Here is a 118,333-nt window from a genome sequence, read left to right as displayed (position 1 = left end):
TGCGGCGCAACCAACGTCCGACGCGCATCGCATCCGGTGGAGCCTTCCGAACCTCGCCTCGCATTCGAATCCAAGACTCCCTCCAGCTGTCGCGTGTACCGAGCCTCATAGCCTTGCGCCACCTGCCCTCTTTCCTTCTTGCTTCGGATCCGAGGCTCGCACCTATATAAAGGGTGCGAGACCTCCAGCGTAAGTTTGGATTTTTGCTAGTTTTTCACCCCCTATTCCATATTTTGGCTATTTCCACTTCCCCCGAAACCCCGGTATTATTTTTAACACCCGAAACACACCCCGAAGTGCCCGGAGACCCTGAGAAATTTATCTTTTCAGTTTGAAGGTCTACCTTCGCAAAGCCCGGTTTTCAAGAAAGCTCCCGGTTTTTATAGAAGAAAGTTATTTATAGGAACGAAGTGCTGCACAAATTACTATTTTAACCCCCAGGTATTTCAAAGTGAGTTTCAATATATAGGAACAAATGTGTGTTATGTGCTATATGTGCTATGTGCTTTTCAGTTGTTATTATTTCCGCAATTTATGATAGCAAAGTTATATCTTTGACCATGTGATCAGTGAAAGGACTTAGATTCACGATGGTACTGATTTGTAGCCTCTGACCATGTAGAGCATGTCTCCGTAAGAGAATGACTTTTATTCTATGGTATTGACAAATGGTTAAACAGAGTTATAAGCCTGAAATCTACCAAAATGTTAATTAGAAATTATATGTCTTCTGTGCCATTTGGGCCGAAGCTTTATTGATGTATATCAAGTTTAGAAATTGTTAAGTGTCACACCCTAAAACTAAGAACGGTGGAAACGTTCTGGGGTGGAGGACGTCATGTAAAGTATCACAACAATGCAAAGTAGTAAACAAGCAACAACATCATCCATCGCATTAATAGTATAATTTTAAATACAAGTGTGTTCTTTCATAAAATAACAATATAATGAATATTCTAAATAAAAGACGAGTCTTGACTGCTCCGTCTTCACAAAAACCTGGTCATCGTACCTGTCTATTGGTGACCTGAGAATACAAGTTATTTTGAAAGCAAGTATCAGCATAAAGCTGGTGAATTCATAAGTATTTAATGCCATTATTTGTAAATAAAACTTGTAATACAAGACTTGTAATTGTTTTGAGGAAAAGTGTGTATAAGTATGAAAACCCTAGAAAATCCCATATTTCCTACTAGTATAAAAAGTAGTCTTCTACCAAGACCCAAATGAAAGTAAGTAAGTAAGTAAGTAAGTAGTCTTCTCACGAGACCCGCTGTAACTAAGTAGTCTTCTCACGAGACCCGCTGTAACTAAGTAAGTAGTCTTCTCACGAGACCCGCTGAAAGTAAGTAATTATGTGATTGATAGTCCCCATACTAAAAGTTATCCTTAGAAGAGATTCTGGGGACTAAAGTTGACTTCCGCAATGAATCGCTAGGTCGAAATCCACATTTATGTTACTTAATCATATATATATATATATATATATACATATATATATATATATATATATATATATATATATATATATACCCAAAACTATACCTATAATAGTTTACTAGAAATATATGAACGTATACCTTTGCTACCCAAAGGTACTAAACTGAGTGATTAGAACCTTTATATCTTTACATGTATACATAATATATAACTAATATTTAGACGACATTCAGACAACTAACCGATACCCTAAGGCCACATCCCAACGAGGAAAAAGAAACAAGGCGAGTTAACAGTTCTAAGTCCTTCAAACATTATTTATATAACTATACATATATAGGCATGCTTTTAACAATTGTACTAGGAATAGTAAATAGTATCTCCTAAATATACCTATTATAGTTACTAGTAATGTAAGTGAATAACCGCAAGGATGCCTTTGCTACCCAAAGGTACTGAATTGACTAATAGAACTTATATGTCTATATATGTATATATGATATATATCTAATATTTAGACAACATTCGGACGAATAGTCGATGCCCTAAGGCCACATCTCAATGAGGAAAAGGAAATAAAGCGAGCTAGCCGTCCTAAGTCCTTTAAACATTACTTATATAACTATACATGTATGGGCATGCCTTTAACAATATAAAAGTATAAAATAAGTTTTGGTAAAACCTTTGAAAAGTTTAATAAATAAGAGTTCATGACTTGATGTCAGTTTATAAAACGATTTGAAAGTAGATGGTTTGATAAGACAATTTTAAGTATAAGAAAACCTTTGTTTGAAACACAATTGTAACAAAGTTTGAAAGGAAACATACAGTATGTAAGACAGTTTGATAAAGAGTTTTAACATGTAAAAACGTTTGAGAAAGTCATTTGAAGTAACATGTTTGGTAAAACAGCTGAAAGTGTAGTAATTCCATTTGTATGCTAGTTATTAATCACATGTGATTGATATGATAACTAACATGATTCAACTTGTATTCCCCCCATAAAGCATTTATAAAGATTTAAAAACATTTAAAATGTTAATTAAGGGGTATGAGCTCACCTATAGTGAGTGGTTTGTTCGGAAGTGTCGGAAGTGTTGGACAAGGTGCTAGGTGACAAGTGAAGACTTGTACACACGTAATGATCCTAGTTAACATATAATAAACATATATGTATCTAATTAGTCATTTAACAACTAATTAATGAATTTAAGACACCCTAGGACATGGAAACATTTTGATTCAAGTGTTATAGGTACCAACGGGTTGCATCTAAGGGTTGTATGGCATGGCATTGGAGTTTATGGCCCAAGGACCATTCCTTATGGAGTTTACGGCCCACGACCATTTCCCCATGAGTTTATGGCCGTAAAGTCATGGTACTAAGTACCATTTTATGTTTTGAGGTCTTGTAAGTCATAATTGAGCATCCGATGATCAAGTCCAAGCCTTAGGAAAGCATTAAGGGCACATTAAGGCTACTTTGTAGAGTTTATGGCTTAAAGACCACTTCCTTAGGTGTTTACGGCTGTAAACTCTTATGGTGACTTGTTTTGATTGTTGTTCAAGGTATTAAACACTTCTAGGAAGGATCAAGGTTAGTACTCAAGGCTTAGGAAGGGACTAGGGTCGATTTGACCCCACTTAGAAGGGTTTACGGCCCAAGAACATCCTTGTTTGTAAACTCCTATGTTCTTATGATTCTTGATGATTTTCAAGTGTTATCAAGTCCATATTAAGCACACAATAAGCTAGGGTAAGTGTACTTACAAGATAGAAGCTTGATTTGGTGTTTAAGGTCCAAGAACACTAGTGTGTGTTCTTGGTGTTCTTGGTGTTTTGAAGAACACTTGAAGATCTAGTTAAAAACAATAATGAATGGATGAAATGATGTATAACAACTAGATATTAGGTTATAACAACAATTCAATTCGAGAAACACTTACGTTTTTGGAAGATCGGGTAAAGAACGGTATGCTAGTTGAGAGAGAATGGGGAGTAAACTTGAGGGTGGAAGTGAGAAATGAGGGTTTTGGGGAGTAAACTCATGCCCAAGGCATGAGTTCACGACTACATGGGAGTTTACGGCCCAAACCATAAAAGTTTGGCCATGAACTCCTTATTAGGGTGTAAATGGTGGGTTTGCTACTCTCATGCCCGAGATTGTACTTCCTTTCATTCATTTGTTTGAAGAATAAATGCTAAAAACACTCAAATGGACTTTAAACGGGCTAACGATTATCAGAAATGTAATTGACTTTTAATTGAAGTGTTTGACTTTAGGGTTTGGACGTATGGAAATTCCGGGTTGTCACATTATGTCTCATTGATTGTATATTTTTGAATCAAGTCATTGATTAATATGGAAAGTTTGTCACATTATTCACATATGCCTTTATTGTTCCTTGTTCTTCTTTGCTTCTACCATATTGAAGTATATATATATATATATATATATATATATATATATATATATATATATATATGGCATAACGTTATATTGTATCTATTATTGAACTCACTAAGCGTCACCGCTTACCCTCTCAATGTTATAATATACTGTAGGCAATAAGCATCCAGTAAAGCTTTATACTACTGGAAGAATTAAAATAGTCTATATTATTACTTTTGTATTTAAGTTTTAGTATGTATAAAATATACAATATCATAGCTAGTCAATTTAGAGACAATAAGTGTTGAAAATAACTTTTCTAAAAAAGATAATTTAGAATAAATAATCTTAACCAAGTTGTAGTATATGTTACAAGGTTTTCGTGCATATAAAGAACGTTGAAATTCGAGTTATAACGAAGAAGTTATGACCCGTCAAAGTTTCGCGACGAAACTAGCACAATACCGGGAAGTATAAATAATGACCTTATGATAGAGCGAGTTTTAGCCTTAGTGACCTAAACGAAAGTCGTAGAATACGTTAAACTGAGAGCGTCCAAAAAAAGAACGCCCAAATCTGAGTTCGTATGAGAAAGTTATATTTTTTTGAAATTTCGTCTTAGTGGTGTACAACCCGAAATTTGAATAGTAGATCGAGCAGTTTTTAGCCGACACAACCTAAACGAGAATCAAAGATCTCATTAATATTAGCGTAACGAGAAAAGATGTATGAAACGAACGTCGGATGAAGAAGTTATTAATTTTTAACGGACCAATCATGTCCCGGCCTGTTAATAATATAACTTTTAAAATAAGGTCAAAATTAGTCGATGGAGTCTAAATGAAAATTGTAGAGTATGTTCCCGCCTACACGTAGATATAAAGAACATCGAAAATGGAGCTCGTATGCAAAAGTTATAATTTTTCGAAGTCGGGGTGTGAAATTGCGAAGCTGGTGCAAAGATGATGATGTGGCAGCATCAGGGCCGTCCATCGCTGATCGGAGGGTCGCATCGGAGAAGGACATGTCGCCCCTTGCTACGCCCCGCGTCCGAGGCCAAGTACGCGCAACGTACTTCGGTTCTTACCCCTTCCAAGTGCGATCCAGCTGGAACACGCCTAACATCCTTATCCGAGCACTACGCCCAACGTAGCCAAGGATTACACCCAGCGTAATCCGAGGCCTCATGGCTATAAAAGGGGTCGAGGCAGCCTTCATTTTCCATACCATTATCCTTCTCTATCTAAAATACTTTCTCTCTCTAAGGGTTTTAACCCTCCCTAAAGTCTAGGTGAACCCCTAGCACCCAAAGGAAGCCCGAGGCTCCCGGAGTCCCAAGAAAAAGGGTCTTTCGGTTTCGATACGTTGCTCCAAGCAAAACCCGGTTTTCTTTAATTCCCGCTGTAAGTAAGCTACGCCTACACAACTTTTAATATAGCTTTTAAATAACTATAGTAACGCTATTAGGAACTTATAAGGAGTACTTAGGACATTATTATGGGTTATATAAGTGTTTTTTAACGCTTATATAATAGTAATAATAGTTAGAGTATTAATTAGTCTCGGTGAATGATAGACTAAACCCTAGTGGTAATTATACTAGGTTTTGACGAAGGAAATTGTTTCAAGAGTAACGATGTAATATCTAAGTTCGGAATCACAACCTTAACAGGTGAGTGCATGGTCTCTTTCATCTTACACATACATATGAAGTAATTATTATAAATTATGTGTTATGTGTGCATATTGTCTGTATTCTTGCCATCTATGTTGAGTGAAAGATTTTTATACATGCTTTAAATGATTTAAACTGTATGTATATCTTACATCTACAAAATATGTTGGGTAAAACATGGGTAGATGAAATATGAGTTGGATGATGAGATGAGGGATGATTTAGACCATGAGGTGAGGGTTAGAGGTGGACGATGTGAGAAGCCTTTTTCCCAAATGATGTCCCCGTCATTCAGCAGCGTATGGATGACAACCACAGACTATTCTAGATAGTCCAGTGGAACACTAGCAGACTCGCAACCTGTAGGTGTTGTGAACAATGTGTTCACCCGGTATACTCTAAACCTTGGCGACCATGCAGACTTGGTGCCTAAACCTTGGTGATCAAGCACACTTGATGCCTAAACCCTGGAGACTATGTAGACTTAGTGCCTATTGTGTAAACCTTGGCGATCATGCAGACTTGATGCCTAAACCCTGGCGACTATGTAGACTTAGTGCCCGTTGTGTAAACCGTGGCAACGATGGACTTCGTGTCGACTCCTTAGGATGATCCTTAGGAATGCATGAACAAGGAATAGCTGATTCTTAGGGTAGATCCTTAAGAGTAAAGAAGATAATGGGGATGGGTAATTGGGTTTATTGTTTGATCGTTTAAACATAATAATTATATTAGTGTGGGTCGAAAACCCTACGTACTCACCAGGTTTCCCAACCTGACCCACTCAGTTTATTTATATCACAGGTGACGATGTGAAGTTACCTTATACTGAGAGATTAAGAAGATATAGATCACTAGTGTAAATGAATGTAAGTTTTGTTTATGATTATGTTTTTGTATTGACGATGACATCCCAAATGTTTTAAAATGAATAAAATACGTTTCTTTGGAAATATTTTGATAACGTATTTATCGTGTTTTTCTGTGAACAAATTCCGCAACATTTTTATTAAAATAGATACTCTGATTTTTATAAAGCATAAACAAAATCGGTCTTTTATGGCCGTGAAAATGGGGATGTCACAAAAAGGGGAGGTGAAGCGTCCCTCATTCAAAAATTTACAGAGTAATGGTGCTACAGAGTTTTCTGGTGTCTTAATCCCATTGTTGTTCTTACCTGGATCCAGAACACAGAGAAAGTGTTTCGTATTTCTCATGTGAGTAATGAAGACAAGGCTAATTATGCATCTACAATGCTCATCGGAGAAGCCTTAGTTTGGTGGGAAGCAACATATGAAGCTCTTGACGGGTATGACCAAGAGAATTCATCATGAGAAATGTTCAAAAATCGTTTGCTAGAGAAGTATTGTCCTCTAGGCATGAAGAGGAGATTGGAAAAGGAATTCCTCGAGCTCAAACAAGGAGGAATGACTGTGAATGAGTATGAAACTCATTTTAATAAAAGAGCAAGGTTTGCTACAAAGTATATTCCAACTGAAGACAAGAAAATTCAATTATTCATGGAGGGACTACGGCATGAAATCCACGATTTTGTTGGCAATCGGGATGTTCTGTCATTCAATAAAGTTGTTGAGTATGCTCGAAGACGCTAGCATGACTTAGAAATACGTGGTTCCACTTTTACTGTTCCAAAGCATCCACGTACTGAAAGAATTGTTCCTATCCCTCTATTCCACTAGCTCAATCTGTTCGATCTGATCCTAACAAAAAAGTGCAATCTCAAAGTAATTTTCGTGGTCGCGGTCGATCACAATCTTTTTCCATGCAATAACTTTCATGTCGTGTTTGTGGAAAGAATCATTCGGGCCAATGCAAAATAGACAGGGAATCCGTTGTCTGTTATGGATGTGGAGAAACGGGTCATATAAATCCAGCTTGCCCAAGAAAGTGGTACTTGCTATGCATGTGGTATTACTGGCCACAAGAAGCGTTTTTTCCTTACTCTTACTAGTCAGATGACGGGAAGTCAAGCTACTATTCAACAACCGGCGAGAAGTCAAGCTTCAATTCAACAATCAACTAGCACTCCAACTAAAAAGGAGGAGGTGCCAAAAGCTAAGGGTCGTGCATTCCAGATTACCATAGAGGAAGAATGCGAGCACCCGAATGTTGTGACGGGTATATTTCTTGACAACTCTAGACCTGATCACATCTTATTTGATTCTGGTGCCTCAGATTCTTTTGTGTCTTATGAATTTTCGCATTCTTTTCAAACTGCTTGCTATGCACTCGTACAACCATTTCACATAGATACTGCGGGAAGTATATCATTACTTAATGATAAAGTTTATAGGGATTGTGTTATAGAAATTGAAGGCTATAATTTTCTTGCTAATCTGATCCTTATCTCCTTGCCCAACTTTTATATTATTCTCGGCATGGATTGGTTGCCAAAGAACCATGCAGAACTTTTGTGCTATGAAAAGATAGTACGTATTCCTATTAAAGAAGATAATCCTATCTCTGTCTACGGTGAACAAAGAATCTTAAAAATAATCACTTTCCTTAAAGCTCGTAAATTCATATCGAAGGGATGTTCTATCTATCTGGTCTACACAATTGATATCTCAAAAGAGGAGAAGAACGTTGTAAATGACGTTCCTATTGTTAAAGAATATCCTGATGTTTTTCCTGAAGAATTTCCTGGACTTCCTCCGGATAGGCAAGTAGAATTCCGAATTGACCTTATGCATGGTGCTGCTCCGATTGCAAAGACTCCTTATCGACTTGCGCCGACTGAAATGAAAGAAATGATGATCCAACTGCAAGAACTACTTTAAAAAGGCTTTATTTGACCAAGTACCTCTCCTTGGGCTGCTCTAGTATTGTTTGTCAAGAAGAAGGATGGTTCGATGCGAATGTGTATTGATTACCGTGATCTAAATAAGGTGACTATCTAGAACAAGTACCCACTACCTCGCATTGATGATTTATTCGATAAACTACAGGGTGTTAGCTATGTCTCAAAGATTGATTTGAGATCTGGCTATCATCAGTTGAAAGTGCATGAGCAAGATATACCGAAGGCTGCTTTCCGTACTCGTTATGGACATTATGAATTCCTTACCATGTTGTTCGGTCTGACAAATGCTCCTGCTGTATTCATGGATATGATGAATCGGGTATGTCGCCCAATGCTCAATAAATCTATCATCGTATTCATTGACGATATTCTAATCTATTTAAAGTCTGAAGTTGATCATACCATTCATATTCGTGTGGTATTAGAACTTCTTCGAAATGAGAAACTATATGCTAAATTCTCGAAATGTGAATTTTGGGTTCACCAAGTTCAATTTCATGGCCATGTTATTTCTGGTGACGGTGTATCCATAGATCCTACTAAAATCGAAGCCATTCAAAATTGGGAAGTGCCCCATAATGATTCCGAAATTCGCAGTTCCATGGGTCTCGCGGGATATTACTGGAGATTCATTAAAGACTTTTCCCGTATAGTCGTACCTCTCACGAGTCTTACACAGAAGGAAGTAAAGTTCGAATGGGGTGAAACCCAAGAAAAAGCTTTCTCAACCAGAAAATGTGAAGAAAGAAGGGATGGTACATTATACCGATGTTTTACTTGATGATCCACGAGGATTGAAGGTATTTAAGAATCGGCTAATGGATTCCAAAGATTGGTGGATTAAGACAGAAGATTTTAGATGAAGCCCATAAATCTAAACTGTCAATACATCCTGATACAAGCAAAATGTACTATGATGTATGGGATGACTATTGGTGGCCAGGATTAAAAAGAGACATTAGAAGATATGTACAAGAATGCTTGATATGCTTACAAGTCAAAACATAGCACCAAAATCCTTACGGGACTCCAGAAAGTCTTAGTGTTCCTGTATGGAAACGGGAAGAGCTTTCCATGGATTTTATTACCAAATTGCCAAAGACTGCTAGACAACATGATAGCATTTGGGTAATCATTGACTTCCTGACTAAGAGTGCACATTTTCTCGCCATGCATGAAACAGCTCCAATGGAGAAATACGCACAAGTATACCTAGATAAAATTGTTACAAGACATGGTGTGCCACTAAAGATAATTTCCGATCATGATACTCGTTTCACTTCTCATTTTTGGGAGAGTATGCAACGTGAATTGGGATCATCTTATCATCCTGGGACAGACGGTCAGACGGAGAGAACAATCCAACCAGTAGAATATATGCTTTGTTCATGTGTTTTGAAGTTCGGTGGTAACTGGGATAAGTATTTACCACTTGTTAAATTTTCATATAATAACAGTTACTATGCATCAATCAAAATGCCATTGTATGATGCATTATATGGTCATAAATGTCGTACTCCATTATGTTAGCGTGAAGTAGGACAGAAAATCCTTGGATGTCCTGAAATGATTCAAAATACCACTGCCAAGATTCAAATCGTACGTGAAAGAATGAAAGCGGCCTATGATCGACAAAAGTCTTATACAGAAAAGAGAAGACAACCCATAGAATTCCAGGTGGGTGATTTCATAATGCTAAAGGTATCCCCCATGGAAAGGTCTTATGCGATTTGGAAAGAAAGGAAAACTAAGTCCCATATTTGTTGGTCCTTTCAAAATCATCCAGAGGATTGGTAAACACGCATACCGCTTGGAATTGCCTGAAGATTTGGCAAGTATTCATGATGTCTTTCATGTGAGTTATTTGCGCAAATGCTTGAGCATCTATGATGAGACAGTTCCATTATCCGATGTGAAATTGGATAACTTAAAGGTTTTCATAAAGGTTTTCATAACTTAAAAATTGATGCAACTACAATGCTTTTCTATCAAACGTTAAGATACAATTATCCCTTTTCTATTATGCGGGGCATAAGGGATGTTTTCAATTCATAATTGCATAGTTTTCAAAACCATACACGAACGTAACAACCATTCAAACTATAATAGGTATAGTTTGGGATTTCATTACAAGTCTTACAGGTTCAAACTTCATGCAAATTCAAACATATAAACTATGTCAGATTTAGTTTATCCATTACTACAAATACAAAACTAGAGTATCATGCTAAATAATTATTTTATGTATAATTATTTATACTCTACATCGATACAAACGATTTCGAACTCAAGAACAACCGAACAAACATGTAAACTAGTTAATACAGGATTGTGAGATTATCTTCATTTTGCCCCTCGGGGTACCAATAAATCCTCACCGGTAGTATAACCAGAGTCTCCTGGAGGGAGAGTGTGAAGTTTGTGAATAGATCTATTCGGGACCGACAATCCCACACCTGAACTGTTAGCTACAGTTAGGCGGGCACGCCTGGAGTGACAAATTTTGAAATCGTGCGACACCTGAAGAACGTCAAGGAGGTCATCAGTCATATTAGTATGGTTATACGACTCACAATAAGTATAAACTAATCATTGTTTACGGGATTCCTTCCTCTATAGTTTTATTTTAAGTAATAAAACTACTTATCTATTTACTGGAGGGTATTCCAGGGACAAAATCTATAGTTTTATCTTAAGTAATAAAACAACTATACATACTGGTGGTAACCAGGGTTTTCCGAACGATCATACATTGCATAGTGGTGGTAGCCAGGGTTTTCAGACAGAACGTACCTTTCATACAGAAACCAACAAACATGTTAGAAAATATGGGATTTTCTTGGTAAGCATGCATACATATCTCAGAACTCAGTAACAACGGTTTTCGATAAAAACGATATTTAATTATAATGGAAAGAAACTATTTATACAAACTCAATGACTAGTTTTCAATACAAAAACATGCTTATGAACTCACCAGCTTTATGCTGATACGTTTTTAAAACCGCTTTTATTCTCAGGGCAACAATAGACAGGTACCTAGCCAGCTTTTGGAGAAGACAGAGCATTTTTTTTGGAGTCTCATCTTTATCTTTTGCTATATAATTTTAGTACAAACTACGTTTTTAAACACATGTATATATTCATATTGTAATGTAATGGTTGTGTTTACTTTGATTGCTATTATACGACTGTGGTGATACTACATATGATGTCACCGCCCCTGGACGTTTTCGTCGTTGCTTTTCTGAAGGTTCGAGGGTGTGACACCTTCGTTCACCTTGAGTCCCCACTTGACTCACTTGGTGACTGTAGTTCCCTTCCTTCGATTGCTCGAGAATCAGCTCGGGTTACTCAGAGGCCATAGTAGGTTCATCCCTATTCGATATCCACCTCATTTCTTCCCTTTGTTCAACTAACAGAGTCTGAATCATGGCTTGTACTCCAGTCATGGTGATTGGCTCGGGTACATCTTCTACTACGACAGGTATTTGCTGAATCACCGGGGGTTGATTCCTATTCTCATTTGCATTCACGTTTCCGCTACGGGTCCTTGCCATCTTGATCTATACACCGAATAAGGTGAATCTAGATCTTTATTTAGGATTGACGTTTAAATCATCCTTATCACATGGACCATTCTTGCAATTTTGTCTTTACTTATTAATTATCATTTTGACACATTTGACTTCGAACTTTGTAAAATATCACTTTCACCCCTTCATTCTATAAACTTTCATATTTTTCCTCGTAGTATACATAATCTGATTTTTCTTAATAACTTTCATTCATTAACTTAAAAAACTTGTTTTTACGTGTTTTTTTTTTATGTATGACTCGATATAAATTCGAGTTGATCAACATTTCGATATAAATTTAAAACTTCTGTTTGTTACTTATTTTTATGTACGTACCAACATAAATTTCAATTTCTTTATTTTTCCATGCTTATTTTTATGTACGTTTCCTACGTATGACTTTGCTCACATATAATATATTATCATACGACACTATATGAAGTTAGTCAGTAATATCGACCTTGTATATTTATTTATTAACAAATTCAATACTATCTAACTTTTATCTATATAATTGTTAAAATTCAACTTTCAAAAATATATTGGCATCCCCGTAACACATGATGGGACAAAATTCTAATTAACAAAAAAAAAAAAAAAAAAAAAAAAAAAAAAACGCTTTTCTAAAAATGTATACAGTAACACATTCATTTAATATTCCTTTCGTTCCAAATTAATTGTTCACTTTTTATTTTTTTTCTCAATTTTAACCTTAAATATTTTTAATTGTGTTATATATTAGTTAATGAAACTTATAACAAATGAAATGATATTAAAAATATAATCCATTCATATATTTTGAATCGGGTATTATCTATCAAAAATAAAAATATTTAAGATAAAAATTGAAGAATAAATACTTCAAAAATCAAATATAAATAATTAATTTGAGAAGGAGATAGTAGTAAACTTTAAAACAAATTATCATCAAGTATGTCTCTACCATATTGTGTAAAATAATTTGAAATGATCTTAATTGATTTTATTAATGTATATCTATAAAATAATAAATGTATGCGTCAAGCCATGACGTCACAACCCTATTGGTCCGTACATTCACCACGTGATTTATATTTATCTTTTCTTTGTGTTTGTTTTTTGTCGTCTCAACTTGCCCACTTGCCCACCAACTCACCAAGCCCCATCCGAACTTTCACTGAATCCACCCTCCACCCTATCCGAATTTACACAATTACCCCTCCACCAGTCGACACATTCATCGCTATATAAGTCCACCATCATTCTCTTTGTTTCCAGAAATTGTTCTTTCAATCCTTCTTCCCACTTCAATATCATCAAAAACACAACATACAAAATGATGCATATTCCGACATACGGCGTCGAAGCTTTTCCGACGCCCAATTCCGGCGAACTTCCGGTGTTTTGCAGGAGCACAAGCTTCAGCAGCCTTATTCCATGTTTGACGGAGAATTGGGGTGACTTGCCGTTAAAGGTTGATGATTCGGAGGATATGGTGATTTACGGCATTTTGCGTGACGCAGTTAGTGTTGGATGGACTCCATTTAATTTCTCCGGTAAAGAAATTAAAGCCGAGACAACTCCGTTTAATTTCTCCACTAAAGAAGTTATACCCGAGCTGACACCGTTTAATTTATCCAGAAAAGAAATTAAAGCGGAGTCTACTGAATTAGAGACGTCGACGCCAGCTACCTACACACCTCCGTCACAGGCGTCGCCGGTGAAGATAGAAGAAGCGGTTTCAACATCTGCCGCGGCGGCGTCGCCGAAGGGAAAACACTACCGGGGTGTGAGACAAAGACCGTGGGGAAAGTTTGCGGCGGAGATAAGAGACCCGGCTAAAAGTGGCGCGAGGGTGTGGCTTGGGACGTACGAAACGGCTGAAGAAGCCGCGACGGCGTACGACATAGCGGCATACAGGATGCGTGGCTCGAAGGCTTTGTTGAACTTCCCACACAGAATCGGCTTGAATGAGCCTGAGCCAGTGAGGGTTACATCAAAAAGAAGATCTCCTGAACCGTCAACATCGGCTTCATCGGCTTCTGTAAGTGGCTCGCCTAAGAGGAGAAATACAAAAGTGACGACGGCTGAGCAAGTGGAGCCGGAAGTGCAGAGCCGATCGTCAAATGTTGTTGACGCCGTTAATGGTTAAGTAGATATAAAAGCGAAGTCGTTTGTAAAACAAAATGTAGTTGCCAAATTGCAATTCATGGGGTCCATCACGATGATTGATGGCCATGGGTAACATAGAATATACACGGCGGGCCGCCCGACCCGAATGTATTCGGACTTGAGTTGAATTGAAAATGTGCCCGGTTATACCTTTATGTAAAATCGATAGAGCAACTTGTAAAAAAAACAGTTTTAAATTTTTTTAATATATATTGCTAATATATAAATAAAAATTAATTAATTAATTAATGTTTTATCGAGATCTACATAAACCCGACCTTGATATGGGACAAATCAGATTCTAGGCCTCTTGTGTTTTCCATATCTTATCTTCCTGTGAAAATATAATACTAGCCTGTAAATAAACAATAAAAAGAAAAAGTAGAGTTCAAGGCTGTTTAAAAAGTGATTTAATGTGTAATTAAGATCATTGGTGCAAATAATTAAATAATTTCGAATTAAATATCTTTTATTTTTTTTATAATTATTTTAAATTGGCCACTACATAAATAAAATTTCAAGATAATATTTAGTATTTGTCTACTCAAAAGACAAGAAAAATAATATTAAAAAAAATCATGAGACAAGGCAACCCTCCTTTATGGACACATATGTTTCTCCAACCTTTTTTGTTTATCTTCTTATCGCTTAAAAGATCATACAAAAGGTTATCATCAAAAGTTCAAAACAGAGTCATCTCGTTAAGTCGTTATTATTCTTTGAAAGCATTGACAAGATATTTCAAAGCCAGTTTCATTTTTCGGCGATGATTGTTGAAACCATGCAATAAGAGATCTTTGAGTAAATTACATGATTCGTCCCTCGTTTGGGTACTAAAATACGCATTTAGTCTTTATTTTGAAAAATTAACTTGGATTGTTATTTATACGTTTAAAACTTACACATATCGTCCCTACTTGACCTGAAATGACTATACTATCCTTCTTCATTTTTTTATTTCTTTTTAATTTGTTTATTATTTTTAATTTAATATAAAAAAGTATATATATATATATATATATATATATATATATATATATATATATATATATATATATATATATATATATATATATATATATATATATATATATATATATATATATATATATATATATATATATATATACCCACACACTATCACTCCACCTTCAACTCATGTAGGCTGTAGCAGTGTATCTCATCTACAGTTTCATTGGAAAACAAATTTGGTATGGTAAAGGGCAATGGGTTTTATTGGAAAAAAAATTGCTTTGGTGTGTGTTGACGTGTTTAGAAAGGGGGTGGAATTGTTTTTAATTGCTGGGATTTAACCCGCTAGATGTGAGAGTGGTGTAAGAAAGGTGGTTGGTGGTGGTGTCGAAAGGCATCCGGTGAAGAAGGGAGTTGAAGGGAAGGATAAGAGGTGTGAGAGGTGGTGGGTCCACTAAACTATAAATGAAATATATATATATATATATATATATATATATATATATATATATTAAAAAACGGAAAAACAAATAGAAAATGGTAGTATAATAATTTTATATCGGTCGGGGACAAAACATGCAACTTTTAATCATGTGAAGGATGATCCAAGTTAATTTTTGAAAATAAAAACTAAACGTACAATTTAACACTTAGATCAGGGACAAATCGCGTAATTTACTCAAAGATCTTTAATTTCTTGTCTTATAAAAAAAGCAATCCTAAGTTATACAATTGTTATTTGTCAATCATTATACTTTAATTTTAATAATTTAATTATACGATTTCCACTTTATAAAAGGCATTTTGAATATTTTAAATTTAAACCACATTTAAACCAACAGCCCCATGTTACCGAAAAAAAAAAAGGATCATTAACTTTTTTTTGGAGAGATTGAGAGTTATATATGTCATTATCGGCATGCAGCGTTTAAGAGTTTTTGGTTTCTAGCTTTTAAGAAAACGCTGGTAAAAAAGAAAAAAACATCGTTCGGTGATAGGAGCGTTTAGCTTTTAACTTAAACAAACCGTTCCAAAATCAAAAGCTACATGTAGTAGGTTTCAACAAACCGCTCCAAAATCAAAGCTAGACAAGATGCTCCAAAATCAAAAGTTACATGGAGTAGCTTTCAACAAAACGCTCCAAAATCAAATGTTATGCGCTACTCGCTTCCAGCTAGTTTTTCCAAACACGCCCATAGTACATTGGTTTTCTACAATTTACAAATTAGAATTATATTTAGGGGGTTTTTTAATAATTAAGCTATGTTATGACTTAAAACAACTTTTAACATGTTTATCTATTCATTAAACGGATTTTAGTTCAATGGTATCAAGTGTTTTATTCCTTTTAGAGATCGATGGTTCAAGTATATGGAATTAGTAGTAGTTTAGGAATACATTTTTAACCTCTAGTTAAATAACATCATCAACAATTAACATATTCCAAACACTTTTTTTTAATTAACTAATTCATCTTCATGTGTTTAAAATGTTATATAAAACATCTTTATTCATTAGTTATTTTTAAACGTACATGAAATCTAAAATGTCAAATCCTGGAACTAATTAGTCTATATGGTTGTGGAGGTTCTTTTGTAGTAACTCCAGGACATCAGGCATAGCCTCATATTTGCAGCGGAAGATTAGTCAATGCATGAAAAATTACCAAAAAACCCTAAGTTCAGGAAAATTCCCTTTCGTGCGTGTGTGTGTGTGTGTGTATATATATATAATTAAGGAAAGAAAAACCCTAAGTCAAAAGGTCTACTCGTCGAGTCCAAGAGGGTAACTCGACGAGTAGAAGCAAGATCAGTACGCTGATGGATTAACCTACTCGATGAGTCGGGCTGACCAACTCGGGTTGGGGAAACCCAAAATTCGGGCCTTGTACCCAATTTAAAGAACACTAGACCTCTCTCTCCACCCCTCACTACCCTATCAAGTCCAAAAGCAAAACCCTAGCTACCTAACTCCATTTCTTGAGCATTGTGAAGCTATAGGTTGATTGTGGTGCACATCTTGGAGGATTGGAAGCAAGGAACAAGGAGGGAAGTGTAAATCTAGAACCTACTTCAGTTTGGCAGCATTTAGAAGGTAACAAGTCGTTACCTTGAGCATTCTATGGATTGATCTCTCCATCTTAAGCTTTAAGCTATTTCTAGAACTTACAATGGACGAGTTCTTGTGTGGAGCATGATTCGAAGTTTGCAACTTTAAATCTAGACTCTCAAAAGCCTCTAATTTCATAAAGTCTCAAGCTTTTGAAGCTTGAAGCCCCTCTCCATAGCATAAACCTTCTTTTAGCTTAGTTTTTGGCATTGGAACTTGCATGCATGTAAATTTTGCAACTTTACATGGAAATCATGCTCTATGAGGTTAGATCTACCTTTGGGAACATTAATTTGGCTTAGAATCAACTGAATGAAAAGTGGTCTGAAAGAACTCGGCAAGTTGGACAGCTGACTCAACGAGTTGAAAAGGGTTTTCTTGTTTCTGGGTTCCGCATGAACTCGGTAAGTTGATATGGTAATTCGATGAGTGGACAGGGTTTCTCCCAATCATGGATTTTGCATGTACTCGACGAGTTGCTTGGCAACTCAGTGAGCTGACCAGGGTTTTTGCATAGTTCTGAGTTCTAAGGAACGCGACGAGTCGATAGAGGGACCCAACGAGTCGAAGTGAGTTGTCCCAAATCTGTTTATGGTGGAACTCGACGAGTTTGAGGAGTGACTCGATGAGTTAACTCATTCTACCACGTCTATGAGTAGCGAAGGAACTCGACGAATCAGGACGATGACTCGACGAGTTGATTCAGCTCGGGGTGTTGACTTTGACCTTGACCAGGCGTTGACTTTGACTTTGACCAAGGGTAAAATGGTCATTTTACCCTTAGACGGATTATTAGTTCTTGACTAAGTATTATGTTGATAATGATAGCTCGGGGAGTCGAGTGATCAGCAGTTTGGGGATCTGCCAGCTAGCAGCGAGAGGTTTATTCATAGGATTCTGCAGTCAGCATGTGAGGTGAGTTTTCTCTAGTAGGAACGGTTCGAAGGCACCAATATCGGCCCGCTTATGTATGTTAGTGTATATCGGATTTTTATCCATATCGGGTGGTAGCAAAGGAAGGAATACATGATTAGTTATACTTGTTGTCTAAGTGATACTTGTATATGTTTAGTATGGAGATGAATGTAGGCGGGGGCCCATATCTCATCACTACCTAAATGTGGACGGGGTTCCATATCTTATTAGTAGCAGAATTTGGAGCGGGGCCCAAGATGGGTAGGGCCTTGAGTCTAGCAGTTATAGTGATGTGTTTGCTTGTTATGTACTAGCTTGATTATGATTATATGTTTGCATGTGTATAGCGGGCGGGTACCAGAGACAAGTGGGGCCTAGTAGAAACATATTTGTGTACCAACCGGGGCTCGATGCCAGGTGGGGCCTGATGTCGGACGGGGCCCGATGTAGCGGGCTAGGCCCAATGTTTGCAGTATGTGATTATGTGTATGGTATGTGGTAGTTTGGTGAGACTCACTAAATTTCGTGCTTACAGTTTTCAGTTTTGGTTTCAGGTACTTCCAGTTGCAAAAAGAAGAGCTCGGAATGATTGCATTGCACACACCAAGATGTCTTAGCATAGGATGACCACTCTGATGTTTTAAAACTCTTATAACAATGTTTGAGATATTATGACTTATATTTTGATGGAATGGTTTGATAATTGTGGTTTTATTAATAATTAAAATGAAAATTTTGGACCTTGAAAATTGGGATGTTTCATATATATATATATATATATATATATATATATATATATATATATATATATATATATATATATATATATATATATATATATATATATATATATATATAAGATTGTTTATTATATATACATTAAATACAAAAAAAAATATTAAGTTATAGTTATATGAAATAATTATTGAATATGTTATATAAGCAATATAAAATTTATATTTCATAACTTAATTGACATTAAATATTTAATAGAAATAGATAATTTATAGGGAAATAACAAATATTTAAAACTAAAATATTATCAAACGCGTAAAAGAAAATATGGTTAATGAATGAGAGTTATATGTATTAAACATAAACACATAATACATATTTCGTGGTCAATAAAAAACAAATAGGTTTATGTGTTTCAATGAGTTTAAGTAGTCAATAAAAAAAACAAGATATATAAAAAAAAACATTTAGAGATTTTCTTATTTATATCTATATATCTATCTATACAAATATTATAAGAGGTGTCAAAATATTTTAATCTCATGCATTTCAAACTTCAATAATTTTTCAATTTCCTTTTAATAATGATTGTAATAAGCATTCCCCTCTTGCTTATTGTTTATTGTTTATTCCCATCACAAATACTTTTACAAAAATTATTTATTCTAATCGCAATAAGCTAATAAACAATAAGTTAATAAGGTATAAGCTAATTTATCCAAACACTCTGTTAGTGATCCTATTTTACCTTGCACTATTTAAAAAATATATTTGAAACCATTGTATGATGGTACTAGGTAAATATGTGCAAGACTAAGGGCGTGTTTGTCACGTAGTATTTGGGAGCTTCTGGATTCTAGCTTTTAAAAAAACGCTAGTAAAAAATAAAAAGTCACATTCGATGACAAGAACGTTTAGCTTTTAACGTAAACAAAACACTCTAAAATCAAAAGCTACTTGGAGTAGCTTTCAATAAACGTTCCAAAATCAAACTCTACCCACTACCAACTAATTTTGTCGAACACGTTCTAAAAAAGTTGCATAAATTCTTATAGTACTTCGAAAATTTCTGATGTTGCTATGAATCTCTGTAAATATGTTTAATTTTTTTAAGAAAATATATTTAATTATTTAAGTAGATAGACCACCAGTTCATTTGGCATTATGTCATCCACATTAATGCAATACAACTAGTCTTTCAAATGCGTCACATAAGATTTTATAATTATCTCTACATAAGTGCAATAACAACCTTTTTTCAAATGTGATCCCCACTGTCACATCAATAATTACTTTATTTTTTATAAGTTATTTACTTTAATATTAATTCAATAACAATACAGTATAAATAATAACCATGTGTAATCTAAATAAAAACAATTATTAAAATAAGTACTCATCAAATAATAACGAACTTGACCATTAGTCTATAAAAAAAATAATGTTGAAAACAAAATTTAATGATAGGACCTATCGTCTTAAAATAATGTAAAGGAAATTGATTAATTAGAATCTTAATATAAATAAGGATATAATGTATAAATAGTATTATATAAATGGGTCCCATTTATGCTTTGCAAGCCTTTCATTTACTAAAGACATATGTTTAGTTGGCTTGCAAATGAAATCCACATTTACAAGAGGCGATGTGGATGCTCTTACTTTCGACCTATTTCTTAGCCTTTTAGCCCATTTTTTTGTAGGAAGGACGGTGAAATTTATGGTTATAGGGGATTTGGGGTATTTGATTGATCTTTGTTTAATTTTTTTGTCACAAACTTATGAGAAGCACACTATTTTTCTCTTTTTTCTGTATCTTTTTTATATACACAACAAACAAATTCCAAGTGTTTTGCAAAGTAGATATAACCTTTTAAAAGTTAATCACTTTATTAGATGTATGCATAAAATTTTAAAAACCGACGTATTAAATTTTAATTCATAAATCAATATTGGCTTATTACTTATTAGTCAACAACTTTATTTCCGTTTTACAGTGAAAAGGTGATTTTTTTTTTTTTCTTTTCAAATCAATATTATAAATTATCGATCTTGTCTTTTCAAATTTTCTTATGTTAACGTTGGTGGACTTTTCAACCTCTGAAATAGATTTTCTTTTAAATCATGATTCTGCTTGAATTAGTGTCTTTCCCAGGACTGATTTTCAACCATCATGAATAACATTCCAAATCCAATGTTTATCACAATATCATTCACTTTGCGGGTGTGTGGTGGTGGAGAGTGGGGGATTTTAAAGCAAACAACTAACTTCAAATTTTGTTATCACCAATATGTATCATTCAAGTTAAACATCTGAGATTTTTAACGCACAAACATAGTTTTTAGAAATTTGACAAACTAAAGATGGAACCATAAACACACAATATCGATTTAAGATTATTTTTTTTTCAGAACCATATATGCAGAATTGTTCAACACCCACACATCGATCAAAAAAATTTTGAAACCGTATACCAAAAATTAAACTTAATCGATGAAACAAGCAAGGATTAACACTCAAATACCCTTTCAATCGATAATGAAAACCCTAGAATAACATAATTTACTAATACGGCTTAGTTATGTTCATATATTGCATTTGCTTCTATGATATACTATATTATTGATTATTGATATCATTTGCTTCCAACCGTATAATGTGTATTGTATTGTATTCACAAAATGATTTGCAAATGAATTATGAGACATAGACAAGTTAACTAATTTTTCAATCAGGTTTAAATCATGATCATCACTCATCGGGTAGTAACCTCAATGAGGAAACAATGTTGTGAACAGAATTCTAGATTGTGTTCACATGTGACACGCTTTGCAAACCCCTCACATGGTACATGTGTTTTGGTTCACATGTAACCTTGTTTGATGATGTAATGATGTGTGAAGTCGATGCCACCAGGTATGTAATATGCTTTGTGATAGCTACATTGATGATGTGAGCCTAGATGACATTGGGGTTTTGGGATTTTTTCCACATCACACATTGCACTTCATTACAATGTTATTCCCTTATGATGTTTTATGAGTTTTATAATGTTTATTGCAATGTTTTTTTTTTTCAGTAGTGAAACTTTCTTTAATTACAAAGAGTTTTGATGTTTTTATTAGGTTTTTACACTGTTTATAGATTTCATTAGCATCTAAATGCTTTTATAAATGTCCAACCTTAGTAATCCTCAGTACACTCCCCAAAATTATCTATTATTTTGATATGTGTTCATATTGAAGTTGTATTTACACTTTATCTTTGTTCTTGTAGTGATTATGACGGTATCGTGTACTTTGTCATAAATGATTTATTATTAAATGATTTGATACTTTGAGAGGTTTTCTGCACAAATTTATCCTAAATGATTTTTAAAAGATTATCTCAAACTAAACATATGTAATAGATGTCTCGCAACAAATACACAAGAAAGAAATAACTATAAGAATGTTGGCTACACTTACCACGGAAGATCTCTATTTTGAAGAACAAAACAACACGGAAGACTAAACTTCAAACGAACAAAACAATGAACAGATACTAAAAAGACAAACAACTAGTTAAAGAAGTCTTGCAATTTTTGGTCTTTTTATTTTTAAAAATTATAAAAGTACATACGAAATTTCGTTTTCTGAACTGGTTTTTTCCAATCCGGTTTGAATCCCATATGTAACAGTTTCATAGGTTGGGAACTTAATAACCCGATTGAAATCAAACTTATGTATGTAGTTCAAAGCCCAACCAACCCAAAGTTATTGATTTTTTTATTTAACAAGGCTTATATAAGCTGTTAATCATTTAGTAAGGCCATGGCCCAAAATTACATTTACTTTGTAAACCGAGGCCCAAATACGAAGAACCGATAAGCGAAATCATAATCGTGAAAAAAAACACGTGTCTCCATTTAAAGCATGCAACCACAACATGACAATCAGTTCTCGCATACGTGACACCATGCATCCAACACGTGCCACACCACCGCCACCTCCTCCTCTGTTTATAAGTTATAACTCTCCACTTCCTCCTACTCATCTCAAAAAGACAATCGCGATCGACTACTAGTTCCCTCTTATTCATATAATATCATTTAGTTTATCTCCACCACCGCAAAATGGCAGATACTTATCACCGTGAAGGCCGTGGGAGTGGGATGATGCAGCATTACCGGCAGCAGCAGTACTCCGATTCCCCGTGGGCGAACCAGGCGGTGAAAGCGGTCACTGCAGCAACCGCCGGTGGCTCACTCCTCGTTCTCGCAGGTCTGACGCTTGCCGCGACGGTAATTGCACTTACAGTGGCTACTCCACTACTGGTAATATTTAGTCCGGTGCTGGTGCCGGCGATGATTACAGTGTTTCTGTTGGCGACCGGGTTTTTGACGTCCGGAGGATTTGGTATTGCGGCTGCGACTGTGTTGTCGTGGATGTACAAGTACGTGACCGGTGAACATCCGACGGGGGCGGACTCATTGGATCAGGCCGCGCACAAGTTGGGTTCTAAGGGTCGAGAGATCAGAGACAGGGTGGAGCATGCCGCCGGAGGTGGTGGTCATGCCACTGGAGGAGGTCATTACACGAGTTAATTGATGATGGGTGAGGTTGAGATCCTGAAGTGAAGTCTGAAAGTAGCTGGTTTTTGGTTTTAATTATAAAAATAAGGAGTGTTTTATATAATACATATGTTATGTAATGTGTTGATGTAATAATCAATGGGAATAAAACTCCCTTGGAATAATTTTCATGTTAAAAACAGAAATCGAATATCTTGTTTTCTACGAGTGTGTTTAGTTTACATGGTGAGGACAATTTGCAAACATGGGCTACTTTCGGTTCTTCCCCAAAAAATGGGGTTATGCCCCACCAAAGTCTCCCAGTTTTCTATGATACATTTTACTCGCTTTCTATGATAAATTTTAGGGAAAATGACTTAAAAGCACAACGAAGTTTCTAAACCATTCAAAAAACCCCAATCATGTTTTGTCTGTTCAAAAAAATCCAACGAACTTAACCTTTTATCTAAAAAGTCCAATAAAGTTTCAAACCGTTCAGAAAATTTCAATTTTGTTTTGTTTAAGTTCGTTGGATTTTTTTTGAACAGTCAAAACATGATTGGAGTTTTTTAAACGTTTTGGAAACTTTGTTGGTCTAACAAGTCATTTTTCTGATACGGTAATAAGTCATGTCATCTGTTTCTCTTCTTTGACTTTCGAGAAAGTGTAACTTAGTTGGACTTTTTAGATAAAATGTTAAGTTTGTTAGGTTTTTTTGAACAGACAAAACATGATTGGGGTTTTTTAAACGGTTTGGAAACTTCGTTGGGTTTTTAAGTCATTTTCCCTACATTTTACTCGCGTATATCAGTTTTTAAGGGAAAATGACTTAAAAAGCCCAACGAAATTTTCAAACCATTCAAAAAATCCCAATAATGTTTTATCTGTTCAAAAAAACCAACGAACTTAACATTTTTTCTAAAAAGTCCAACAAAGTTCTAAACCGTTAAGATAATTCCAATTTTGTTTTGTTTAAGTTCGTTGGGTTTTTTCTTAAACAGTCAAAACATGATTGAAGTTTTTTAAACGTTTTTGCCAAAACTTCGTTGGTCTAACAAGTCATTTTATCGATACGGTAATAAGCCATATCATTTGTTTCTCTTATTTGACTTTAAGGAAAGTGTAACTTAATTGGGCTTTTTAGACAAAATGTTAAATTTGTTGGGTTTTCTTGAACAGACAAAACATGATTGGGGTTTTTTGAACGGTTTGGAAACTCCATTGGACTTTTAAGTCATTTTCCCCCGTTTTTAATTTTTGTTTTATATATTAATCAGATTTACTATAGCGGGAAGACTAAATGACAAAAGGCTGTGGCAAATTACTTAAGGGAATTTTCATCAAAAAGTTCTTATTGTATTTTGTTCTGATCAACCTTTTGGGAACCTTTTGGGCGAGACTAAATTTTGTATTTGTTGCTTAATTCGTTATCACATCTTGTTCATATTCTAGTCACTCCTTTACTTCTTTCCTTTTTTTTCTTTTAAATGAATATATAAAATATAAATTTATAAATTATAAATTTAATAAAGAACATATAGCAAAATATTAAGGGTTACACACATGATTTACATTATATGTTCTTTATAATTTTAATAAAGAACATATAGCAAAATATTTACATTCTTAAAATTTGAGGGGTTGCACCGGCTGCTACGAGAACCCCTAAATCCGCTTTTGTTAACTAAAAATACATAAATTAAAAGAAAAAAGAAAAAAAAAACAATAATCGATTAACAAAAATACATAAATTTAAAAGAAAAAACAAATAAATAAATAATCGAAAAAATACATCCAACAAACTAGTGGATGGCTTGTAGCTGATAGCGTTTTGTTAAACGCTACATGAAATAGCATTTGGATTTAGAGCATTTTGTTTAAACTAAACGCTTCTAATGTTAGACGAGACTTTCTGTTTAAAACGGAGTGTTTTGTCAAACGTTAGAAACTAGAAGCTCTTAAATACTCTCAAACGCTCTGTACCGAACACGCTCGTAGTCAGAAATAGAGATAAAAATTCAAATGAAAATAAAAATAAAAATAATACATCACACCTCATCGTCGTTTATGTCATTGTCTAAATCCTCTCCCAAAACAAAACATGTCTGATTACCAAATGTTGTAACAATTATCGTAGTTGTGATTTAGATGAGCATTAAAAATATATTCAACAAAATTAGCATGAATAGATGTCCAGCACACAATGACATGTTTCCCTTATGTTCATCATGTATTCTTATGTACCAATACATACTCCTTTGAGTATTGGTGAATTTTTATTTTCATTAAAATGACAAATCAATGTTTATTTTGGTTTTAGGATGGATAGGAGGGAAGCACGCTTGTGTGGATCTTATTGGGGTCTCTCCTCTCGTCGGTTTGAGGAGTGGGGGTTTTTACAGTAGGGCATGCTATTTTGAAAGTCGTTGTGTGCAAAGTGGCAAAGCACGATAATACATGTATAGAAAATCAACATGTGTTTGTACCCTTTTGAATTTTATAAATTTGGTTTTCTCATACTAGAGGCGGTAGAGCTCCTCAATAGAGTTCAACGAGTCATGCATTCTAATGTTATATCTTCTAGATCCGTAGATGTTGTTTTCAAAAGAATTGATTTTGTCATCCAAAAGGGTTAGCGGCGCAGCTTGTTGCCTGCTTATGTCGATATATATTGACCTCTATAATTATAATCCTTTTATCACAAAAAAAAGAGTTCATTCATCTTCTATGATCATATTATGTAGTATGATGAATATATATACATCAGGCTATGTAATCTTGTTAGCTGAATGATCGTGTTTGGACTTTGAGTATATGTCAACGTCTCGTTAAAACACCAAGAGGTTCGTTCAACATCCCTTTTAGTCGATTCTTGGGTAGTCTTAATTTTGTATCGTTTTTTGTCTTTTGGACATAAGAACAAATGTAGCTAACTGGGATATATCTGATCACTATGATAGTACCCACGTTTGTATGATGTTTAATTCACTTTTAACAGCACATCATACACTTTTCCAAGGAATATGTCGTTGACATCCAATGGTTTGGAATATTGATGTTGTTGGCACCTGATTCACCAAAAAAAGCATGTCATATCCAAAAATCATATGACACCACTTCCTCTAAAGTTCACCAGTATGAATTGATTGTGCCATGAATTAGACACATTAAGCACATGATATGCATACAATCAGCACTATCAAGCATTACGTGGAACTCATGCTAGCATTACATGGATCTTATGTTTGTTTTCATGGGTTGTATAGAATTGATGGACATCATTAAATAGTAGGTTTGCACAAATATTGGTCGAGAATAATTACAGCTTTAGCAAACTTGTAAATGCATTCATGTGTCATTCAATCTAAAATCCTCAAATACTCATCCCATGAGTATGTTTCCATGCTGAATGCTAGTTGATGCATTGACATTCCACATTTTTGAATTTGAGAGAAACCTTGTTTGCTTATCACTTCCCATTTCAGTTGAAAATATGAAAATAGATTCCTCACATCATCAACAATACATAGGAATAATTTTTTCCATATCTGGAATCCACGTCTAAAATTTTAAACGTAGACAGCATCATAAGTAAAATAGTCTTTTACAAGATGGTTGTGTTCAGCTACACGATTTCTCTATAAAGGACATTTTTTGGTTTTTGAACAGGATCGTTCGACTTCATTTTCTTATAGATAAGCAAGTGTTGTTTGCATAACATTCCTTATAAATTTTGATTCTTGCAAAGCCAACATATCTAACAAAGTGGAAGATGATGAATATATTTTGAATTTGTTACATAGAGAAACAGAGAATATAGAGGTTTTGGGCGTTTGTATCGTGGTATAAGATGGAATCAATGTTGTTTATTTATTGCGGAAAAAAAGAAAAAAAAATTAATTACACTTCATCAGTAGGTGTGGTGTTCATTGCACACCATAGTGTCCACCTAAGGCCATAGTAGTATGCGATAGTAGTACGCTATTGAGCCTAATAGTTGATAACTTAATTTCTTAGTTACATGAAAATTTTCAATTCATCATTTGGAAAATAGGTGATCATTTTATTAAGAAAAATCAATTGTTTTGTTAAAAAGAATATCTGATTTTAAATCATTTTAGCGATTATAAATAAAAGATTTGTTAAATAGAATATTTGATTTTAGTTTATTTAAATAAAAAAAAGATAAGCAAGATAAGGTAATGTAGAAGTGGAATTTGGAGTTTGTTTATTTGAATAAATTAAAAAATCAGTTGCAAAATAATCTTTTTATATAAGACATGAACCAAACACGCAACAAAAACAAACAATAAAAACCTTCCGAATTACAAATAATAATAATAAATTAAAGACCAAACGTACAAATTACCCGAGACCATAGGACCATTTGTGTAATTTACTCGAACACAAAATGATATTGCCGGCAGCTCAGTCAATGTGTAATAGCAGCCATCATCATAAAAAGATGCAACATTGAAGTAGTTGCAAATTTCTACAGCAATTTTAGATTATAAATTCAAACATTTTTGTATAAATTTTGTCCTGACAGATTTGATAAATGTAAAATTTCATTTGGCCCATTGAAATATAACTTTAACATGATTTAATCGGTTACATGAAAATGGTACTCTAAATTACAACATATTGGCTCTACTTTTTGTAAGAATCATTTTTTGGTTTTAGTTGTAATAGTAGTAGTAGTAGGATCAATCTGTTGGTTTTGGTTTTGGTGTTGGTGTTGATCTAGTACGAGGTTACAAAGGTTGATGGTCTTGGGATCCACAAGTCCATGATTCCATAGCTTTATCATGAATAATCTCCAACACCTGTCATGTCATTTCAAAATTTTAACAAATATTTATTTATTATTATATAATATAATATCATTTGAATGGAATACGTATATACCAGCACAATTGTGGGGTCTCGAGAAGGTCTTTTATATGCAAATTTGTAAATGCCTCACAGGCCCATGGAATATGTGCATCTGCCAATACCCTGCCATATAAATAAACAAATTTTAATCACAAGTGAATAATATTATTACTGTAAATGATAATACTCATGAATTATGATTGATTGAAGTACCTTTGCTTTCTGACAAATGAGTTCCATAGATGCATCATTCGCTTCTCATCTTGGGCAACATCCACAAAGTCATCAAGCATCTGAACAAGAAAAAGAAATAGCAACATACTTTCAGACATTTTCACTTCTTCCTATTACAGGATTCTGCTTTGAAAAAACTAGCCAACAAAAATGAGAAATAAAAGGCAGAGCAATGTACCCTTCGGTCTTCAAGATCAGCAACATCATCGTCCACTTCATCTTCACTGTCTTGCTCTGCAAACACTTGCTCCAAAGCCATTGGCTAAAACAAAAAATTCAGATATCGGATAGTTGTTTTTTGTTTGTATAAAAAAAATAAAAATAAAAAATGCTGTATGGGTAAACCTGGGCTCTATGAGAGTGAAAGAATTTCCGTTTCTGCAACAGAGCTTGGCTGAAAAAAGGAAAACAATGGTTAAAATTTAAATAAAAGAGTAGATAAATATTTAAAAGAAAAAAAAAATAATAATAGTACTTTCTAGGATTGGATCGTTCAACGGATAACTTTCTTGTTTTTGCAAATTGTAGCAATGCAGGAGGTGCAATATTGGTTCCAGGCACTGCTGCTGTTTGGGTTTGGGTTTGGGTTTGGGAAGATTCTGTTGGTCCAGTCAAATCAGTTGTTGGATTATTAGGACTATTATAAATATCAACTTCCATGGCCTCAGAATCACCTGAACCTGAAATTAACATCAATTATCAAATAGAGAAATAACACTTGTGATAAAAAATAAAAAAAGATTTGATATTCATATCTTGCCTTTGAGGTGGTTACTAAGAGTTGGAGGCATAACTTGAGATTGATGCACATGCACGTCATTTGCTTTTTCAGTTGCCTTCTCTCTTTTCTTGCGTCCCGTTGCCTTATGGCTGTCCATGCCCACAATCAAATCAGTTAAATCAATAAATCTCAAAAAAAAACAAAATATATATTGAACTTACCAAAAGTAAACTGACTGTTGTCTAGGATCAGCAATGTTGCCAAAAATCTGAAAATTATGTATTCCAGGAGAAAAAGAGTGTTTGTTATAAAAAAAAAAAAAAAAATCCATAACTCCTAGATAAGGCATGAGCTACTAACTACAAACAGTATTCTTTCTAACCTCAGAACTGCATGTTTCCGACTTCACAGATACAATCACTACCTGATAATCTTCATTTACCTGTGCAACAAACAATAATATAACAAAATTTTGTAAGACTAAATATACTAAACCTCAAAAATAAACAAACGGTGCAAGATTGATGAAATTTACCAACCCAGAACTCAAAGCGAAACAGATCATGTGATGCCACCAAGTGAAGTCTCAGACCCTGATAAAACAAACATCAACATCATCATCATATCCTACACCACAAATTAAACTATAAAAACATATGTATCTACCTTATAACTTGCACATTTCACCAAGCAGAATGGACATGCATAATCTTCTGTAACTGCACACATGTTAATATTCCAACAGTGAGTCAAGTCAAGGTTAAAGACCAAGAGATTGGCATCATTTGAAAATATATATATATATATATATATATATATATATATATATAATAATAATTAACCAGTGGAGTCCATTTAAACACAAAAATATAATATTATGCATTACCTTCACTCCTCTGCAGCAAATTGTTGTAGTATTTGTAGTTAAAAATCACATTTCCAGTTCTCAGCCTAACAACAAAAGCATGCCAAATTGTCATTTCAAGGAACATGAAAAATATATATGAGGAAGATAAGAAAGGAGAAAAGAAAATGCAATTGGCTACCTTATAACATGAGGCATTGAATTGGTAGGAATATTGTTGTATGAATATAAGTCATAAGGTGATATGTCTTTTGCTCCAAGCTCTTCTGCAGAAATCATCACTGGTACTTGCTGCAATATACTCTTTGGTAACCATAAAATGACATCATATCCAATAGGAACTCAATTCATTAAATAAGATAAAACTGAAAAAGAGTAAATTCAGGAAGCAAAGCATATAGTTAAGATGATACATACCACAGCTTCAGCATTATATGGAAACTGAAAAGATAAACATTTCTCCTCATCTGAAGAACTCAACTGCAAATCCAACCAACCCATAACATATCAAATTCAATAAAAGCATGCCTACTGGTATTTCATTTTCATTTTTCAATGTAACTACTCTTTTTCTATCAAAAAATACTCAAAAAGGTTACCTTCATAAAACAGGACTGCATGCTAACAGTTTTAACCAACTCAACTCTCTCTCCTAGACTTAAGTTTGGAGATTTCTCCCATGACAAATGAAGAAAATTAAGTGGAATCTTCCCCATTAAGCAGTAACCCCCAATATTACATGAAGGAGAAAAAATATGATCCTTTGTTAGATCAATCTCTTTAGGATTTGTGATATCAGCTGCAAAAGGTTTATACATGTTAACAACTGAAATAAACAGACCCCAAATAATAATATCAAGTATAATCAAAGTAGCAAACATGGCATACCACAGCTCACCAACAACATTGCAAGAGAGCCAGATTTGACCTCTGTTGATAATTTATTGATCTCAGGAAGAATAAATTTAGCTTGGGATTTACTCTTTGTTTGGGCTTCATGAAATGCAGCTAACTTGAAGGCCCTTTTAAAGTGATAAACACTAGAACGCTGTGTCTGAAATTCATACATCAGAAAAAGAAGTAAAAGAACATTAACATTTTTATATATAAAAAGAAAAAGAAAAAAAAAAAAAAAAGGAAAAAAGAAGATTTATAGAACTTACTACCTCCCCATTTGGAGCAGAAAAGGGTCTAGCCAATAATATGTACAAAGGGAAAAGGTTTTGAGTTTGCAGTCCATCACCAAGAGCTCCACTAATGGATATTGATACTTGTACCCTGAAATCAAAATAATAGTCATGATAGATTCACAAACAAGAACAGATAAACAAAGTTTCACTGAATTGATTGATGATATGAAGATACTAAATGAACACAAGAAAACCCTAATGATTTTGCTATAGATTCGAGAGCCTAGCCTCTCCCAAGGTACATAAACAAATATAGTGGAATGCCAAAAACTTTATGGAAAGAAGCAAGATAATGTACATACATAACGAAAGTAAAAGTCAGTTTTATGAGTACAAAAATCCATGAGCTTATGATGTAGTATCTCTTACCTTCTTTTGTGCTTTTCTTGTACTTTGTAGTGCAAACATCTTTGAAGAAATGATGGCTGCATGCAAAACACAGCATCACTTAGGAAGCGAGTAAACAGATACCATCACATAATTTAGGCTCTTAAATGTGAGAACCAGCAATAATGTACATCATTTAAATGTACCCTAAAAGCTCAAAAAAACAACAAAAACAGAGAAATTTAGAAAAACGGGTTACATTTTTTATAGCACGGCGTTGAAGAATGTTGTATAGTTCTACAGGCTTGCAGTAAACTGAAAGGCTTTCTTCAGCTGCAGTTTGCTCTTCTTGAGACAAAAGAACACGAGGTTCTTGGCGACACATCTGATCTGAGTCTCTGGAGTAACTGAAAATGCAAGCAGAATTTTTGTTTTATGAGTCCATCAATGACCCATTCAATAGTTTAGAGAAGAAAATAATGAAGAACATAAAACAATAATGCCAAGAACACAAGCTAGCAATGATATTCATGCATTGGAGGCCATAAACTGTTTAAAGAATGCTTAATTGTCCAGATAGAATGATAGATAGCTTGAAATGAAAGAATACATACTTGACTTCACGAGAAACTAAAGGTATGCCAGGCATCCTTGTTAGAAAATGCCAAATCGCAAACTCATAGCTATCTGCTCCTCTTCAGGGTCACCTTTTCGCCCCTGCAGCCTGCATTAAGTCAACCTGAACTGATCCGTTTAAATGATGTGGTAAAATGGTAAAGTTAGCATTGAACATCATTCAAAACAACTACCTATATATATAATGATAGACATGATCTACAACCTCCTATGGTTAGCAACATAATCTTACAAATGGGGACCTTAATTTTTTCCATTACTAAAACTCAAGAGTAATCCACAAAGTGTGCCCCCTCAAAGTTTATGGTAAAAACTTTTAATGAAAGCATGAATAGTGATTGTGTATTTGTATGAGCAGCATTATCTCTAAGCACCCAGCCTTTCTTATAATACCAGCGGTGAAGCAGATGATGATGTGTAACAGATTCAACAGAAATTTTTACAGAAATACATGGTCGATATCTAATTGAACTTAAGTGTTTGGCTGGAAGCCTAGAACCAACCAGTATCCGGCCCACCAAATACATTGGAGGTTTGAATACTTCCCCGTCGCAAAGTCAAAGAATACTAAACAGAACAATCATGAACACATTCTCAGAGATCTAAACGTAAAATTAAGAGAGGAAAATGGTTGATTAAGATGATAAGAACGTCGACAAATGATTTAAGCTTTCTACAGATGGAGTTAATCTATAAAACCAAAATCAAAATAAATATAGATAATCAAACTATAAACCCTAGTTTACGATTGAGAGCAAGAAAAATTACTACCTGATATGTTAAAAGCCCCGATACTGCTGTAGAGAGAGAAACGTAGAGAATGTGTCTTCCCCGCAGAGTTTGATGATCAGCTGATAAGTATTGAGACGGTGATTATGTCACCAACTCCGCATTTAGCATTCAACGTTGCAGCTCTACACAGAACGGAGCTGTTGAATGTTGATGTCATATAATTATCCGATATTCTGAAACTAGTTCGGGCTTATCTATTGGGCCTTTATTCAACCCAAACTCAATATAAGTTTGAATCTAAAAAACAAAACTGGAAGCTACATAAAAAAAAAAAATGAAAGGATTGGTTTCTAACTTTTGTATAAATATTTTCTAAGCTTTTTTAAAAGTATAAGATTGAATAAAATAAAAGTTCAAAGATTTCAAAAGATTAAAGATTTTAATGTGTTTATATATATATATATATATATATATATATATATATATATATATATATATATATATATATATATATATATATATATATATATATATATATATATATATATATATATCTTCATGCTTAATAAAAACCTCTTCTAAATGCCACATGTCCTTTTAGCCTATCTTCTGCCACGTGGCGTTTTCTACGACACTTCTATCTATTTTCTCCCGCCTAATTTATATCAAATCTGTAATCAATTCTCAATCTCTGAACTTCAGCCTCCGGATTTGGTGCAATCAGAATCAGCTATCAAAATATCTTCAACCGATTATTCAAGGTAATCACAATAAATCAGGGAGTCTTCGTCAAATTAGAATCCGATATGCAATTCCTTTTTTCGACTTCATATATACATTGAATCGGACAAACGGCACCACCACCAATATCAGTCGCCATTGCTTGAACATCATCAAACACCCGCACCACCATCTCACGATGCCCTCTGGAAACCCTAGGTTTCACCACAACGACCATCGCACAACACCACTCACCGCCACCCTCGCTTCTTTCCAGGTAAAAACGGTACATCTTTTCTTTATTTTTTTGAATGTTTCTATACGATTTAGGGTTTCAATCAGTTTACTCGAAGAAGTAGAACAATTAAAACTTGAAGAACTTAAAAGACCGACACCGACTCCATTCGATGCTTCTGGGTTCTTTAGATAAGCATTACACCTCCAATTTCCTTCTCACAAGTCTTTGCTTTTGTCACCGGCAATTTCCTTCACCCCATATACCCAAATTTGCCACCGTTTTCCCCAACTCACCTCTCCTGCTACGCACCCTAATTTCTTTGCATGTTTTATCTCCTCCTCCCATCGCTTCCAGTTGCATCCACCACCGTTGATTGTTCATGTTCAACTGAATTTCTGTCTTTCTCTCCTATGTGTATGAAGGAGAGCATATTGCCTTATGTTTTAGCTTGTACACTTAGCGTACATATGGCTACACCCAACATACTTATTAGATATGGGCTTTGAGTGTTTTGGGCCTCGATTTGGGCCAAGCAGTGGACTTTGACCTTTGGGCCTTAGTGGCCCGTCAGAAGTCATATGTTTTGGGCTAGGAATATGTTTGGGCTTAAAGTAAGGCCCATTAAAGGGGGTGGGCCTAATTTGGCAAATTAGGCCATTTGTTGGCCACTAGTGGGCTTGGAAAGCCTATATAGTGTTGGGCTTTTGTTTTGGGTTTGGGTCTAAGTTCGGATCATACCGGGTCAGGGGTAAATGGTCATTTTATCCCCATTCATGGATTAATGATTATGGTATGGGACCCAGTTGCTATTTAGGTATATTGATTGGTGTTGATGGTTCAGGAAGTGGACGAGGCAGCAATTAAGGACTTATTCAAGAAGCTTCTGAATTCGAGGTGAGTTTTCTCACCATAACAATGGGTCTAAGGCACCAAGGTCGGCCCATTTTATGATAGTTAGTGTACTTGTTGTGTAGAGGTGTGTGGCATTGTTATACGTTGATATGTGGTAGAGATAGATTTTACAGCTAGTGGTAGAGATATCCTCCAGAGTTAATAATAGAGATAACATGTATGGCTAAGGGTAGAGATAACCTTTGTGGCTAACGGTAGAGATAACTTTATTGCTAATTGATGTGTGTTATGTGATAGAGGTAGCTTTATGGCTAATTGATATGCATTATGTGGTAGATGTAGCTTTATAGCTAGTTGGTATGTGTTATGTGGTAGAGGTAGCTTTTATAGCTAACATGATATGTGGATTGCGTGTGGGGTATGCTTTGTGGAAACTCACTAAGCTTCGTGCTTACAAGTTTGTTTATTGGTTTCAGGTACTTCAGATCCCAGGGGCAAGGGCAAGGCGTGATGGCACGAAGACTCTAATATTAAATAATGTTTTGAAACAATGGTTTTGTAACACTTCTATTAGACGAAATGGTTGTTTTGAAAAGTTTTAAATTTATTGAATTTTTGGGATGTTACACCTTCGCCAGTAAGTTTTCTGCATTTTTTCTTTTTGGTCAATTTTCTCAGCCTAATCTTTTTGGTAGATTTTTCCAGACCATAAAAACCTTTATGCTCGGTTTGTATATGGAATGAGTATTTGGTCTGTGCTCTTGTTGTGTTTTTTTGGCTTTGTATGAAATCGATATTTCTTCTATGTTCTTACTGCTCTATTTGAGTTTGTATGATATCGATTTTCTATTGTTTTTGATGCTCTGTCTATGAAAAAGTTGAAAATAACAATGTGTTTTTGTTTTCTTGAAAATCTGAAAACATGTGTTTGTGTTTTCTTGAAAACCTGAAAGTGTTCTTTGATATTCTTGATGTTCTGTGTGGTAATTTTGTTGATGATTCTTAAAGTTTCATAGAGTTAAAATTTTCATTTTCATCATTAGGAGGAAGGAATTCAAATGTCTAACCAAACATCAATTTATCATTTAGATATAGATTCATATAGAGGGCGTGTTCGGCAAAACTAGCTGTTAGTAGGTAGCGGTTAGCGGGTAGCTGGTTGTAACGCCCGTAGATCAGGGATAGTCAATTTAGAGACGATAGGCGTCAAAAATGAATTTTTGATGAAAGATTATTTAGAATGAATAATCTTAACTAAGTTGTAGTATATGTTACAAGGATTCCGTACATATAAAGAACGCCGAAATCCGAGTTATAACGAAGAAGTTATGACTTGTTGAAGTTTCGCGACAGAACCGGCACGACACAACGTGACGTAAAAAGTGAATTTACGTTAGAGCAATATTTTGCCTTAGAAATCTAAATGAAAGTCGTAGAATACGTTAAACCATGAGCGTGCATAAAAAAGAACGCCCAAATCTGACTTCGTATGAGGAAGTTATGATTTTTCGAAGTTTCGACTTAGCGGTATGCAGCCCGGATACTCGATTTGAGACCGAGCGGTTTTTAGTCGAAACAATCTAAATGAGAATTGAAGATCTCATTAATTGTAGTAAAACGATAAAAAGATAGGTGAAAACGGACGCCGGATGAAGAAGTTATGATTTTATAACGGAATTTTCTTGTCCCGCCCTACTAAAAATAAATAATAAAAATAAACTCAAAATTAGCCTACGGAGTCTAAACAAAAGTTGTAGAGAATAGTCTCGCCTACGCGGGGATATAAAGAACGTTGAAAACGGACTTCGTATGAGGAAGATATGAATTTTTGAAGTTTATTAAATATTTTCGATATTTAATTTAAATATAAATTTTCGATATTATCCAAGGGGGGAGTCAGCGAGCTGATCCACATTACGCCCAGCGTAATGTGGAATTGCGCCCATCGTAAATCGCAAATCCAGACCCTATAAAAGGGAGTCGAGTGCAGCCGATTCATTTGCTCATTTCTCTTCTTTCTCTCGCGTTTTTGCATCGTTTTTCGTGCAAGAAATATCCCCAAGCTCCGGTATCATTCCCGAGCCCCGAAGCAAGTCCCGAGGCCTCGAAGATCCCGAGAAGTGCAATTCCCGAGCCGAAGCTCTGTCTGCGAGAAGTCTGGTTTTTGTGAAGATCTTCCAGATCTATAGAAGAATACTACTTCTACAAGCCGTAGTGTTGTCCGATCATCTTCTGATCAAGTGAGTGTGTAGTTACTTTCTTCTAACGCATAATTATGAAGTATTTTATACGAAATACGTGTTATGTGTATAATATAAAGTTGTTTATATGTGTGAGTGTATAGTCACTTTCATCTTACACATAGATATGAAGTATTTGTTATGAAATACATGCTATGTGTTTATACATTGTTTGTTTACTTGAGATGGATGCTGAATGAATGTTTTATATGAGTTTTTAAATAATTTGTATATGTAATTTATATCTATAAATATGTTGGGTAGAACATGGGTAGATGAAATAGTTGATGTGTGTTGAAAGAATGTGATAAGAGAAAGGTGAGGATATAATGGTGATGATAATTAGGTGATGATAGATAGGTGATGAATTACGAGTCCAAGCGATGTTGTGGCTACGTATTCATGCGATGATAGTCTATCCCTTATTATGAATTACGAGTCCAGGTGATGTTGTGGCTGTGTATTCATGCGATGATAGTCTAACCCTTATTATGATTTACGAGTCTAGATGATGTTGTGGTTGTGTAATCATGCGATGATACCCTAACCCTTACTAGACATATATTGAGGGAGTGATCCCCAAATTAGCATTGTATATATGATACATGCGATGATCCTTAGGAAAAGTTCTTAGGAACAAGCATATAAGGATATAAGATGTAAGGAGATGAGCGGTAAATATGATATAGGAGATGACCCTTAGGATAATATCTTTAGGGAAGATTAAAAGAAGATAATGGGGATTGGTAATTGGGTTGATTGTTTGATGATTGAATATAATAAGTATATTATTGTGGGTTGAAAACCCTATATGCTCACCAGGCTCCCAAACCTGACCCACTCAGTTTAATTGTATCACAGGTATCGATACGAAGCTGCTTTGCACTGAGAGATTAAAGGAGATGTAAATCTTTAGTGTAATTGAATGTAAGTTATGTTTATGTTTATATGTTTGTATCGGAACATGACATCCTGAGATTTTATTATTAAATGAAAATACATTCTCTTTGAGAAATGTTTTGATAAGTTATTATCATATCTTGTTTTTGGAACAAATTCCGCAACCGTTTTCTTTAAAAGATTACTATGATTTTATAAAACAAAGCATAAACAAATCGGTCTTTTCTGGCAGTGAAAATTGGGAATGTCACACTGGTAGCGGGTTGCGAGTAGCTTTTGATTTTGGAGCGTTTTATTGAAAGTTATTCAATGTAGCTTTTAATTTTGGAGCGTTTTCTTAAAAGCTAGAGGCCAGAAACTCTCAAAAGCTGCGTGTCGAACACCCAAAGAGCCTCTACAACATTCATGTATTTGCATCATTCAGACAAGAATCATCTAGATGCTACCAGACAACCTCTGACTATTAGTTTTTTAAAGTGTAAAATTAGATAAAAACCAAAATCTAAAAACTTAGAAAACTAACATTTTTCAAAAACCATTTGAAGTAGCTTTTGGATAGAGTATTTTGTTTAAAATAAAAAGATTAACGCTCTTATTGTTGAACAACGCTTTTTTTTCAATTTCTTTCGTAAAAACTAAAAGCTAAAAAATTCCAAAATATTTATTATGACCATTAAATACACCCTATTATTGTGAAAAACATAAAAGACCTTGGCATTTTTACTCGGTGTCAAATTGATTGACAATCTTTTCTCACTCCATCCGATTGTGATGATACTCACACCTAGGGATGAGCGTTTTGACCAAAAATCCGAACCGAACCAAACTGAATTAGGTCTGAATAAGCAATTCCGTTCGGGTTTCGGATATCTATATTAGGCTTATTTGGTTCTTGAGTTTTTCGGTCAGGGTTACCTAAATAAAAGCTTATCCGATTCTAAATACACAATCTGAAATTTCAACATCTTTACACTCTTATATTTTAAGAATAGTTAAATCGTGTTTATGATAATTTCAAAGAAAAAGTGACATCATTTTTAGTGTATATCAAATATTTGGTCAGTTAATTTGGGAACAAAAACATACCAAATATATCATTTGTGTTTACATGTAGGCCTAAAATTATATGTTTGTCTTTACCGTCCATGCTTATTACATAAATTCTAACATTTTTTTTTTGCACCTTTGAAACAATTATCCATAATTTCATTATTTTTAATTAACAAATTTGTTTCTTTAAAAATTTTGTTATGGAATCTTAAGCTACAAAAGTAATAAACAATATAGTGTTTATAATCATTTTGTAAATGTTATTCAAGTTATGGAATTATAATGCAGATTATTTGGTTCTTTTCAGTTATATTAGACTGTTGAATGTTATTCGGGTATTAACCGACTCGAACGAATTAATACCCAAGCCGAACCAAACTCATATTTGGTTAATTGGTCTAGGTTTCAGTTCCTCAAATTAGCCTTATTCGGTTTTCGGTTAATTCCGACCCGAATAACATTTTACTCACACCCTCTGATTGTGATGATATAGTTTTTAAAGTAATGTACACAATATCTATACATATAATGGATTAGGATGGTAATAAATATGGAGGTTGCAACAACTTTTATGTGACGCGATAATACATTTCTTAAATCTGAACAGAAAGCAGATATATTTTATTAAAAAAATAATTAAAACCTTGTATGTAATAATAGTTGTACTTTATGAACCGCATTCACTGGATTTCTGTTAAAATCGTTGCATTTGGTTTGACCTAAGAGCTTTGAAGTATTTGGAGGGGTTTAAAAGGGTTAATGACTTAGGAGGGTAATAAGGTTTTCAGTTTGTCCGTATTAGGTCACTAAGGTTTTTTTGTGCGTATTAGACCAATATGGTTGTTATTAGCGTTTAGAAATAGTCCTTTTACCGTTTTTAACCGGTAAAATGACTATTTCTAAACGGTAATAACAACCATATTGGTCTAATACGTACAAAAAAAAAAAAAAAACCCTTAGTGATCTAATACGGACAAACTGAAAACCTTATTACCCTTCTAAGTCATTAACCCTAATTATTTAGAAAACATGTTTACTAATCAATGTGACTGATTTGTTTGACTAAAAATAGTTACTTCCATTTAAATTTCTCTCATAACCCTTCCAGAACTTCTAAGTCCAAAAACTCATATGATTGACGATCTTCATTAGATAAATATGCAACATTTTATCAATAACTTCTTTTTTGTCATTTAAATGTTTATATGAACACATCCATATGTACAAAAACAATCTCACTTTGATACCTCTCATCAATGTCTACATTTGATAACGAATGGAAATGTAAAACCAACAGAGACTTGTAGAGGATGTCTATTATCAATTATTTTATAAAAAGCAAAACCACAACATGAACTAAGAAACTAAAGTTGCAAAATGAATAAAAAAATTAGCACGTAAACAAACACATACAGACTATATACAACACATAAACGGAAGTTTATAAAGCCTGAAACTTAATGACAATGACAGGAAAAGTAAAAAACTAAAATGAGACTTTATAGAAAGAAAGATCACCCTTACTTGCCCAAATGGTTGAAGACATCAACAAGAAGATCAATCTGACCATAGAATCCACATGTTGTCTGATCATGACTTCAGTAGATGAACTATTGAAACGTAAGAATTGCAATTGAACTCTATTAGCATTTGAAAAAGGAATTAGGGTTCCAGAGAAGACGACGAAGGGTTAAAAAATTTTTTGGACAATTTCTCGATTTGTGTGTGTCATCCTTGCGCAGGGGCCGTGCTAATCTTCTCTGCATCGTTCCAGTTTTATCGGATGTCCCCAAAGGGACGACTATAGTTGAAGAGCTTCGCCATATAGAGGAGTAGCAGGTTATATGGGACGACGCGAGTTCTAAACGAAGTAGTTTACTGTTGATGGTCATATATTTTCAATGTCTTTAAAATCAGGGTTAATGACAACCGGTAAAAATGATTATTTCTAAACGGTAATAACAACCATATTGATCTAATACGTAAAAAAAAAAACCTTAGTGCCCTAATACAGAAAAACTAGAAACTTTATTACCCTCCTAAGTCATTATCCCGGTTTAAAAATGAAACCCTATCACATTTCTTATTTGCTAAAAACGACTGATTTTACAAATATTCATATTTTCTTTTGTCTGTTGGATTTTATTTTAGTGGTTGATTAAGCTCGATGTCTTTTAATCTTTTAACGTGAAGATTGAAGTGTTTGATAATTACGGTCAAACTACAATTACATCGTGATAATTTATAATTAGAATCTTTTACGTTTACTTCATATATTCATTTTGTTTTCAAAAATTCATGACAAACCTACATAAATGGTCCTAAAACCAACCAATTATGATCCTTATGACGAATTCTTTATACAGATGATTCCTGTGGTTTCTAAATCTTACAAATACGATCCTTTGGGCTAACGGCATTAACTTTTTCAGTTAAGTTCCATGTGAAATGATATATTTGTCCTTCCATCATAGGGACCATTTTTGTAATTTGTTCCTACCATAAGGATCATTTATGTAATTTTCTCTATTATTTATTATTGTTTTTACTTAAATTATTTATATATTTTAGGATTTGGATATTTTTAAGGTTTTGTTTGAATATATTGTTTAATGTTTTTCTTTTATACTTTTTTTTGCTAATATTTTTAACGTTTTTGTTCAAATATTTTTTTTCTTATTTTTTTTACGTCTTTTCGAATATATTTATTGATGTTTTATGATGTTCTATTTGAATCATTTTTTTCTAATTCTTTTACGTTTTGTTCTAATATATTTTTTAATGTTTTTATTAGGTTTTGTTTTTTTTTACTATTTTTTTGAAGAATTTATAGTCACCATAATCATAATTCGTAACTTACTTCAATTACAATCATGTTTTTTTTTTCTTTTTATTTTAATATAGATAAGGTTATATACTTATTATTTTTAATTCATATATTTAACTATATAATACATATAATGTTTTATGAGTATTATTTTGGTAAAATTTTTTATAAATGTTTTTTGAAAAAAAAAAATGTTAAAATGTGTAACATCGCAAATTTTCAAGACCAAAGATTTCGTTTTTGACATAACAATTTAGAAAATCGCTTATGAGAAAATATCATCAAGTCAAGTTATTTCATCAAAACCATAGTCACATGTCTCAAAGTCATATCATGAAAATAATAATAATATCATAATACAATCCCAAGAATGTCATGGTGCGAAAATCTTGTGTTCGCCTCATATCAAAGAACTCCCTGGCCAGGTGTTGGAGCTCCACGACCGGTGTGAACTCTGCCCTAAACCGGGCCACAAAGTCTGACCATGTCATACCCTCAATAACTGAGGTACCTAAAGAGTCACCAATCTCTGGCTCTATCTCTCAAACATCCTGCAGCATACCGGACCTTCGACCTCTCAGGGCAGAAGCATACCGTGGAAGTCTGGCATGTTATATTCGGAATTCGAAATGGATGTTAGGTTATACATAGACTAATCAAAATCTGTATAACTTAAAAATGCACAAAATGACTAAAAACAAAAATAATAATAACTCGAAAACATTACTTTTAAATCCAATCTGTATAACTTAAAAATGCACAAAAGCCTAAAAATAGAAAAAAAAAAAATTGAAAACATTACATTTAAATTCAATGTGAAATGACATGGTGGTTCTTGGTAAGGTTGTGAGGCGGTTTTAGTTTCGCCTATGTCTACATAATCTATATTAATCATATTCACGTTTAACAAACATTTTACATTTTTTTATAAAAAATATTTATAAAAAAGTTTACAAAAGTAATAATTATACAACCTTATATAGTTAAATATTTGAATTAAAAAATAATAATTATATAACCTGATAAAATAAAAAAGAAAAATGAAAACATGATTGAAAGTGAATTAAGTTACAAATTATATTATAATAGTCATGCAATCCTTTAACAAATATAAACATACTAAATGTTGAAAAATGTAGTCGAACACGTCAAAAAAAATTATTCAAATAAAACATCAAAATAAAAAACATTAATAAATGTACTTGAAGAAAACATTAAAAAGATTAGAAAAAATAATTTGAGCAAAACGTTAAAAAAATGTTGGCACACACACACACACACATATATATATATATATATATATATATATATATATATATATATATATATATATATATATATATATATATATATATATATATATATATATAACATTAAACAATATATTTAAATAAATCTTTAAAAAATCTAAATCCTTAAATATATAATTAAAATAAATAAAACAATAATAAATACTAGAGAAAATTACATAAATGATTCATGTGGTAGGAACAAATTACATCAAACGTTCTTATGCAGGAAGGGCAAATATGTCATTTTATATAAGACTTAACTGAAAATGTTAACACCGTTAGTCAAAATGACCGTCTGTGCAAGATTTTGAAACCACAGAAACCATCTGTGTAAAGAATTCGTCATAAAAATCATAATTGATTGATTTTGTCAACCACAAGGACCATTTACGTAATTTTGTCAAAATTCATTATTACAGAATTCACCATCACAAGTCCTAATCATCAACTTTGCAACACATTTGTATGCAAAGCAATTTTTCTGTCTACACGAATTGAAGAGGGTTCAAAATAACTCGTAAATATTGCCGAAGGCTTCTCATATATTATATATTTAGTGTAAGCTATTAAAAAAGAAAAACACGTCTTTCAATCAAACTAATATAAACGAGACATAAACAATGAATAATTAAATGAAATTAAATGAAAAAGAAAATGTAAAATTTGTTACAACTAAAGCCTTCCTAAAGTTGTGGTTAGTTTATGAGCTTCTGTGTACTTGCGTTGGAGTGAATTTTCCAATCGAGTTGTAGCAACTTCTTGTCCAACAGTTTTTCCTTTAATTTTCGTATCAATCAATTCCTTATTTATCGGCATATGAATGTCTGCACATTCAGTTAATCACGATCAACCATCATTAATTCAAACACATGCACACATTGATATGACGAAAAACCAAATATGAAGATCGAAAGTTGACTATATAATCAAACAATTTAGTTTTATTTTTATCTGATGACTTTGATCCTAAGATTTTGAATGAATGAAGTATGGCAAGAAAAAATCACAATGTTCAATCGCCCTAGCGTAAATTGGAATTAATAACTATTCGTAAAGTTTTAATTTGGAAGTGATTTCTGAGAAATTGATTGGGATGCATGAATAAAGGTAAGATGATTGGACCTGGATTTGAAAAAAACCAGAGAACGAGAGCGCATAAGAGGAGGACGAGAGGGATAAGATGAACGGCTTTCTCCGAGAATCGAAGACGGCCTAATTTATCTTTCTTAGAGGGTGTGGAGAATGGCGAACAGGATTCGTACTGCGGCAATTCGTTGGCTTCCAAAGCCAATGCTCTGAGCGCCGGTGACACCGCCTTTGACGTCGGCGAATGACTGTAGATGCTATGGTAGGTATCATCGGAGACTCTGCTGCTGCTCACCGATCTGAACATTTTTTACTTTGAATTTGGTGCATGTTGAGTTGTTGCTTGATTTATCGAAATCGGAAATGGAAAACAACCGGAATTATGGAAAATGGTGGAACGCGGAGAATTCAATGATCAAGAAGTTCGGCTTGATTGAGGGGAATCTGTTATGTTACAAATGTTTGAGGTTTGACTTTCGTATATAGTGTTGGGAGACGATATTTTCGTATTTTGTCTTGTAAACTTATTTTTATTTGATAAAGTTTGTCTATTTGTTTTTTATTTTTCCTTTTCCCTTGTATTTTTCTAATTAGTTTCATGCAACCGAATTAACTTATAATTATATTTTTCGATGAACTGTAATTCTGTAAATGATTAATTTTATAGTTTTACAATGGGAATTGATATTTCCACGGAATATATTTATCTATCCAAAAACCCACAAACCTATGTAAATCTTTCTTATAAAAATTAAAAATTCAAATATATATATGTTTAATAATATAGTAAATATATATATATATATATATATATATATATATATATATATATATATATATATATATATATATATATATATATATATATATATATTGATACTGAAGAAGAGTGAAAGTTCTAGATTCACTTCAAACGACATATAGGCTCTTCTTCCTCCTTCCTGCTTCTTCCCTCCGACAACACGCACTCTTCTTCTTCTTCCTATATCCGTCTGTTGATGCTTCCCTCCATTCGCAATGCTTTATCAGACAGATAGATTTTTACATATTCTCTTTCAATCTTTATTCCAAGAACCCACAAACCTATGTTTCCTTTCAACGATTTTTCTGATAATTCATACACGTGACGGAGCAATATGTTATTATATATATATATATATATATATATATATATATATATATATATATATATATATATATATATATATATATATATATATATATATATATATATATATATATATTATAATTCATAGGTCGCTTGAAGTTAAAGGGGGACTTGGTAAACTTGCTAAACCAGAAATCAAGAAACTTTGTGTTGTTTCTGGAGAGATTTTCTTGTCAACTAGATTTTGTTGGAGCTCGAAGCACCCATCAATATTTGTGGTGTCATTTATGTTTTTAGTTAGGACCGTAAATGAACTGAACGTTCGGCGAACCGTTCGTGAACTGTTCGGTGGGAAGTTCGTTTATGTTCGTTTATTTAATAAATGAACGAACATGAACAAAAATTATCGTTCGTTTAGTTAAATGAACGAACATGAACAATGGTCTCGTTCGTTCATTTATGTTCGTGAACGTTCGTTTATGATGTTCATTTACGTTCGTTTATGTTCGTTCGTTTAACTTTATTTATATTCATCTATATTCAATTATTTTTTATTACATTGCTATATTATATGTTCGTTTATGTTCATATATGTTCAATTGTGTTTTTTTTTTATCTTTGTTCGTTTATGTTCGTTTAGCATGTTCACGAACATAAATGAACGAACATGAACAAAGTAATTTGTTAAACGAACGAACATGAACAAGAAAATCTCGTTCGTTTATCCATTCGTGTTCGTTTATTGTTCGGCTAACTTAAACGAACGAACATGAACAAGACCTTGTTCGCGTTCGTTTGGTTCGTTTACAGGCCTATTTTTAGTTATTTGTTTGAATTTCGATTTTACATGATTAAAATAACAATGTGGAAAAATCAGCTTCCTTTTACAATGAGTGAATCGAGATAATGGATCCAATTCCCAACAATGTAGAAAAATCAGCTCCCTTTTACAATGAGTTAATTTGGTTAGGGGTTGTTCATTGGGTCGGCATCATCCAACATAAAATATGAGTAACCCCTAACCAAATTAAATTCATTTTTATTAGCACAATAATCACAATTAGATTTTGATTTTTAACAAACAATAACTTTAGTTACTGATAAGTAGCAAGCAACAAAAAAAAAAAAAAGTTCCAACAATCTCTAACTTAAATGTTATTAACTAATAACAAATAACAACTTACAATAAACAATTTGATTTTAAATAAATGCTCACTTAAATTAGCATTTCTTATAATTAACAAAAGATATGTAATTAGGTAAATTTCGTTTGGGATCCTCCAATTCTCAATACCAAAATTAACCAGGTACATGAAATATTCAGTTTAATTCTTTCACAATTCTTTTATTGCTATCATCACAATAGTTATATATTATTGACAATCAACACTAATTAATATACTATATATCAATCAAAATATGTTTGTTAGATGCATGATTAGTATAGTAAGGAAAGAAAAAAAAAAACGGTGGAGTCAGCAAATTTTGATTCCATTGAGCTCAAAATACGTGTATTAATCGATTTTCCTGCAGTATAACACTTTTCTATACACTGCTCTCTCATGGTGCAAAACAAGGGTTTTAAGTCAGTAATGTATACTGGTTGAGAAATATTAATACCGGAAATTAAATAACCATATCATAATTATTTGTATGTACATAAAATATAATTACCAAAAAAAAATTTAATGGTTGACCAGCATTGCAGCCAGTTTCGTATTTCTTGCAGCATGTTTTAATTTCTCCAATGCAACTAGGCCAACCTGCCTCACTCTTTCCCTCGACAATCCCTTCCTACAACGGTATCAGTATCAGTATCAGCATCAATATCAGTAACAGTTGAAATGAATATCGATGTCTGTTTCTTTTATAGACTGAAGCTGAATGAGATTGAGATACCTTCGACTGATATCCTCCCAAGTAAGATATTCGTTGTCCAAACCATAGTAAAGATGGATAATCTCTCTTTCCCTTTCCCCTAGTGTCATTTTAATTAGATTTCTTACTTCATCCTGTAAAATAACAAACAAATCAAATCTCTTGGATTGGAAAAGACGTGAATGCCCTTTAGCCCTAAAAAGTAAAAAGTTTATCTGATTTTAAGTACCTTGAGAGCGCCTTCATCTACTCCATGCCACGGGTCGTTTTCAGGGCAATCGTCTGCTATGTACTGCAGGTAGTTAAAGGAAAGAGGTCAAAAAAATAAAATGAAGAAATAAAAAGTGATTTTTGTTAATTTGGTTAAATAAATAAAACTTACACTGTGAAGGGTTTCTCCAGGAAGACCGTTTAAAGAAGGGAAAGCTTCTTTATCGAGTGAGAACACTTTACAAACTGCCTGCATTGACAAGTATTTAAAGATTAATAAACAGGATATGATAAATTGAAAAAATACAGGTTTCTCAAATACTTTTTAGTACCTCAGTGGCGTTTGTAACTTTTTTTCTAGACATATTCAGTGTCTCCGCAATTTTCTACATGGACATAAGAGAATAAGGATATAAAACGAAACGATGAACACAAATTCCAAGTGTTTAATTAACTCACATCAATTGATGGGGTGATTCCCTTTCGCTCTAATTTGGCTTTGGCATTTCGGATTGCACTAAGTCTTTCATGCAAGTGAGTAGGCAATCTTAGGGTTCTTGAATTCTCAAAGAATGTTCTCGTCACACCCTGTCATCATAAAAAACATGTTACATGAACTAAACAAATACACATAAACTGTCTCTTTCCTTTTCATGTAATCCTCACCTGGCGAATCCACCAATAGACATATGTAGAAATCTTGTGACCTCGTGATGAATCATACTTCTCTATCCCTCTCAGTAGTCCAATTAGACCTCCCTACATCATCAAATAAGAGAATTCCAGAGTTATAGAATGTTTATCTACAAATTAAGACTTAATAATATTGTATTCTTAAGTTCAGAGACCTGAATTAGGTCAGACATATCGGCTCCCATGTGTTTATATTTTAATGCAACAGACATCACCAGACCAACATTGCTCAATGCCAGCTTCTCTCTTGCTAAACTGCACTCAATCTGTTTGGCTTGCAACTCAACTCGGGATATCTTTAGGGAAGCTGCTAGTTGCTTCTCTGAAGGTTCAGATCCTAATCGTTCTTTCAGTCTGAAAAAACATTCATTTACAGTTGAATAAACATTCATTTATGATCCCAGAGAAACTGCATTCATTACCTTGACTTCTCTTCCTCTAAGTGTAGACCGATTTTGATCTTCTCTGATAGAGCAACCACCTCGGAGTGAGTGAGCAAGGTTTCATTCTTCATACCTTTAAGATACCCTTTCTGACAGTTTTGAACAAGTTCTGGACTGATTATGGATCTCAACTGTTTGTTTCCAATTCTTCCACCACCTTGATTTACAGTTGGTGTTTTGTTTTGAGCATTTATTCTACGCCTTCGAGCAGATACCCCTGAACCAGTCACATGTACCTTTCTGCTGCTTTTATCTTTTGTTGGAGCATCAGTTGAAAGGGTCCACTGTTTTTCCAGCAAAGATTTGTGTAATAAGAGTAGGGCATCAACTGGGAGATCATGCTCAGAGACTTCCTCATCCAGATGATCAAATTCAAACCCCTGAACCCATTTGTCTGTAATTGGAGGAGCTACAGTAGTATCTACATGTTCCTTCAAAGCTCTCACAGGAGATGTATCTCGACTGCGTGTAATACTATGGGTATAGTTGGGGGACTTCTTTGAAGAGATTAAATTTGTAGTGGGGACATATGTGAACCCCAGATTGCTACTGCAGGATAGCTTTTCATTCACATCAGAGTAGTAAGATGATGAACACAGGATTCTTTTTCCTGCTGTTAGTCCGATAACTGCAGTTGTAGCCATCATATATATGGCGTTAGTCTTGAAAGAATTAGAATCACATGCTTTGGTAAAGTCTTTTAGCAGCAACCATAATCAGAATTGCTGAACAGGTCTTCAGGTTTCTTGTAGATCACTTCAATTTTCTGCCAATTAGAAAAAAAAAAATAAGAATGTTATCCCAAAAAGAAAGCTCCAAATTATGAGCTCTACCAGAGCTCCAATTCATTGCTCTGAAACAATATCTCACATTACTCTCATCTCAGCCATAAATCACCCTAGATATTCTATCATCACTCTCGTTTCATGCCTGAGATGCTAATAATATACAGAAAGCAATCAGACCTCATCAAAAGCGAACCAATATTACAGATTAAGACCGCATTATAATTAAACATAACTGCATTAATAATCAATCAGCATATTCGTGTCCATTGCCTTTTCCCCAATATCACTACCAATTGAACTACTTAGTACTTTGACATCAATTTTGAAGAATCTAACCATACTGCATAGAAAATATGCAATCACACCAAGTTTCCGAACATTTTAACAGTTCCGACGAGTAGACACTTCTAATATCATATTATTATCATTCACCACCACAAATATTCGCAAAATAAACAAAATCGGATGCTTTTTTTTCCGTAAGTAGACGAATTCATCTTAAAAAACGGTGTCGAAATACTTGTAATGGTGCCTACAACACAAATTATTACATGAGGTCAAAGGAAGTTCTCCGGCATTACCTAAAGTGACGAAGCGTGGCTGCTGTAATTTGAAAGAGATCGAGGAGAGAGATGAAGACCGAGGTTGATATGTGGTGTTGGTGAACTGATCAAAGAGATGCACTAGTATGACTGTATGCATCAGCTTCTGTTTAAAGACTTTCAGTTTTTAAAACATTTTTTCACCTTATTAATGGTAAAATAAATATACAGAAACAATAGAAATAATTAAAAAAAAAATATTGGTATTTTTTTCCTCTTCAAATTCATCTATTCTTACAAGACGTAACATATTTATTATCTTAGTTTTATTATTTTTTAGTTTTTTAACTAATAAATTTATTAAATTTATGTATTGGGGTTGGGGGATTGCATCTGGCCCACATAGTATACGGATAACGGGATAGAGTATCGTGGATTGGTGGATGAAATATCCAATCTGTTAGTGTATACGTGGACTTATCGACAAGTGACACGTCACATACTTTTGTTATGTGTTTCATTTCTCGCTTCTCAGCCACATACTATGTGATCTCGCAGTTGGAAGGACGTGTGTTGGCCATGTTATGCTTCTGGCTACATGTTTATTTGGTTAAAAAAATGTATTTCTTTGGATGGCAACATGGATGTTTTTTAGGAGTTAGTCTTAAAAAAATAAAAGTTTAATAAACGACCATACAATATTTAACTTGCTTTTAGTAACATATTAGGTGTGTGAGATTTATTATTATATTGGTTTATTTTAAAGAAAAACTAAATATAAAATCCTAAACCTTTGAAAACTATGAATTTAGAAAAGTGAAAAAAATATTGAATTATAAAAATTAAAATATATTTTTTTAAATTTAAATAAATAATTTAAATACTATCTAAAATTTAATAAAATGAAAAAACCATAAAATGACATGTAGAATAAACATTAATTTAAAATAATCACAAAATTACATGTAACAAAATAAATGAGAATGTGACATGTATCAAAAATATCTTTATTTATTAGAGTATATATATATATATATATATATATATATATATATATTATATATATATATATATATATATATATATATATAGCTTATTTTTTTGGAACCAACAAAATTTCATAAAAATCATAACTTATAAAGTAACAAGACAAAAAAACAAAAAAACCAAAGCATATTACATAATGTTAAAGGGAAAACAAACTCAATCTACCCCGTACCCATTTACATTCCCGATGATTCTCTCTATGTTTAAACCAACTAAACACGATCATGAGAATATTATCCACCAATTTAATAAAAGATATACGAGTCCTATAAAAGTAAATCATTTTTAGCCCTCCAAACGTACCCAAGTAGCCATACAAGATAGCGAGTTGAAGTTTGCATTTTTTTTGTAAGACACAAATTTAATGTACTTGTTGACCTTATCAAATCTCTAATAATGAATGTTACACCAATTGAAAAGCCATCTTAAAGTATTAGACGCAAAGGAACACCCAACAAGTATATGACATGTCTCGTAAATCTTCGAGCCACAAAAAAATAGGAAATGGACGGAAGAGATATACCCTTCGAGATAATGCAACTACAGAAGGAATATGATCCATGCAAGCACGTTAAACAAAAATATGAGCTTGATAGGAACAACGTTAACCCAAATAGTTGGGTTACACGCCAAAATGGTTAATTTTAAGTCGATTAAAGCTCTAAAATCATGTACGTAAAAGTTGCCATCAGGAGAAAGTTAGACTGCCATGAGTCATCCTCATTAGAAAGATTGGTGGCTCCGACATTTCTATTCAAAGTAGAAAGCTCTGCTACCTCCAAAAAAACTCTAAAATCATGTACATATGTTCTTTATTTTCTCTTTGTTTATTTAAAGTTCCTATTTTATTTTCTCTTTGTTTATTTAAAGTTCCTATTTTCTACTCTTACTTACTTTTCCAGAATTCGTAGACCACCTCCGGAATGAACTAAAACGTTTTGGGGTATAAATTAAAGATGTGATTGTTGTAGTACCAACTTAAAATCACTTTAGATGTTACGTCGAAATGTCTTGTTCTGGATCTTTAAATTTCATCCCGGAAGCCTCCGGAAACTGTTTCGGAACACGATGGACTCTTCTGGAATATGAAGAACAGGTAAGGAACTGGTCCAAAATATTTGTCATTTCCATTTTATAATGAAGTGATAACACCTTTTTTATTTGTGCGACACGACATGATTTTTGATGCATCAATTACACTCTCGTGTAAAACCAAAATCGACGGGAAAATTATTGCAACATTCAGAAACAGACCCGAATGCGAGGCTATGTTCAATAATACATGTTTTGGGAGGTGGTTAGACATTTCTAATGTAGATGGGGATAATTTGCTTCTACATTACGTCTTTTGTCACGAAGTTGTCACCGACCCTCAAAGCCAAGTAGAGGAAATGGTTTTGAGATTGGGGGTTACGAGCTGTCTTTTGTAAAGAAAGAATTTTGACACATCAACGACTTCCAGTTTGGTGACTGCTTTCCTGTTTCTGCATCTGGCGCTACCTTCTATGCCTTTCTATGGCCCCGAAGAATGTATCGGTCAAATTAGACCACGTTACGAAGGTGTTTAAAAATTCATTTAATGAGTTATCGGACGAGGATGCAATTCGTTTATGTCTTTGATACCTATTAGAAAATGGTTTTAATTGGTGGTTGGCTAAACGTCTGTTACAGAAAAGTACTTCGCTTTGCTATCCAACCTTGATGAATTCAGTAGGTATAATATCGACTATTTTATAATTATTGATTTTAATTACTTATCGTTACAAATATTTTTAAAAATTTATTTGTTAACTAATTTTTTATGTAGTAGATATCTATGGGGAATGATAATTTGGGATCAATTGTACAAACAATTTTTTACTGTATTCAATAAGGTCGACAATCTTATACATCTAGAAGAAACCGAAAGAGAATAAACATGTAACATCCCAAATTTTAGAGCCAAAATTTTCATTTTTAAATATGTAATTATAAAAACCAGTAGTATGAAACATCAATACTGTCAACCAATTTCATAATAAAAAACCAGTATTTCAAATAACCCAAAATATGTTAGAGAAAAGTAATATCAGAGTATAGCTCTCAAAGATCTCATAATGCGGAAATCATGGTGTGATGCGTTGCGATCATGTCAGCTTCTTTCCTTTTGAAGAATAAGTACCTGAAACCGAAATTGAAAACTGTAAACACGAAGCTTAGCGAGTTCCCTCATCATACCACATACCATATAATAATCATACTGTCAGGCATATCTGGTGTCCGACCTACTCTACTGAGCATACATGGGTGCTCAACCTACCCATGTCAGGTATATCAGGGTGCCTGACCTACCCCTGTCATGCATACCTGGGTGCTCGACCTACCCATGTCAGACATATCTGGGTGCCCGACCTACCCTCCGGTTTATTTCAACCGGTTACGGGGTCTATTTCTGTAACAAACCAAATTTTTAAAAGGAAATTTTCATGTTTAATCAATCAAACACATTACCAATCATTCAGAACAATTGTTTTCAAATTCACATCCATTACAAATGTATTTAAAATTATCAGAGTGTCCCGTAAAACATCAGTGAGAGAGTGCACGCCGCATCATCACGCCTTGCCCTTGCCCTTGGGCTCAAATGTACCTGAAACAAATCCAGAAACTATAAGCTAGTGCTTAGTGAGTTCCTTAGAGCATACCACACATACACAAGCCACATAGCACATGTTATACAAGCTAAAAAGCTATCTCTACCACATAACATATCAAATTAGCCATAAGCCATCTCTACCACATATCCCTGCATAAGGATGCCATGGGCTCCCCAACATGGTCTTACACTTATATGTCATGGGCTCCCCCATGGTCTTTCCCTTCCGGACAGCCATGGGCTCCCCCACATGGTCTTACATCCAAGTGTCATGGGCTCGCCCCATGATCTTTCATGCAATTATCACAAAACAAATAGCATAGCATATCATAAAGCATATACTCGACTTTCATACCACACATCACTACATCAACTAGTGTGTCACATAACTCTACATAATAAGTATACCACACATCTCTACATAATGGGTCGACCTTGGTGCCTTAGACCCATTGGTATGGTGAGGAGACTCACCTCTTGAATGCTGGAAAGGTAAACTGATGTCAAATATGTCCCATGTTGCTTCTCTTCAATCACCTTTAATCATCAAATGATTAACATACGCAATCCCATAAATACCCCTAAAGTCTACCCTTGTCAAGGTCAAGATCCTCAGTCAAGGTCAACAGTCCATATTGACCTCAACTCGCCGAGTATAACCAACAACTCGTCGAGTTCCTCGCATAACTCTTCGAGTCCCCTAAGGTTTGAGGCCGCAAACTCTCAACTGCAAACTCCTAGCCGCAAACCCCTTTGGACGTGAACCTATTGGCCGTAAACCCATTTGGCTGACTTATCAAGTCGATAGGGGAACTTGCCGAGTCTCCCTTCCTGTTTGTTTGTCGATATCATACATGGATTCCAAGGCTTAGATCTAAAGCCCTAAGGCACCTAGAAGGATAAAGTTTCCAAATTTACCTTCTAGAACTGTTCCAAACGCTCTAAGGTCCTTAATAAAGGTTGGAAAGCTCCAAAACTTTGCCATTTGGTCCAGAACTCTAGGGATTCGAAATCCCTCCTTTCCAGAAAGGTTCCTAGTCCTCAAAACGTCCCAAATATGGAAGATTTATGGACATGCATGTCCAATGCACATCCCTACGTCAAAATGGCTAAAAAGAGGGAAATATGCCTTAAACCATTACATGGCGTCCTTACTCGACCAAAAGCCATATCTAGCCCACCTTGTGACCATTTTGCTCTAGAGATTCATAAAGTTACAAACTTTATGAATCCCATGCATGCATTCAATAAGAAGGATAGGAAATGAAGAGTAAACTCAAGATCTAGCATTATACTTTAATAAAAATCGAGGCTTGAAGACTTACAACAGTGCACAAGATGATTAAGCTCAAGGATGGGTGCTTGGTTTGATGGATCTCCTCATTATCTCCTTCTTCTTAAGCTTCAAATCTTACTCTAGCTCACAAAATGGAAGAGGATAGGGATTAGGGTTAGCATCGACGTTCTTAGTGTTTGGAGGCTGATGGGAGGTCAGCCTCAAGGCTCATAAGAAGATTATATAGGGTGCAAACCCTAAAATTATGGTTTTGTCTTAACAGCGCCTACTCACCGAGTCAGACTTACAACTCTTCGAGTAGGGTGTAGATCCCACGCCGCTGAGATGACTTCTACTCGACGAGTTGGACTCCCAACTCGCCGAGTCCACCACCAAAACCCTAGATCTTACATAAATTAAGTAATAACTGGAACAAGTGTTACAAATTCACCCCTACCACTACCACATAATATCATATCATAAACATACTATCAGGCATATCTGGGTGCCCGACCTACCCTTTGGTTTATTTTAATTGGTTACGAGGCCTACTTCACCCCTCCTACCACTACCACATAATATCATAACATACAAGCACATAAGTCGCTACAGATAGTAGCATACCAGACAATTATCACAAAGACAATCATCTCTGCTATAAAAAACTACTTGTGGGCCAACATTGGTGCCTTCGATCGACTCATACAGGGAAGGCAACTCACCTCGCACTACTGAAGTCCCGTAGATAAAACTCTAGCTGTTGGATGACAGATTCCCAAACTGTCAGCATAAAAGCCTCACCCAATTAACAATAGGGTTCCAATACATAACCATAAGTCCATGCTTAGGGTAAAAGACTACTTTACCCCAACCTAGCTTGATCCTCGCCCAAGGCCCAAGCACACACTCTGAAGGCCTAAATGCCAAATAATGAACCTAGGCCCAACATATGGCACGATTTTCCAAATTGGGCCCAAACCCCTCATATAGGCCTTACCCTAAAGCCCATCCAAATTTCCTAGTCAATATACTTGTTATTAGGTGGCCCATCAAGAATCCCAAAACATTTAAGCCCAATAGAAAAGCCCAACACAATTAGGGTTTTCACATAAAATGACGATTAGGATTAATTAAAAACAATTAATCCGTTAAGGACTTAATCAATTAAGTCCATCATTCTACTAGGTTAATCATACGGTGTCGTCGGGCGTAATTCATAATTCAATTCCAATGGTCCAAAATACGGGCCCGAACACTCCAAAGTTAACATATCAAAAATTAGGGTTTTCTAAACCCTAATTACGGTTTCCAACCCAATCGCATTCCAATTATACAAATGGCTAAGTTTTTAGGTTAATTAATGTTAATTAAGTCCGACACTACCCACTACCACCTCGGGTAGTGGTGGTCAATAGTGGCAGCCACCACCTCGCACTGGTGGTGGTTATGATTCTAGACCAAAATACATCAAAATCATTTCAAATAATAGTCGAACCACATGTAAGATCACACATCCAACCAAAGTGGCGGTTGGTGGCAGCAAAATAGCGGCGTGAGGTGGCAGCCACCACCTCATAGTGGTGGTGATGGGTTTCCTTGATTACTTCGGCAAAAAACTCCCCTACCCATGAGCCTTGTACTGAAGTTAGAGCCTACAAAAGATGAGATGTGTGTTGAATGGTGGATTGTTAGCTCGACGTGGATTGATTGCCCTGATTTTCCTGACAATGAAGTTCATAGGGCACCTTCCATAACACCATCACCCAAAAACTCCCCTACCCATGAGCCTCGAGAAAATAAGGCACAAATAGATGATCTATCTCTCCGCCACCACCACCACCTTCGGCCACTAACCCATCAATTGATAAGGATGGATTATTAGTGACTTGAAGAACGAGTTCGGTCAATTGAAAAATGAGGTCCATGAATGTCGCGAGCATTTGCAGTCTCAGGGGGAGCGTTTAGCAGAGCATGAGGCTGCTTTACCCATGGTTCTAAAACTTATCGATAAGACTCCCGGAGACGATGTTCGTACCTCGAAGGGGATGAGGGTAATATTTTAATTATTTCAATGTTTATGGTCGTTATGTTTTTTGCATCGTTTACAAGTATATATTATTGAACCATACAAGGATACTACAATGACAATGAGTTATGGGAGCATGACTATGTCTTCTGCACCCCCGAACAACCGCTGAATGACGACCCTGAACATCCGCTGAATGACGGCCATGAGAAGCCGTCTCCGGTTATTCACTCGTCAGATGTAAAAGAGATTCCACGGGATGAATACAAACGTCAACACCTCTTAGACGTTCTAAGCGCCAAAATGTTATGCGTATATGACATAAGTCTCCACAGATACAAATGAAGAGGAAATGTGTTACATGGCAACAACCGGCATCGTTGAACAATCTTTTAGATCCTAACATACACACTGCTTATAAAGAACGAGATGGCTCACTGTTGTTTGGTCACAATTATTCGAGCGGTTTTGCTACGCTTGAGTTTTGGACACAGTTATATGCGGATAGTCATGGAGGATGGTTGTCATGTGATGTAAGTAATATAATTATTTGCTTATTACATAATACGCTTCTAATAACAATACTTACTTTAATGCAAAAAATATTAATTAGCAACACATCATGATGTGGATATCATTGATGGTATAACGTATAACGGACGATGCTCGGTGGACGGTTGTGCTGTCAACTTTCAACACGAATACATTTGACTGGAGTGACATGACTGACAGATCCGTTTACCCAGCTTGGGCAGAGTGTGATACAATATAATTTTGTTTGGATTACATTACTTGAGTATTTATATACTAATTATTATTTCTAACATTTTTTTATAGCTTTACATTCCAATCAATATACCACATGCTCATTGGTTTTTGTGTGCTCTGGATTTGAAAATATTCCAAATGACTATATACGATAATCATTGGAAGGGAGGCTACTGTTCGAAAAATGAGGATTGGTTCATAGGTATGAGAGCTCGCATCCACAAACTGCTAGTGGGAGTCAACTACTGGGGTATCGAACCAACAGATTCAATCTCACTTGAGAGCTTCAAGATGACCCTCGAAAATTCCCTAGACGTACCACAACAGATTGACAACAGAGGGGATTATGGGGTATTTTTGTATTGGTTCTTGGAGGCGTTGATCATGGGGAAATCGATTGTAGATGGTAAAACCACCGGTCCATGGGCTATGAGTTATAAAAAACGACTACCAGAAATATTTTGGGGGTATAAGGACAAATATAATTTGAAGAGTAAATTACACAAATCGTCCCTATGGTTTGGGGTAATTTGCACGTTTGATCTCTAACTTATTTTTTAACTCAAAAGGTCCCAACTGTTTGTTTTTGTTGCATGCTTGGTCCCTGTCTTACCTAAAAAGCCTATTTGCCATTGATTTTTTTTAATTTATTTAAATAAATACAAGCCTAATCCCACTTCCACCTCACACTACCTGACTTTATCCCTATCTTATTTAAATAAATTAAAAAATCAAGGTCAAAATAGTATTTTTAGGTAAGACATGGACCAAATGCACAACAAAAATAAACAGGAGTGACCTTCCAAGTTAAAAAAATAAGTTAATGATCTAACGTGCAAATTATCCCAAACCATAGGGATCATTCGTGTAATTTACTCTAATTTGAACATCGTATCTACTCTAATAAATGAATGTTTTTTTGTCACTTGTCACTTGAATTATTTTTTTCTCATATGTCATTTTGTAAGTTTTTCTATTTTTATAAATTCTACATAATATTTTAATATAATAATTGTAATAAATATAGTAATAAATAGATATCAATGTTATTAATAAACTTATATTTTAATTTCAAAATATTCTCAAAAGTAAAATTCATTAGTTTTTTTTATGTTTGTTTATTTAAATTATTTGTTTAAATTTAAAAGATAAACAACATTTTCATTATAATAATTTATTATTTTTCTTATAAATTCAAAGTTGTCAAATATTTATACCTATATATATATATATATATATATATATATATATATATATATATATATATATATATATATATATATATATATATATATATATATATAGTAAAATTAACCTATGTAATACATAGGTCTCACAACTAGTATGTAATATGACCTACACATATCCTTTATGTAGTTTATGTATTTATGAGTTGTTTGTTCATTTTAATTGCATTTTATATTTTATACAACCAAAAGTTATACATTTTATGAAACCAAAACTTATACATTATACTCGAACCATGTATTACAAATATATTCTGAAACGATGTATTACATTTTATAAAAGCAAAACTTATAAGAAAAAAAATCAAATATATTCCGGAACCATGGTGTGGAATGACATTCAGAATTCCAGAGACCTCTCCAGAACAATACGGTTAAAAAATGGTTATTTATATCAAAAAGATCGTTATAAGGGTTAGATTACTCAATTTCCCATAACTATTAATCAACTTTCTAAACCTTAAATCATGTAACTAAACCTCACAAATAATTTATCACTTTATAGATTGGACAAACTTTTAGTTTTAAATCAATTTATGCAATGAAATTCATCATTTATCAACTTAAGTTTGCATAAATTGGTGAACGTTTAGTAACGAACTGTGGTTACCTAAACCGTGTAAACAAATATTTGATTGCTTAAATATATATATATATATATATATATATATATATATATATATATATATATATATATATATATATATATATATATATATATATATATATATATATATATATATATATATATATATATATATATATATATATATTCAAATGGATCATCAACCATAGACCAAGGGTCATTTGGAGAAAATGGGTTTTCAAGAAATTAGGTAATCTAATTATATATCGAGCCATTACTTGGATCTACCGATCTAATATATATATAACACCAACATTTCATGTCCTTTTCTATGCCATCAACCACAAATGAGAAGGTCAATATTTCTAGTTGTGGCAGTTTTAGCCATCCTTGGCTATGCATCAATGTGTAGAGCCACAACGTACACGGTGGGTGACACCTCCGGTTGGGACATAGCCACCGATGTCGATTCATGGGCTCAAGACAAACATTTTGTTGTTGGTGACGTTCTTTGTGAGTATCTTTATCTCAAAAAAGAACTCTTATTGTTATACTAATGATTAGTTAGTTACTGTTGCTTTTATTTAAATCTACGCTTTTATTTTTGTAGCTTTTCAATACTCTTCAAGTCATAGTGTGGCGGAGGTGAATCGAGATAGATATGAGGGGTGCAACACGACCAATGTACTACAACCAGGTAGTAATGGGAACACAACATTTGCTTTGACAAAACCAGGAGATAGGTATTTCATATGTGGTAAGCAACTACATTGCTATGCCGGAATGAAGCTTCACGTGGTTGTTGAAGGTAAGGCGGCAGAAGCACCTTCCAGAGCACCACAGGCGGAGTCCGGTGGTGATTCTACAACCACCACCACCACCACTACCACCATCCCTTCTTCAAAAAATAATAATCCATCGCCTATTGTTCGTAATTCATCCACATTTGTGCGTGTTGGGTTTAAGTCACTAGTTTTCGTGGCTTTTACATGTCTTATGTCTTGGATTATGTAGGAATCTTGAATGAATCCAGTGTTATGTTTTCATGTTATGCAACTTATCATTGGAATAAAATTGGCTTGTGTTATAAGGGTAACTTAATTTGTTTGATCATGTACTACATACTAGATTTTCTTTTGATCGCTACACTGTTTAATGTATTTGTTCAAATATAGCACTTAATGTTCCAAAAAATCTCATGATAATAAAAATTTAAAAAGCTAAAGCTTTACACAAACCATTTTAAAATTTAGAATCTGAGAGGAATATTTCCAAAATATATTTTTTTTCTAATACAGGGACGAAACAGCAAATATTATTTATTTATTTATTTGTTTTTTTTTTTTTTTTTTTCAAACGTGTCTACAACTTAAAAATTTTAACCCAAGGAGCCTCCGGGAGAGAAATGGCAGAAGAGGAGAACGGAGCGACGGGCGGCGGGGAGTTTTACCTGAGGTACTACGTAGGGCACAAGGGAAAGTTTGGACATGAATTTTTGGAGTTTGAGTTCCGACCTGACGGGAAGCTCCGCTACGCCAACAACTCCAACTACAAGAACGATACCATGATTCGCAAGGAGGTCTTCCTCACCCCTTCTGTTCTCAAAGAGTGCCGCCGTATTATCTCCGATTCCGATGTTAGTGTTTCTCTTCACCTGTCGATTCTTTTTTTAGCATAACCGCGTTTGTTAGGGTTTCAACAGGCTCTATTACTTTTCGGATTTGCGGACATTATTTGGTTTCTGACTTTAGTTAATTAGTAAACTGTTAGGGTTTTGAATTGATTGGTTGGTAATTCGTTAACTTTTGAGAGATCTCGTCCTAAAAAAACTTATAAAATCAGAACATCAAGGGAAACATATGTGTAACGGATTGAATTTGTGGATCATTGCAAGGGAAACATGGTAATTTGTTGTGGTTTTGGTTTGGTTGTTAGATTATGAAGGAAGATGACAACAACTGGCCAGAACCAGATCGTGTAGGACGACAAGAGCTTGAGATTGTGATGGGCAATGAACACATCTCCTTCACTACTTCCAAGATTGGGTCGCTAATGGATGTTCAGACTAGTAATGATCCTGAAGGCCTCCGCATCTTCTATTATCTCGTCCAGGTATGTAATCCATTTCTGTTATTGATTTCAAACCAAAAGGTCTGTCTGTTTGTGATCACATAAACTGCATCTTGTTTCTGGATTCATGCTTCGCCTGTTGCTCTTATAGGCAAGAACATGAGCTACATGGTACACTTTCAGTGCTTGTAATTTCCAAATGTCCCATTTCTGAATTCTGATTGAAACTTTGGAAAGATGATTAAAGTATTTATAATGGATTCATGGAAATACTTGATATATTACATATGTAACATACATGAACAAAGTTTACATATAAAAGATGATCAGTTTACACCGATTCTCTTTTCAGATGAACATTCTTTACAACATCAATGGAATCATTTTATCCTTATTTATTAAACTTGTATACTTTGTAGATGTCCATAAATTGATTGTAATAGAAGTATTAATGTTTCAGGACTTGAAGTGTTTTGTGTTCTCGCTGATCTCTCTTCATTTCAAGATCAAGCCGATTTAAGAAACATTGATGCTACATCTTGGATTTTGGAACTATGTACTACACTCACCCCAGTTGACTTTCATCTTCATGACTTTGACTCTGTGCGCTTGGTATTTTAACGTTCATAGTTGAGTTCCAGGCATTGCATAATATGGTGTTACACTGGCTGTTATTTCTTTTAAAAAATAACTATTGTCTAATGGTATTCTTTTGTAAACATACTTTTAGAAGACTAAAAACAGGTATTTGATGCACATGTAATGGGGAATTAATATGATCTGATCAATTACTAGTTGCATTTCCTTCATCTCCCATGATCATATTATGTAATATAATGTATTCATGCATTATATCCTTTATGTTTCTAAATTGCAAAGATTTTGTTATATTATATCCTTTTTGTTTCTTTACACTTGATCGATCTTTACTTTTTGGGTCAGTTTTAACCATTATAACTCATTCTAGATAATATCCTTTTGTGCATGTTTTGCCTCACCACAAATATGCATTCCAAAATATACCCTTGTGATACTTGATTGAATAATGGTGATTGATTATGTAAATTTATGTTATTGTTTGACCTAGCTACCCAAAAATATGCAGGTTTTGTACTTTTTAATCAATGTATATTTATGTTTGTATTTATAGACTTTGTACTTTATAGAAAGTAAATGTCATCTGACAATCCATTAAACAACTCCATTGGTAGGGGTGAGCATTATGCAGTTTGGTTCGGTTTTAGGCCAAAATCGAACCTTAAACCGTATGCATGTTTTTTGTAATCTTAAAACTGCAATATGTAGTTTTTCGGTTTTTCCAAAGATGCAGTTTCGGTTTTTATCCGTACAATGAAATTGTGTGTTTAAAACTGTAAGAGACCAAAAGTGAAGCGATTTTGTATTAAAATTTTAGGTTTCATATGGTTGTGGAAAGCATATTTCATTTTTCTTGGAAAAGTTTTCCAAAAAAGCAGATGAGTTTTCATTTTCAGTTTTCATTGGAAAATTTAAAAAATGTGTTTGGTTAAATTTTTAGGTTTCCAATTTTGTTTTAGAAAATTGGAAAACGTGCTTCATTGTGTATTTTTGAAAGTTCTAAAAAACTCATTATGGCTTCAGGCACGTCAAGTTTCCAAAGCTTGTAATTGTTATCAAAATTTAAATAAATGTTGTTTTAAGTAATATATATATATATATATATATATATATATATATATATATATATATATATATATATATATAGTAGCAAGTACATATAGAATTATTACTTAAATATAAAATTATCATCATAAATCACATTTTACAAACAATGAGAGTGTGTGTGGTGTGGTTAAAGGTAAGTGTTTGTGGGTAGGGTGTGGGGTATGGGTAAATAAATGTGGAGAATGGTGAGGATGGGTACGGTATGTGTGGGGTATAGGATATAAATGGCGTGTGTTGGGAGCGGATGAATGGGTTGTAGGTGAGGGTTTGGGGTCTGTGTGTATATATGTGTGTTTATATATTTTAGAAAACTTTTGGAAAAGAAATGTATGTAAAACGATAATTATCAAATTTTCAAGTTCTTTTTAATTTTTGAAAATAGAAGATTTTTTGTTTTTCGGGAAAATTTTAGAAAAGTTATCAGACCAAACGTGTTTTCATAATTTTCATATTTTCTGGATTTTTTTTGTTTGCAAATTAAAGATTTTTTCACAACCAAATGCAACCTTAGGCTTTAACTCATAACACGCAAAGCCCATATTTAATATTTTTACTTTTACAAAATTTTCTCTTTATTATCCATTGATCTCTGTTTTAGATTCTTACTTTTCCTCATCTTATCTCTTGTTAAGTTTTAAAATCGTAACTTCTTCTCCATATCGATCGGTTATATCTCAACAAAAAGGTATGCAACAATTGGATCAAGGGTAAGCAATATGAACATTTAATATATACTAATATATATTTTTAAAATTTTTGTAACATTGTTGGGAAAAATTAAGGATATGCAGCTTCTTACTAGACATATCCACCCCTGATAATAACATAACTAATAATATAAAAGAATTATAATAAATACAATTATTTTTGGGATTTTTACGTATACTTAGAGATGTCTTTCCTCATATTTTTAATCTGTACCTTCGGTTGATGAGATTTAAACGATAACAAGCTCTTACAATTTAGATGCCATCATCAACTTTTGCTTTTGGTCAATAGGTCTTTGAATGATAGACATGCGATTCGTTAATTCTGACTTGAATCAATGATAATTACAATATTTTTAATTAGCTAATATATATTATCATTACTCATTACAAAAAAAAAAAGTTTAAGATGCTACTTTTTTAGATTTCGATAAGTTTTGATGTGATTCAGCAGTAATTGGGAAAGAGTCTTTGAATGATTGAGTCATTAAGATCGATGCGAATTTAAGGTGGATCTAATGACCAAAATTTTTAATCATGTAAAACGCTTGCTTTTGGACAACAATGGAAAGTGTTAAAAAAAACCTTTCTTACTTTAAAGTTTAAACTTAACACATGAAAATTTTCGCATCTCCAAAAAGCCTTAGCTGGAGTCGAGCGCACCGGGTAATTCCCATATATGCCCATCAAACAGCCAGCTGCGGTTGATGATGTTGAGATTGACAATCATCTTCATTGATGATGGCACAATGATCTGCGCCCATGGTAAGAACTGGTGGAGCCGAGCACACAGGAGGAAACCCCATCATCATCTCCGATTGAAGATATGTACAGTAGTCCCGGAATGTCTCCGGTGTGACGTTTAATTGGAACCCCAACCCGAATAGAAAGTCGACTTCAAGCAGGTTAATCTCAACCGTTGATATTCCTCCAACTTTTGCGTAATACGCATTGTTGAAACATCTGAACATTTTCAAAACAACAAATTAATCGCCATTTGAATCCATAATGCACACATATATATAATTAAACGAAGTGAAGTTAGATCAAAATTCAAAAGGAAAAAGGAACTCACATATCATCCATGAATTTGATCGAGATAAGTACACTGGTAACAAGCAATCGGTGAACATTGAAAGAGTTAATCGGCAAAAATGGCTGACTCTTCACGAACCGATCCAGATAAACATACGCCACCACATAGCACGACGGACTGCAATTGGCGTATCTGAAGATCCGCTCCAGGTATTTCTCGATGCTTATATTGGGTCGGATCAATCCGTAGAAGATGGATATCTTCTGAGTGTGTAATGGACGGTTGAGATCGTTCGATTCCGCGGCTCTCTGAAGAAGAGACGATAGCAGGTTTATCAACTTGGGCATCATCAGATCCGCCATTGATGAATTAATTAAGGAGGTTGAGAAAAGATCGAAACACACACACACACACATAAACACCATGTTAATGTGTGTGGTTATATAAACTATGAAGGAGAGAATGCGTTGGGTGTGAGCTGTGTGACCTTTTTGGAAGAATTCATGACATGCATGTCTTCAAGAATCAAGCTCCAGTTAAGTCTTAGCTTGCTTTCTATTCTTTATTAATTTATTAAAAATTAAAAATATCTTTTTTATTTTACTTCTAAATCTGTAATAAGATAAAAGGAAGTATTACTCCAACAATCACGGTCATCTTTCTTATAATATCAGTTATACTTTTTGTGTTTTTTACTTGGGATTTGTTTTGACAAAATGAAATATTATATTATCAGTAAATTTATAAGCATTTAAGTTTTGAGTTTTAACTTCATGTTTTGAACGTTAAACTTGTGAATTAGTATCACAATAGTTATTACATTAATTGAAAAATAATATTTAACAATTTTAAATTCGGACGTGTACAAAATATTAAAGTTGGATTTGGGTTGTAGATCGGATCCTAGTCATGGAGGACCATATCCCTCAAGAGCAATAATCATAATAATCATAATTTTTTTATTTATAGGAGTCGACTGCTTTTATAAATTGGAGAACACGACTCACAAGTCACAAGTATAAAGCTGGTCAATTATTATTCATTTTTCTAAACTAATACAATGTATCCGAATCTAAAAACTAGTAATGAAATTCTTATAATAAAACTTGGAAAATTTTCAAGTTATATTTATTATAATAATCAATTAATCATCTACAATCATTATGATATTGGTAACAACGATATTAGTCAATAAGAATATTAATTTTGTCATTGATGATGAACATTTTGGCATTTGTATAATACCCTAAATGTGGTGTTAAAAAATTCGACCAAAAATTTATTGTAACCAATATGATAATATGGCAACATTGTCCCAACTATATCAAACGTAAACAACATCAACATATGGGTTCTCAATGCTGGAATATACCTACATTAATGTGCCTTTGAACTATCCTATATTTTATTGTATTGGTATATTTATAATTTACACAACGTAGTATGCCATAAAGACATAAGTGGTACATCAACTTATGTGACTAGTAATTGAGACTCCGCTTTGTCATGAATTTTTACATGTTTTTGTTGAATATTAAGAAAATAAGGGAGAGAAAATCGTATTATATATATATATATATATATATATATATATATATATATATATATATATATATATATATATATATATATATATATATATATATATGGAAGAATTATTTGGAAAACAAAAAAAAACTCTAAAAATCATAAAAATATATAAAAAAAAATACTTAAAGATCACAAAACTTTTTAAAAAATTTTTTTATTGAAAAATCGTAGCTTTTTTAATAAAATCACTGAAAAAAAAATCCATTTTTTTTTTTAAAATTGGTTTTTTTCAAAAAAAAAATCAACGAATTTGTAGTAAAAGTTGCGATTTTTTCATAAAAAAAATCAAAAAAAAGTCTTGTGATCTCTATGTATTTTTTTAATGCATTTGTATGATTTCCAGGATCTTTTGTTTTCCATAAAACCTATATATATATATATATATATATATATATATATATATATATATATATATATATATATATATATATATATGGGGACGGAGGATAAAACGAAAGTTGACATATAAAAGGTTGTAGTTGATATTTTACAAAGTTGAAGGTGGAATGGATGAAAATGATATGTTAAAAAGTACAATGATAAAAAAATATATCATTTTATAAAATAAATGTAACATCCCAATTGTCAGATATCATTATTATTCCTTCTAAATTTCAAGTCTTAAGGTCTACTCGATGAGTTGGCGCTATGACTCGTCGAGTAGAAGCGGGACATGACATGTCATTTAATGAGAGACTCGGCGAGTAGGAGCTGGCAAGGGAAACCCTAAATTTCAGGGTTTTTGCACCCTAACAAGGTCCGATTACGCCTCTCAGCCACACCATTAATTTTCGGTGTCCTAGTTTGAGTCAATTGTGAAACAATTCCATAATCCTTGAGATAGTCGTGGAAATCGATATTATGATACTCTCCGCCTCTGTCCGATCGGAACATCTTTGTCTTCTTGCCTAATTGATTCTCGACTCCATGTTTAAACTCTTCACACTTTTCAAAGGTTTCTGATTTATGCTTGATTAAGTAGATATTACCATATCAACTATAATCATCTGTAAATGTCACTTAAAATCAATTACCATCCCTTATGATGGATCTGAATGGTCCACACGCATCTATGTGTATGACATCCAACAAACCCTCACCTCTTTCACAAGATCCAATGAACGGTGATTTTGTTATTTTCCTAAAATACAAGATTCACATTCATCATCTGGCCTTAGGTCAAATGATTCCAACACTCCATCTTCTTAAAGTTGGGCGATGCGTTTCTTGTTAATGTGCCAAAGACGAAAATAACACAAGCATGTCATGTCTAAACCATTAGATGAATCAATATGAAACACACTATTACCTAAGCTATCAAAACAAATCACAGTTTCATACACACCATTTCGCGTCATTTCTGACGAATAACAATAATTAATTAAATCTAATATAATATCACTACTAAGCAAAAGACTACAAGTTCTAATCTTGGAAACAGGAGAAGATTGCGTATTTCCCATGATTAGATTCATTCTTCCATGCTCCACCTCTTCACTTTCAATTAGTTACTGCAAATCAGAACCCAAGAACGAGTAGGATGTGAGTTATTAGTTTGAATAATGTAAATACCTGCTGACAATGGCTTCACTTTGTCATCCTTGATGTCCTGCAAGTACTTGGGGTAGCTTCATTTCCAATGGCTCTTATAATTTAAATAGAAGCAAATGGCCTATGTGGGATCACTAACAAAAGGAATATCAGAACTGGGATTTGCTTTTGGGTCATTGCTAGATGACCCAACATGGGCCTTTCCCTTCCAGTTCTACTTAGGAGAACTTTCATTTTCTTTCTTTTCTTTTTTCCAATGGCAAGGACAAGAGCATTAGTAGAGTTAGGAGTTTGATTCTTCTTTATTCTTGACTCAGCTGTTCGCAACAGGTTGTAGAGTTGGGCCCATGTGCTCTCTATGTTGTTCAAATGATAAGCCATAATGAACTGATCATAACAAGGAGGCAAGGAGTTAAGGACCATGTTAATGGTCAAATCCTCTTCGAAGTTCACATTTATCCTTTCAAGGCGCTCCACGTATCTTTGCATTCTTTGCATATGGTTGCAGATAAACTCTCATTCCTTCAATTTTCAAGCCATTAGAGCATTAACGACCTCATACTTTTCTGCACGGCCTCTTTTGTGAAACTTTTCCACAAGATCAAAGTTCATCTCAAACGGTCAGTAGTCCTCATAGAACTCTTGCAACTCTGGAATCATGGCGGCAACCATGATTTAAGCAACCTTAGTCGCGTCGTCATAGTGTTTCTTATAGGAGGCTATTTCTTCAAGAGTAGTAGTGACGTCATTGAACTTAACGAGTTGTTTCTCAATGACATACTCGTTACCCTCGTATCGAAGAGCCATATTAATGTTTTGCATCCAATCATTGTAGTCAGTGTCATCCAATGTCACCTTAGACATGATCGAGAGGAGTGAAAAGTTGTGGGTAGAGCTTTGAGAACTTAAGCATCACCAGAAGTAGACATCTATAGAGAAAAATAAGTTTTAGTTAGATTATATAAATCCTTAATATTTAAACCCATAATTAATATTTAAGGCTAGGATCCAATATAACATTTCACAACTAAGAAGATGGATGTCGTAATCTTATTGTGAATTTATGAAAGATATGTAAAAGCAATTCTCCAATTTCGAATTGTGAAATTCGTAGATCTTTTGAGATTCATTAATTCTTATCAATGGCATGTTTAATCTCAGATTATGCTCTTCTATTTATTATTGAGATGCCGAGGATCACAAACAAGATGTGAATAACTATACAAATATGCTTGACACTCTCTTTGTCATTTATTATCTCCAATTAATGTGTCGGTTAACCATATGTGCTCCATTAACAATGATAATTTTCGAGATTCCCTTTATTACTCTTTATAGTCACTATTAGTGTGTCAGTTAACCACACATGCTCCACTAACTACATATAAAGTATAATGTACAACTTTATGGATTAGCATACTTATTAATGAGATTATTGTTGGATTAGTGTCTAAGTCCATAACTATTTTGGTATGTACTTGACCCGATGGTGCATGGTCCTTTTGGGTTGCCTTCACCAAAGCAACTTGATAGGATGAATTATGGAGAGTAAGGATTAAATATGATTTATTAATATATTATGGGAATAATATATTAAAGGAGAAATCATATTGTTTAATTAATATTAGTCAATAATTAATTAGTAATTAGTTTTGTGACTAAAAGAGATTAATTGAACTTAAGGGACTGGAATTGTAATTATAAGATAATTGCAATTTGGGCCATGGATTGCCTTGTATTAAGGGATGGACGAATTCTAATGGGAAACCCATAAGGAAATCGTCCATGGGCTTAATTAAAGGAGTCTATGGGTTGCTTAGGGCTTAAGCATCCAAATTAGGGTTTCCTTGTTAGATAACCCTAATAGCCCAACTATATAAAGACCCCTTAAGGCTCAAAAATGTGGCAAAGCTTCTTGGAAGGGTTTACACACGTTTTTGGCAGCCTCCAATCTCTCTCCTCTTCATCCTCTTGCTTATGGTGTTTGTGAACCATTAGAGGAGTGACACTTGTGACTCTAAGCATTCCAAAGTCAATACAAGGGGAATTGGGATTGTTATTGCTACATAACAATCAAGGTATGTTCTTAAGCCTAATTATATGTTCATGTCGATTTCCATATGTTAGAATTAGAGTTTATAGTCTTGGATTCAAAGCATGTACAATAGAGAAACCTAGATCCAAGCATTAGGGTTTGTATGAGCACATAGGATGTCTTATGACCAAAACCCATCAGTGGTATCAGAACCTTGATTGGTTTCTATTGTATTGATGCATATTTGATCGTAATAAGCACTGAAAATTGATTTTTTTTTTTTGAGTTTTGAAGGTTTGACTCGCCGAGTCACTTGGTGAACTCGCCGAGTCAGCTGAACTCGACGAGTCCAAGCCCTGACTCGACGAGTCAAAGTATCTGACAGCTCGTTTTCGCGATTTTCTTCCTGTTTTGGTTTTGGATAATTACCATAAACTAGTTTTTGTGATAAAATCCGAATTTTTTCATTATTATGTGATTATCCTTACCTAAATAGAAGATAATTGTCAAAATTTAGATAATCACTTGTTTTATTAGATAAAGTTTGATTATTTGTAATTTAGATTTGAATTATCTTGTGAAATAGTTTCAATTTATCCCTTTAGGTTTTATAGTTTAAATTTGAACCCCAAAAGTTTTGTTGTTTTGAAATTTAAATAGTTAAAACCCTAATGTTTTGAAATGTTTCAAAACTTGCCCTCAAGTTTGGAATTTAAAAGTTGATTAAAAGGTTTAATTAGAAATGTTAAATTCTAAAACCCTAGTAATGTTTTGAAAAGTTCAAATCACACCCTTATGGTTTTATTAATTAATTAAGGAGTATAATTAAAAGAGATTTAATAAATCCATAAAAGTTTAGGTTAACCTTTTAATTGAATTAAAAGTGTAATTGTTAAAGTTAACCATATAGTATTTTAAAAGTATAAAATACACCCTATACTATATATAACATTAAAAGTCTAACATTATATATATGTATGAGTAAAAGTCAGTCTTACCGTTAGTAGGCCTCATTCACGAAGCTGGTCTATAAGGGGTGTTTAAGGAAATTGCCTATAAAATGGCGATTGAATGGGTATCCACTCTTACCCACCGCACTCTTGACTAGTGGAGCGTCGTTAGCCGAACGGGTAGGATAGGACGAAACCTTCCATTATAAGTATAATGAAATACAAAGTAACTAAATGTTTTTCAAATTCCCAATCTTAGTTACTTAGGCAAAAGTGAATTGATGCAATTCCATGAAATTACACTTTGTGCCCTTGCGAAGACGTTAGTGGAGCGTGTGTGGTTTACCGGCACACTAAATGGTTCTAAGCAAAGGTTGCAAAGGGTGACTCAATGTTTGTCATAGTTCGGTGGAGCGTGTGTGGTTTACCGGCACATCGAATAGGTGATTGTAACATGTGAGGGCACCATGTAGTTTGCATGGTTATTCACACCCGCTTTGTGATCCTCGGCATCCCAGTCACAAACAAGAGGGGCATATCGAGATTTAAACATGCCATTGAAATGTTCAATGAATCTCAAAGGATCTAGGAGTTTTCATAGATTTAAAACTTAAATTTCTTTTTCGTTTTTCATGGTGGAAACTAGTGAATCGTCATTCACTTACCTTCAAATGTTCTGCAATTTGGGTTACGGCATCTCTCTCCTGAGTTGTAGGATATTGTGTTGGGTCCTAGCCTTGGAATTTCATTTGGGTGATTTACCAAGGACTCAATCAATCAACTAACTTGAATTCGTTTTTCTCCCGATGTCAATGTTCGACAACTATGGTCTTCCCAAATCCCGTGGAACAAGCATTCCACATGAAGATGATATTCCACGATTCGATCAAGGAACAAGAAATCATGCTTCACTTCCTCCTCCTCCTCCAATTATTCTCCCTAACCCACAAGATTGTAAAATTGAAAAGTTCAATATCACTCAAGCCCTTTTGGCAAGTAAACATAAAGAGGGCAAGTCGGTGTGTGCACACGTCTTAGGGATGAAGTCACACATTGATAGATTAAGAATGATGGGATCTGTTGTCGGTAAAGCGATGGTTGTTGATTGGGTTCTTCAATCACTTCCTAACTCATATAGTGAGTTCGTAAGAGAGTACTATATGGTGAACCGCGACGTGACCCTTATGGATCTCACCTATATGCTTGTTGCTACTGAATCAGAAATGGTTTGGTGCAATAGAAAAGCAAAGTTGATTGGTGAATCTGCCTTCAAGACTTCTATGGATATAGACAATGGCAATGAAAGACATGCAATGATCGAAAAGTTTGATCATAAGAGAAAGGCGATGTCTGAAGTAGTTCCATGTGTTGTTCCAAAAGAGTCAATTTGCTTTTATTGCCAAGAGAAGGGGCATTGGAGACGAAGTTTCCCTATTTACCTAAGAGATCTAAGAGATGGGAGAGTCAAAAGTATGACTACGCTTTAGGTAAGAATCCACTATCTAACTCCATTAAGTTCCTATTCATTGATTCTTAATACATGATGTGATAAGATTGCATTTGAATGTTTTGAAGGATCGGTGAAAAGAAAGGAAGCTTGATAAGAGAGCAAGATGAATCTAATCACAAGTGATGGATCTCGATCGCATGGACTTGAAGATTGGATTTTGAGCTTAGATAGTTATGATAGAGTTGTTAGAAATTTTCTTTTTACATAGTTTTCAATAGATTTTGCATTGTAAAGGACAAATGTTTTTCCGCTGCTTTTATAAATAAAATAAATTTTGTTTGACTTATTTGTTTACTTCCTTGCAATGAAATCGTTATGTGAAAATTGATGTTTGCATATTTCTACAACGAATGGATATGATTCTTAGTTATGTTATTTATGGAAATGTCGAGAATTTACCAAATAGGGAGAGTTTCTCATCGCCCAAGTTTCAATTGGACAGAAACTTGGAATCATGCAACTTGGTTGCATGATGAATGAGAAATTTCGTATTTGGAAATTGGACTAATTCATTGACAAAGTGTCAAGTGAAGGACTAGGAGATCGAGTACACAAAGTTGTGTGTTGATCAAGTTCACCATAAGAGTAACAAATATATTCGTCATGATTCACCAAAAGTTTAGTAAATATGATTACACTTACAAGATTAAGTATAATTTTGAATTGATTAAAGGGTTTAGATCAATAGCAAAACGAATAAGAAGAATCAAATAGGCAGAAAGATAAGAGTTTCTCCATTCTAAGAAGAAGGGAGAGTAGCTTTTATGCTTTATGATAGGTCTTAATGATTAAGAACCATATCTCAATTGATCCTCTAAGTGAGTCTTGGTACAATTGTATGTCCAAGAAGAGGAATCAAAGATTGATGAAATGGTCAAATCAAGAAGACAATCATACTTCGTTCCAAAACAAGTCTTAAAGTCTAGATTGTGACATTGAGTGAAAAGTATTAAAGGTTTATAACATTCATCAAATGTGGAAAGTTGTGATGTCTTGGATAAGACAAAAGACCAACTAGGACCAATTGTGAAGTGTTTTGATAAAAACTACACTAACTCTTGAATATTTGTTTGTCAAGAAATGTTTATTGACAAAAGAATCTTATATGTCAAGGAGTCCGTGGGAGTCTTAATGGTCTTGAAAGGTTTCAAGAACAAATCAAATAAACCTTATCGATTATCACTAGCACACGAGTTGAGGTTTACAACCTAGCGTGTTGACATTATTTTGTTTCTGTGCCAATCCAATCAAGTTAATTATGCATGTGAGTCCTATGAGTTCTCATTTGAATGCATAAAAGGCAAGGACCTTGATCAATGGAAAGTACATTGATAGGAAAAGGTGAGCTGCTTAACTACTTGGAAGACGTGGTGGGCAGCTGTGCTACCATAAGGCAAGAAATCAAGATTAAGGAAGTTCGATCCATATGAGTTTGAATTTGTCGTAAACTTTAGTTTTAACAAATTCACATGGATAGGAACACATACACCGTTTAAATCTAAGTGTCATAAGATTTCCTCCTTCATGAAAATAATTGTGAGGAAATGCTTTCACTAAGAAAGATTTTAAAAGATAGTGATTGTAAAATTGCATTCTCGAATTCAATCATGGTTACGGTATCCCTTTCCATAATTTGAATTGTGAAGTTTGGCAATTAGTCTTAATTGTTTAGACACACATATCAACTATCAAAGGCAAAGGTGTACAAGTTCAAGAAGCCTTGATAAAAGATTATCAAAGCACTAAGTATTAGAAACATGAACTTAAGAAATTCAATAAGTATTGTTTTTCTGAAAGTTAAGATGTTTATGAATACATGTCGAAGCTAGTGGGAGCATAAGTGTTATGTTTTATAATAATCATCATGATAGTGGGAGCATAAATGTTATGATTGTATGATTATTAAGGCATGTATTGCATAGTTGGCAATATTAATTATAGAAAACAAGAGTCATACTTTGCAAAGTTATAAGAGTTGAAAAGTTGTTTTGCTATAATTAAGGGAGAGAATATTATGCTTCATTTCAAATCTAAAGGATTAGGTTGTGGAATGTTAATAAATTTAGTCAAGGGTACATAGTGTGTTCTTAAAATTTCGATTATGATTACGGCATTCCTCTTCACAATTCGAATTTTGAGAACATAGCAAATAAAACATTGTGCATCATGTCCCATACGCTTCGAGTACAGGATCGATTGCAAATGATTTAATGTTTTACCATTTAAAATTTTCCAAATGTCTAGCGCATTTTGAGGGAAAAGAGACTAGAATTGGTTTTGACTAAAATAATTAAACAACTATCAAAGGACAATCCAAAGTTCGACGAGGATTGGTCGCTTGTGAGTAGTTGGAAGTATAGTATTGGAAATTATGGAAATGTTTCCATATTGGATGGACAATATCGACATCATTACGAATAGATAAGATTCTATTAAGAAATGAGTTGTCATATGGAACATATGGAAGCGTGTCCATATTGGGAAGTAAATATTGAAAATCTATGTCTAGATTAGAAACTTTTATGCAAAAGGATGTTCAAAGGAATGTACTTTGAGTGAGAGACATCATATCTAACGAATTGTCTTGTTACAATCTACGTTAGAGGACTTTGTAATATCATTGGCAATAGTCTTTGAGACTTTGGTGCAGTGACATTACAAAAGGATCGTTGCATAAAGTGTTAGAATCTAGTATTCTCTATAAGTAACAAGAATTTGATATTCTTACACTTAAAAAAAATGGATTTGGAGTTGTAAAATGAGAAGGATTGGAAACGTGTTCAATTTGTCTATTTCACAAAAGTAATAACCATAGGTAAACATTGTGTGCATGCTAGGAGCATGGGACAAGTGTTGGAATTCAAGTAAGAAGTTGATTACCCGAAACGACAAATAATGAGTAATCGATATGGTGATAAATAAAATGTGTTTTGTTTATACTCAAAGGTTTGAGGCCATATGGGATTAGTATTATTCTTGTGTTGCACCTTGCATGTTTTGACTTCCAGAATAATTGAGTTTATTAAGAATAATCGAATTATTCAAACGGGTCACAGTCGTTCATATGTTGGAAGTAGATATGAATGAAGACTGTCGTGAATTGGTGTGTGGATTGTCTAGAAGAGTATTAGACATAAGCAAATGTTTGCTGCAACGTTCATGAGTGCTTATGAATATGATTTGAGCATTGGATTAAACCCACGCTCACTTGGATCACTATCTCGAGTGATTAGTGAGACGATAACATCTTATATTCTTGAAACCGAGATGTGTGAGTTGTATCTTGCAAATCGGTTGCACATTGATAATATGTAAACGCACTAGTAACTTGGTGTTATAAAACATATTGTTGTGTGTAATTCGGTGAGTGAGTGCAAGCAAGCATTGTATCAAAGTTTATCCGTTCCTTTTATTCAAAGAATAAAAGCGATATCTTTGGGCCCCTCGATGGTTTAGTGATGACATACGTAAATGCTCGGCCGGGCTAGGGCTAATTTGATTTGTTCAATTAGTCTGTCATCATAAGTCGGAAATCGAGATATAGTACAAAGAGAATGATTAGAAATCATATCTCATACGATATCTAGAATGGAGGAATATATGATCCCTTATCTAAGGACACGCGTATCTGATATGATCAGAGTTGACAGCAGCTTTGGAAAGCTACGATTGCAGATCAGGATCTGAAGTCATACGCAGAATAGTTGTTAGACTTATCCAAGTGGGAGACTGTTGGATTAGTGTCTAAGTCCATAACTATTTTGGTATGTACTTGACCCGATGGTGCATGGTCCTTTTGGGTTGCCTTCACCAAAGCAACTTGATAGGATGAATTATGGAGAGTAAGGATTAAATATGATTTATTAATATATTATGGGAATAATATATTAAAGGAGAAATCATATTGTTTAATTAATATTAGTCAATAATTAATTAGTAATTAGTTTTGTGACTAAAAGAGATTAATTGAACTTAAGGGACTGGAATTGTAATTATAAGATAATTGCAATTTGGGCCATGGATTGCCTTGTATTAAGGGATGGACGAATTCTAATGGGAAACCCATAAGGAAATCGTCCATGGGCTTAATTAAAGGAGTCTATGGGTTGCTTAGGGCTTAAGCATCCAAATTAGGGTTTCCTTGTTAGATAACCCTAATAGCCCAACTATATAAAGACCCCTTAAGGCTCAAAAACGTGGCAAAGCTTCTTGGAAGGGTTTACACACGTTTTTGGCAGCCTCCAATCTCTCTCCTCTTCATCCTCTTGCTTATGGTGTTTGTGAACCATTAGAGGAGTGACACTTGTGACTCTAAGCATTCCAAAGTCAATACAAGGGGAATTGGGATTGTTATTGCTACATAACAATCAAGGTATGTTCTTAAACCTAATTATATGTTAATGTCGATTTCCATATGTTAGAATTAGAGTTTATAGTCTTGGATTCAAAGCATGTACAATAGAGAAACCTAGATCCAAGCATTATGGTTTGTATGAGCACATAGGATGTCTTATGACCAAAACCCATCAATTATGTTCTATCAAATTCGTTCGGCTAACAACCCTCCTCCATACAAGAGAGGTTTATCGGGTTTTAATTGTTCACATTTTAAGGCTTTTAAAATAACAAATAAGGAAACAATGTAAACCCTAAAAGGGGGCTCCTTAATTTTTTGAAAATGGGCAAAGGAGGCTAGGGTTTCTAAAACCCTTGCTAAAATAAAAAATATGAGGGTGGAGGAGAGGGTTTGAAGAACCCTAGTGATATTTGAATTGCCTTCTTAGGGTTTAGCTTCTATAAACCCTAATTTTGATCTATTCAACTTTATCCAAGATCAACAAAAACAATGGATCTGATACCATTGAAGGGTTTTATAGGTTACAAAAATCCTAGTTTGGCGGAAAAACTTAAACCCTAAGTTCACATGCAACCTAAAGGATATATGTTCTTACTATGATTTGCAACTAACAATTGAATATCAAAAAACCTAGAAGTACATTACTACTTTTGAAATTAAAAAAGGATTATTAGAAAAATACATACCTTTTGTTTATTATAGCAAATAAGCATAAATCTTTCTTGATTGGTCTTAAGAAAGCAAGCACCAGAAGTCTCGTGCTTCTAATAGCTCACACCCAAACCCTAGCAATTGGAAGCTAAAGAGGAGAGAGGAGAAGAAGGATAATTTTCGGATTTCTCTCTTGAAAAAATGGGTGCCGAAAATTGTAAATCCTTAGGGGGTTTAGATAGGTATTAAGACAGTAGTGGATAAGACATGTTCCTTTTAGATAACCCTAATCATCTTGTTTCCTCCCTAAGGCATTCTAAGCTTCCTTATAACCCAAGATTACCTCTATAACCTCCTCTAGAAACTGTCCCCTCTATGGGAGATTCTATAACTTGTCAATATTCAATTTTTAAAGATTGTCACCATTAGTCCTTCTACTTTTAATTAATCCAATTACTTTCAATTAAGTTCTGATTAATTTTTAATAAAACAATACTATTTCTAATTAATATATTATTCTCATAATATATTAATAAATTATTTATTTTGATTTCTAATTAATTTATTAATCATATAATAAATTAATAAATCAGTATCTCTCTCCAAAAAAACATTCCAGTTAATTACTAGGTTTGAGGGCAACCCAAAAGGACTTTGCTAATAATTCAGGATTATATTAATTTAGTTATTAGCTTAAACACCTAATCCAACACTTGAGACGATACACTAAGGAAATTTGTAGAGAAAGGAAACTCCTATGACTCCTACATTCATAGAATTTCGAATAATAACTTCAATAATATAGTGTTGTTATTTTCGTATTAGATGCTATCAATGGGATTTATCAGTTATTATCTATGGCATAAGCATCCACACTAGATTCCCCTCAAAGAAGTTTATATCGTTTAAATACTTAGATTATGTTATTATCATATTAACAACATGATTTTGTATGTATAAACCTTTCAAAAACTTTTATTTTCCATTTTAAATACTTAGATTATGTTTAATAACATATAGAGTAAATTATTGAAATCGTCCATGTGGTTTAGTCAAAATTGCACATTTGGTTCCTAATTTTTTTTTGCACTCGAATCGTTCCTGTGGTTTGATTTTGTTGCGTTTTCGTCCCTATGGTTTGGTAAAAAAATGCATGTTTGGTCCTTAAATTTATGTATGTAAGGGATGAAAAATGCAACAAAATCAAACCGCATAGACGAAAAACGCAACAAAATCAAACCACAGGGACGATCCGAGTCCAAAAAAAGTTAGGGACCAAACATGCAATTTTAACCAAATCACAGGGACGATTTCAGTAATTTACTCTAACATATATTATGAGTCTAATGAAACACAAAATACATTGTTCATACTTAGCACAATATATAGACTTAAATTTGGTAACTAAGGTGTAACGAAGGTCAAGAAAGGTCTATTAGCATTGACGGATCTTAGGCTTTAGAGGGGGGCACATGCCCCCAATGACTAAACAAAATTACATATGAATACCTTACTAATTTTAAAGTTTACTTAAAAAGCTGTTTATGTTTTTGAAAAGATTCAAAAGTACCCCAACAAAAGTAAATGTTGGAATTGCCGATGTCTATTAGCCATTTTTTTATGTGGATAACATAATTTTATTGGTATTTGGTAGAATAAACATTTCCAAACTTGATCCTTTTCCGCTTGAGACACTTGGACTATGTTTAACATTATAATTACGAGTCAAATAATTACTTAAAGTCGGAGTTTTATTTAGCACTTTGTTGAATCAAACATATGTTAATTTCAATGAAACAATTTTGATGATGCTTGATGGTGATTCAATTTCATGGATATGTTCGCAAAAATGTGCTAGAGACGATAGTTTACAAACATATGATGTTTTTTTTTATAGAGATAGAGCCGATTCAAGCCGATTCGAAGCCCGAGCAAAAAAAAACCAGATCTTTTTTTTGTCTCTGCCTGCAATGACTTAATACCAAAAACTTTTTTATTTTTAAAATAATATAAGTAGATATGTAAAAATAGGCCCCGGAAATTTGGAGGCACTGGACCATCGTCTATGCTGTCTTACCCTCTGATATAGTGATTCCAATATTATGATAAAGTTGGTGGACCCGTTTGTCTTTTTTCATGAATGCACATAATGTAAAATCTTAAGACGTTTGAATTATAACTATTCAAGGAAATTGGTAAGGAAAAAGGCTAGTCGACACATTTGCGGTTACAAAGAGAAATCAGTTAAAATCATTTCTTAGTATGAAATTGAAGTACACAATTGCTACTTTCTTAGCTGTCTAACACATTGTTCCAGAAAAAAGATTTAAATGGATGGTCGGTTTCACGTTCACCCATTTATTTCTTATTCGAGTGTAAATTCATTGTTACAATATAGATCGGATCCTAATATGTTTAGACTAAAAGAGTCTTGTCTTTTTACTCGAGTAAGGATGTTTTGCTTGTGGAATAACTTGTTTCAGAAAACGTAATTTATTATGGACACATCTTTCCTTAAAGATTGATAAAAAAAAAAAAAAAAAATGTTACGTAAATTAACTATGTAGAAAATTAGGCAAAAGCCCTAATATTTGTATATTTTCAACCTTTTTCCCCAAAGGGTGAGGAGTCATTCTCTCTCAGAGTTTCTCTAACCGACCTACATTTTTCTGTATTGCAGGACTAAATGGCTCCAATCGTCCATTATTTTGGCCGATATTATTGTGTTCTGCTATAGCAACACATAAATTTAGTGGGATAATGTTCATCCTTGCATTCTGATGATATTAAATCAAATATTGAGGCTGTGAAAACGTGTGGCTGTAAGCCCATTCCTTTTTAGGATGAACATGGGTTTTAATTAAAAACTAATTATTAATAATTTATAAACATTATTTATTAGTAAAATATATAAAATATGTTTTTGATATAAAACTTTTAAGGTATGGTTGGATTGGAACTTGTATTTTTATGTTAAAACAACATCATTTTAGTCTTATTTTGAGGTTATGGTTGAAGTTGCTCTCAACCTTTTTGCCACATAGGTATTATATTAGTTTTCTTCTTTTATATATATCTTCCATCTTTTTCAACTCAATGCACAATAAATTCCTCTTAGTTGCGTTTAAAAAAAATATTAAAACAATTATTTATTTAATAATTGAAATCCTAAACAATAATTAAAATCCTACTATACAAGTACCGAAACATGTGGTAGCGGTATTAAAGCATATAAGAGAAAAAGAGAGATGTGGGTTGGAAATGATCACGAACCCACTAAACCACACCCTTCCGAACCCACTGGTATGCAAAACCTGGGGACCAACGACATTTTCTAGCCAAAACCTCACACACCATGCATCCCCACATCAATTTTTTAACATTCTAACTCCAAACTTGGGATTTTTTTTAAATGTAACATTTGAAATATTACCGGTCACTTTGTAGCGTGGTTTTACAACTTGGACCAAACCGGTGGATGGAACAAGAATAGACTTGGTAACTATTTTTTCTAAAACCCAATAGTCGTTTATAATTTAATTGATTCAACCACACGGATAAAACTATTATTTAATAATTCACCATGTAATAGCTATATATTTTCACCAAAACCATTTTAAACCCGGAGTGAACCTAATAATCAACCGGGCGTAAACATAGGTCAATTATAATGAATCACCCTTCCTTTTTTTTCTTATAAGGAGCCATATAATTACTCCCCGACAAAGACAGGAAACATAGGTCAAAGAACCTCCTGAATTAATAACGGTACTCTCTATTATAAGAGCGCGTATGTATAGTCTTGGTTCTAGTCATACTCTTATATCGGGTCTAATGCTTGTATCTAGGAATCAGTTATATTTCTTTGTATTTATACCAACTCATGTAAATGTTATTATTCATTCTTCAATACAAGAACTCTTAGTGTTCATTAGTTTACGTGGTATTCAGAGCCTTGTAACTTTTTTTTCCATCGTCTTCTTCCTACCCTTGGCTAACAATCAACTTATTCCTGGTCTCGCTACAAACTCCACCTTCCAAATACCCACCATTAACATCAAATTAGCTACATAAAACTACTGCTTATGGCGCACCACAATTGTGTCTGCCCTAGAAACTTTCGACCTCGAATCCTTCATCCTCGCCCAAAATCCCCTTGCTGCAACTCTTCCTGTTACTCTTGCCACCGACCCTCCCACCTCTGAACCTAACCCAGACTTTCTATTATGGAAGAAAAGAGACTGATTTGTACTATTGTGGCTGAAATCTACCTTATCTGAACGAGCATTAGCCATTGTTGCCTGTGCTACCACCTCGTAATACTTGGTCCGCTATTGATCGAACATTTCAGTCCCACACGAAGGCCCGATGTATGTCTCTCAAGCTTAAGCTACAACGCCTGTCTAAAGGGGCTATGACCATGCTCGAATATCTTGAACAAAAACGGGCTATCGCCGACTCTCTAGCGGAAAATCTTTCCCCAATCTCAAACGAAGACTTGATTGGGCACATTCTTAGTGGCCTTGATTCCTCTTACGGCCCATTCACAACAGCTTATATGGTTAAGGATGACGACTCAAATGTTGATAACCTAATTGGGATTCTTCTCCAAGAGGAAGCACGACTGGAACAAGAACACAACCGACAACTTGCTATTCCTCCTCAGGCTCCAAATGTTTCCGTTCCACTTGCTCTACAAGTCAATTGTGCTCCGCAACGACCCACCTCTTCCACCGGTTCCGGTTCTTCATTCAGCTCTTCCTCTAGATCTCGTTTTTCTGATTCCCGACGCTGCCAACCCCATTGCCAATTGTGCAACAAGCCGGGACACGAAGTAGTGGATTGCTGGCAACAATCCAACCTGGTGGATTATCCGTCTCGGAAGCCCAATCCCCTCGATTCTCAGACTCATCAAGCCCACGTTGCTCAACACTTCGGTTCTTCTAATGCAATCGATCCAAACTGGTATTTCGATACAGGTGCCACATATCATATCACCCCGAATCTTCTATACATGATAGTAGCTGATGAATATCATGGCCCTGATAAACTTCAAGTGGGCAACGGTAATCAACTTTCTATTTCACATATTGGTTCATCTACTCTGCATCATCTTAAATTGTCGACTGTTTTGGTTGTTCCCATAATAACCAAACGCTTGCTCAGTGTCTCTAAACTGAGTAAAGAAAATAATGTATATTTACAATTTTGGCATAATCATTGCTCTTCTAACATGGGACATTAAGGATGGTCTCTATCGTGTTCCAGCCTCCCCCACCACATTATCCAACAATTCACCTCCTCTCATCGCACTCACTCGCGTTCGTACTTCTCTTCATGGCTGGTACAAGAGACTTGCTCATCCCCATGCACCTCTTCTCAAGCGCCTATTGTCTTTATTCAAGCTTCCAACTTCCTCAAATGCCTTCCCTACTATCTATGATTCTTGTCAGCTTGGAAAGAGCCACTGGTTTTCACTCACTGCTTCTCATGTTGCATCTTTAAAACCTTTTGATTTAGTTTATTCTGATGTATGGGTCCCTCCCCACATTTTTCAATAAATGGAAACCAATATTTTGTTTTGTTTATTGATGATTACACAAAATATGTGTGGATTTATTTCTTATCTCAAAAATCTCAAGTTCTCCCCACTTTTATCCAATTTCATAAAATGATACAAACTCAATTCAATACTACCATCAAAAGTCTACAGTCTAATTGGGGAGGTGAATATCATAGTGTTTCTACCTATCTCTCGACACACGACATTAACCATCGCATTTCTTGTCCCCATACCCAGGAACAAAACGGGGCAGTCAAGCGGCGCAATCGAGTCATTGTGGAGAAAGGTCTTACTCTCCTGGCTCATTCATCTCTTCCTCATACCTTCTGGGAACATGCGTTTAAAACCGCAACTTACCTTCACAATCGCACCATAACTCCTGTTCTAAATTATCACTCACCCTACCAAAAATTATATTCTAAAATTCCCGATTATGCATTTCTGAAAACTTTTAGATGTCTCTGCTACCCATTTCTCAGACCTTATAATCCACATAAAATTGATTTTAGATCCTTACCATGTGTATTTATTGGGTACAGTGCCTCTCACAAGGGATATTTGTGTTACCATCAACCTTCTTCTCGCATATACATTGCAAGACATGTACTTTTCAACGAGGATGTTTTCCCGTTTTCCACCAGTTTGTCTCCCACTCCTCCCATCCCATCTTCGCCTTCGCCCCCAATCTTGTATTGATCCTACAGTTCTTTAATTAGCAAATTCTTTGTCCTCTACCCTTCCGCCTTCACCACCTCACACTCCTATTTCTCCCAGCCCAAGTCCTATTGTACCCTCCCACAACACATCCTCACCTACTCCTACTACTTCCAATTATCAAAACGCTACAGTAAACTCTCGTGCCAAACAGGCATGTCCTTCCACCTCTCACTATCGCCCTTCAAATACCAACACACATTCCATGATTACTCGAGCCCAAACCAATTCCCTCAAAACCCAAAGCCTTTTCAGCATCCACCAATCCTCTACCTACTGTTGAACCGTCAACATTTACACAAGCAATTAAGCACAAATGCTGACAAGATGCAATGAGACATGAGTATGATGCCCTTATGCGAAATAAAACTTGGTCACTTGTTTCCTGTCCTACTAACATTAATCTTGTAGGCTGCAAGTGGATTTACAAGGTTAAAAGAAAGGTTGATGGCACAATTGAACGACACAAAGCACGTCTTGTTGCTCAAGGCTACAGTCAACAGGAGTGTGTCGACTACTTTGAAACTTTTAGTCCTGTCATCAAGCCTACCACGATCCGTTTAGTTCTATCTCTAGCTATTTCAAATGGATGGTGCATACGCCAACTTGACATCAACAATGCATTTCTCAATGGTGATTTACAGGAGGCAATCTACATGAAACAACCACAAGGATTTGAAGATTCCACAAAACCCAATCACGTTTGTCGCTTGCATAAGGCACTATATGGCCTTAAGCAAGCTCCCCGAGCTTGGTTCACTAAACTAAAAACATATATTATCAAGCAAGGATTCCGTCCCTGTCACTCGGACACCTCTCTATTTGTTCATCATTCACCTTCTATCACCATCTATGTCTTGGTTTATGTTGACGACTTGATTATTATCAGGACAAGTGCAACTCTTATTAACCGCTTTATTTCACAGCTCAATGGTGCCTTTGCTCTCAAAGGCTTGGGTTCCTTACATTATTTCCTTGGCATCAACATCGCAACCACCGTGACTGGTCTCACCATGAGTCAAGCTAGCTACATACATGATATACTCATACGAACACACATGCATGAAGCAACCCCGGTCTCAACACCTGCTGATAGTCAGTCTCGTTTAACAGTGCATGGTGATCCATTTCCGGATCCAACTCTATACCGAGAAGTTGTTGGATCCTTACAATACGCCACCATCACCCGCCCAGACATCGCTTTTGCTGTCAATAGAGTTTGTCAATATATGCACTCGCCCACTACTATACATTGGTACGTGGTTAAACGAATTCTCAGGTACCTTAACGACACTCTAAACCAATGCTTGCACTTCAAACCCACAACCACTACCGCTCTTTTAGCCTACTCAGATGCAGATCCAGACGATAGCAGGTCACAGTATGGCTTGGCCATTTTCATGGTTGTAATCTCATCAGCTGGACCTCGCAAAATCAACGCGTGGTTGCTCATTCAAGTACCAAAGCGGAATACCGTTCACTTGCCTACACAGCTGCATAATTGATATTGAATAAACAATTATTGTCTGAGTTGCACTCTCCTCTGCTTAGTTCTCCATTATTTCTGTGTGATAACATTGGTGCCATTTTTATGACAAAGAATCCGGTTATCAGTCCCATCTCCTCCGTTGATCAGGTAGCGGACATCTTCACGAAGCCTTTACACAAAGATCGCTTAACGACCTTAAGACATAAGCTTCAAATTCGATCCGACTTTGAGCTTGCAGGGGGGTAATAACGATACTCTCTATTATAAGAGCACGTGTGTATAGTCTTAGTCCTAGTCATACTCCTATACCGGATCTAATGCTTGTATCTAGGAATCTTGTATCTAGGAATCAGTTGTATTTCTGTGTATTTATACCAACTCATGTAAATGTTATTATTCATTCTTCAATACAATAACTCTTAGTATTCATCAGTTTACATGAAGCAACCAAAACACAACCATCATCATCCGTATCCAATGAAATATGAAGCGCCCATAAAATTTCTCCATTGCACTTGAAATATACAATTACATACAAACATACAATTATAATAGAATTAAAGAAAAAGTAGGAGTTTTGCTTTGTAACTTTCGATCAAAGTGAATGTTTGTGATTAATATCAAATCTATTAAAAATATAGCATATGAAATAAAGGTAGCTCTAGAGTACCCTCTTGGAGAAGGGATCAACATTCATATGTCAAAAAGGAAGCGTCCCGCTGCAATTTTGAAAAAGAGAAAAAGTCATTTGTCTTTTCATTTATATTTTGTATCTGCAACAAAAAAAAAAGGATGACCAAACAACACTGGTTCTTTTCTGTATGTGACTTTTAGTGTTCTATTCTATTGTTTTAATCTATGTTTATCTTATCAATGCTATTTAGTGGATATTCGGCTTTTATTGTATCTAATTGTATCAAATGGTATTAATGACAGTTACAAAAACTCAAAACAAACCTACAAATTAGAATTATTACATATTAGATTAAACGCAAAGTACATTGATATTAACCAACTATGTTCAAAAGCTTATACAAAGTACTTTGCCATAGGAATTGGATTTCTTACTATTAGGACATGTTAAAATGAAGAACAAAACTGCTATTAAATTAACCAAAAAAAAGGCAGAAAAGTGTAAACGCAATTAATTTGCAATAAAAAGCTAATTATGTAATTTCAGCACAATACAACAACATAATTACAAAAAATGTACTAATCATGCAATTATACTTTTTAGCACATTATGAAGTTTGATGTACTTTTTAAATTAGACATTGTACTATAGAAATTTTAAGATAAATAAAAAATAGAATGCTGTTGAATAAAAAGTAGGATACTATTATACAACATAAATGAAACGATAACTTTACATTAAAAGAAAGTAGGCAGCAATTAAACGAAAGTATGTTGCTAAGTCTTACTAGGAAAAAAAACCGAGTAGGTTAAATTTGAAATTACAGGGGCCATTCATGTAAAATTAGATATAATAAGAATATCTGGTTCTTTGCTCTTATTTAGCTTATTAATAATAATGTTTTTTCTTTTCAAATAAGAATATATTAAGACTACAAATCTATTCTCGATTTACTACTAGTAAAAAAAACAGAGCAATTTTATCATGATTCATGAGAATCTGCGAGACTAAGACACCCGGACTATCAGAGTGATGAAGGATTGAGCTGATGTTGACATATCGATGAAACAAGCAAAAAAAGAAAAGCAATTTTTTTTTGATAATCATCATTCATGAACAAAGAAATCTTCAATTAAACTGATCAAAACAAGCTTACATGGTTTATATTCACTGTTTTAACATCCACCTAACAACTTTCTAACAAAATAACAAACTAATCACTTAACGCAACTAACGGAACGGGACAGAAAACAAACATGTTTAACTTATAGCTCTGTTAAAAAAAAGAATAAAAAATATCATAAAGTGTTGTGCCACCTTTTTAACTTAAATCAAACTAATAAAAAGTTATATCAACTTGTAATTCAAAACTCATTATTTCAACCAATATCACTCTTTTAGCTTTACATATTTTCCTAGTTATACTACGTCCTAGGGCATTACAACTTTCTAACAAAATAACCAATTAATCACTTAATGGAATGATGTTATAACGGTTAAATTAAAAGAAAGTAGGCTGCTACTAAATGAAAATAGGTTGCTATAATCTAGTTTTATTTATGCCACTGTTACCATGAATATTAGTAAATTTATAGCAACCTACTTTCGATTTACAGCAAACTTACATATAAATTTAATAAAATGGTAGATATGTAAATTTCAGTTTTGATTCTGGACGCATCAAAATAATGTCAATGATATAAGAAAGTAGGCTGCTATTAAAAGAAAGCAGATTGCTATAAACGTAATTTATTTTTAATAAAATGGTAATTAGGTAAATTTCAGTTTCCATTTATGCAAAATTAGATAGTATGTCATTGTGACTTACAAAAAAAAACCCATAAAATTTTATTAACATTAATGATCCCCGTTTAAAAAAATTAACAATAATGGTCCTTGTATATATAAAAGTCGAACTCACCCATTAGTGGCTTCCCAATATTGACCCATCTTTTAACTACACACTCTCCTATTCCAATACATAATCTTCACCGATTTTCCTGTCAAATAGATATAATTGATCACCCACATCAAAACACAAATGAAAAGATGATGTCAAGGGCAAAATGGTCAAAATGTTGTAAAATAGTCCTAAAACAAACTCAAGTTATCCTAAAACAAACTCAAAAAATTAACTTTGCTGGAAATGAGTTACCTGAATACAGGTAGTCAGATTGACATATGTGAAATGAAATACTTTTATAAAAAATCTAAAATAAAACAAACCTCCCCACACTTATAACATCAGTCATTGTATTAGTTTTTATCACATATATTGAAGAGTTCAAAGATTTTGAGATATGGACTAAAATACCAATTATGTAATCAGTGAACCAATCTTTATCATCTCCATATACAAATGACAAACAACAGAAGTGATACATCTAATAGACTAATATAATAATTGTACACAAAGCTTAATAAGAAGTCAATTTTAAAAGTGAATTGTAAAAATAACAGAAAAATAAGGCAATGTCTCGAGTAGCTTTAATTACAGATGAGTACAACAACTAAATACTTTAATCAATGAAGTGAATGAACAAAAGAAAGAACAATGATGAAACAGAAATAGAATAAAATCAAATAATTAAAGAGAAATTAAATATCCTCTTTATCTTTTGTTCCTACATATCATCATACCATTAAAAGTGTATAATTTTGGAATTGTTATGAAATGTTATTTGTGAATTCGAGGAATAGATGAATAATATAGCAATTATTATGAGATTTTAATTCAATCAATACGTTTCCTATACTAAGATTCAGTCAAGCAACTGTGGGTTTTTAACATTAAGAAAAAGAAAATAAAATACACAAATTGCTAAGTGGAAAATAAGTAAATAAAAAAGCCAAGAAAAAGCCATGTGGCAAATTGAAGGAGAGTAAGACACGTGGAAAAAAATTTCAATATACAACACATAAAAGGTTTTGGTGAAAACAAAGGGGGGAATCCATACTTAAAGAAGAAATTGAAATATAAACAAAAAGACTTTCGGAGGTAAAAATAATTAGATTCAATGTTCAACACCGATGTTTGCAAACTATAATGATAGATGTAATAATTACGTATGACATTTAATTATAAAAAACTTTAGAAAATCAATTGTCATCATCAGAAAAATGGTATTCTCACCCACAACGAAAAGTTGTGTCCAATGGTGTCCTAAGATTAAATTGATTTATCGTCATTTGATGACATGACATGAAACAAAAGTTAGAAAAAAAAAAAAAAAAAAAAAAAAAGAAGACTCAGAAAGCATGTTTTCACATCTCTTGAAATTGAATTTCTCAGTCCAAGTGTTGGAATGTTTACATTTTGCTTCATCATCGTCTAATTAAGTGTCTTTAAAATCACAACTTGTGATCAAATTCATAATATGAAAACCAAAACTAGGCATTTATAGGATGAATCTTGGTTTGATTTAAAAAACGCTGGAATACCAAATATGTTGACGTGTGACAAAGAAAACTGGAAAATAACAACAAAATATGCATAAAAAAGTGCAAATGGAAATGAGAGACTGCTCAGTAATTGATTCATCGACACGCAAAATTCTTAGAATCCTGAATTCCGGTCTGTTGAGCTTGAATTTTACTTGGTCATCGTTGCAATCTATATTTGAACCTACTAAGCCTCTAAAGGATTCAACAAATTGTAATGCATATGTGCAAATTGTAAAAATTCATTAAGTCGTGAAAATAAGACTTAAATGATTGAGATTGTAGACTATTCGACCAAGTATCAAAAATCACCATAAAATTTAAAACTTGTATCGGATTAATTTAATCATAGAAGTGGAGAAGAAGTTACTCAGATGGCATGATATTTAATTAGGTTCGATTCTGCCAGCAGAGTTACCTCATACTAATTCAGAAGAGGGAGCTTTGTATCCTCATTGTAATCCCCTTCTATTCCCACATAAACATAAAAGCTAAATCATGAATAAAAAGCAGTAGATATAAACACAAAGACAATGAAAAAATCAATCAATTGAAAGAGAAAATCACTCAGTTCAGCGGGAATATCGACACGCAAGCAAATCTCTCTGGAGAGATAAGCCTGCATTCCGGTCTGTTGAGCTTGAATTTTGCAAGTCGTCATTGCGATCTCTCTCTACAACGACGTAACCCCATTAAAAATAAAGTAGAGCAATTCAAAGCATACAGTGTGAGCATAACCGCATAAATAGATTTGATTGAAAGAAAAGATGGTGGTTGGCTGTTGTGTAAGTGTAGAGAGGGGGATTAAATAGGGTTGAAATTAGGGTTTCGTTTGGTTTGCGGAAATCGGCACTATGGTTTTTGTTACCGTTAAGGCGTTAACCACATGTTAAGTTCATTTGATGGTAAGGAAAGATATTAGTATAACGTGGGAGATCTATATCTTAAATGCATTATATATATATATATATATATATATATATATATATATATATATATATACTAGCCGTCTACCCGCGCAAAACGGCGGACGACGAATAATTTGATCTCTTTATAATTAAAACCATTTTGCGTTCACTTCGAGAAATGAATATTAAATGACATCTATTTTTCAAGAGCATTACCATATCATATTAAGGGGGTGTTTGACTAAGCTTTTTCAAAACAACTTATTAGGTTGCACATCACTATAAGTTAAAAAAGTGTTTGGATTAAAATAACTTATTCCGGTGGGGAGCCTCTAATACGTCATTTTTTCATAAGTTACTATACACTTATTTATTAACTTATAAGCTAATAAACTAATAAGCAATAAGTTTTTTTGGCCAAACACCCCTAAATGGTTATTACTTCCATTTATACATACCCAAACCACTTGTATTGTTTATCATCCTCTTTTTTTTCGTTTTCCTTAATTCCTTTATTAATTTAATGTCATACTAAGTAAAACACTAAAATATATAAATAATAGTTTATAAAAATAAACATTTAGAATATTAGGTGTTGTGATTCAAAAGTCGATAAATAGGCCTTTGAGAAGGCCAAAATACTCAGGTATCAACTTGTTCATTGTGATTTTAAACCAAGTTTGGTCACAAATTAAAACATTTTCAACGATGGTATGTAATTCAAAGATTCATATTGATTTAGGTTCTCGAAACCTTAAAATATTGAACAAAATCTATATAGAACCTTATAATAAGGACAATAATCACCGTAATCAGGAAGTCCATGTGATGAAACTTGATATTATAAGGATCAATGATGAAAAAAGTTTCATTTTTAGATTAAACAAGATGAAAAATATACAAACTACCTTAATCATGTCAAATCTTGTGTTTAACCGTTTTTTATTGCAAAAGTAAGATGCCAAAAATATACAAACTAATGATAATACAGTGCTCTAACTGGCCCTCTTGGTTGATATCTTTGAACTCGCAAAGCCAACACATTAAAGAAACATAGTAAAAACTTTTTTAGGAACAAACCTGATATAATAAAGCCTTCACCCAATATATTTATAAGATCAAAATACAAAAAATTAAAAAATGATGAAATCAATTACAAGTAAGGATTAAAATAAAAACCTGGTAAGAAAGAGTCATCTGCAGGAGGGATATTTGAATCAACATGTATTTGCTGATGGTTTTAAATTTTGAATTATCCGAAATTTAAGGAAAGAGATAGAATTTGTTGAGAAATATAAAGATTCAAAACACAGGTTAAAATTTAATATTATTTTATTGATGACTACTTGTACTATTAGTTTAATGATTTGAACGTCTTAAAAAATAATATTATTATATTCAATATATTTTTAGAAATATTGAGATTTCTTTTATAAGATAGTAAAGATATATATATATATATATATATATATATATATATATATATATATATATATATATATATATATATATATATATATATATATATATATAACCTGTGAAAACCATGGTTATAAAATTAAGTAAACTTTTATAGTAAACCTCAAAATTATTAATTAATTATTTTAAATAAATTATTAATTACGAAATATTTTTATTAGTTATGTGAAATTATAATCGTTAATTCAAATAAATATATAAAATTAACTTTTAATATATATTAGATATTTTTATTTGTGAATTACTGAAAACAATAATATAAAATTTAAAATTTAAAATAGAGAGTAAATACATTAACAAATAACATCACATTGATTAAGATGTATAATAAATTTAAAATGGAGAACTAATAGATTGACAAGTGGCATCATATTAATTAAGAGGTATAATATAGTGATGCATGACAAAATAACTACTGTTTTATTAGTATAGGGATATATATATATATATATATATATATATATATATATATATATATATATATATATATATATATATATATATATATATATATAGTAGTTGTGAGATCCGTATAGTATACGGGTTGGATAAAACAAAAAAATAAATATGAATGTTTAGACAAAAATTTATTTAAAATTTAATATTTGAATTTAATAGGAAACATATTTAATATAATATATGAGTAGTAATTGTAATTTATTGACTATTTTCAATTAAAGAATTATTAAATGAGCTATAATGTTAAGTTAATTAAGAAAAGATAAAATATGAGAAAATGAGACATGGAAAAACATTTATTCACAAATACCATAAAATAACATGCAAGAAAAATCTTTATCTATTAGAGTAATTCATTTAGTTTTTTTTTTCCATAAACATGCAAATGGTTCATTCTCATCCCCCCCCCCCCCCCCCCACACACACACACACATATATATATATATATATATATATATATATATATTATCGTCAGCTTATCTAATTATTAACTGAAGTTATGAAATTCGTATTATTTGTTTTTCTTTACATTGGTATGACAAATGTTTCTCTAGTAACTTCAACAACTAGCACACAAGAAAAGGTGTGTGCTTTTAGCTATTGGACTATTTATATCTACAATGGGATCAACGATTCTTTTACTGTGCACGTACAATCAGCTGATGACGATCTTGGAAATCGAACACTGCCATTCAATGGTTCTACAGATTGGGGTTTCTGCATGGGTATCACCTTTAAGACTCGATTTTATGCTCACTTCTACTGGAATTCCAAAACAGCTTTCTTTGATGTTTTTGATTATACTACAAGCAATCATCATTGTAGCGAAAGAAAGATTTTCAAACAACAAAGATGTGTTTGGTTAGTTAGAGATGATGGGTTCTATTTATCCTCACAACTTAGTCCGTTTCCGATAGGATGGACTAAGTTGCATGAATGGTCATGAGTAAATTATGTGTTTAATTCATATAATATTTGAACCAAGATTTTTAATTTTAGTTTCATGGAATATGAAGATTATTTTATAGGTTCAGGATTCTTTGGGAATTCACAAGATTTGTAAAATCTAAGCTCGATAACTTTTTTATTTTATTTTTTAAAACTGCTTTGAGACAAAATCTATTTGTTTATTTATTTATTTTTTACTTTAAAGGCACTTAATTCATTGAAAAAAAAAACTAATTTTAAGTGCTTAATAAGTTATCTAATGGCTGATAAAGTCAAAAAGATTAGATGACTCAAAGTATTTTTTTGTTAAAAAGTTCTCAGATTTTCACAAAACTTTGAGTTCTCAACGGATGTCGTGTATATATATATATATATATATATATATATATATATATATATATATATATATATATATATATATATATATATATATATAGTTTATCCACACCAAGCGACCGATATAAATAATTCTTCAGATTATAGTTTCTAGATGCGAGTAGTTCAAATGTAAAAACTTACACAATTAGAAAAAGAAAACAAAACCATCCAATTAATCAAATTTCAAGAATTATTGATTATAGAATAAATTTATATGCGGCTTTAAATCATAATAATTATCCAAACATCCTCTCTTTGTCCAAAAAATAAAATCAAGCAAAATCAAAAACTTTAACTTTTGAAAATGGCAATGTATTTTGATCATGCACTCACATGTTCCTTTTGATTAAACATAAACATAAACATATATATATATATATATATATATATATATATATAATGGGCTATAAGAGAAAATTTTTTGTTGAAAAACTCATTTGTCAAAATTAAGACATTTGGTTATATTCAACACTAGGTGGGAAACTTGTTTGCTATACGGGTTGATTAAAAAAAAGTTATATATGAAGATATAAACTTTAAATATTTTTTTAAAGAAGACATTAAATATCAAAGTGTAAACATTATTTATTTTTTAAAATAAAATTTCAAAATATATATACAAACAAAATGATGAATAAATAAATAATTCAGCCTATATTAATAAAACAGACTATAGAAAAATAATTATTTTTTTGACTAGATAACATTTTTTTTAAGTTGTCAATAAAAAAGCAACAAATTTTGATTTTTTTATATAGACTATTTTGTCTAAAATGATAAAAAAAACTTTAAAAGAAACACGTCAAATTTGAATTATATATATTGAATGAAACATATTAAAATTTGAAATATAAGGAAACAAATTAATAACACGTTAAATATTTTCTATAACCTAAAAATTAGATAGTTAATTAAGAAAAATTAAAAATTACCACAAAATGACAAGTGAAAATTAATTTGTAATAATTAACCACAAAATTACATGTGTCCAAATGCATAAATATTTGACAAGTGACAAAAAGTTCTTTATTTATTAGGGAGGATATATATATATATATATATATATATATATATATATATATATATATATATATATATATATCAAAATATCTAAAAATTTTGAATTTATAAGAAAAAAATAATAATTTATTATAATATAAATGTTTTTATCTTTTAAATTTAAACAAATAATTTAAATAAAGAAAATAAACTAACGAGTTTTAATTTTGAAAATTTTTTAAATTAAAAGTTAAGTTTATTAGTGAAATTAATATTCATTTATTACTAAATTTATTACAATTATTATATTAAAATATTATGTGAAATTTATTAAAATAAAACAACTCATAAAATAACATATGGAAAAAAAATTAATTCAAAATAACTATAAAATGATATTTGATAAATTGAATGAGAATATGATAAGTGGTAAAAAAAACTTTCATTTATTAGAAATTATACTTTTAGGGGAAATTGACTAAAGTAATTGATATTAAATTATAATATTAATAAAAAAGTAACTATTTTCTTTCAAATAAATGCAACGTAATCCTACAGTCTAGAATCCATCATTATGTATTAGTATGGTCTATTACGGAGTAATTTGTTATTGAAAATATATATAACACTTGCAATTTAAGAGCATATTCCAGTGTATTACGAAATATATTTTGGAATGTAAGACTTTTTAGAGTACTATTTAAGAGTAAAATGTTAAGTATTTTTATTGTATTTTTGCTCCCATTTGAAAAAAAAAAATCTTCATATCCACATCACAATTAGCATTCAATTACTAAAAATGAATTCGAATGATCAACATTTTAAAGGACATGTTCGTAATGGACGGAATTAGAACGAATTGGTTGATTAACTCAGTATATTGCTCTAGACTATACATATTATGTCGTAAATTTTGTGACAAATGATATAAAAATCATTTAGTTTGGCAGAAATATGCGGATTTCCTCTTTTGCATATTTTAAGTACATTAAAGCTAGAGCTTTGCAGCTTTTTTTTCTTCAGTTTTACCCTTTTGCTTATTTTTGGTTCATTAAAGTTCATACATTTGGCATAAGTGTTTTGTTTTATCATTTTTTCTAGTTCATTAAATCTCTTAAGTTTTATGTTGAAGGTCATTGTATATGTATTGTGGTATATATTATCTTGAGGAACTCACTAAGCCTCGGCTTACATGTAACGCTCGTACGTCCGCGCTAGTCAATTTAGAGATGTTAAGTGTTAAAAATGACTTTTTGATAGAAGATTATTTAGAATGAATAATCTTAACTAAGTTGTAGTATATGTTACAAGGATTCCGTACATATAAAGAACGTCGAAATCCGAGTTATAACGAAGAAGTTATGATCTGTCAAAGTTTCGCGACAGAAACGACATAACACAGCGCGACGCAAATAGTGAATTTACGTTAGAGTGATATTTAGCCTTAGCGATCTAAATCAAATTCGTAGAATACATTAAACCGAGAGCGTGCATAAAAAGAACGTCTAAATCTGACTTCGTATGAGGAAGTTATGATTTTTCGAAGTTTCAGCATTAACAGTATGCAACCCGAAACTCGAGATTGAGGTCGAGTGATATTTAGCCAAAACTTTCTAAATGATAATTGAAGATCTCATCAATATTAGTCCAACGATAAAAAAAGACAGACGAAAACGGAGTTCAGATGAAGGAGTTATGAATTTCGAACGGAGTTTTCCTGTCCCGGTCTACTAAAAATAACATATTAATAATATATTAATAATATATTAAAATTAAAGTCAAAATTAGCCGATGAATTCTATAATAAAGTTGTAGATCTTGTTTTTACCTACGCGTGGATATAAAGAACGTCGAAAACGGAGTTCGTATGCGAAAGTTATGAATTTATGAAGTTCGGGGCGCGAAACCCCAAAACTGTCAGAGTTCACGACGTGAATACAGTGTTCACGACGTGAACTCAGTATTTATGACTTCTGGAGCCTGACAGACGCAACTTTCGATGACGCATTCAGTGACGATTGAACTCACGACGTGAATATTTGAGATTCACGACGTGAATCCATAAAATCAACCCTATAAATAGAATTCAAGGGGCAGTCGAGTTTAGTTGCTCAATCTCTTTTCTCCCACTCCCGATACTCTCTCTAAGCCCTATTTTAACCCCCCCCCCCCCGAAGCCCCGGTATCATCCCGAGACATGAAGCAAGTCCCGAAGTTCCGAAGATCCCGAGAAGAAAATAGTTTCCGAGCCGAAGCTCTGCTTGCGAGAGGCCCGGTGTGTGAAGAGATCACAGTTTCACCGAAGAATACTACTTCTACAAGTCGTAGTGTTGCCCGATCATCTTCTGATCAAGTGAATGTATAGTCACTTTCATCTTACACATAGATATGAAGTATTTTATAAAATACGTGCTATGTGTATATATATATATATATATATATATATATATATATATATATATATATATATATATATATATATATTGTTGTTTATATGTGTGAGTGTGTAGTTACTTTCTTCTACCACATAAATATGAAGTATTTGCTATGAAATACGTGTTATATGTTTATACATTGTTTGCTTATTTGAGATGAGTGTGGAATGAATGTTTTATACAAATTTTTAAATGATTTAAACTATATATGTATTTTATATCTACAAATATGTTGGGTAGAACATGGGTAGTCGAAATAGTTGGTGTGTGATGAAGGATGAGACGAAAGGTGAACCTTGTTAGTTATGGATTTAGTACCGTATATATGAACGTTGGTAGTTATTGATTTAGTACTATTAGATAGACGATGATGGCTATGGACCGAGTACCTACACTGGTAGTTATGGATTTAGTACCCGATGAAAGAATCCTGACAGCTATTGTCTTAGTGCCAAATAAAGAATCCCGGCAGCTACTGTCTTAGTGCCAAATAAAGAATCCCGAAAGCTATTGTCTTAGTGCTAAATAAAGAATCCCGACAACTATTATCTTAGTGCCAAATAAAGAATCCCAGAAGCTATTGTCATAGTGCAAAATAAAGAATCCCGGCAGCTACTGTCATAGTGCCAAATAAAGAAACCCTGGCAGCTGTTGTCTTAGTGCCAAATAAAGAATCCCGGCAGCTACTGTCTTAGTGCCAAATAAAGAACCCTGGCAGCAATTGTCTTAGTGCCAAATAAAGAATCCCAACAATTATTGTCTTAGTGTCAAATAAAGAACCTTGACAGCTATTATCTTAGTACCTAATACGGAGTGAACGAATAGATGATTCTTAGGGTAGACCCTCAAGAGTAAGGAAGATAATAGGGGTGGGTAATTGGGTTGATTGTTTGATGATTGAATATAATAATTATATTATTGTGGGTTGAAAACCCTATATAAAACCATATCATAGTATAATCACAAAGATCTCATGTGCGGAAAACATAGTGCGATGCGTTGTGATTGTCGGCTCCTTTCCTATGAAAGCAAAGTACCTAAAACCAAAACTAAAAACCGTAAGCACGAAGCTTAGTGAGTTCCTCCATCATACCACATACCATATAATACACATATTGCCAGGCATATCCGGGTGCCCGACCTACCCCATCGGTCCTTCCGACCGGATATTGTCGAGCATATCTGGGTCCTGGCCTCCCCTTCAGTCTATTTCAATCGGATAACTACCTAGCATATTTGGGTGTTGGTCTCCCCTTCGGTCTATTTCAACCGGATAACTGCCTAGCATATTTGGGTGTTGGCCTCCCCTCCGATCTATTTCAACCGGATAACTGTCTAGCATATTTGGCTGCTGGCCTCCCCTTAGGTCTATTTCAACCGGATAACGGGGACTATTTCACCCCTACCACATAACTGCCAGCATATAAACATATACATATATTGCCTACCCCTTCGGCCCTATCGACCGGATGCGGGACTATTCCCCACTGTCACTATCACACAACATCATACCATGCTAGCACATAAAACATAACATACCATACCAGACAATTATCACAAAGACAATCATCCACTCAATCAAGTCCTACTAGTGTGCCGACATTGTCGCCTTAGACCCACTTATACTAGAAAGTAACTCACCTCACACGACTGAAGTCCCGTAGACATAATCCCAGCTACTGATGACAGATTCCCGAATTGTTAATATCAAAACATCACCCAGTTAATAATTAGGTTCCGATACTTAACCATAAGTCCATGCTTGGGATAAAAGACTACTTTACCCTAATCTTAGCTTGATCCAATCCCAAGGCCCAATCCAAAGGCTCAACAGTCAACTATGAGTCAAAGGCCAACATCTGGCCCAATTTTCTAAATCGGGCCCAAACTTTTAGATTGTCATAATTAAAGGCCCAACTACTTAGTCCAGTCCAAACATTTTACATTTCTAATGGCCCAATATCATATAATCATTAAGGCCCAAGCTATGGCCTAATTTTCCAAATTGGGCTTGCACCCTTATATAGGCCTTACCCTAAAGCCCATCAACATATTCTAGTCCATATGATTATTCTTGGATGTCCCATTAATGACCCAAACACCAAAGCCCAACATAAATCCCAAGTGAAATTAGGGCTTCACATAAAATGATGATTAGGGTTAAGTGTTTCTCACTTAACCCATTAAGGACTTAATCCATTAAGTCCATTACTCTTCTAAATAAATCATATGGTGTGATTGGGCTTAATACACAATTCCATTCCAATGGCCAAATGTGGGTCCCGATAAGTCCAAGCCCATAAATCCAATATTAGGGGTTTCTAAACCCTAATTAGGGTTTCCAACCCTATCTTAGCCCAATAGACCCAATAGCTAGGTCTTTTGATCAATTAGGGTTCATTAGGCCCCTTAGTTACATGTTTGGGCTTTTAGGTCAATTAGGGCTTTATTGGGACCATTAGGGTTTTAGTCCCTTTGTCCAAACATTCCAAACGACTCACAATCCAAACAAGGCACACCGCCACCTGACATAGCGGCCGGTGGTGGCAAGAGGCGGCAGCCACCACCTCACGGTGGTGGTTTTGACTTTCTTTCCATTATTCCATTTAGGTTACAATTTATAATGACAATCTCCAAAATAAACACACATACTAATGCTAAATACACATACATACACACATAACCACCTTGTGGTGGTCGGCGGTGACGAGTGGTGGCGGTGGGGTTTTCCTTTGAATTTCTGACCAAGAATCGTTTCAATAGCCTTATAATATTAAAACACATGCAGAAAAACACTAAATACACACATAGCCACCACCACATGGTGGTGGGTGGTGCCAAAACGATTGTATGCTACGACAACCACCATGGCCGGCTGCTGGTGGTTGTTCTCGATTTTTCTGGCTGGGCGAAATGCCTACATGAACAGCAACGCCCTACTCGCGAGCATACCCCCAAACATGAACTTATTTGATCCCTCTTAATGGTGGTGAACTTTGACCGGAAAAATTGAAGGAACAACTAGCTCAAACGGCGATCGACTGCTGCAAAGTTACGTCAGGAGCAAGGGCAGTTGAGACGCCGACGACCACCATGAACGGCTACGAATGGAGACAAAACAGAAGGAGGAGAAGAAAGGTAGAAGTATGGAAGCAACGGTCATCAACTTCTCTCCCTCGTCGGTAACAAAACGGCAACAACAACACTCGACTGGTGGTTCCCAGCTCCGATGACGATGGCGGCTGGACACGAGATTGGTGGCTGGTGAATAAGTTGATTATTAGGGTTAGGGTTCCATGTTTATGGGAGGGGAGGCTAGTGATGGGTTTAAACTCGTCTCCAATATAACTTATATCCGATTTTGACAATATTGATCCCTCCTTCACTTATCTTTTCCAAAATAAATCCTAAATTTACCTTTTTAACCCCTGATTCCATAAATCTTTACAATATAAATCCAAAACTTACATTTTATCCCCTGCTTCCATAATTCCTTTCATATTGAGTCCTAATTGCTACCAAGCAGCCCCTGTCTTCAATATTACTTACAAATTAAGTCCTTATTTTACACTTTAACCCCCGCCTTCTAAAATTATGACAATTAGCTCCTCTAAACCAACACCTTATTATTTATAATTATTGATTTTAGGGCTACTATACATTCATCAGTTTATTTATTAATTTATTTAATAAATGGGGTGTTACAATTTGACTTGGTTCTCACGAGTCTTTAGCTTGGTTGAAACGATTCTTCATAGAGAATGGGTCTTATGTTGACTAATTTTGCACATGTGAGAAAATGAAAGTAGAATATAGCTGTTAAAAATGTTAGGAAATATTAATGTTAACAATTAGGATCCTAAGATATACTTAAGTGAGGCTTCAAAAATACTAAGGATCCTAAATATGATTCTGGGATCCTGCCCCTAACAATTGCCCCAAATTATACCTAAAAAATATTAAGGTTAATTTTTGAATATTAAAAGTAATAATTTAAAAAATAAAAAGATAAAAAAAATTGAATTTTAAACCCTAATCAGATAGGATTTATATGTTCCATAAGCATCATTATGCAGTCAAGTCATCTTCTCTCTCTTTTGTAACTAGGTTAAATAGGGGTAATTGGTTCAAGGTTCTCTTTATCTTCCCCAAATTTTCTCTCGATCGTCTCCGGTCACCTTCACAGGTAATTTATTTTTCCTATTTTCCTTCTATTTTTCTCTTTTTCTGATTATGGGTAAGAAGGCAACTCGCTCCCATGCTAACATTACCATCCCTTTTGAGAATGACTTCATTTATTAAGGGATCCTAACCTATGACGAGGTTTGTTCTTTTAACGATGAAGACACACAGTCTCTCAAATCCGATATAGCTTTTCCTTTTGATGTAATCTTCAGGTCTTTTGAGGCTTATTTTCAGTACGATTTCGTTAGTCAAACAAGAATCTCCACTTGATGACATATCTACAAGAATACACAGAAACTCACAGTACCAAGATCTTAAAGGATAAAAACAACAGAGATTTTTACGATCTAGATGATATCTCAAAGGAAACCCTAGATCGGAAAATCAACCAAACCCTAGACGTTCACAAAAAGGTTCAACCTACTAGAGAATCCAATAGAGATCTCTACGAAAACCTATTGTGAAGATATAAAGGAATTGAATCAACAAAAAAAGATCAACAAAGGAACTGAACCAAGAATACATAGATAAGAAAGTACCTCGAACGAGATGTCGATGATCGTCGGAAACCAAGATTGGAGCCTCAAATCTCTGATATCATCTTAAAAATGTAACATCCTGTTTGAAATTAAATAAATAATAAACTCTAAAACCCTGAGATGTAATTTTTATTATTATTTTATATTATTGTACCCAAAATCAATAATATTTGTTGGTTTCGGGGAGCCAAATGTTATAATTTGGATTTTGAGGGTTTAAAGTGTATTTCTAGGATTTATTTTGTAAATATTTTCAAAATTCAGGGGGTGTTTGGTAATTATTGGACTCCGATTGAAAGGATTTTGGAAGGTTGAGGGTTAAATGGTAACTTCTAGGACTTGAATTGTTATGAATCTTGGATGTTGGGGGCTGTTTTGTAAATTGTAGGCTTAATTTGAAAAAGGTCCTATAGGGAGGGACCAGACTTGTAAAATGTGAAAAAGTTTGAATGGACACGAGATTAAACCCGGATCCATCATGTAACACCCCGTTTATAAAATAAATAAATAAATATGTAGAAGCCCTAAAATAAATAATAATTGACCGAGGCGTTAGTTTCGAGGAGTTAAAAGTCATAATTACAGAAGTCAGGGTGCGTTTGGTAATTAATGGATTAAAAATGAAAAGATCATATGGGGAGGGACCATAATTGTAATTATGGTAAAGATGTCATATGGGTAGGTATATATGAAACCTTAATTCGCTGGAAACCCTAACCCTACGCACCACTTATGCAGCCGCCATCTTCACCTTATTCCCCTTTCCCCTCGTCCCAGCAACTGCCTCCGTGAGGCCATAGTTGGATCGCCGACGACTCCATGCGACTCCGATTACGGGCCTGTGGCCGGTGCCGAGATTACCATGGTTTCCCTCTTCCGAGACCGTTCCACATCAGCTAGCCGCCGCCACCGCTTGTATAACCGACGAAGCGAGGCTATTCCATCGTTTTTCTCCGACTGGCATGGGCTACCGCGAGGGTGGCTGGGATTGGGTGCGTTCCCCTGCTTAGTTCGCTGTCGCTCAGCCTTCTCTTTTCTCCATTTCTTTCTGATGGGTACAACATCGCTGCCTCCCCGTTTCTGCCGCTTCTGTCGTCGTTATAGGACTCATTTTTGTTTCTCCAGTCAGCAGTTTCCATCCCGAAGGTCTACCATTTCGTGTCGCTGCCCCAACCATCGTGAGCGCCGCTGTAGCGCTGCCAATAACGCCACTGTCGTCGTTACCACCAGCCGACAACGCCGTCGTTGTCCGTTTCTGTGAAGTTAATAGGTCACCGGTTCTCGTGGATAGTTCAGTCGACATTGTGGTAGTGTTCGTGGGATTGTTGTCCCACTGGGAAGCCATTGCTGCCACCATCTCATGCAACCGCCGCCTACCACCGTCGCTGCTGCTTTTCTAGTGTTGCTGCCGCCACCTAGAGCCACTAGGTGGGTGGTTGGGTCCTTAGTGCAAAAAAAGAAAACGTGTTTGGGGCTGTATTTCCATAGTTAGTGGGTGTGTTTTGTATAATCGAATAACGAGAACAGCCACCACCACCATCGTGAGGTGGTGGCTGCCGCCTTGTACCACCACTGGCCACCACTTGGGTGGTTGTGTGTGTGTGTTAGTTAGTGTGTGTATAAAGCATTGTAATTGTAATTTCCAAAAGATTAATGAAAAGAAATGGAAAACCACCCTAAGGGTGGTGGTCGCCGCCGTAAGCCTCCATTGACCACCACTACCTGAGGTGGTAGTGGGTGGTGCTCCGCTAGCAAACCCTAATGGGCTTAGAGATTAGTTTTGGGCTTATTGGGCCATGTTTGGGTGGAAAACCCTAATTATGAGTAATTGGGCCTTGGACCTATTTGAACCCACTTTTGGTCCATTGTGATTGGATTGTGAATTAAGTCCAAACTATTTCATGTCATTTATCTAGTATAATAAAGGACTTAATGGACTAAGTCCTTAATGGACTAATTGAGAAAATACTAATATTTGAGAAATTATCAGGACACACACAAGAATTATTTAATAAGTGAAATATTAAATAATAATCATTGGTAGAAATTAATCTAAGCAATAATGTACTTAATGAATTAAGTTCTTAGTGGGTTAAGCCCTTAATGGGTTAAGTGAGAAACACTTAACCCTAATTGTTATGTTATGTGAAACCCTAATGTCACATGGGCCTTAAGTTGGGCTTTTCAATTGGGTAATTGGTAATTGGGCCAATAATGGGCCATCCAAGAATGATTATGGACTAGAATATTTAGTTGGGCTATAAGGTAAGGCCCTAATGAAGGATTGGGCCCAATTTGGAAAATTAGGCCATAGATGGGCCAGTTTGGGAGTAGATGGTTGTATGATATTGGGCTCTTAGAATGATACATGTTGGACCGGACTAAGCAATTGGGCCTTAAGGGAAGTCCATGTATAGGTTTGGGCCCAATTTAGAAAATTGGGCCGTATGTTGGTCTTTGATCCCTAGTTGACTTTGGGCCTAGGGTTTGGACCTTGGGCTTGTGTAACGACCCAAAATTTAGGACCAAAAATTTCTTTTAATAAATCATTACTTAAAGTAAAGCCATCATTCCAAAACATTATATGAGTATAAGTTTTCAAAACACATGTTCATTATCAGAGTAAACATTCCCAGACTGTCTAATCTATGGTGTGTGTGCCATGCGATCACTCCGAGCTCTTCCCTCCGCTACCGGAAGTACCTGAAACCAAAACTGAAAACCGTAAGCACGAAGCTTAGTGAGTTCCCCACCCTACCACATACAACGCATAACCACATACTGCACATACTGGGTCACGCCCACTATCTTGGGCCTCGCCCCTACCTCGGGCCTTGCCCGCTACAACGGCCCCGCCGCACCAGGCCTCGCCTGGCTTCGAGCGCCGCTCGGATACAGATTTGTTTTACTTAGGCCACGCCTGTCACAGGGCTTCGCCCGCCAACAAATAATAACACATAAACATTTCACAACACATAACTAACACATGCAACTGGTTCTGTCCTAAGGCCTCGCCTATCCTGGGCCTCGCCCATGTCCTACTACTGATGAGTCATGGGACCCTGTCCACGCTCCTAATGGTAGTGAGGTACGGGCCTAGCCCACTCTCACCCCTGTTCTAGTTTAGGCCTCGCCCCTATTCTGCTACTAATGAGATATGGAACCCCATCCACACCCTGCTATTGGTGAGATATGGGACCTCGCCCACACTCACCTCCCTACCAGGCACATACATGTATCACACAGACAACAAGTATAAACTATCATATAAACAATTGCTTGGGCACCCGCCCGCTATTACTGGACCTCGTCCTGTAAATAATACTAGCATACTGTGCCTAGGGCTAACCCCCGGGTCTTCTACTCATAACTACATGGGCCGACATTGTGGCCTTAGACCCATTCACACAAAGGGAAACTCACCTGCACTGGCTGAACTTGCTGATGATCTCACTAGTTGCTGCCTGACAACTCACGGAACTCCTGCTCCCCTTGCTCCCCGAACTACCAATATCAATGCAACACTGAGTCTAACTGACCCCCGAAAGACAACCAAGTCCACCCTGGTCCAAGGTCAAAGTCCTGATCAAAGTCAACCTTCCAGGTCAACCCTACTCGCTGAGTCACCCTACTGACTCGCCGAGTTCAAAATGATCAGATTCCCTCCATTCGCGACTCGACTCGCCGAGTCAGTCCATGACTCGCCGAGTCTACCGATTTCTGAGTCCAGACCTGTCCAACTCACTGAGTGTCCACCCGACTCACTGATTCGAGTCACAACTCGAAGGGTTTGGGGTTTCGCGACCTGACTCGCCGAGTCCAAGAACAGACTCGCCGAGTACAAGGCAATCTTCATACGACTCGACGAGTTGTTCATCCCACTCGTCGAGTTTCTCCACAACTTCATGCTACTCGCCGAGTCCACTCAAAGGACTCGTCGAGTCCCTTCAGTTCTCCTTACATGCAGAGGACTTTTGAGTCATGCATGGACTCCAAACTGTAGATCTACCCTTCCCAAGCCTATTCCTTACGTAAAGTTGCAATCTTTACATGTAGAGAAGGAGATCTAGGCAAAACATGCCAAAAACTAGGGTTTAAGGCCAAGGGGCTTCAAAATCAACTCAATGGCTGATACTTTATGCTTCTCCAGACCATAACACACTTGGATTTGAAGTAGCAACTCCAGATCCGACTTCTAACCCATAAGGGTGGCTAATCATGGCTTAAAAAGCCCAAAACTCACAACCAAAATTAGATCTAAGGGAAGGAAATGACTTTATACCTTCAATACTTCAGAAAGGTTCCACAAACTCCATATCTGAAGCAAATCCTTGAAGCTTCACTGATTCCCTTCCTTCTTCTTCCTTCAAATCACCCAAAATGGATTGGAAGCTTGAATGCACAACAATGGAGGCTTAGGCTTCGTTTTCTGAACAAGGGGGCTCTAAGGAACCCTAATGGAGAGAATAAGGAGCTTAAATAGTGCCCAAAGTCCCGGATTTAGGGTTTTCCTCGCACAGACCATACTCGCCGAGTCCACTTGGCCGACTCGCTGAGTTGGCCACTTACACCTTGACCCAGATCCCGCTCGGACTCGCCGAGTCCCTCCTTGGACTCGCCGAGTCGACCCTTAAATTAGGGCTTTTCTTTCCTTTCTTGACCTTTGAAACTTTGGGTGTCACAGCTTGGGTAAGCCAAGCTTGGGGAATGTAGTAATTATCCAAAGTATGTAATTATAGTTATGTAATGGAACCCAATTATTAATTGGGTGTTATTTTGATGTTGACAGATCGGGAATCTGTCATCTAGCAGTTGGGGTCGAGTCTGCGGGACTTCAGCAGGGTGGGATTGAGCCTGAGGGAATTCAGCAGTGTGAGGTGAGTTTCCTTCCAGTAGGAACGGGTCTAAGGCCACAATGCCGACCCGTTTAATTAGTAGTAGTTTCCGGACCTCGGTCCGATGCAGTAGTTAGAATGTTTGATGCCTTCATGGCTCATACAGTGTTTATGTGTTATGTGTTCCGGGCTACGACCCGATGCAATATGTAGTTTATGTGTTTATGCTAGTTGATATGTTATGTTATGCTATGTTATGCTTAGTTAGTTTCCGGACTTCAGTCCGATGCAGTTAGTTCCGGACTTCGGTCCGATGCAGGGGACAAGGTCCCAGTTAGTTCCAGACTTTGGTCCGATGCAGTTAGTTCCTATGACATCCCCATTTTTACGGCCAGAAAAGACCGATTTGTTTATGCTTTGTTTTATAAAATCAGAGTAATCTTTTAAAGAAAATGGTTGCGGAATTTGTTCCCAAAACAAGATAAGATAATAACTTATCAAAACATTTCTCAAAGAGAATGTATTTTCATTTAATAATAAAACCTCGGGATGTCATGTTCCGATACAGACATCTAAGCATAAACAAAACTTACATTTAATTACACAATTGATTTATATCTCCTCTAAATCTTTCTGTGAAATATGTCTTCGTATTAATACCTGTGATACAGAGAAAACTGAGTGGGTCAGACTTGGGAGCCTGGTGAGCATATAGGGTTTTCAACCCACAATAATATAATTATTATATTCAACCATCAAACAATCAACTCAATTACCCATCCCTATTATCTTCTTTAATTCTTAGGATTTTACCCTAGGAATTCAACTACCCGTCATTCATTCATTCCTAAGGATTGACCTAAGGAATTAGCACAAACTTCCATTGCTACATAAGGCGCATCTGCCAACATTATCCTTTAAGCGCCTCTGCCAGGATTACGTCATACACTATGAGGCGCGACTGCTAGGTTTATGACATTCTCTTTTAGGCGCATCTGCCGACATTATCCTATAAGTGCATCTGCCAGGATTATCCTATAAGCGCATCTGTCAGGATTACGACATTCACTACTTAGTGCATCTACCGATATTATTCTTAAACACATCTGCTAGTATTATGATATTCTCTAATTGGTGCATCTGCCAATATCATTCTTAATCATCTTTCATACCTCATCGTTTTATCACATACCAACTATCTCATCAACCCATGTTCTACCCAACATATTTGTAGATATAAAATACATATACAGTTTAACTCATTTAAAAACTATATAAAACATCCATCCCACACTCATCTCAAATAAACAACAATATATAAACACATAACACGTATTTTATAACAAATACTTCATATTTATGTGTTAAAAGAAAGTAACCACACACTCACCCAAACATATACTTAATACATTCAAACAATACTTGTATTATACCCGTGTTTATAAAAGGGATTATACATATAACACGTATTTTATACTAAATACTTAATAATTATGCGTTAGATAAAAGTAACCACACACTCACTTGATTAGAAGATGATCGGGCAGCACTACGGCTTGCAGAAGTAGTGTTTCTCCGTAGATCTGGAAGATCTTCACAAAAACCGGCTCCTCGCGGGCAACGCTTCGGCTCGGGAATAACGCTCTTCGGGATCCTCGGGGCTTCGGATCTTGCTTCGGGGCTTGGAAATATTACCGGGGCTTAGGGGTATAAACGGCATGCAAAACGAGGCAAAAACTAGAGAGAAGAAAGAGTTTGAACAAGAGAAAATGGCTGATTTCGAGTTCTATTTATAGGTTGAGGGTCTGGAATTACGCGGGGCGTAATCTCAAATTACGCGGGGCGTACTCAGTACGCTAGGCGTACTCGAGTTACGCTGGGCGTACTTTGACGTCATTGTGTGCGTTGACTGGTGGCACTTGAGTATTGGTCAGACAAGTTGCATCCGACTGAGTACGTTGGGCGTACTCAAATTATGCTGGACGTAATTGACTCGTCGAACTTCTAAATTGCGTAACTTTCGCATACGAGCTTTGTTTTCGACGTTCTTTATATCCACGCGAAGGTGAGACTACGCTCTACAACTTTCATTTAGACTCCGTTGGCTAATTTTGACTTCTATTTTTATTATTTAATTTTAGAAGGCCGGGACAGAAAAACTTCGTTATAAAATCATAACTTCTTCGTCCGACGTCCGTTTTCGCCTATCTTTTTATTGTTTTACTACAATTAATGAGATCTGCGATTCTCATTTAGATTGTTTCGTCTAAAAACCGCTCGGTCTCAAATCGAGTATTCGGGCTGCATACCGCTAAGTCGAAACTTAGAAAAATCATAACTTCCTCATACGAAGTCAGATTTGGACGTTCTTTTTATGCACGCTCATGGTTTAACAAAATCTACAACTTTCGTTTAGATTTCTAAGGCTAAATATCGCTCTAACGTAAATTCACTATTTACGTCGCGTTGTGTCGTGTCGGTTCTGTCGCGAAATTTCGACAGGTCATAACTTCTTCGTTATAACTCGGATTTCGACGTTCCTTATATGCACGGAAACCTTGTAACATATTCTGTAACTTAGTTAAGATTATTCCTTCAAAATAATATTCGATAAAAAAGTCATTTTTGCCGCTTAACGTATCTAATTGACTAGCCCGGATCTACGGGCGTTACAGTTCCGGAATTCGGTCCGATGCAGGGGACAAGGTCCCAGTCAGTTCCGGACTTCGGTCCGATGCAGTTTCTGGACTTCGGTCCGATGCAGTGGGCAAGGCCCAATATGTGTTTATATGTTATGTGGTAGTTTGGGGGAGCTCACTAAGCTTCGTGCTTACGGTTTTCGGTTTTGGTTTCAGGTACTCAGTTTTCAAAAGAGGAGCTCGGGAAGATTGCAGTGCACACACCATTTGTTCATCCTGGGATGTTTATACTCTGATATATTTGACAGTTGTTAAGATATTTTGAGATATATTCTTTATGATTCTTATATGACGTTTGATGAATATGGTTTTATTACTAATTTAAAATGAAATTTTCAGACTGTATTTTTGGGATGTTACACATCATCCCCCTCATCGCATCTTTAAACCCTAAACCTAAGAGACCATTTCAGCCGTCACCATTGCTAAAGACATGCTCGGCCGCCGCCTACTCTGTTGAGTCCGACCGCCGCCCTACTCCACTACTACTTTGTCGTCGAGCACCACCACCATGTTGTATTAGATGTCTAAGCCCATAACTATTATTGGTATGTACTCGATCCGAGAGTAGCATGGTCCATTTGGGTTGCATGACATCGAAACAATTGGATAGACAAGTGAGAAAAGGTTATTTATGATTTATGTTAATATATTATAAGTTCTAATATATTAATATGAAATCATATTATTTAATTAGTATTGATCAAGAATTAATTTGAAATTAATTTTGTGATCAAAAGAGACTAATTAAATATATGGGGATTGATTATGTAAATCATTCATTCTTATATATGTGGGCTTGTGATCCATTGTCCTTTATGTTGGGATTAACCCATGTGGTAACCCATGTATACTCCATGGAGGTTAAAACCCATGGATCATGAAGGAAATGAAAAGTCATGCACATTAGGGTTTACATGGTGTAACCTTAATAAGTCACACTATATAAAGGATCCCATGATTCATGAAATGGGACTAGTGGATACACATAGTGAGGGCAAGGGCCGATTTCATAAGGAAAACCAAAGTAACCTTCTTCTCAAGTTATTCCATTTGTTGGTGGTGTTATGTGATTCCATTTGAGGCTTCCACACTATTGGGGCTAAGCTCTTAAAGGTTCAAGGCTTCAAGCTCCATCAAAAGGTATGTCATCTAACTAGACTTTTGTAGTATAGTTGCTCCATAATATGCTAGTTAGGATGATGCTTTGGAATTTTGTATTTTTGCATGTATAATAGTGAAAACATAGATCCAAGGCACATAAGGTTGTATGCACACCATAGGAGTGTTAGAATGCTCAAATCCCATCACACCACAACCCATGTTGTCGATGACACCGTGAGCGTCCAGGAGGACCAATGAGATCGAAGTTTGAGCTGTGAACAACAAAGAGAAGGTTACGAACAACCATAATCCCCTGGTAAGACTAACCTCATCCCGTACTTTCGTTTCCCTCGAGGTGTTCGACGTCATGTGTGTCGCTGTTGCCACCAGTAGCACTATGGATGCCGTTTTTGCTTGTTCCAACATCCTTAGCCGCCTAGTCGGCGATTGGGAGTTATGGTCCTGTGTCTTGAATAAGATAGGGTTGATGTTAGAACCGTGAAGTAATGTAGGTACTCATTTGGCCAGAAAACCCCGAGAAAAACCACCATGGATGCCAGTGGCTGCCGCCATGGCATCTACTTCTGCCGCCACCAACCACCGTGAGGAGGTGGCTGTGTGCATGAATTGTTGCGTGTATGAACGTATTTCATGATTTTAAAGTTGTAAGGATTCCTCTTGGCCAGGAAACCGAAGGAAACTCATCACCACCATCGTGAGGCGATGGCCGCCACCTTATGTCGTTGTTCCACCACTGCTAGCCACTATCTCCGGTGGCTGTGGGCTTTTGGGTGCGTTTGGATTGATACGTGGAGTGCTTTTGGTGTTGTTTTGGCCTAAGATCATAACCACCAACACTGTGAGGTGGTGGCTACCTCCGTCAACCACCGCCAACCACCATTTCCCGAGGTAGTAGTGGGTGGTACCCGACTTGTTAGACTTTAATTAATGTAAAACTTAACTATTGGATTAATTGGTTTGTGATTTGGTTAGAAAACCCTAATTTTTGGGAATGTGAGTTTTGGATTTGTCGGGACCCGCGTTGGACCGTTGGATTTGGAATTTTGACTAATGCCTGATTACTTTGTATGTTTGGTATAGTGGAGTAATGGACTTAATGGATTAAGTCCTTAATGGGTTAAGTAAGAACACTTAACCCTAATCATCATTTTATGTGAAAACCCGAATTGGGTTTGGGTTCTTGTTGGGCCATTTCTTGGACTAACTTGTTGTAGGCCTTCGTGGGTCAAATGGGGAACATGTTTATAGACTAAGGAAATTATTGGGCTTGAGGATAAGGCCCATTGGAAAGGCTTGGGCCCAATTTGGAAAATTAGGCCATAGGTGGGCCATAATTAGGCCTTGATGATTATGAGATATTAGACCATCGGAATGCCAAATGTTTGGACTAGAATAAATGGTTGGGCCTTAAGGTAAGACCATCTAAAGATTTGGGCCTAATTTGGAAAATTGGGCCATATGTTGGGTCTTGGTTGATTATTGGGATTTTAGGCCTTCAGAGTGGGAGTTTAGGCCTTGGTTTTGAACCAAGCTAGGTTAGGGGTAAAACATTTACCCCAAGTGTAGATTTATGGCTATGTATTGAAACCCAAATGGTTAATTGGGTTTTATTTTGATAGTTGACAATACAAGGATTGGTCATCTAACAGTTAGGGATTTATACGCGAGACTTTAGCAGTGCGAGGTGGGTCTCCCCACCATACCAATGGATCGAAGGCACCAAGGCCATCCCATTCAGTTAGTTGCTATGATTATTATAGAATCATTATTGATATGTGATATGTGCATATTTAGTTTATATTAAGTATAGATTTTTATTCATTTATTAGCTAAATTATTGCATTTCATGGACAAAAGGTACTTAAAAGTGTTTGAATTGTATTTTCAGTCCAAAAATGAAGCTCGGAAGCAAAAGGAAGCAGGAGAAGCGGTTAGGAGCTCGGCAATTGAATAAAGAAGAAAAACACCAAAAACAACACCTACTCGGCGAGTAGGGTCGACTACTCGGCGAGTCCAAGTGAAGATTCGAGAAGATAACGACTCGGAAACCCAGATACTTATCGCATACGGGGATTATGAGATGGACTCGACGAGTCGACACCTGACTCGACAAGTCGTTGCGTGTATATAAAGATAACTTCTCAGATCGATAAAAAAACTTCTGGAACGATTCTGGAGAGTTTAGCTGCGATTAAAAGGTCAGAAAAACCCTAGAAGACGAAGATTCAAGCAAGAATCTAATCCCGAAGGAGATTTGAGGCAAATTTCATCATTCTACTTAATCTTTTGTTTTCCATTATGGCTAGACAATTAGAATTCGTTTGTTTGCTGTTATTTACTTCAATCATGAGCTAAAACTCTTAAAATTCTGTTTGGGGATACAAAATTGAGACTATGGTTTGATTATTGGTAAGATTAATTCAATGTTGGTGATTTTTGTTATTTTAGCTTGCTAAAGAACCTTGTGTGTGAATGATAATTAATTTTCTGTTAATAGGAAGGTAATTAAATAGCATGAACATCGTTTGATTATCAACCTCATATGCCATGTGATCACTTTGTTATATGTCTAGGATTAATGAACATGAAACTAGAATTAATAAGAAAATTAAGTAAATCCATGTGCAAGCTTGTGTGATGACCATCAACAAGAAGTTAATTATAAGCCAAATTAGTTAACCATTGTAAGTCTAAAGTAATCCGAATAATTAACCTAGTGAATTGAATTAAGTTAGACAACTGATCACTGTTTGAGTTGGTTTATTCACTAAGGATTAGTGTAGTGAATGCGAATCTAGTCACTTGAATCGGTAACCAACAAAAGAGTTAATCCATTGCACTATTACCTTGAAATCAACCATAGGATCAATTGAGTTGAACTAAACAGAAGTTCCTTCTTATATTGAATCTAGTTAATTCTTTGTTTTTCTAGTTTTTAGATTAAGTATTAGTTAGTAAGTTTCTAGTCTTGTAAAACTAGAGAAAACCCTCTACTTATTAATTAATTTAGATAGAATTAGTTTTTAGTTTTAATTTGCCATTCCCTGTATTCGATACCCTACTTATTTGACTATACCACAATTGAAAGGTCCACTGCCTTTGTGTGTTTATTTTTACAACTAAAAGTAGGTTTAAAACTAAGTGAGTTTTCACACATCAATATGCCTGGTATGTATGTGAATGTGCTAGTACTTTGTTGGTTAGGCATGGAAGACCCTGGTGGGAGCCCGTGGCAGTTGAATATTAGACCGTAGGGGGAGCCCATTTCCATCCAGGTAAAGACCATGAGGGGGAGCCCATGACACATAGGTATAAGACCCGGGGGAAGCCCACAACATCCTGGAGTAAGACCCTGGAGGGAGTCCATGACATCCCTATATGTTTAGATATGTGTTATGTAGTATGATAGTTATTTATATGATGTATGGCATGCTTGTTGACTCTGTTTCATTTACATGGAAGACCCCGGGGGGAGCCCATGACAATTGGATATTAGACCATGGGGGGAGCCCGTGGCATTCCAGGTAAAGACCATGGGGGAGCCCATGACACATAGGTATAAGACCATAGGGGGAGCCCACGACATCTTGGAGTAAGACCCTGGAGGGAGTCCACGGCATCCCTATATGTTTAGATATGTGTTATGAAGTATGATCGTTATTTTTGTGATGTATGGCATCCTTATATGTTTATATGCATTGTTTATGTGATAAGTGGTATACTAGTTGTTTATGCGATATGTAGTATAATAGTTGTTTATGTGATGTGCGATATGCTAGTTGTCTTTGCGATACTTGCATGGAAGACCCTGGGGGGGGGGGGTGGGGGAGCTCGTAGCAGTTGGATATTAGACCATGGGAGGAGCCCATGGCATTCTACGTAAAAACCATGGGGGAAGCCCATGACACATAGGTATAAGACCCTGGAGGGAGTCCATGACATCCTTATATGTTTGTATGCATGACTTATGTGGTTTATGTAGCTGATATAGCTTATATGATTTACGTGATTAAGCAGATTATGTGGGGTATGCTTTAGGGAACTCACTAAGTTTCGTGCTTACAATTTTGTTTATGGTTTCAGGTATCACTGATTTGGAAAAGAAGGGCCCGACTTGATCGCAGTGCACATACTTGTGTTTCCTTAATATGTGATTTTGGTCTGAACTCTGATAAATGTTTTAATTAGTTGTAAAAACCTATTTAAACAACTTATGAGGCTTCCACCCCAGCATCCATCACCCCCAAGTCTTGTCCTGGAAACCCTTAGAAGTTGTGAGCATCTTTGAGCAATTTTTTACCATTTTTAAAGTAATCTTGTGTGATTTTACGCTTGTGTGAAGAAGAGGAAGAAGGAGGACTTCAAGAGAAGATTGTAAATCTAGGAACAACAACAGTTTCTCCCCACTTTCTGGTAATCAAACTCCATACTTGACTTGTGGTTTCATAGATCTCCTTGTGGTCATTTTTATGGAGTTTTGGGTCCAAGAAGCTTAATCCTTGGGACTTGGACGTCCTAAGTTAATATATATTCGGATCTGGAACCTTAGAGGGTCCTCATGGCATAAATGTGCCATCTTTATGGCCATAAGAACCCCATGTATGAAACAAACCTCATTTTCGGTCCTTTGAGCATAAAAGTCCCATGCATGTACGTAAAGTTCATGACTTTATGTGTTAAACCGACTTAAGGAGCCCATATCTACCTTTTAGATGAGAGTTGTACATCAGAAATCGAGTTATGGACTTGGACAATAGTCAACTCGACGAGTCGTTCTTGGGACTCGGCGAGTTCAGGGGTTTGGTTCCCCCAACCTATTGCGATTCACAGGAACCCATTTGAGTTTAGAAGGAATGTAGTTGAGTCCAAAAGAAGGACCCAACGGAATAGACATAACTATGGACTTGGAAGTCATGGGACTCGGCGAGTGTATGAATGCACTCGACGAGTCCAAGGCTATCTCCCAACCCATGAAGATGGACTCGACGAGTTGTTAATATAACTCGGCGAGTCACATACTAGACACGTTCATATGACGAAGATAAACTCGACGAGTTCAAGGATGAACTCGGCGAGTGAGTTGAATATTGTCCCGATGATATGAATGAAGAAGAACTCGTCGAGTTCTTGCTAAACTCGACGAGTTGAGTCGGGTTGGGGGACAGATGATGGGATAGGGACTCGACGAGTTGGCGGGCCAACTCGGCAAGTCGAGTCAATTGGAAGTTGACTTTGACCAAGATATTGATTGTGGACGGGGGCAAAATAGTCATTTTACCCTAAGATTAGTTACCAGTTTTTGACTATGTGTCTTTATGGAAATTATAGTCGGAGAGTTGCCGGAGCAGCAGACAGAGATTTCTCACTGAAAGTTGCAGCAGTCAGTCACATGAGGTGAGTTTTCCTTCAGTAGGAACAAGTCTAAGGCACCAATGTCGGCCTGTTTAAGTAGTAGAGTATGTCGGGGTTAGCCCGATGCAGTTTATATGTTTCTGGACTTCGGTCCGATGCCGAGGCGGTCTCGAGAAGTAGTTATGTATGCTTGATGTCTTTGTGATTCATGCATGTTTATGTGTTATATGTTATGTATTCCGGGATAAGCCCGATGTAAGTTAGTCATTATGCCATGTATTATGTACTTCGGGGCAAGCCCGATGTATGCTAGTTTATGTGTTATATGTGTTGTTTCGGACTTCGGTCCGATGCTGGGGCAAGCCCGATGCAGAATATGTGACTATGTTATGTGTTTATGATTTATGTTATGTTGTGTATGTGTCGGGGTAAGCCCGATGCCGGGGTGAGCCCGATGCCTGATGCGGTTGGATGCTGGGGTGAGACCGATGTCGGACAGGAGTCCGATGCCGGGTAAGCCGATGCAGGATTCGTCCCGATGCAGTTTGGAGCAGTCCCAGATTTATGTTATTTGTTATATGTGGTTGTATGGTATGTGGTAGTTTGGGGGGGGGGGGGGGGGGGGGGGCTCACTTAGCTTCGTACTTACAATTTCAGTTTTGGTTTCAGGTACTTCAGCTAGCAAACGGAAGGGCTCGAGCTGATGGCATGACACACACCATATTCTATTAGCTGGGAGTTTATTATGATATTTTATATGATACTGTGATATGTTGTCAGATTTATGAGATTTTGAGATACATGTTCTATGATGATATTTATGTTTATAGTTTGATTTTGAAATCAAAATTTTTGGCTAGTATTTTTGGGATGTTACATTAGCAATGTTTTTGGAATACTTGGATTTAAAAGATATATGTGGTTTGACTATAATAAAAATAAAATTTTTACCCTTGATTTTTTTGTCGTTACAAAAAAAATACACAAACAGATTTTTCCCAACATCATCATCCATTATATCATTTGAAGACAAACAGACAAATGGTTTAATCGTACTGTACATATAAAACCTCACTACAATAAACCTAATCTACTCTCAGTATTTCACTCAACCTATTCTATAAGAAGAATCAAGAACAACGATTAAACATGAAACCCTAATTCTATACAGAAAGAGGGAATGAGAGAGAGGTAATCTAATAGAGCGTAAAGAGAAAACTGAACCGACTAATTTGCTGCAACGAATCGTCTCTCCTTTAAGTACCCGGGTAAACGAGTCTCTTTAACCCGTGTGTCAACTCGAACCCAAATAAGAAAATAACATATTACAACCCACAAGAATCATCCACTTTACACAAACTATCTATATCACTATAAATATCAAAACCAACAATAATTAAACTTATCTTTTAAACCCTGCAAGAACAATGAATGTTAAGTTTGCATACTAAAACATATTTTTTAACATAATTTTTCATTTAATTTAATTGTTTTTGGGTGTACTAATAGTTCGATTGTAATAAATCTACATGAATTGTGTTAATCCTATTCCATTCCATGATGATACGAAAGAGAAACACGTTTAAACATGTATTCCATTTGGTCTTATATTTTACAAACTTGTTCTTATTGGAAGATGTTTTATTTTTCTTAATGGGTTAAAAATTAAAACCCATGGATATATGGGTTGAACAAAGGAGCCAGAAAACTATCAAAATCAACTCCAAAACCCGAAAAATCGGACCGACTAAAAAACCAACCATATTGGGTTCTAAAAACCAGAAACCGACCATTTATGGGTTGAGTTCGGTTTGGATCCCAAACCGATCCAAACCGACCCATGCACAACCCTATCATTTAAATTAAATGCGTTAAAAATATCAACTCAACCTGCTTGGGTTGGGCTAAAGGGTTGGATCAAATTTTCCGGGCTCTCCTGATATGTGCATTGTTGAAAGTTAAATCGCGAACGAAGCAAAACATTACTACACGCAAAAAAGTAAGAAGTTGACATAAACTATATAATATTAAGAAGAGACAATTATATATTCTTTGAAATATTTGAAAAGTGTTCTAAATGTTTTTCAATGATTTTTTGTATCAGAAAAACAAATTCAATGGTCTACAATTACTAGCACACAATAATAGTAATTACTTTAAACTTAACTATTTAGGTTGTGATCCGTGACACTATCTAGCCCCTATGGCCATGAAGGTTCATCTGTAGTGATTTTAGGATATGAGACATATTCTCATATTTATAGTGGGAGAATAGCCACTACTCAAAAGTTGACTCGAAGCCTTTATTAGGGAAGTTCCCACTAAAAAAATGGTTATATTGTGAGATATTTTGTCTTGTTGCCCGTTTGCCTTCAATCAATATATATTGAACTATATTTTTCTAATTAAAAAAATGTTATTATTTAAAAAAAAATTATGAGACATTTTTATTTTACATGTCACTTTGAATAACTTATTTTTATTCCACGTAAAAAACAAGTATAAAAAATGTAGTTATCAATAAATATCCAACATTATCCATTAAATAATCGAAATAAAATGAAAAATCCATTGTTGGATTTTTGTATTGAGGTCCACAGAATTATTCCACCAT

The 118,333-nt window shown here is 34.6% G+C and overlaps 8 protein-coding genes, 1 long non-coding RNA gene and 6 other non-coding genes across 20 annotated transcripts; 4 read left to right on the top strand and 11 right to left on the bottom strand.

Moving 5' to 3' along the window:
- The first annotated feature begins 13,151 nt into the window (after window positions 1–13,151).
- Window positions 13,152–14,266, top strand: LOC145028446 (ethylene-responsive transcription factor 2-like). Its single transcript, XM_078977140.1, has one exon. The coding sequence runs from the start codon at window positions 13,225–13,227 to the stop codon at window positions 14,038–14,040; it is 816 nt and encodes a 271-aa protein (XP_078833266.1). The 5' UTR covers window positions 13,152–13,224; the 3' UTR covers window positions 14,041–14,266.
- Window positions 14,267–22,922: 8,656 nt separating this feature from the next.
- Window positions 22,923–23,399, top strand: LOC145028451 (oleosin L-like). Its single transcript, XM_078977145.1, has one exon. The coding sequence runs from the start codon at window positions 22,946–22,948 to the stop codon at window positions 23,375–23,377; it is 432 nt and encodes a 143-aa protein (XP_078833271.1). The 5' UTR covers window positions 22,923–22,945; the 3' UTR covers window positions 23,378–23,399.
- A 4,495-nt stretch (window positions 23,400–27,894) lies between these two features.
- LOC145028441 (polycomb group protein EMBRYONIC FLOWER 2-like) lies at window positions 27,895–33,132 on the bottom strand. Of its 5 annotated transcripts, none has more exons than XM_078977129.1 (21): window positions 32,964–33,132; window positions 32,171–32,300; window positions 31,816–31,963; window positions 31,599–31,654; window positions 31,203–31,317; window positions 30,928–31,093; window positions 30,639–30,838; window positions 30,457–30,519; window positions 30,221–30,342; window positions 30,061–30,125; window positions 29,841–29,893; window positions 29,714–29,767; window positions 29,557–29,616; window positions 29,396–29,442; window positions 29,214–29,323; window positions 28,929–29,133; window positions 28,799–28,847; window positions 28,632–28,715; window positions 28,433–28,512; window positions 28,253–28,342; window positions 27,895–28,170 (listed from the first exon to the last, which is right to left on the bottom strand). In XM_078977129.1, the coding sequence occupies exons 2-21, from the start codon at window positions 32,203–32,205 to the stop codon at window positions 28,011–28,013; spliced, it is 1,962 nt and encodes a 653-aa protein (XP_078833255.1). In that variant the 5' UTR covers window positions 32,206–32,300; window positions 32,964–33,132; the 3' UTR covers window positions 27,895–28,010. The 5 variants fall into 5 exon arrangements, with proteins under 5 accessions (XP_078833255.1, XP_078833254.1, XP_078833258.1 ...); XM_078977128.1 differs by having other exon boundaries at window positions 32,171–32,295; XM_078977132.1 differs by having other exon boundaries at window positions 30,221–30,330; window positions 32,171–32,295.
- Window positions 33,133–40,617: 7,485 nt separating this feature from the next.
- Window positions 40,618–40,723, bottom strand: LOC145033097 (U6 spliceosomal RNA). The gene has a single exon (XR_013677339.1). It is a non-coding gene; the product is annotated as a U6 spliceosomal RNA (small nuclear RNA).
- Window positions 40,724–43,715: 2,992 nt separating this feature from the next.
- Window positions 43,716–44,436, bottom strand: LOC145030482 (uncharacterized). Its single transcript, XM_078978846.1, has 2 exons — window positions 44,166–44,436; window positions 43,716–43,867 (listed from the first exon to the last, which is right to left on the bottom strand). The coding sequence occupies exons 1-2, from the start codon at window positions 44,434–44,436 to the stop codon at window positions 43,716–43,718; spliced, it is 423 nt and encodes a 140-aa protein (XP_078834972.1).
- Window positions 44,437–46,707: 2,271 nt separating this feature from the next.
- Window positions 46,708–50,103, bottom strand: LOC145028442 (RNA polymerase sigma factor sigA-like). 2 transcript variants are annotated; one of them, XM_078977133.1, is made up of 10 exons: window positions 49,831–50,103; window positions 48,441–49,227; window positions 48,174–48,372; window positions 47,992–48,084; window positions 47,785–47,913; window positions 47,658–47,711; window positions 47,498–47,575; window positions 47,345–47,407; window positions 47,137–47,249; window positions 46,708–47,031 (listed from the first exon to the last, which is right to left on the bottom strand). In XM_078977133.1, the coding sequence occupies exons 2-10, from the start codon at window positions 49,106–49,108 to the stop codon at window positions 46,923–46,925; spliced, it is 1,506 nt and encodes a 501-aa protein (XP_078833259.1). In that variant the 5' UTR covers window positions 49,109–49,227; window positions 49,831–50,103; the 3' UTR covers window positions 46,708–46,922. The 2 variants fall into 2 exon arrangements, with proteins under 2 accessions (XP_078833259.1, XP_078833260.1); XM_078977134.1 differs by lacking the exon at window positions 49,831–50,103 and adding an exon at window positions 49,801–49,819.
- A 9,590-nt stretch (window positions 50,104–59,693) lies between these two features.
- Window positions 59,694–60,532, top strand: LOC145028449 (stellacyanin-like). The gene is made up of 2 exons (XM_078977143.1): window positions 59,694–59,889; window positions 59,987–60,532. The coding sequence occupies exons 1-2, from the start codon at window positions 59,724–59,726 to the stop codon at window positions 60,388–60,390; spliced, it is 570 nt and encodes a 189-aa protein (XP_078833269.1). The 5' UTR covers window positions 59,694–59,723; the 3' UTR covers window positions 60,391–60,532.
- A 192-nt stretch (window positions 60,533–60,724) lies between these two features.
- Window positions 60,725–62,268, top strand: LOC145028450 (protein mago nashi homolog). The gene is made up of 3 exons (XM_078977144.1): window positions 60,725–61,012; window positions 61,312–61,488; window positions 61,907–62,268. Exons 1-3 carry the CDS (start codon window positions 60,782–60,784, stop codon window positions 61,964–61,966), a joined length of 468 nt encoding a protein of 155 aa, XP_078833270.1. The 5' UTR covers window positions 60,725–60,781; the 3' UTR covers window positions 61,967–62,268.
- A 2,099-nt stretch (window positions 62,269–64,367) lies between these two features.
- LOC145028448 (cyclin-U4-1-like) lies at window positions 64,368–65,417 on the bottom strand. Its single transcript, XM_078977142.1, has 2 exons — window positions 64,933–65,417; window positions 64,368–64,820 (listed from the first exon to the last, which is right to left on the bottom strand). The coding sequence occupies exons 1-2, from the start codon at window positions 65,316–65,318 to the stop codon at window positions 64,544–64,546; spliced, it is 663 nt and encodes a 220-aa protein (XP_078833268.1). The 5' UTR covers window positions 65,319–65,417; the 3' UTR covers window positions 64,368–64,543.
- Window positions 65,418–85,895: 20,478 nt separating this feature from the next.
- Window positions 85,896–90,145, bottom strand: LOC145028454 (uncharacterized). The gene is made up of 3 exons (XR_013676006.1): window positions 89,797–90,145; window positions 87,859–87,937; window positions 85,896–86,022 (listed from the first exon to the last, which is right to left on the bottom strand). It is a non-coding gene; the product is annotated as an uncharacterized LOC145028454 (long non-coding RNA).
- On the bottom strand, window positions 89,043–89,134 carry LOC145033257 (small nucleolar RNA snoR31/Z110/Z27). Its single transcript, XR_013677489.1, has one exon. It is a non-coding gene; the product is annotated as a small nucleolar RNA snoR31/Z110/Z27 (small nucleolar RNA).
- On the bottom strand, window positions 89,181–89,271 carry LOC145033268 (small nucleolar RNA snoR31). Its single transcript, XR_013677500.1, has one exon. It is a non-coding gene; the product is annotated as a small nucleolar RNA snoR31 (small nucleolar RNA).
- Window positions 89,457–89,551, bottom strand: LOC145033263 (small nucleolar RNA Z107/R87). Its single transcript, XR_013677495.1, has one exon. It is a non-coding gene; the product is annotated as a small nucleolar RNA Z107/R87 (small nucleolar RNA).
- LOC145033107 (small nucleolar RNA R30/Z108) lies at window positions 89,745–89,844 on the bottom strand. Its single transcript, XR_013677347.1, has one exon. It is a non-coding gene; the product is annotated as a small nucleolar RNA R30/Z108 (small nucleolar RNA).
- Window positions 89,940–90,046, bottom strand: LOC145033262 (small nucleolar RNA Z107/R87). The gene has a single exon (XR_013677494.1). It is a non-coding gene; the product is annotated as a small nucleolar RNA Z107/R87 (small nucleolar RNA).
- Window positions 90,146–118,333: the final 28,188 nt, after the last annotated feature.

This window comes from Lactuca saligna, chromosome 2 (assembly GCF_052625555.1).
Source record: "Lactuca saligna cultivar CGN05327 chromosome 2, ASM5262555v1, whole genome shotgun sequence".
NCBI lineage: Eukaryota > Viridiplantae > Streptophyta > Magnoliopsida > Asterales > Asteraceae > Lactuca > Lactuca saligna.
Note: the sequence above shows the minus strand (reverse complement) of the source record. Positions and strands in the feature narration are given on the sequence as shown.

Excerpts from the sequence above, each read along its gene's own strand:
- LOC145028446 (XM_078977140.1), top strand. The coding sequence starts at position 13,225 with ATGATGCATATTCCGACATACGGCGTCGAAGCTTTTCCGACGCCCAAT.
- LOC145028451 (XM_078977145.1), top strand. The coding sequence starts at position 22,946 with ATGATGCAGCATTACCGGCAGCAGCAGTACTCCGATTCCCCGTGGGCG.
- LOC145028441 (XM_078977129.1), bottom strand. The coding sequence starts at position 32,205 with ATGCCTGGCATACCTTTAGTTTCTCGTGAAGTCAA. Across the intron at positions 30,520-30,638 it reads TGCAGTCCTGTTTTATGAAG|TTGAGTTCTTCAGATGAGGA; the intron begins GTAACCTTTTTG and ends TTGGATTTGCAG. Across the intron at positions 28,716-28,798 it reads TTCACTCTCATAGAGCCCAG|CCAATGGCTTTGGAGCAAGT; the intron begins GTTTACCCATAC and ends TTTTTGTTTTAG.
- LOC145030482 (XM_078978846.1), bottom strand. The coding sequence starts at position 44,436 with ATGTTCAGATCGGTGAGCAGCAGCAGAGTCTCCGATGATACCTACCAT. Across the intron at positions 43,868-44,165 it reads CTGGTTTTTTTCAAATCCAG|ACATTCATATGCCGATAAAT; the intron begins GTCCAATCATCT and ends CTGAATGTGCAG.
- LOC145028442 (XM_078977133.1), bottom strand. The coding sequence starts at position 49,108 with ATGATGGCTACAACTGCAGTTATCGGACTAACAGCAGGAAAAAGAATC. Across the intron at positions 48,085-48,173 it reads ATATGTCTGACCTAATTCAG|GGAGGTCTAATTGGACTACT; the intron begins GTCTCTGAACTT and ends TTGATGATGTAG. Across the intron at positions 47,576-47,657 it reads AAGTTACAAACGCCACTGAG|GCAGTTTGTAAAGTGTTCTC; the intron begins GTACTAAAAAGT and ends TTGTCAATGCAG.
- LOC145028449 (XM_078977143.1), top strand. The coding sequence starts at position 59,724 with ATGAGAAGGTCAATATTTCTAGTTGTGGCAGTTTTAGCCATCCTTGGC. Across the intron at positions 59,890-59,986 it reads TGTTGTTGGTGACGTTCTTT|CTTTTCAATACTCTTCAAGT; the intron begins GTGAGTATCTTT and ends TTATTTTTGTAG.
- LOC145028450 (XM_078977144.1), top strand. The coding sequence starts at position 60,782 with ATGGCAGAAGAGGAGAACGGAGCGACGGGCGGCGGGGAGTTTTACCTG. Across the intron at positions 61,013-61,311 it reads GTATTATCTCCGATTCCGAT|ATTATGAAGGAAGATGACAA; the intron begins GTTAGTGTTTCT and ends TTTGGTTGTTAG. Across the intron at positions 61,489-61,906 it reads TCTTCTATTATCTCGTCCAG|GACTTGAAGTGTTTTGTGTT; the intron begins GTATGTAATCCA and ends TTAATGTTTCAG.
- LOC145028448 (XM_078977142.1), bottom strand. The coding sequence starts at position 65,318 with ATGGTGTTTATGTGTGTGTGTGTGTGTTTCGATCTTTTCTCAACCTCC. Across the intron at positions 64,821-64,932 it reads ATCAAATTCATGGATGATAT|ATGTTTCAACAATGCGTATT; the intron begins GTGAGTTCCTTT and ends GAAAATGTTCAG.